Here is a 121,896-nt window from a genome sequence, read left to right on the forward strand (position 1 = left end):
CAGGTGTTTGGCCAGTAGGAGGCAATAACATGTAGATTGAAGTGCCCTTAGCTGTCTGGCAGCAAGCAATCATTTTATGCATCCTTTTCAGGTTTGGGGAAATGCCCTCAGCCATCTTCAGATGATTCAGCCCTGCTGACATGCTGGAATTGGCTTCCGACAACCATTATACTTATTTTAGGTTTTCTTTCTCCCTCTTTGCTTTCCTTTAGACTTCTCAGAAGCTATTTCTTCTTTCTGGACCACTTTCCTTCTTTTTAGAATACATTTTTTAGAAGTTCCTTTTCCAGTATCATTTGGTAGAAAACTTTCACAATTTATTTTATTTGGAATGTCTTTATTTTTGCACTGTTGTTTTTTTCTCTTACTACTAGAGGCCTGATGCATGAAATTCATGCAAGCATTAGGCCTTTGCAGCCCCAGCTGCCGCCCGCACCCACCTTGGCCTGGTGCTGTCCATGTCAGCCATCCCCCCGTCCCTATTCTCTGGTTCCACGGAGCCCCCTGATCAATCGCCCCACAGAGGGTGGCCTGTGGCCCCCTGATTGATCACCTGGCCGGCCTGTGGTCCCCCCACCTGGGCTGGGGAGGGGGGCACACCTTGAGGTCCCCTGTCAAGCCCCACAGGTGGGGGGCATGGCCTCAGGTCCCCCATCAAGCCCTGTATGGCAGGGGGCATGGCCTCAGGTCCTCCGGCCTGGCGCCAGGATGGGAGGCATGGCCTGAGGTCACCCAGCCTGGCACCGGGGCATGGCCTGAGGCCCCCTGTCAAGCCCCACTGGGCAGGGGAGCATGGCCTGAGGTCTCCTATCAAGCCCTGCTGGCAGGGGGCACAGCCTCAGGTACCACGGCCCAGCACTGGGGCATGGGGCATGGCCTCAGGTACCCCTGCCTGGCACCGGGGTGCGGAGGGTGCGGCCTGAGGTCTCCCAGCCTGGCACCGGGGTGGGGGGATGCAGCCTAAGGTCCCCTGTCAAATCCCACCAGGCCGGGGGCACAGCCTCAGGTCCCCTGCCCCGGCCCTGCGCCACGCAGCCTCAGGTTCCTGCTAATTGCTTATTAAGGCTAGTTAAGGGAACGCGCCCTCCGCTGCAGGCACAGCCATCTTGTGTTACGGAATCCCTGCCTCCACTGTGGGTGCAGCCATCTTGTTACGGCATGGTGGTCAATTTGTATATTCCCGCTTCATTAGATAGGATGATGATTAGGATCACCTTTCTTTCTTTCTTTCTTTCTTTCTTTCTTTCTTTCTTTCTTTCTTTCTTTCTTTCTTTCTTTCTTTTTTTTTTTTTACAATTGTTGCAATTTATTGGTTGCAACAAGTGGAAGAGGAGGGGATACTACAGTTCCAGGTTCTGTGGTGGCTTCACAGACTTTGTGGCCGCTCTCTGAAAGCTGTTTTTCTCTTACTGTGATGACTAGGATCATCTTTATGCTTCTCCTCTTACTGTGATGACGAGGATCCTTTGGTAGAATGTAGAATAGGAGTGGTGATAATGGGAACATCAATCAGGGTTCTGTCAGAACAATAAAAACCATTCTAGCTATTTCAACAGAGAATATTTTTCTTTCTTTTTTTTCAAGGTCCTCACCCTACCTTAGAAACTACTGGTGTTCATCAAAGTAACCACAATCTACTGCTAATTAAGTTTTATGAAAAGTACATTAAACTTTTAGTCAAAAGATCTTGGTGTGGTTCCCAACTTTGTCATTATCACTTAGGAAAAATTATACAATTTGGTCCTTACTTCACTGGACTATAGAGGGAGAATAATAACATATCAAGTCTTTCATGATTGTTATTTTTCAGTCTTAATGTAAAAATTTGTTCCCATGTTCCGATTGTACTTAAAGTAAGCCTTTACCTGTAACTTTATAATGAATCACAATGTTATTCTCTTTGTAAAACATTTCTCAATAACAATAAACTTGTTTGTTTGCTTGTTCACATGTTACATTAACATCAAATGCACTAGAATGTCAAGTGCACGAAGGTCAACAGAGAAGATGCAATAGAAGAAACTGGCTACCTAGGTGATGGAAGAATAAACAGCTGTACTTCATAATAACAAAAATAAGTACCAGTCATAATAGTACTAAAAATTTTATAAAACCAGCCCAAATTAAAGACAAACATTAGGAGGATGAGCAACAGTAGGAGCTCTATCAGCCTTAGGGCAGGAGGGAAAAAGCAGCTGGGGTTTGTAGAGCTCAGGAGCTAGGGATACCTGATGGAACATGGAACCTTGACAGTGACCGGGAATTGGGACAGAGGACTCAGGAGACAGTACAGATCAAAGACAGGGAGAGGAACATTCGGATCAGACCTTTCTGCTTCCCTTCAGTTTTTTACCATCAATTTCCATTGGCTAGGCTTTTCTAAATGCCAGAGGGTTAGGGTGCCTGGGAACTAGAGCCCCCTTTACAGTAGCTTGCCCAGGTATATAAATCTAAGTAAAACAATCATTCAGAACTTTGAAGACATTATCATATTTTTTTGTCTCTTCATTTTACAACTTTTAGACAATTATGTCTCTTGAAGCTAACTTCCTGTTTTTTAATTTATCTTTAACATTTTTCTATATCTTCTGAATATTAATTGAGACTTCCTAGGCCATATCTTCCAGATCACTACTATATTCTCGAATTATTTTATGTAATTAAAAAAATCATCTTTACTAAGGAATCTATGTGTCTATCTATCTATTTATCTAGTCACTCATTTTAAGCGTATAGTTCAAGTAGTTTTACAAATGTATACAACCAAGATGTTTTTTAGATGCACTCATGTTGCTGCTTGCATTAGTAGTTTGTTCCTTTTTCATTGGTGAGTTGTATTCCATTGTATGATTATACCACCTATTGTTGATTCGTTCACTTGTTGCTGGACTTTTTGGCTGTTATCCATTTGGGACTGTTATAAAGATGCTGTGAACATTCATGCCTTTGTGTGTACATATGTTCTCATCATCTTGGGTAAAAACCTAGAAGTAGAATACTAGTCAAATAAGTGAATGACTAACTTTATAATAAACTGCCAAAATATTTTCCAAAGTGATTGTGCCATCTTATATTCCCACTAGCAATAGTTCCCATAATAGTTCTTGTTGCTCTACATCAAACATGTCAAACTTGTGGCCCATGGGCCGCATTCTCATTTATTTGGCCTATGTCAGCCTTTGAATTTGAGTTGGTATTATCAGTGTTTTTAATTTTAGTCATCCTATTGGTGGGTAGTAGAATCTAATGGCGGTTTTAATTTGCAATTTGTTGATGAATAGTGATGATGTGCATCTTTCAAGGTACACAGAACTGATATTGCTACTCAATTACGTTGTGACAATGTACTTGACTACTCACTACATGCTAAGTGCTATGCTTCAGGAAAATCTGTTTAAGCCTTGGCTCTCTTTGAATTGCGAGGATTGTCTTTACTTCCATCTTTCAGAAAATCCTATTTTCCCAACTAAAATGACATTATTAGGTGTGGTAGTCAGTGTATTTTCTCCCCCCAAGATGTCCATGCCTGGATCCCCAGAAACTATGAGTGTGTAAGGTTATATGGCAAATGAGAAATTGAGGTTGCTCATCAGCCGATCTTAAAATGGGGAGAGTATCTTGAACTACCCAGGTGGGCTCAATTTACAGGCCTTTAAAACTGGAAGAGGGGACAGAAGGGTAAGTCAGAGGGATGCAACATGAGAAGCACTCGCCTGATGTTGCTGGCTTTGAAGACGGAGGAATGGGGTTGTGAGACCAGGAAATTGAGCAGAAGCTGGAAAACGCAGAGAAGCAGCTCCTCCCCTAGAGCCTCTAGAAAGGAATGCAGTCCTGATGACACCTTGAGTTTAACCCAGCGAGACTGACTTCAGCTGTCAGACTTCCAGAGCGTACAGTAATAAATAAAGTTGGCCCAGCCAGCATGGCTCCGTGGTTGAGCATCGACCTATGAACCATGAGATCACGGTTTGATTCCTGGTCAGGGCACATGCCCAGGCTGTGGGCTTGATCCCCATTAGGGGACATGGAGGAAGCAGCCAATCAATGATTCTCATCATTGATGTTTCCATCTCTCTCCCCTTCTCCCTCCTCTCTGAAATCAATAAAAAAATATTTTTAAAAAAGATAATAAATTTGTGTTGTTTTCAGCCACCAAGTTTGTGGTAATTGGTTACAGTAGCATTAGAAAACTCACACAGTAAGACAATCATTTGCTTACTGAACAATCAGATGACAGACCACCTGGGGTTTTGTCTCAACCCTTTATCCCCATCCCCACTTTCCTTTTGGCCACTTCATTAACATCACCATTAAGATATAGGCAGATTCTCTAAACTCAGTGAGTCTGGTGTGTTCAATTTTGTGTTGTGCTGGCACTGCTTCAAGAGGACAGCCTGATGCCAAGGCTAAGTCCCACCGGGAGTGAGGAGTGGTTTCAGTCACCCAGGCTTTCCCCGACTTTCAGTAGCGACAGTTTCCTGTTTCCTGCATGCATTCTGGGAAAGAACAGAAACAAGATAGCAGGTGCATTGAGGTTTGTGACCACAATACTGACATCTGATTCTTTTTTTAAATTTGTGCTTATGGTAAATTAGTTCAGTTTGGCTAAGTAGAGAGCCTTGGAAGGAATTTCAGTGCAAGCCTTTCTCCGTGGGAATACAGTGTATACGATGGGAGCATGCGCAGCAGGTGTACCAGCTCACGAGGACTGCCAACACAAGGTACCTCCAGGCAGCTTAAACGATAGACGTTTACTTTCTCACAGTTCTGGCAGGAAAGTCCAAGATCAAAGTGTCATCAGGGTTGGCTTCCTTTGAGACCTCTCTCCTTGGCTTGTATGACGGCCTTCCTCTTATGTCTTCATATGGTCTTCCCTCGGTCTGGGTGATCCCTATGTCCCAACCTCCTTTTCTTTTTTTTTTGAGAGGGAAAGAGAGAGAAACATTGGTTGGTTGCCTCCTGTATATACTTAGACTGGCAACCTTTTGGTGCATGGGACCGCACTTCAGTAAGCTGAGCACTAGGCCAGGGCCTACTCTCCTGTCCTTATAAGGACACCAGTCACATTGGAGTAGGGCCCATCCCTATGACCTCATTTTACCTGAATGCTCTTTTTAAAGGCCCTACCTTCAAATACAGTCATATGCTGATGTACTAAGGTTTAGAGTTTCAACATATGGATTTTGGTGGGACACATTTCAGTCCTTATCAGGGGACACAAAAGCTATTAAATAAGGCATACAGAAAATGCTTGGGAAGGCGAAAATGAAAGTATTCAACTTCACATTCAAGATTTGTGCATAAGAAGTAAAATTAAGTGGAGTTCAAATAATGATAGTTCTGCACTGAAGGCCTGTTCATATTTTTAAAATTAGTTACATAGGGAAATGAGCAAACTGGAATTTTTATTAAGCTCTAACAATGATATAATGAAGTAAGCACTGGTATAAAAATAATAAGCACCATGCTTTAAAGTGCATCAATATTTATAAATGTGTGCGGCAACCATCACAGCAATAAAAAACGGTATGCTATAAAAAATTATTTCTTGAGGTCAAGGACAATTATAGAAACACACACTAATCCATCTGGCTAAACTTGGAAAAGGTAATATGAAGCTCAAAAGCACTTCTGGGGAAAAATGTATACATTCACAACTCGTTGTTATAAAAGGATGAGAGATCTTGTAGTGACAAGCCTTTAAAGATACATATCTTCATATTTAGGTTAAGAGTAATTTGGACACATAGCATGAGGAAGAAGCAGAAACACTGTTTAGAAGTGATGTAATGAATCTAGTAGTTTCTTAGTAAACACCCAGTTGGAGTAGACTGGTGGCCATTCCTTCCCCTGCTACTGTTCCCACCACCCAAAGGCCAACCCAAACACATACAAATTAGGAATCTATAAGCATCTGTAGTATCCGCAGAAAACAGATTAGGAGAGAAGGGCAAAACAGAAGTCAATACTCAGTAAATTGTTTTATCCTTTGAAGATACTTTAATCTTACAGTTACTGATTAATTAAAAAACACAGTTGTTTTCAGCATTTCCTAGCTACAGTAGTGCGTAGGAAATTCCATTCGAAACAAAGAAGTGAAGAAATAACAATACACCTTAACATTTTACATTGATAGGTTACAGGTTACAAGGTGCTTTCACATACATTATTTCATTTGATTCTTACACTAAGCAGAAAAAAAAACAATCAGTGGGAAAGAAAAAATGATTTTTTTCTTCAAGCTTATAATGAGTATTTCAGGCCAATGGGCAATCAATACATGAACATATCAAAAACATGATAGTGATACCCACAAGCCACAATATCTTTTTTTGTGTAGGTTGACAGTTTGATATCAATTGGATATTTGGCATCAGTGAAGGAGGGAATCCGAATAGACACGAGGTTCTCAATATCAATAGACATGATATTCCAAGAGTTGTAAGAGATAAGAAGAAGAAAGACGCCTGAAAAGATCACCTTAATGTCAGATTAATGTCAAACCATGCTATCCCTTCAAAATGTCATAAGACGAATCTTATCACCTGTGAAAGTTAGAAGGGACCTTAGAAACTGCCTAATGGAACTCTTACATTTTAGAGATAAGAGAACTGAGGCCAAGGTCATGCTGATAGTGACAGACCGGGCCTGAAACTCCAACGTCATGACTTCCAGTCTAGGGCTCACATGCCATCTTCTTACTCGTTACCGAATTAAAGCATAATTTCTTCTGTTTCAAATAATGCAATTTGAGGTTAAATACTGATTCCTGCCACTTACTTCTTATTCAAATTTTTATATTGTTTTTGGCTAAATTGTGGCAGAAACTGAGAATTTTGTATAATTTTAAGATATTCTAATTTAGTGTACTTGATTGGTTGGAAATAGACTCCCGTGATATATTTAAAAGTTTGCTCATGTCCTTTAAATAGAGAGTGAAATGTAATGGCTACATAGCTCTCAAACCCATAATGTACTGCCTATGGGTCAACTACCCAGATAGATTCTACAGAGGGTTGTGTTGGACAATAGCAATTTCATTAAAAAAAAATATTTTTAGAATTCATAGAAATTTTTTGAATTATTGAAAACTAAAATGTAATAATCAAATTGTCATCCCCATGATTTATTAAAATAATTTTACAATAATATACAACAAAGCTACCATAGAATTTGTAGCATCCATATAGAATACAATGATCAGCATGTTCTTGGGCCTAAATGAAATACAAAAACACCAATTAAAATATTTTATACAAACGACGTTTTATAAGTTTATTAACATGATGATATATTTTTGTTACAGCAAACTTGCTACAGCAAAGTAGTTCATATTTTTCTTGCACATTTTATATATAGGTGGACAGAAAGCTGAAATCAGGATCAGCCTGTAAATGACATAACCATGCAGAAACACTTGACAACCAAAAGATGTACAGATTGAGCCAGAGAACACCTCAGACAGGCTTTCCCAGTGTCTACAAAGGTCTCACAAGGGGGTGGCAGAGATGAAAAGAAGCAGAGTCAGTGACCTACCTGCACCGATAATGAAGCAAATAGAATGCTTATATACATTACGATCAGTTTGACTGAAAACAACTCTTATATGCACGTAAATTGATCATAAAAAATGAGCACAGTTTATTTTCAGCTATTTGGGTGTGTTGTTTTATGATAGGTCACCGACAGAGAGAAAACCAGATGGGAAATTTTAAAAGCAAACAAAAAAGCTATTTAAAAAACTGAGTTAAGCCATGAATTCTCAACAAACACTAAACTAAATGTGCAAAAGTGCTTGAAATTTCCACATGACCACAACATTGTTAAGTCGGTTGGCAAAAGAGTATATAAAAAAAACTAAACTCCAACGCTAAAACTGTACCTGCATGATCACACATTCTCTTTACTGAAAGAAAACAGGCTGGAAATCATTACATATCTGAAAACATCACAACTCAAAATTAAAATACAATGGTGGCCATTTTATAAAGTTTGACCCTTTCCTCCTTGATGAAGCAGAGGATAAAAGCCAAAGTTGCCACAGTGCCTCTACTTCAGGCTGACAAATATAGTACACCAGAATAATACCCTGAACAACTTCCTTTCTTCTTCACTGTGGCAAAACATAGCAAAGCAAAAACAAATGAAAAACCGCATTTAAATAAAAGTGTGTCTATAGTGTTTACAAAAATTAAGCCATTTGTTTGATTTAGCAAAGTATCTGTTCCCATTAACGTTCTTTTTAGCTTCTTTTCCTTTAAAATAGTTTACAATGAGGACTTCTTTGAAAAACTTAAAATTCTGTCACTTTCATTAGTCATGTTCTATTAAAATACTGGCTAAAACCCTTACGGAAGAGCCAAGGTTTAGAAGTCCTAAAACTCTTCTCTAATACTACAGAAACGCTGATACCAAGGGAGAGAATCTGGGTGTCGATAACCCATGTCATTGGTTTTGCCTGTGAATGAGACACCTGTCACACTACACAGGCTGGACACTTAAGGGGAGGATGATAAAAAAGAGGTGAGGGGAAATAGATCTATAGGATTCCATATTTCTGGGTCTAGCTACTCTATATTAGTCTATCCAAATTTATTGCCAGAACAGTGTGTTTTAAGAAAGTTACTGTTTTAATTTGTACACATTTCCTTGGTGATAAAATATTCTGTCTTCAAAAATTGTCAAGAGTTCTGGCAAAACTGAGTCTGAGCTACTCAAAGTAAAATAATTATTGGACAGTATATGCTCGAGCCAGTGACCAACAAAAATACTGACAAGAACTACTAAAAGCAACACTTATCCTTCCCTTCCAAAATCACATAGCCATAACACTGCCCATTTGAAACACCGACAAAATAAAATGGAGCACTGTTTGGAGAAGGACTAATGAAAAGGAAAAAAAGGAAAAATGGGTGTGTGTGTGTGGGGGGGGGTGGGGTAGGGGTGGGAGGAGAAAGACAAACCAAAGAGAAGCAGGAAAGTGTCTAGTTCTGTGTTATGGCACAGACAATGCTTGCTTAGCGGTGCCTGGTTACATAGGAGGACGCGGAGTGCACACACGGATGATGGCAATAAAGACCTCACTTAGTCGCTGGAATGAAGGAACTAGGTAACTGCTTCAACAAGGACGGTCTCAGCTCCACCTTTTCTCCCAACAGAGTGCAAAGACTGAGCGTGAGCTCTGCTGTCATCTCGTTGCTCATCTTTAAAATTCACTAAATTCTTTTCCACATTTTTCTGTTATAGAGACGCGGATATCTTCTTCTTCATAGTCATCAAAGTTGCTGGTATCTCCAGAGCCTCTGAACTTTGGTATGAATGGCGCTTCAACCTACAATTGAGAGAGAGAGAGAAAAATAAGTGTGATATTGTAATTTATAATAAGAAATATAGTGGGTCTTCATCTTGATTTGTGACAGGGTTCCTAAAACCCTTGGAAATTCCAAAGTACAGAGAGTGGAAAAGGCGTCTTTTGTTACATTAATGAGGTGACTCTAGGAAAGTCCCAGGGTTACCTAAGGATGGGGGTTGGTTGCCAAGGGAACCAACCAAGTGATCAGAGTGGCGATTTTCAACCAGGGAGCCACATGAATTTTTAAAACATGCAATACCTGACTATTTAATCAGGGGCACTGCCCTCTTTTCCCTTAGATTGTCAAATAAAAAATGACAACAGCCAACACACTAGCTGTCAGGTATGAATGCCTGCCTTGAACCGTAAATACATAGGTCACATAATAGAGTTGCATCTTATTGGACACATTATATGATAAGGTTGCATCTGATTGGTTAATTATTGGTACCAGAAGTCCTTATATACAAGTATAGGCACCTGATTGTTTTTAAAAGTCACTTTGGAGCAAAAAGGGTAGGTAACTACTATTTTTTTGGTAAATCAATCAAAATTATACCTATTTTTTTTTTTGGTCAGATCAGCACACAATATGTTTTTGGGTGTGCCCCAGAATTTTAGTAATTAGTTTATGTATGCCATGAGATGAAAAAGTTTGAAAATCGCTGGATTAGGGGACTGGAACCTTCAGACCTCCAGGGGAGGGGGAGAGGGTGAAGATTGAGCTCAATCACCAAAGGCCCATGATTTAATCAATCATGCCTAGGAAATGAAGCCTCCATAAAACCCCAAAGGACGAGGTTGGAGAACCTCTGGGTTGTTGAACACGCGGGGATTTGGGGGCAGTGGCACCCTGGGAGAGAGCAGGAGCTCCGAGCCCTTCCCATGTACCTTGCCCCTCTGTACCTTTTCCATCTGGTGGTTCCTGAGTCATATCCTTTTATAAAAAACTGGTAATGTAGTAAGTAAAGTTTCTCAGTTTTGTGAGCTGCTCTAGCAAATGAATCAATCCCCAAGAGCTGGTTAGTCAGACGTACTGGTGATGAGCTGGACTTGAGATTAGTGGCTGAAATAGGAGGGCGGGGGGTTAGTTTTCTAGCACTGAGCCCTTACCAGTGGGATCTGACGCTATCTATCTCCAGGTTGATAGTGTAAGAACTGAGTTAATTGCTTGTTGGTATGGAAAAACACACACATTTCGGAATAACAGGAAAAACAAATGCTTGCCAGTTTCCAAACACTAAGGAAATAAATTCCCACTTAATACATGATGGTATCTTTAAACGCCTGTAAGTCCCTAAATGATAACAGCATTAGAAAAAAAAGCAAACAGTAGGTTTGCTATAATCTCAACATTTTCATTCAAGGAATAGTACAGGCCAACACACACTTTTAGAGACTTCTAAGATCACTAACTGTTGGCATCAAGTGCTGGCACTGAAAGTTATAGAACTCTCATTTTTCTTTTATCAGTTCCTTATTTCTAAAGACTTTCTTTTCCATCCTCTTTTCCTTAATTTCTTTCTCCTGAAGTTACAGGTTAACTCTTAGACTTACTTTTAATCTCCTTCCTTTTTAAGTCCCCAAGGTTATTTTGTTTAAAATATCTGGCTATCAAAACTTTCTGAAAGTTGGGAAAAATAAATTTCTTTTAAAATTACAGAATTGTTAAATTCTGAACATTTTCCTCCTTGGACCCTAAAACTGTCTTTCCATTATTTAAATGTGTTTTTTATAAAGATTATGTGATATACTGAAGATGTTTGAGGAAAAGATTTTAAATGCTGAGCTGAAAATATAATACAATTTACACAGCATTTATAGTGTTTACAAATAATCATACATATGGCTATATCATTTCTTCCTCAATACAACACTTAGAGAGAGCAGGGCAGGTATCCGACAGATTATGAAACAAAAATTTGGCCAAATTCACATGACTAATAAGTGGCTAAAGAAATCTCAAATTCATGATTCTCTACTACTAGCCTAGAGTCCTTTCTAATAGCTACACCTGTGTTCTCCAAAGTATTTTGATTTATCTGACTTTTAATAAAACATAGAGCATATGCCACAAATATATGTATATTTATTTAATTATAATTACTTACATGCATGACTCTACTATTATAAGACATACATACAAATAAGATATTTTAAATAAGGTGAAAATAAGTAAGATTGGAACATCTAATATCATCTTTTTGCTTGCCAGCTGGTTGCCTTGCATGTCCTGCTTTGGGGAATGGACGCTGTTTGCACCAGGCATAGGAGGAGCTAAGGAGACCGTCGCCTTACGTCTGGTCAGGAAGCAATTTGGGATCACACCTATTGATACAATCATTTCTAGAGAATGATTGTACAGTTTGAGTTTCCAAACTACTTCCTGGTTACTGGTCTTTCTGCTAGATTCTTTTAGCTATTTCATTGTTTATGAACACTCTGTCAGAGAGTAAAAAATATAATACTATTCAAGTTAACTACTATTTTTGTACTGCTGTGCATAGTTATAATTAAGAAAATATTAAAACAAAGAGCTATGTTAAAGTACTGGATCATTTTTATTTGTAAATTATCCTGGGATCCCCAAATCCATTTTTTTATAATCAAGATTTGCTGTCAATCCATTTGCCCAGTACTACAACCTGTTTGTTCTAGTGTATTACTTTTTTTGAAAAAATATATTTTTTTATTGATTTCAGAGAAGAAGGAAGAGGGAGAGAGAGATAGAAACATCAATGATGAGAGAGAATCATTGATTGGCTGCCTCCTGAATGCCTCCTACTGGGGATCGAGCCCACAACCCAGGCATGTGCCCTTGACTGGAATCGAACCTGAGACCCTTCAGTTAGAAAGCTGACGTTCTATCCACTGAGCCACACCAGCTAGGGCTAGTGTATTACTTTTTGGAAGATAAGCTATGTACTACCTGGGATAAGGCACGCCCACTGGAATACACATAAACTCTAAATGAGCAGTAGCAGTTCAGTTCTATACCATTTTAAAAATAATTTTAAAAAATACAATAATGATATGCATAGCTTAGCAAATGTTCGCTAAGCAACAGCAGAAATTTTTATATCTAACTATAAATATGAAAAGATTATGAATATGCCATAATCTTTAAAATAAGAATAAAATGACAAACCTCAAGCAAATTTAATAAATATATCTATAGGACGCATTAATAAATATAAGAATAAAGATAATATAAACAGCGATAATTACAAAGGGACATGATTAATTTTATTTAAAAATATACATTTCTAAAACTGACTCAAGAAAAGGCAAAAAATTGAAGACACTAATATCTAAAGAATTAGTTTGTTAAAACTTCCAAGGAATAAATACAAGATAATTTCTATGTTCCTTAAGTTTCCTAAAGAATAAAAAACAGAAAATTTCCAAACTCATTTTATGAATCCATGTAAGCTCAACTCCAGAAAAATAAAAGCTATAGGTCAATAAAACCTATGACTATGGAAGTGAAAATCCTAAATAAAATTTTAGCATATTGATTTCAGGCAGATATTGAAATAATCCCCCATGAATAAACGATGTTCACTTCAGGAACATGAGGATATCTCACCAATACACTTCATCACAGTTATATGTCAAAGATAAAATACAGTCTACTAGGTAGGAATGAAGGATATATCCTGAACTTGATCAAGAATACTTATGCAATACCAATAGCTAATGTTGTATTTGATGTTTGTAAAACAGGAAAGGCACTCCCATTCCAAAGAGGAACAAGACAAGTAGCTTAACAGCACTGCTGATTTAAAATATTATTCCAGACATCCTAGCATATTACTTTTGGAAATGAAAGTATAAATATTGAAAAGGAAGAGGCAAATGATACGTCTGCACCTGTCAATAAAGTCACTGCATCACTGAAAAAGTTATGGAAATCAATAACAGAATTTAGCAAGGTGGCCAATTACAATAAAAACAAGAAATCATATATTTCCCCTACAATCTATCCCATATAATAAAAGCCTCCTTGTGTGATGTCATCACAAGATGGCCGCCACAAGACGGCCACCCGCACTGTGGAGGCGGGGTCCAGCGGCCGCTCTGCACGGTGCAGAGGAGGCTGGTCCTGGCGTCTCCGCCACTTCACGCAGAGGAGGGGGGTTCCGGTGGAGGAGGTGGGTCATGGCAGGGGAGGGCAGTTGTGGGAGATCAGGTCAGCAGGGGAGGGCAGTTGTGGGTGATCAGGCCAGAAGGGGAGGGCCATTGGGGGGCAATTGGGCTGGCAAGGGATGGCCATTGGGGGTGATTGGGCCGGCAGGGGAGGGCAGTTGTGGGAGATCGGGTTGGCAGGGGAGCAGTTAGGCGTCAATCAGGCCGGCAGGGGAGCGGTTAGGGGGCAATCAGACTGTCAGGCAGAGTGGTTGGGGAAATGAGGCAAGCAGGCAGGCGAGTGGTTAGGAGAGAAATTGTGAGAGGGATGTCCCAGATTGGAGAGCGTTCAGGCCAGGTTGAGGGAAACCCCTCCCCCACTGCCCCCGGGCATGAATTTCATGCACTGGGCCTCTAGTCTACACTAATAAAAGAGAAACATGCAAATTAACCATCACCCCGCCACTCTGCCACACCCACAAGCCATGCCCACCAGCTAAGCAGGAGCCAGTATGCAAATTAACCCAACTAATATGGTGGCGGCCACGGAGCTGGAGTGAGCAGGAGGCTTGGATTACCCCTGGCGATGGAGGAAGCCAAGCTTCCCGCCTGCCCTGGCCGGCCCTGGGCTCTGCTCAAGGCTACAAAGTATCAATTATAGAAGATAAATAAAGCCCAGATACCTGCTTCCAGCCCACCCTGGCCTCCCCTCAAGGAGGCGCTGAAAAAGAAAAAGAAAAACAGGAGAGTCTGGGAGCTTGGGTCGCCCAGGGGGCATGGCCAGCATGAAAACGGCGATCAGCCCCTCACCCAGACTGACCAGACACCCCAGTGGGGACCCCCACTATGAAGTGGGTGTGGCCAGCCTGAAAATGGCCCTCAGCCATTCACCCAAGCTGGCCAGGCACCCCAGTAGGGACCTCCACCCTGAAGGGGGGTGTGGCCAGCCTGAAAACTTCCCTCAGCCCCTCACCCAGGCTGGCCACACCACCATGGGGTGAGGTTTCCCGTTGGGGTGCCCTCGCCCGCCTCCTCAGCAGTGCTAAGGATGTCCAACTGCAGCTTAGGCCTGCTCCCCGCTGGCAAGTGGACATTCCCCGAGGGCTCCTGGGCTGCCAGAGGGATGTCTGACTGCCAGCTTAGGCCCGATCCCCTGGGGAGCGGGCCTAAGCCAGCAGGTGGACATCCCCCGAGGGGTCCCAGACTGTGAGAGGGCACAGGCCGGGCTGAGGGACCCACCTGAGTGCACAAATTTTTGTGCACCAGGCTTCTAGTCTACACTAATAAAAGAAAAAGATGCTAATTGACTGTACCTTCGCTACACCCTAAGCCACACCCACCAGCCAATCAGAGCGACTATATGCAAATTAACTCAACCAAGACGGCAGCCGGCAGCCATGGAGCTGGAGCAAGCAGGAGGCTTGGTTGCCTGGGCGATGGAGGAAGCCAAGCTTCCCATCAGCCCTGAGCCGGCTGAGGCCTCTGCTCATGGCAACAAAGTTTCAATTATAGAAGACAAATAAATCCCAGATATCTGCTTCCAGCCAGCCTCAATTGGGAGCTTGGGTGGCTGGGGGTTGTGGCCAGCCTGCAAACAGCCATCAGCCCCTCACGCAAGCTGGCCACACCCTCATGGGGCGAGGGTCCCCACTGGGGGGCTTAGCCAGCCTGAAAACAGCCCTCAGCCCCTCACCCAGACTGGCCAGGCACCCCAGCAGGACCCTCCACCCAGAAGGGGCTATGGCCAGCCTGCAAACGGCCCTCAGTCCTTCACCCAGGATGGCCCAGCACCCCAGTGGGGACCCCAGGGCCAGCCTACAAACAGCCATCAGCCTACAAACAGCCATCAGCCCCTCCTCCAGGCACTCCTATATAATAAAAGGGTAATATGCAAATTGACCCTAACAGCAGAAAGACTGGGAATGACTGGTCACTATGACACACACTGACCACCAGGGGGCAGATGCTCAATGCAGGAGCTGCCCTCTGGTAGTGAGTGCGCTCTCACAGGGGGAGCTCTGCTCAGCCACAAGCCAGGCTGACGGCTGCCAGCACAGTGGTGGTGGTGGGAGCCTTTTCCACCTCAGCAGCGCTAAGGATGTCCGACTGCAGCTTAGGCCTGCTCCCCACTGGCAAGTGGACACCCCCCGAGGACTCCCGGGCTGCCAGAGGGATGTCTGACTGCCAGCTTAGGCCCAATCCCCTGGGGAGCGGTCCTAAGCCAGCAGGTGGTCATCCCCCGAGGGGTCCCAGACTGCGAGAGGGCACAGGCTGGGCTGAGGGACCCCCACAAGTGCACAAATTTTTGTGCACCTGGCCTCTACTATATAAAAGCCTAAGCAACCATCCAACCATTCCACCATCCGACCGGTAGCTATGATGCACACTGACCACCAAGAGGCAGACGCTAAATGCAGGAGCTGCTAAGCTGCAGAGACTTGGAACCAGAGAGGAGGGAGCCCAATTCCGGGGTGCGAGAACCGCCCTCTCGCAATCTGAGACCCCTTGGTGGATGTCAGAGAGCTGGTTTCAGCCCGATCCCCACAGGCCAGGCCAAAGGAACCTACCGGTGCATGAATCTGAGCAACAGGCCTCTAGTCTATTATAATGGGAAAGCGAATACATTCATAATAGCAGGGGGGATAAAGGGTAATTAATGGAGACTTGACTTAGGGTGGTGAACACACAATACAGAGTATAGAAGGTGTGTGTGGAATTGTGCACCTGAAACATATATAATTTTATTAACAGTGTCACCCCAATAAATTCAATAAAAAGGGGGGAACAGAAAATATTTCTATTACATATAACTTAAACATCAGCTTTAAAAAAGCTTTTAAATTGAGGAAGGGAAAGACTCACCTTCCTCTGGTAAATAGCAATCCAATCTGTTGTGGCAAACCACTTGTGAGTCTTGATGTCACTCACACCATTCTTCAGATTTCCAAACCGTTTCGTCAAATCCACCTGCAGCAGGTTCCGTAGAAGGTCCTTCAGGTCTGAACTGAAGTGCGATGGGAATCGAACCTGCACAAACATACCGTGGGATCAAACACACATCCCAAGACTCATGCTATTTCTCTTTGGATTTCAGAAAGTTTTTTAAAAAGATGATAGGTCATTATATGAACAAAAAATATGTGGTGATAACCTTCAAATACTTTTAACTACACATTTCAGTCCCCATAGTAGTCTTAGAGAAACGAGTTATTTGGGTGAATGAAATTATGCTTTCAAGCCCCTGTTTCAGTCATGAAGCCTCTTCAAGAACATAACCCCCCACCCCCTCCAGAAGAACATGTATGACATATAGAACTTTTCCAGCAGCGTCAGAAGGTTCCCCATCTCTTGGATCCCACGTTACAAAGTTCTGTCTTAGAGTCATACAAATTTAAACTTGTAACTTAAATAGAAAAAGCAGAATATAAAGATATCAGTATGCGCATTTTGAAAGAGATGATAAAAAAAGAAGTCTAAAAATGATTATAAAAACCCACACTTCCTTTCACAGCACAGGAAACCGTTTTCCATGTATTTATTAGTGTGTGAGTTTTTAACATAATTCTGCTATTATGCAACAGTATAAAAATGATTTGGATTGGTTTACAAGCATTTCCTACTTCCCAAATTATGAAGATTTTACAATGAGTTGACTGACCTCCAGCCTTAAAACAAAACAACAAAAAACACCTAAAATAACAGAAGATGTTATTATATATTTGGCAATCAATAAAATAAAGTATTAGTCCTAGGAAACCTAGGACTATTTTTGTTTTTGTTTTAACTAATTCTTCTCCTCTAACTCTCTACTCCAACATAACTCCCAGTTCTCACCCTTTTATTAATATGTGTACTAAAAAACGAAAAGGTGATATTAGAAGGAATAGCTACATCTACATCTTTTACTCTTTTCTTTCATTACTGACTCTTCTCCACTATCCTTTTCAACTTGTCCTCTTTCCCATCACACATGCAGGTATGTATGTGCAAATATCTATGCATGTCTGTGTGTGCTCACCTGCACTTTCATTCTAATCTCCTTTCTCTATTATGCATGCCAAGCCTTGGTCTCATATCATATTCCCACGCCCCATGAAATACATACTCTATTTTCTGGATTATCATGGCACTGACTTCCAACTGACTATAGACCTCTGTAGAAAATGCTTTAAAGAGTTAACAGATCCATTTCTGAACTCCTTACATTCTTAATTTAGTTCTCTACAAGTACCACTATCACCTTATAACTTGCAAAGTGACTCATCACATTACCTCAGTTAATTTCCACAATGCATTCAATCAACTATACTGTAGTATTTGTGGATGTCTGTCTTTCATAGAGTAGGAGTTTCTAGAGGGAAGAAACTGGGCCATTTTTGTGTTTTGATTCCCAGAACTCATTAGATCATTTCAAATAATGTAGTTCATTGATTTTACAATTACTTATTGAGTATCTGCTATGTAACAGGCACTATTCTACCTGCTGGATATACAGCAGTGAGCAAAAATAAAGTCTCCGATTTCATGAGACTTACATCCTAGTTAGATAAGACATACTCAGTGGATATGGCATTAACTCTAGAGATGGAGAAATTAAGATTCAGAGATATTACATAACTTAACAAATCATCAGACTATAAAGTGGCTGAGCTGGGATTAGGCATCCAGTCTTATAATTCCTAACCTCATACATTCTGCTATTTACACTGTCTTCAAACATACTGTATATAACTCCCATTTTCAAAAATCTCAACATACTTAATATATATTCTTATGTTCTCAAAATAGAAGTTAAGTCATGAGCATGCACAGCTCAATTCTATGGCAATGCCAGATTCATAACCAGTCTTCTGACTGCTACTCTCATGCCAAATGTTTCCCAAAGAGTGGTCATAGGACACACTTCTATTGGAATCAACTGGGAAAGAAGATAAAAATGCAGATTCCTGGGGCTTACTTCAAATGATGGGGCTTTAAGCCTGGAACTCTGAGCTTCTATCTCCAAGTGACTCATTTGTACAGACATGGAAATTTGAGGAGCACTATTTGCAACTCTATTCACTTCTTTATGCAGAAATTTTATTTTTTCTGCCAGTGACAGATAAAATTTTTAAAATGTAAATAATAAACTAACATTATCACCATACCAGAGAAAAACTAAATAATATTTGAGCCAAGTAACCAAAGACTATTCAAAGGTTGCATAGCTAGTAAATGACCATGATTTGGAGGTCAACTCATACAAATTAGCTACCAGAAGCTTCATTTTTTAAAAGTCCGAATTAACAAAGATAATAAGTTTTATGTTAAAAAAAAAGGGCATGTGAATTACCACCTTCCTTAGATTTTACTTTTCACACAATGGCTTATTACAAGTTAGTCACTGTGTTAAACAGTTTATATGCACTGGTTCATGAAATCCAAAACGTAGCACTGAAGTAAGTTCCGGTATTATTATTTTAAAGGTGATGTAGTTGAGAGCTAAAAAGATTAAGTAATTTGCCCAATACTGCAGAGCTAATAACTGGTAAAGCTGTAATTTCAAGCAAGGTACTCTGACTCTAGCATATATACTTTTAATTAGTCTATACTATTTCCATGACTCAATAACCTGGTGATAGTTATTGTCAGTAACTTTATAAAAGACTGAAATTTTCATCTTAAAAATATTTGCTATACATTTCTTTATCCTAGTTGGAAAAAAACTAGAGCATATGGGTATTCAAAAGGCATGCTATTTAAAAAATAACACAATTTATCTATATATGGTGGATATATTCTTTGTTTAGATTCCAAAGAAATAACTTATTTGAAGTAAAGCTATCTTTGTTGCTGAATAGTTTGCATGAACTGTTCAATGTAATGTGTCAGTTATTCTCTCCATTATGGTGTTCAGAATGGTGGACAGTATGCACTACATATAAATTATCTTCTGAATTCAGGTAATATGCAATGCAATGCATGAAGAATATATACACCTAAATAAAGTAGTAGTTCTTTATTTTGGAATGCAGATAAAATGATGGTCTTGAATTGGTTAATGTGTGGTGCATCTGTTTAATCTTCAGAACCGTGACTTTCAAATGGGGAGTGGCAGTGGGGGGTGGTAATGGTAGATAACAGAATCATTTAGGAACCTTTTCAAGTTGTAGACACACCCTCCTCACTTCCATATCACACCCTCCTGCTCCTCAGAGTTTCTGATCAGGAGCCCACACTCTCATAGTAAGACATGTTAATGATGAGAATCTGTCATAGCCTTAAAGCATACCGAGGGAGAAATAATGAGAATCCTTGTGAAAGAATCTTCCTCAGGATTGTTTTAAAATGTAATAAAAAATCCAGTTTCTTTTTGACGGAACATACACCCATGTTGATTCATCAAACTGAAATTAGCAAAACAAAACAAACCCAAACAAAAACTCCCAAAACAAAACAGAAAATAACTTAAAGTTATGTTTTAATTGCAAAACCTTTATAGCATAGGGTGGGGTAAAAGTAGGTTTACAGTTGTTCGCATGGAAAATAAAAAAATCATTAGTTAATAATACAAGAATAAACGGTGCTTTGCACACTCACAATTGTAAACCTACATTTTGCCACACCTGGAAACACTAAAGGTTTCTATAATGGGAAGAATGACTCATTTTTCCTTCAAAACTGTATCAGGAATGGCATTATTTCTAACACTATTATCAATTATAACTGCTGTAGAAAGTGTAATCAGAATCTGGAATATCAGAGCTAGAGCGAGCTCAGTTTAATTTAGTCTAACCTTCATTTTAAAGATAAGGAACCTCAGCTCCAGTGAAGCTACCAACTCAGTTTCACTGTTGGGAAAATAACTTAATCCTCCCGACTCTTCCATCTTCCTGCCAGGCCGTACTAGGGCAAATAACGTGGAAGCAGCTGTAAAGAGCCAGATATGGAGAAGGGACAGTATAGACCCATTAAACCATTAGATCTAAGAGATAAGATTATTGGAAACTGGCATTATTTAACATGAAAGAGGTATTTGTGCAATATAAACTTTTTAGAGTGTTTATTTGGTCTTTTCCCCCCTAATATTTCCTATTTATGATTCTCCCCCTCCCCCCAACGTTCAGAGACCAAGTTACTTCTGAATTTCCTCATGGTATATTCTGTAGAATAAATATATTTCTATAGTGAAGTATAGGCAAACAAAATACATGATGTGTATGAAAATTGTCTGTGATCATTTAAAAACACAGATGTGCAGAATACACAGAAGACCAAGTCAGTCAGTATCCCTGACAGGGGGCATCTACTCATGAAAGCTTCTTGGAGGCAGGGACCACGCTGATTTGCTGTATCCAGCACTGGTATGGCATATATGATGAGCTCAAGAAATATTTAATGAATGCATATATTCAAATTTGACAAATACCAATTAGACACCTTGAATGGGCTGGACACTGCTGTACTTTGTATATGGTGGCAAACAAAATAAGACAAAGATTCCTGTCTTCACAGAGTTTACATTCTTGTGAGGAAGACAGATAACTTAGTGATGAGGGACACTTTAAAAATGTTGTCATCATATCACCCCTCACAAAACCTTGCACTGTAAGGTCTTTATTTTTTATTCTGAAGAAAATGGAGAATCATTGCAAGGTTCTGGGCAGAATAACAGGATCTGATTCAATATTTTTAAAGACTCACTCTAGTGACTCAGAAGACAGCAGTGTCAGTGGAGGTGGTAAGAAGTGATTGAATTCTGCATATTTTCTAAAGATAGAGCCAAAATGGTTTTGCTGTGCATTGGTGAGGTCTCTAGGGTGTTTTGGCCTGAGTAACTGAAAGGATGATGTTGTCATCAACCGAGATGAGAAAGGTGGTGGGAGAAACGCATTAGCTAAGAAAACAAAAATCCGTCAGTTTTAGAGAGGTTGAATTTGAGATGTTTATTAGGCATGGAGATCTCAGGTGGGAAGTTGAATACAAGAGTCTGTAACTCATGAGTCAGGTATGGACTAAAAAAATGAATTTAGAAATTGTTAGCTGGCATTCAAAGTCATGAAGAGGTATGAAGAAAGAAGAAAAGAGGACCAAGCCAAGGAGAATGAGAAGGAAAGATCAGTAATGCAAGAATACAACTAAGATGTGAAGAGTCACTACAGCCAAGTGAAGGAATAATGAAGCACTGCTCTTGAGTCTATTTCTTGCTTTGCCACAAAGTTCCTTTTGTCTTTGGGCAATTCTGAGTCTTGATTTACCTACATACAGGATGAGGGAGTTAAACGAAATAAAACTAAACATTCTTGTCATCCCAGAAATCTACCAAACGATTTATTTAGTAGAAAGAATACCTGGCTTCCAACCACAACTCCAGTTACATATATGCTCTATGCTTTGGAGAAAACCCCTTCACCTTTCTGAGGCTCAGTTAACTCTTTCATAAAGTGATGGAAGTATATTTCATCTGACAGGTATGAAAAGAAACCAAATAACTTTTATGAAACTGCTTTGCATCATGTCTAGTATTCTGCAGGCACTAATTCAATACATTTTTCATTTTATCAACCTTTCCATTAAGATAACATTTAATGATCTGGAGCTGAATTTTTGAACCAAAGAAGGAACCTGGAGGACAACAATATTTATCATTATGTTTCCAGACAAAGAAGGACAGTCTGTGCTCTAAGAATCATCCGGAGGGAGCAGGAAGTCCCTCCTTTCTTCTTGTCTCATTCTTCACCTGTTACTTTACAGAACACTTTCTTTTTTTCTTCTGTACTTAACATTTGATAGAGTGAGAGAGAAAATGGATAAGTGTAACCGTTTTGTAAGGACAACATTGTGAATATAGCTGACATCCTAAACAACTGTCAAACTACATTATGTAATATGCTAAACCAACTATGAAACTCAGTCCAAATTGAGCAGACTCAATGGAATATTTGTTCTGTTTTCAGCACCCATTATAAAGTTTTGTACATTTTGGTTTCAGTAATGACTATTATTTCCTAAAATTTAAGAGGAAGTTACATCCAAAGAGCCAATCTGTTCATGTTGTTACTGTATCCACACTGGGTGGTTTAAACTAAATTCACTAACTCGTTTACTGACTGTTTTTTCTTCTAGAAATAAAATAAGGTCAAAATCAAATTTGTCTACATTCAGCTCAATCACAGAAATTACAAAGCTTATCTTTGAAGAAGAAGGGAAAATTTTACTGCTGTTCTTCAGGAACTGACAAAAGATCACTTAACTAGTTCATTATCCTTTATACATTCGGATAAAATTTTCTGGGCCAAAATGACCCAAAAGCGTTTGCACACAGCTCACAACAATAATCTGTTAACTTCTGTCCACAAGTATGTTGGAATAAATTTAAAGATATTATCTCTTATAAATTAAGTACAGTCCTTAGAAATCTATAATCCCAATAAAGAATTTATGTAGCAAAAATTAGCATGTCTAATCATTTTTAAAAGGCATAACAACTTTTCATATATTAGGCTTTCCATAGATGTGGTGCTAGGTTCCACACTGCCTCGTAGGGCCTGGGGAAACTTTAATCAACCTGGATCCTATCTATAAACAGAAAGATCTAGGACAATGAAAAACACTTATTAATATTGATTCCAAAACTGTGGGCTCTCTGATCTGTCCCCTTATCTATGCAGAAACAGTGGTAGACAAAACAAACCCAGATGGTTACAGAGGGCTATCACCCACCCCATCCTCACTCCCTCCCCTGCCCAACAAGTTGCAAGCATTTACCCATAAGCCCACTAGAGTAAAGGGCTGTCAAAGCAGGTATTAACAAGGATTTTCAATGATCTCAGAAAGGAGTTAAAAATGGCCCTGGGTTTTATGCAAATAGAAAAGAATGCTTTTGTATTTTATGAAAATGACTTCTGAGTAGTCTAAGTGTCTTTAACTATAGCCACAGTCAAGTAGAAAATGGCCTTTAATTTCCCCAAAAGCACATGTATACCTTCACCTTTTTCACACATCCCCCAACACCCCTCCCCACCTGGCAACCATCAAAATGTTTTCTGTTTCTATGAGTCTGTTTCTGTTCTGCTTATTCCTTTATTTTGTGTTTTAGATTCCACATATAAGTGAAAGCATATAGCGTATATCTTTTTCTGTCTAACTTATTTCATTCAGCACAAAACCCTTTAGGTACATCCATGTTGTTGCAGATGGTAGGATTTCATTCTTTTTTATGGCTGAGTCATATTCCATTATATATTGGACATTTATGTTGCCTTCATATCTTGGCTATTGTAAATAATGCTGCAATGAACCTATGAATGTGTATGTCTTTTGGGTTTCTTTGGATAAATACCCAGAGGTGGAATTTCTGGGTCCTTTTTTGTCTCTTGTTATAGCTTCTATTTTAAAGTCTATTTTTGTATAAGTATTGCTATCCCAGATTTTTGTTCGTTTCTATTTTCATGAAGTATCTTTTTCCATCCCTATACTTTTTAGTCTGTGTGTATCTTTCAACCTTAAGCGAGTCTCTTGGAGACAGCCTATGTAAGGGTCTTGTTATCCATTCAGCCACTGTAGTCTTTTGATTGGAGCATTTAATCTATTTGCATTTAAAGTAATTATTAACAGATATGTATTTATTGCTATTTTACTACTTATATTATTGACCTTTTCTTCTTCTTAAAGAAGACCCTTTAACAGGGGGAGAGGACTCTTTTAAAAATATATACTTTTATTGATTTCAGAGAGGAAGGGAGAGGGAGAGAAAGATATAAACATTAATGATGCTAGAGAATCATTGAATGGTTGCCTCCTGCACGCCTCCTACTGGGGACCAAGCCCACAACCAGGGCATGGGCCCTGACCTGGATCGAACAGGTGACCTCTAGGTGCAGGGACCGACGCTCAGCCACTGAGTCACACTGGTGGGGTGGGAGAGCCGGTGCCTGGTTTCCTCTGGACTTTCCCCGTGGGCCTTTTCCCTCTGCTGTTTTTGCTTTGTACCTTTTCTTTGGAAGGCACCTTACAATGAAGGTGTGCGTTATAACGTAAGGTATCCGTTCCTTGATTATCACTATATGCTGAATTCTTTGAGTCCACCCAGTGAATCTCCTAACCTGGGAATGGTCTTAGAGACTCTGGACACATGAGGAATAGCCATTTGGCTGACGATCAATTTTCCTTCATGTGAATGTGAATTTTCCTCCAGAAAAAAAAATTAACTAACTCTTTGATCATTCTCTATATGCATCTGTTTACAACTTTATTTTTTATACAGTGTTTCCTTATACATTTTTGGTGCTCATTAAAAATGGAATAATATCTACTTAATATATAATGAAGTTAACAACTTTTATTAAATTACATAAGTCAAGGGCTCTAAAGTTATGGTTTCTCTAATGGCTGTTCCTTGACTGACTTATTTCCAAGTATCATTTTTGAACACAATATTAACTTTCATATTTCCAAGAATAATGCAGCCAGATAGAGTTGCTATGGAAACCATAACTGATTCTTGTCATACAGTATATGCTACTGAGCACGAAATTTAAAGACTGCAGAAACTCAGCACATATATTGTTAGGATGAGGCACAAAATGCAGGAATTATAAGACTTTTCTGTTCATGTGCATTTTAAAACCTGAACCTTAATGTTGCATGAATAATTTGACATTCAAATACCTCCTCTTTTGTTTTTTTTTTAAAGGCAAATATGTGTAGGAGAGAATCTCACAAGTTGATTGATCATCTTTCTGTATATTTAAAAATACCAGTTTGAGTTACAATATTGTAATAGAGACAGTACCTAACAATCTAATGTTCAAATATATGTACGTTAGTGAATTAATCACTTCATTAAATACAGTTTATTTTAACTTGTATAGGCCACTGATATCTATAATCTTTATAACCTGGTTTCAGAATGGTAAATATAATCAACATAAAATGTTGCTACATAAAATAATAATATACATTTTTTAAAATTAGAAAAATTCTGGATGCAAGTATATTTTTAAGTGACATATTGCATCATCAAAACCATTAAAACATTGTAACTACAAATATAGCATTTACAAATAAAAGGCCATAATTGGATTTAAAAAAATATTTTTTTTATTTATTTCAGAGAGAAAGGGAAAGGGAGAGAGAGAGAGAAACATCAATGATGAGAGAGAATCATTGATCGGCTGCCTCCTGCATGCCCCCTACTGGGGATCGAGCCCACAACCCAGGCATAGGCCCTTGACTGGAACCAAACCCGGGGATAACACTTTTGCAATATGGAGAGAGGTACATCTACTTTGGATTTCAGTGTTGAAACAGATGGTTTTATTGGGGAGTGATGAAGATGATTTTATATTCACATAATGCAGATCCTAGAGATCACTTAATGGCTATATTCTGCTCTCAGGAGTTCTATTTTAATTGAGGAAAGAGACCAAGGAATAAAAATAACTTTATAATATCCAATATGGGGAGAGACAATCTGGCATCTTCAGTCAAAAGCAAAACACCCTATCATATTTCTAAATAAATGAAGAAAAAAATAAAATATTGTCATAGGACAAACTTTTATGTTGCTACTCTTCTAAGGTGATTAGGATGTGAACTGTTATGATTTTTAGAATATATGCAGATTTAAAATGTAAGCTAATATTGAATCCTAAATGTTAAAATATGGCATGAAATAAAAACATACTCATGAACAGCTGAAAACAATGTCATGCAGTAGAGAATGGCTGGCAAACCGAGGCCAAGTCAGACAGATGAAGATATATTTGTTTTCACTAAAACAATCTTTCAAAGTAAATGGAATTTACTTGTGACAGCATCCTTGTCGGATAGTCTTATTCCTTTTAGGAAGCTAAGCATAAATAAAAGCAATATAGTGAAGATTCAGGAACTTTGTAATTACCAGCAATTGAATTATTTGGAATTATTATAGTTCTGCATTCTTAGTCTTTGGATTGGCAAAATATGCTCCTTCCATTCAGTGATTTTTAAGTATCTTAGTTCTCGCATCATTCTTCATATGACCTTTGGTTTTTATTCTCTCTTGGGAGTTTACATAATTACTTTTCAAATTCTTAAAAAACAAATCACTTCCTCCTCTACGAATTTTTTTTGATGTTTTCTTTTGTTCATTTCAAAGGCTCTTTTACTGTGACTTTAACATTCTGCTTAGTGGAAACAATTACAAACATAAGAAATGTGAAGTCTAGAGTGTTACCAAAGTAACAAGGGCAGCACTGATACTTCATGACTTAAAATACTTCCCTCCGCCTTTCTGTAAAATTTTCACTGCCCATCTTTAGTTTATTTATCTGTAAAAGGTATTTATTTTTCACAAAAATTTCCCCATAAAGTACATTTAAATATAACTGAAAAATCTTTTGGCCCCAGTACACTGCATATGCACTATGAGATAAATTTGGGTCTTGGTAAAAAAATTAAATTACTAGGTTATGGACATTTAGGTTGCCTTCTTAACACTGCAACTTTTAAGTGAATTTTACGTTCACTGATGCTGACTGTCAGCTTTCATACTAAATGTAGAGTGTGAACCTGGCTGGGCTACAAAGAAATACAGACTCTTCCTCTACCTCCTTCTAGATTCTTTAGGTTTATTAGGTTAATCTCTGTCTTAAAAGGTCACAAAGTACAAAGAAGTCAACTACATCACATCTCAGGGTGATGTCATGTCAAGATTAACGCCCTATTCCTGGTCACATTCTAAATGGGGCTATGTAATCTAAAAAACAAAACAAAACAAAAATCCCCACAGATAAACAGAACAAACTCTGTGTAAAAATAGCAAAAGGGAAAAATAAAAAATCCCTTTCCATAAACTTTATCGTAAATATAGAAGGCCTTCTTCTGGGGATTTTAAGTTACTCTTTCTTTGCAATATAGTAGAAAGAATCAGGCTCATTTCTATTAAAATTGACTGTAATATCTTTTAAAAAGACCTGCAGTATGAGCCAAGGCAAGAGCGAATGACTAACTCTAAACAAATGCTTTGGAAACAAAACTAGGAATTATAAATGTAAAAAAAAGAGAAGGTTTATGGAGTAATTACAAAATGTCAAATACTATGACAATAAATCTACTGATGGTCAAGAAAAATTAGTTATTTCCATTTTTGCTAAAGATAAATGACAATTATAATCACAATGAACATGAATAATTGTTTACATAAATTCTATGAATTTCTATGTTAAGAATATCTATTTTATATTTACTCTCAATTTTGTGGTGTATGACGTAATTCAAACAAGAAGTCTTTCCTGAAAAAGCAAGAGCACATTTTTAAAAAGCCCCTGAAACATCTCTCCACGGACACAGCACATGAAATGACTAACCATTTTTATTTATTTGAAGGAATACTCAGGATTAGGGCTATGATGCTGTGTTTTGCAAGTGATAAAATTACTAAAACTAGAAAATGTTTTATTATTTTGCTAATGTATTTATCAACATGCCCTTTTTTCTTAAGAGACTTTGATAATTTAACATTTATGCTATTATCTTTAATGAATGCTAGATACAAGGGCAGCAACTCTGAACATTTCCATATTTTTTGAAGTTAGGGATAATATGATATCAAATGGCTTCAATCTATAAAGCTTAAAATTCATGTACAGAAATAATGAATAACAGAGGAATAATAAAATGTATTTCTTACCTTTCCAGAAACAATCTTTTCATAAATCTGAATTGGTTGATCTGCAAAGAATGGGGGGTAGCCAGCTGCCATTTCATAGATTAACACCCCTAATGCCCACCAATCCACTGCCTTATTGTAGCCCTAAGAGAAACGAACACCAAATGTCAATTAGTATACACTCTGCAGAGAATGAAGTCATTGATGACTTCAAAATGACCTTCAAGCATGGGACATTTTTTTTCAAAAGCAGTTACTGAGTTATTCAGGATAGAATAAAAAAATGAAAAAAACGTATCAGGTCAGGTTTAAATTAAATATAGGAAACTTTCTAAATATTGAAATTGGATATTAGAAAATATTATTAAGTCTTCTTTCTAAAATCATTAAGAATATTACGGACAATAAAATATTCCCTATTCACTTGCAATACTGTAATTGTTGCATAACAATAGGAAGGGAGTATGACCAAATTACCCCTTGAAGTCCACTTTAGGCCTATGATCTTTTGAACCAGGTTTTCTAGAGAATGCTAGGAATGTCAAAAGTTTTGAAGCAAAATAGTAGATATTGCATTTCATAATAAGTAATGGAGTTGACTTCAGAATATGCTTATCGTTGGATTTTAGGAGAGTAAGTATACTAAGGAAAGTCCCTTCCACTTCACAAGATCTTATTGTAGCTAAACACTTAATTTGGAACCCAATAAATATAAACGTTTAAGTATACTTTATTGACTGTATTCCTTCTCATCTCTAAAAGGTATACAGAAAAGATAATTCATAGGGTGTTAGAGGACTGACTGTATCTAATGAAAGGAAACAACGTATATAACAAGTGCCTTGAGTGTGCACAGCACATATCCTGAAAGGGCGCTGTGAACCAAATATACAATGCTAAGGTTATTTGTACATGGGTTGTTCATTCATTTTACATTTACTAAAATTAAGATATAGAAGTATTTATGAAGTTCAAATATTAGCATGTTTACATAACGTTTGTTATCAACAATGATCAGTGTCAATTGGCACAAAAGATTATGAAAGAATAACCTGATCACGGAGAGGAATGAGCTGAGTTCTTGCCAGATCTTTGGTTAAGTGTATCCTCTAATTATCTTCACCACGCCCCACATTTCAACCTTTTCTCAAAATTTTAGCTTTCCAAACTATTTAGTTTTCAAATTATGAGCTAAAATATAATACTATAAATAGATATTTTTTTTCTTTTCATTTTTGTTCTGCTTCTGCATGTTTTTTAAAAGGGAGAGACTAGTATAATTGGAATAGCACTTTGTCTTGCTAATAGAAATAGGCATTAACTTTGTTTAACTCTTTTAATTCAACTCACTAATGCAGTCATTCATTACAATATTTTTATTATAATGAAAGCATGTATGTTGAACAAGATTCTTTTACTAAACTTTGATTTCTATGTTGTAGATTGTGTGCTAATGTTCATAATAAATGTGCCATGTTTTTAATGCCTTAGATATAGAGAATGAAAACAAATCAATAAGAAAAACTAAATTACAATAAATAGGCAAAGGACATGAAATAATAATTCATATACACACAAAGAAATACCAAATGGCTATAAGTATTAAAACAAATCTAATAAAAACATGAGGCTTAAAATATTATTTATTGCCTATTAAATTAGTAATGATTTAAAAAATAAGAATACACAATGCTGGAGAGAGTGTGGTGAAATAGGCACTCTCATATACAGCTGGCAAGAGTATAAAATGTTGCCATCTTTTTGGAAAGCACTTTGGCAATATGTATCAAGAGGCTCAAGAATTTATCCTAAAAATAATTTAAAATGCAGAAAAGCTATATACAAAGACCATTATCTCATTTATAAGAGGAAAAAAATGAAAAAGGAAACAACTTGAAAATTCAATGATAGAAGAATGGTGAAATATTTCGTGGTTACATTTGCAAATAGCCATTAGAATGATACTTGTTATTCAAGTGAAAAAAAGCTGAATACAAAATTATACATTCACTATATCTCAATTATGATAACATGCATAAAAATTATATAAAAGTGTTTTTTTTAAGGCTGCCTCTGGGTGGAGAGATTATAGTTTTTTTTAATTGTTTCTTTACATATTTCTGTATTTTCTGAATTTTGTACAGGGAACATTTATTACTTTTACAATATATATACATTTTAAAAGTTTTGGCACTTATTCTGTCATCGTATTACAAGGTGGGGCAAAAGTAGATTTACAGTTTTGAGTACATGAAACAGAGTTTATTCCTGTATTATTATTTATTACTTATTATATTATTTTGCATATGAACACAACTGTAAACCTACTTTTGTTATACTCTGTATTTGTTAAGTATAGTTAAAAAAGAAATGTGTTAATAGCAATGATATTTTGATTATAAAAAACTAAAAGATCAAGTGCGAAAGATGCATATATGCCTAACCAATGGACACAGAAAATAGTGCTGTAGGCCTGGGGTAGGGGGCTGGGGTGCGGGGGTGGGAGGGGGGGGAGACAGGGTGTCAATGCAGGGGAAAGGGGGACATTTGTAATACTTTAAACAATAAAGATAATTTAAAAAAATAAAGTGTGAAAGATAATGAGAGAAAGCTAAAATAAATCTTTTTTATTCTAACACGTCTATAGGCTAGCCATTTTCAATTATTCAGGGGGTAGGTATTCAGTTTCTAAATATTGAGGTATGTGGCTTATCCCTTCCTCTTTCCTTGTTCCTATTTGTGCCCAGTTATTGTTAATTTCTCCTTTCTAGCTTTCTCCACCAAAGAATGGCAGTGGAAAAGAGAAGTTAAACCGTTCTTTCAGATACGAGTACACATTTCTCTCACCACATTTTCACTGTTTGAAGAAGTAGAACTGTCTTCAATAAGACTGTAATTATTCAATTGCTATGATATTTCTATGCTTAAACTGAAATTAAAACACAATGAACGTATATTTCTTGTAAGTGGTAAAGTTGAAACAAAGAACTGACGACTAGCGCATATCATCTTTAGATTTGCCTCTTGTGACTGCTCTCCTGTGACTGGGAATGATTATGGAAAAGCTATGCTTCCAGCTTCAAAACATGGATCTAGAGGTCAGATTTATTAACACTGTTTGCATTAGATTCAGAGTTAAAATGGACAGTTTATGGGATTAGTGTTAGACTCTATTTTTTTTTAATAATTATGCACAAATAGATTTAAATTTATAATTCAGATTAAATAAAAGTATAACATTAGGACTCAGGGATCCTCAAACTTTTTAAACAGGGGGCCAGTTCACTGTCCCTCAGACCGTTGGAGGGCCGGACTATAGTTTAAAAAAAACTATGAACAAATTCCTATGCACACTGCACATATCTTATTTTGAAGTAAAACAACAAAACGGGAACAAATGCAATATTTGTATTTGCGTGTGGCCCGCGGGCCGTAGTTTGAGGGCCCCTGCATTAGGTCAATAGACTGTTTTCATAGAAGTCCACTCTGACACATGCCTTCTGTCTCTACGTCTTGCGTAATGACAGTGTAAGCATACCTTGCTGAGGATTATTTCTGGAGCCAAGTATTCTGGAGTGCCACACAATGTCCAAGTTCTGCCTTTAACTCTTTTGGCAAACCCAAAGTCTGTGACCTACAGAAGGAAAAAAAAGCACAAAACTGTGAACATTATTACTTCACAATAAAGGTATTTGTTGTACTGAAGTTGAAAGTTTAAAATCAGGGTGAAAAACAGAACCAGATAAAACAAATTAATTAAATGGAACTGAGGCTAATCTATGAGGGCCACTATTTAGTGAATATAGTTGAAACAACCCAATGCTGAATAACATTTCCCACCTCTAACCCAGGAGCAAATCAACAACAACAACAACAACAACAAAAGTCTTAATAAAAATGAAGGAGTGCTAGAAGTGTTCCTTAACTCCAGCATGTCCTTTGCCATTAATTATCTCATCAGAAGTGCAGCAGCATCCCTGGGGAGACCTGGTAAATGTGTAAAAAGGGACGCTCCCAATCCATCAATAGCAGAAACGGAAAGAAAACACTGTCACCAGTCCAGATTTGGCAGCTGCACTGTAGTATAAAAAGCATGGACGCTGGGGACAGACCGGATTCAATTCTGATTCCACCTGCGTGACCTTGCTATGCCTTAGTTTCATCAGCCTTAAAATGAGGATAACAACCGTATTTGCACTTCATGGCATTATCAGAATTGAAAGAGAGGATACAGCCCTGCTGGTGTGGCTCAGTGGTTTAGCATCGACCCAGGAACCAAGAGGTCACGGTTCGTTTCCCAGTCAGGGCACATGCCCGGGTTATGGGCTCAATCCCCAGGAGGAGGCAGTGGATCGATGATGTTCTCTCTCATCAATATTTCTCTTTCTCTATCACTCTCCCTTCTTCTATCTCTAAAACTCAATAAAAAATAAATAAAACAAAACACACAAAAAACAATGATTCTCTAAAAAAAAGAGAGAGAGAGACGATACATAAAAAAACATTTGGAATAACGCATGGCACTAAATGAGTGCTCACAAATTTAGCTATTACTAATTCTTTATGCAGGAGTCTGTGCTCGGTTCACAACCACAGATTACAGGAGATGTAAACGCGGTCTATCCTTGAGGGGACTGTTTGTTCTCTGGAATAGCACCGGAACCATAAGCTCTGTTTAAGATATTGGGGAAAAGCTATAGTCTTCTCAAAGAAAAAAACATCCCAATATTGGCAGTTGTCAAATACGTACAACTTGTTACCTAGTATTATCTCAAAGACATTAGATATAGTGTGTTCAGCTCATACCTGGATATAACCTTGGTGGTCAATTAGGAGATTTTCAGGTTTTAGATCTCGGTAGATGAGGTCTAGTGAGTGGAGGTACTCAAACGTTAGCACTATCTGAGCTGCATAGAACCGGGCGTGGGGCTCGCTGCAAAGAAACAAAACATTGGATTTCTGTAAAACGGGTTAACACATAGCAATCACTAGATTATACAAAAAATTAATATGGAGTTGAGATAATTTGGGAGTAAAATGTATTTTTTTAAAACTGTGTAAATAATCTTGTTAATTTCCAAATATTTAGTAAATCTCTAAATTGTCTTCAAATAATGCTTTGATATGATTAGTGAGAATCATACATTGAAGAAAAATCTAACTTTCAAATTGTCATCATATGTTAAATTATTATTGGCTATCGTAGAAGATATTGATGTTTCTGTAATTATGTCTGACCTTAAGGATGACTGAAAAGCAAATGTGCCAATTAGATCGTCTGTCACGGTCATCGCCACTGTTGTGGGTTCCATTTACATTTCTCATACATTTCATGTGCTTAAAAGATTTTTGTTACATAGGAGAGTTCTTTACTTGAAATTATCTGTTGATTATTGCCATTTTTACCTAATCTGTTCTTATTACAAAATGATATATGCTCATTATAGAAAAAAATATAATATTAATGAAAAGCAAGACATCCATAATCCCATCCAGAAACCATAGATAAAATCCTGGAGTCTGAATTTCCAATCTTCTATGTATGTTTACACAGACACATAAACACAGGTATAAGCTGTATATTTGTGTAAATATGTACAATTCTTACAGACATAGATGAGATCAACTGATAGATCAATGTGACTTTGATGCCACATTCTGAGTATTATTCCAAAAAGATGTACTGACTTTTCAGTCTGAGTTTCTATTTCATCACCTACTGTATACACTGAATTCTGCTAATCTGCCTGACAAATTGCAATGACTTTCAGATTTGTGTCCTCAGTGAACAACGTTAACTAGGAATAGAATTTCCCTCAAGACCATTGGCATGAATTTGATCTAGTAGGACCAGAAATATAGATTAATTTCAAAAAAGGATTACGTATGCTGCTCTTTTTGCTTATCACGATATTTTCTAGGTAGTAGCCTCATACACATCAGGTGCTCAGTAAATATTTGTTGAATGAATAAATATGTAAAGAAAAATACATGTTGGGGGCAATAATTTATAACACCCTTCCAGTTTCAGCCCCATCTCATCAACACTGTCACAATTGACATATGTTGTATGATAAGGAATGAAATCCAAGTTTATCATCGTGTTTTTATGAACCTAATTACCACCATAAGTCCTGTTTGAACTCACACTTATATGTTAGTTACACCAATATATAATGTACTGAAAGAAGCTGGACCTATTCTTGGTTTCAGTTTCATTCTATTAGTGATTACTAATGAACAGTAGTAGCTTACAAACTATTGCACACAGTAAAGATAGCAACCTATAACTTATTTAAATAATTGTGTAGCCTTTATTTGTAATAACCTAATGAGGTACAGTACATATATATTATATATGTATTTTTAAACCTTAACATAGTAACAACATTAAGGAGAATTAAATTTGTGCAAAACTAACTCTCATAATTACATCACCATGTTATCATCTTTTCTATATATTGCCTTTTTTTATCCTTATCCTTACACAAACCTCTTCCTTAGAATTGTGTAATATTTGTTCAATAAATACTGATATGTTTAAATTCAATTAATGTTTGCATTTCTGGAAATTCTAATAATAGATTTCAAACAATACTTACTAATGGTAGAATATTTACATTGGTATCATAGTGCTTTTATTTGATTTTCAAAAGCAGTATGTGGCCTCTTAGTAATATTTCCATGTAATTCTCCATACAGATAAAATATTACTAAATTGAATGAAATAAATTTTTACATTGATCATCACTTAAAAATTTGTGTTTTTTTTTAAAAACACACACAGCAAGATTTAAGGAGAGTAAAGTATTAGTTACCTGAACCTGCCAATTCTTCTTAGATGTGAAAACATTTCACCCCCAGGGACATATTCCATAACCATATATAAATTAGAATTATCCTATAAACAAATAGGAAGGATAAATAAAGCAAAATATTTTAAGGTAGCACCATGTTCAATTAGAAAAAGACACATAAAAGAAACCCACCTGGTGGATTACTAACATTGGGAACTAAAGATTAAATAAAAAATGTTCTAACTTTTCTCCCTTGGGGTACTCATGTTTCCCCCCTAGTATTCTTCTACTATTTATTCTAGGATTTTTGCTGTTCTTGCTCTTGAAGGGAACACTTAACTTTTAAACAATTAAACAGCACAGTAATAACTTAATGTTATAGTGTATGCAGAGGAATAACTAGGTCAAAAAACAATTTGCAAAAGTTAGTAAGAACATTTACATTTTATGTACTACATTAGGTCAGAGAAATTAAGGATTTTTAACATCATCAGGAATTCACAGGTCTTTATTTTACTTAAAGAATAAAGGAGGAAAAAGATTAAAATGCTTCATATGAATCAATGTTGCAGAGAGGTGCCAAGTATCAGTCTAAGGAACTGAAAATCTGCCAACTTAAAGAACAAATCTTTTGAAAGTTTGAGACACTAGAGCGGAGGGTCAAAGTCTGTTCTAACTCATATGAATGAAAAGACTAGAGCACAAATTACTAAATGAAAAAAGATGGTGAGATTGTGTGGCAGAAAAGGCTCTGGAGAAAAACAAGATATGTAGGTGTGCTGATTTGCCTCATTAAAATATCACTACGGATTTTGGTAAATTGAAATTTTTATTTTATACTACAGCCTCATGAAAAATTACACATTTTCCTTAACAAATTCCACAGGGAGAACCAAATCTTTTTTAAAAAACAAAACAAAACTCCATGTTTACCACCTAGTTTAGAATCCTATTATAGCTTTATATTTTTAAAAATTATGAGATGATAATATTTTATTTGGATATTAATAAAGTTTACCTTAAAAGAATACTCCAGTCGAACAAGAAAAGGAAAATTTACTGCCTGTAATATTCTTTTCTCATTCAAAGTATGCTCTATTTGCTTCAGTTTAACAACCTGTAATTGAGAGATAAATATATTACATGCATTTAAATGAAATTTAAGTTACTATAATTTTATAAAAAGAAAATGAAATAAATGTTTTTCATAAATAATGAACTTGGATAAAACAAAATCACTAGAGTTGGACAAGGATGATAGTAATAATTACCAATGAGGTTTACTACGTTTAAATCCTTACTGAGGATTTAAAACTTGGTCTTAAAATGGCAAACTACGATTTTCAGGAAAGAAGCAAGAGCTAAGAAGAATTAGAATTATAATACCTGAATAAATACAAGAATAAGTCCTGAAAATTCAATTTGCACAGCTACAAAAGAGGATACACACTAAATATTGGCAACAACAACAAAAAAAGTCTATGTCTTTATATCAAATAGATCATTTAGAATTAATCAAGCTTTCTCTGGGTTGTCTACTCAATCATGTACATAGCAGAGGACAGCAACTTATCCTAGCATTAAGAAGACTGATTCTACCCTACCTGTGATCTATTTTTAATTTAAGAAAAGGTATCTTTAGGGAGATAGAAATAATTATTTTGCATGTGTGTAAATCATGTGTGATAGAGGCTTATGTGGGATAATAATAGAATTCAAGAAGTTGAACATGGAAAGAAAGGCAATTAAAAAAAGGAACCCTCGTGCACTGCTGGTGGAAATGCAGACTGGTGCAGCCATTGTGGAGAACAGTATAGAGTTTCCTTAAAAAACTAAAAATGGAACTCCCATTTGACCCAGTGATCCCACTTCTAGAAATATATCCCAAGAAACTAGAAACACCAATCAGAAAGGATATATGCACCCCTATGTTCATAGCAGCACAATTCACCATAGCTAAGATTTGGAAACAGCCTAAGAGCCCATCAGTAGATGAGTGGATTAAAAAACTGTGGTACATCCACACAGTGGAATACTATGCTGCTGTAAAAAAGGAGTTTTTACCATTTGCTACAGCATGGATGGAACTGGAGAGCATTATACTAAGTAAAATGAGCCAGTCAGAGAAAGATAGATATCACATGATCTCACTCATTTATGGAATATCATGAACAACATAAACTGATAAACAAAAACAGATCTAGAGACAGAGAAGCATTGATCAGACTGTCAAACCTCAGAGGGAAGGTAAGGGAGGGTGGGGGTGAGAGGGAGAGATCAACCAAAGGACTTATATGCAAGCATATAGGCCTAACCAATGGACACAGACATGAGGGGGGTGAGGGCATGAGTGAGGGGATAGGGGGTAATGTGGGGATAAGGACACATATGTAATAACTTAATCAATAAAGAAATTTAAAAAAGAAAGGCAATTAAAGCTATCACCCAGTAATTAGTATATACAATTATAGTATAAAAATAATTAACTAAGAGCCAGAAGATTTGTGTCTAATCTAGGTCTTCTATTCAACCAGTTTTGTGACTTTGGAAATGTTACTTTAATTCTTAGAATATCAGGTTTTTTTAAAATCTGTAACATGAAGTGGTTGGATCACCACTGTCAACATTCTAACTAGTTACAGAACCAATCAGTCCATTCTTATCACGATAAACTATTTAACACTACCTGGATAAGTAGTATTGCTTTGTGCTTACTATTTTTTAATATACTATTTTTCTTTTGCAATTTCAGGTTCACAGTAGAACTGAGTGGAGGGTACAGAGACGTCCCATATACCTCCTTCCTCCACACATGCATAGCCTCCCATGATCAACACTCCCTACCAGAATGGTAAACCTATTACACTCAGTGAACCTACAATGATGCATAGTAGTTTACATTAGGGTTCACCCTTGGTATTCTACATCTATGGATTTGGACAAATGTATAGTGACAGGTATCCACCATTATAATATCAAACAGAGTAGTTTCACTGCCCTAAAAACCCTCTGTACGCCATCTACTCATCCTTCCCTCCCCACTAACCCTTCGCAACCACTGATCTTTTTATTGTCTCCAGAAAGTCATATAGTTGGAATCATACAGTATGTAGCCTTTCAGATTGGCTCCTTTCACTAAGTTATATGCATTTCAGTTTCCTCCATGTCTTTTCACGGCTTGATAGTTCATTTCCTTTTAGCGCTGAATAATACTCCATTGCCTGAGTGTACCACAGTGTTTATTTTTGCATATTATGATATAGCAGGTTTTTTAGTTAGGCACAGACAATGTGTTGCCTTATGAAATAGGTAATAAAATCTGCAACAGAGAGGCTTTCTGAATTACAGTCCTAAGTCAACTATGCATATATGGGGCATAACAATTAAATAGACACAAAGACGAGAGAGTGTTTGCCTTCATGCTGCATAAAATCTGTCTGGAAGTATGATGCATGAATACGTGAATAACAATACAGAACTGCCAAGTGAGAGTTATGTATAGTGTTCAGAAGGGAAAATATACAAAGGTAAGCCAGTCTGAGTGCTAGTCCATTGGGCTAGAGCTTAGGACAGCACCTCTCAAACTTTGGGAATGAAGTCTCCCTAAAAGGCAGAGAAAATTTAACAAGTACCCCTAGGGGTTTTATCCATGTTTTATTTCAAAATTCATATATCATGTTTACTTCCTAATATTTCTGGTGGTTTAAATACATATATTTAAAAGCATTAAAAAATGATTGTCAGCGATTTTTTTTTTTTTTTAGCCAAGCACTTGAGGAGTTTTTAATAAGGAAGATAGGTCATATATCATCACATACTCCCTTACCCGACCCAGCATAGCACCATATACTTCTGTGGGTCCAGTTTCCATCAGAGAACTGGACTATAGAGGACAAGTGGGGGAATAGTGTGAAGTAAGACTGGGATGGAGTTAGGGAGAAAATTATGAAGGCTTTGAAAGTAGGCTGCAGAGTTCTGACTTCATGTAATAAACATTAGGAAGCCTTCTGAGTGAGATGATATGATACGATAAGAAATATTTGTTGACAATGAAGAAGGTCAATTAGTAGAAGGTGAAAACTGATACTGTGGAAATTAAGACGTTACTGTGAAAGTCCAGGTACTATTAGTGAGGGGCCAAGTCGGTGGTGGCAGGAAAGATTTCAGGGAAAACAAATGCCTTTGAAAGGAAAAATTAACATGGAGTGTAAGAATAGAAATCAGACAAACCCAGGTCAACTTCTTGGTTCCTCTCACTAGCTGTCTGACTTTGAAAAGATTACTTAAACAGAGAGGTTCTTGGCTTAAAGGGGAGATGAATGTTACACAATGTTGTGAAGATTCACTGATATAATAAATGTAAAGTGACTTGTAATGCTTGACAGATAATACGGAATAAAGAAATGGGATTTCCTTAACCCATTGTACGCCATAAGCTTCTACAGACGTAAGCGGTGGACCTTCCCCACACACCACGTGCGTCTATAGCCGCAAACCTCGTGTATCAACTCTGGTCGCCCAATTTTAAAATCAGACTTGTTAGTGACATCTCTGGGTTTGTAAAGAAAAGTATGGTAACTTAAATTCGTAAATATTCAGCACATATGGAAGAAATGGGGATGGTTTCCATTTAGGATGAGTGGCAGTTAACTGGTTAATTCCTGTGCTGATCTATTCCCCTCACCTCATATACCCTAAGATAGGAGAAGCCGAAAAGAATCAATTGAAAGACCTGAGACTTTATGAACAAAAAAGGTTATTATTTTGTTACTTAGTTTTAGAAAATTAAAGTAAATAAACTTGAAAAAAATCAGAATATAAAGTCTTTGTCCTAAGTCTGAATAGATCCAGAACAATGCCACAGAGCAACGGTTTTCAACCTCTCCTGGCACACATAAGCTAATTACTAAAATTCTGCGGCACACTAAAGAATATTTTTTGCTGATTTGACAAAAAATGTATAATTCTGAATCATTCACACTGGACAGCTATTGTTGTGTTGGCTGTGGTCATTATTTTATTTGACAATCTAAGGGAAAAGAGGTCAGCGCCCCTGACTAAAGAGTCAGGCACTGCACGTTTTAAAAATACTTGTGGCATGCGCCCAGGTTGAAAATCGCTGCTGCAGAGAAATGACTTAAAATGGTAGCTATTCTTCTGGGAAATACTCTCTCACCACGATTTATTCACAAGGTAGCCTTCTCAGTAACTCACTTAACAAGTCACTGTCTTAGAAAATGTTTTACAGTGTAAAAATACGTTTTGTAATCCTTTTAATATTTTATGACTAAAGCACATCTAGTTAATTCCTTAAGGAAGGTAACATAAAATATTAGGGGCTATACAGATAATAACAATTTAATGACAGATTTAATAATATAAATTCGAAGCATTTTGTTGTTGTGCTACCAACACAAGCACACAAATCGCGTGCCCTCGCTGACACCCAATTACGTCATCTAGAAAGTTAGGGGAAGCACTAGCTGCTCTTTTAAGAGCTCCGTGTTCGGATTATACAGATTAGAGCAAAGCGCCCAAGGATGAGCTGAAGGTTGGATGAGGGTGCACTGGGCGAGTGTACAGAACACGACACAGAGAAGGAATCATCCAAAGATTGGTAGACAGAAGGAAAAAAATAAACAGAAAAAGGCACATTAAAAAAAAAAGGAGGTCAAAGAGGCAGGAGCATAATTAGAAGAGAATGGGGATCCAGAAATCCACGGTCAACACAGTTTCAAGGGAGTGGTCAACACGGTTGTTGTCACATAAGACAAGCAAAAAGAGTCCGCTGGACTTGGTCATTCGGACACTGGATTGGTGACCTGTGGCGGAGACATTTTAGTGGAGTAGCACAAGGTAAGAGATAAAGAAGGGAGCAGCTAAATCATTGTGAGTTACAGAATTAATAGGAAGTGAGTTAGGAATAGAGTGATTAAACTATTTTTTTCAAGAAGCATGGTTAGAAAAGGAAGTAGACAAAGATGCACAATCCTGCGTGTGTGTGTGTGAGTGTGTGTGTGTGTGTGGGGGTGTATTTAATTTTAGAGAGAGACTCAATAAGCCTTTACTCATTTCATGTTACAGGTTAGCTTTGTTTTTTGATTTAAAGCAGAGATTGGATCAGAACCACAGACCAGTCTAGCGCTGTGCTGTCCAAAATGGTAGCCACTAGTAACATGTGGTTTTTTAACACTGGAAATGTGGTAACCTGAATGGAGATGTATTGTAAATGTAAAATATACACCAGAAATTGAAGACTGGTATGCCTCAAATATCTCAGTAATTTTTATATTAATTACATATTGCAGTGATAATGTCATGGATACATTGCACTAAACAGAATCTATTATTAACATTAATTTCAACTATTGCTTTTTATTTTTTTTAAATGAAGATACTAGAAAATTTTCTTATCTATATATTCCAGTAAGCCAAAATGTGATTACTAAGAAAATAGAAGCTTAATATTTAAAGCATGAAGAATTCAGATATCCTGATTATTTATATATACCAATACGTGATAAACACTTAAAAATTACTTTTAATTTTTAACTGAGATACAATTGACATAAGATATTAGTTTCAAGTGTAATGATTTGATTTTTAATAGTATGTAGGTTTTCAAGTTTTTACTGCTTTAATTGACATTTTTAATTAAGCAAATGCAATCATCTTAAACAAGAGGGCTTCTACTGTCAATTAAAATGTCATAAAATAAAATCACTAAATTTCTGTTACCTTAATCTAAGGATCAAATAATTTATTCCTGTATTTTTCCACAAGGCAGAATATAGTAGAGAAGCCTGTTCTTTACATGCTAAATTCAATATTTTGTTAGTAAACATACACATACCTATTATGTATAAATAGTTATTGAAATAATGTTCCCCTATATACTAAAACTATAACTACAGTATCATACAGTCATAATAACAAGAATGACAACTAAATGCAACAATAATATTCTTTGAAGGTGCAAATATTTAAGTCATTATATTGCATCTATTTAATAATGTAGCTGATAAAACTGAAGTTTACCCTTCAAGTAAATGACAACGCAAACACTAACCTTCTGCTTATCTAGGATCTTCATGGCATAATACTGCTCAGTGGCTTTGTGTTTCACCAACATGACTCTTCCAAAGGAACCTGTTCCAAGGGTTTTTTTCCTTTCAAAATCCTCCAGCCCGGCATTATTCTACATATGCATACAAAATAAAATAAGCTTTAAATTTAGAAATTCTCGTAAGAATATGATGGCAATAGATTTAGTGATAATCAAAATAGATAATTTAATTTATTAACCATCCATTTAAAAATAACATGAAAGGCTACTGAAATTCCAAGTTATTGGTTCTATTTTTTCTTTTGAATAAAAAACTAATATTTGAGAATTATATTGCAAAACAAAGCATAATAGCAATGGGAGGAAATAAGAGCTTCAGCTGAAATATTAAAGGCTATATTCCAATATATATTATTAGTATTGGACTAACAAATTAGTTTCATATTTTAATAATTACAAACTGACCAGAGGTACACTGACCAAGACAACCATGAAAGCCACAGCCTTAGTGCACTTGCAAATAACTGCAATGACTAGATAAGCCGAGGGATCAGAGTCCTCTCACTAGAGTTACCTCTAAAGAAAGCACCATTATAACTTCATTTCTATCTTTACCGGAGCTTACACAACTAGGGAATAACAGCGTGAGAGATTCTAATAGCTTTCTCTCTGATGTTATAATGACCCAGGATTACCTAAAACAGCAACAATAGGAAAGAAGAGTTCCTCATGCCCACAAAGATAACCAGGAGTCAGAGTCCCAGAACAACAATCAGCCTCTTTTTCTCCTTGAATGGATGCTTTGTTACAAGCAAACATCTTTGTTTGGCTTTGACTATAGCATAGAAGCAAAGAATTGGAAGCATCAATCTATTGAATTTGTTGCTGTCACAACAAAATGAAAATTACTAGGAACAAATTATGTGCTAAATAGCAATAAGTAGTAATTGCTGACCCATTTTTTAATAGGTTTTCATTACAAAGATCTCCATGAAAATCTTAGAAAAATTATTTCCAGCCTGTACAGTGTTGAGCTTGAGAAAGTTGAGATGAAATAGGATTCTTGTATAAGCAACTGAATCCACTGTAGCTGGATTTCATCTCCATTGAAAACCATATTTTCATTTCGAATTTACAATGATTTTAAATTGCCATGAGCTTCTATGTCAATGCAAAGAATAAGTCCTTCCTATTCTGACTGAATTACTTAAATTTATGAATTAACTAGAGGACTAATGCACGAAATTCGTGCAAGGGGCTTGGTCCTCGCAGCTGCAGCAGCTTGCCTCGGCCCTCACAGCCCCGGCTTCATCCAGAAGGTATTCCGGAAGATCGTTCGGCTATCCAGTCTAATTAGCATGTTATATTTTTATTATTATAGATATTTAATGTTTTGTTTTACCAACATAGATGGATTGAAATGTTTAATATTAGCTCCCAACTAAACAATGAAAACAGACTTCATTAATAGACCACAGAACATCTCTTTTTGTTAGTCATTGCTTTTTATATAAAAATGCCATTTTCTTCACCTCCTTAATGTTTCATGTTAGACAATGTCTAACTTTCACCAGAAGGATTATGTTTTAAATTATAGGTCATGCTCTAAATCTTGATAATGATGGCATCTTCATAAAACATAACATTTATTTAATATTAAATTTTTTTAGTGAAAAACTTGAAAATATTTTTTTGTGCTAGGATAAAGGTTTTCAAAATTTAATCTACTATTAAAGTTCATTACTTATTTCATACCTTCAAGAGAGATTTTTTTGAGACGTATAGATTACTTTTTATATAGTTTTAGATCTCAGTTAAAATCTAAAGTACTTAGATTATATAAAATTTACTCCATCGAAATGTTTATGAAAGAATCCCTGTGTTTGGTATGTTATCAATAGCCAAATGTTTGGGATTAAGAATTTGAAACTGTACAATAGGGTCCCTATTTTTGTAATTAATAAAAATAATAAATATGGTAGCATATGCATAAATCAAAATTACTATATTCAAAAATATCAAGAGTTTGTAGTAGCTTAAAATTGGTATCAAAATTTATAATCAGGTACTATGCTAAAAATTAGTTCCTTCTCCAATTTAAGTATACATAAAATTAATAAATCAAAACAATATTATGACAAAAATTCCCACATTAACCTTACATTTATTAATGCTACGTGAAAATTAAGATTTCTGGAAGCAGTCAATTATTTAGGTAAGAATCATGATTTTACTTAATAGAGAATTTTTAAATCATAGAAAAATTGAAATATTCCTTACCTGAGCAGGATTTTCCCATTTTTTTAAAAAGTCTTCTTTGGCTTTGGCTAGAAACTCTTTCACTAAAAAAATAGAAAAAAAATATTTTAAAAAATTTGTCTTGTAATAATTTCCATATTATATATAAATATCCGTGCTTTAAAAACACACACGTCAACCATGGTCACCATAAAACATGTATTTACAACATGATATACTAGAGAGCTATTCTGTTTCTCTAAATAAGAAACATTTTCTCAAATTTCTAAAGATCTCTAATATCTTGCTATATGGAGATCACTTTGATAATTTCAAATCTAATAATAAAAATCCTGTTCCTGAAGACATACCCAGAAGTAATGGAAAAAGGTTGGGACAATCTAGAACAAAATACTAGTAAATAAACCAGCAGTGATAGTTTAAAGGCCTTTATACATCAGAACTGAAAACATCTGGAGAATTGAAACTTGTTGATTTGTGGAGTTTCAAATGTAATCGATTTTGACAAAGGGCTATTTTCAGGTATTGGAATTTATGTTATTAGATTTGTTTTTTCTCTACCACAGACTAACACTTAAAAGAATACCCACAAAGACTTAAAACAAAACAGAACAAACCACCACAAACAACCAAAATAACCCAAAGAGCTTAAAAATCTCTTTCTAACTTTGAAGCAAAACTAAATGTCTGAACGACTAATTTCAAATGTACATGAAGTAAAGCAATTCAAAACCAGATGCTTATATAGCGATTAATAGCCACATTATTGTATAGAGCTGTGGTTTGAAGTTTTAGATTTGGTATGTGACACATCATTTAAAAAGATTCCTCGTTTTCATTATCTTTCCACAAAGTTACTAGCAATGATGTCTGTTTACAACCAACTTCATGTGTTTAAAAATAAATAAAAGAAAAAAATTCCAGAGAGGTAAAGTGGCATACACAATATGCATTCTTGTTCCTAGTTATGTATGCAAGCAAAACCTGACTATACAAGAAAAAATTATTTTAGTCTTTTGTTCAGAAAGCTTCCAATATTTCTCTGATACATGAATCTATAGATAAAGAAGAAAATAGCAGAAAAAGGTATTGAAATAATGTTCAAATAGTAAAAGGCTATGCAAACTGAACAAAGAGTGGCACGCTGGCATTTATTTCAGACACACTACAGTGCTGATGAGATAGTGGTGGGTGATGATGATGATAATGAAAAGGCAGAATTGAGAGGCTCACAACTTCTTGAATAAGATAATCCAATAATGTAGTAATATTAAAATAAGGCACTTTAAGGTACACACTATTATTGCCCCTTATCCCCAGTGTAATCCCTTTCCCAAAACGCTGCTACTAACCAACAAGGCTATTGGCATTCTAAACCTTTTGAGATTTCAAAATGGGATGACAGGTACCAAAAGCAGACATTATTATTTTACTAGTTTATATAAACTGTCATTTGTGTTTTGCTGTTAAAACACTTTCAAAATACCTATTTTAGAAAGTTTGAGAAAAGTAATTTTAAAAATTAGAATTTTCTCATTGTATGAAAATCTCACCCACCAAAATAATGAATCAAACAAACTGAATGTAATTATGCAAATTGATCTAATTTCCGCCCCACCAAGGGGGGGGGCGGTGGGTTTTGGGGTGGAAAATTACATTTTCTTTGAGTTTAGGATGGTTGGAGTCATCCTAATTCTAAAAGTTAACGTACTTGTTACACCTGGTTTTATAAGTAAGATTTTGCGGGGGGGCGGGGGGGGGGGCATTGCGGATGGAGCAGACATATCTGCACATGGCACTGACTTGGCAATGACAGCTATAAAATAAAGAAAGAACATAATTTATTGCTAAATGCAACTGTAGCTTGTAAGAAACAACTTGTGATTCCCCAAAATATAACTGATTATTTTCTTGAAAAATATTTTTAGTTATCTTCTATTTATAGAACTTGCACATCAAGTTTCAGTACAAGCTCTCTGGATGCCTGCCTGAGTGCAGACAATTGGAAGACAAGGAAGAGAATCAGTGTAAGGAGAAAACAATCCCTCGCATCCTGTTCCAGCTTCTCCCGTCACTTACTGCTAAGAGGATCTGGGGTTAAGGAGACCTAACTGGTCAAAGGAAAAGCAAAGCAGTATTGGCCAAAGGAGGTAAATTGAAAGAAAATTTCCTTCTCCCTGCTCGGTGAATGAGCTAGAGGAAAAACTGCTGCTGCCACTTTATTTTATTCACTAAGAGGATATTCAGGAAATTCTTTGACATATTCCTAGTTTACTGTTAAGTAGCACTCCAGAAAGTGAATAATAGTTTTCATAAAAGTCTTAAAGTCATCAGGAATGGGTATGAATCAAAGATATTAAATTTGGGGAATTATTTCAATAAATAGATTCCCTTTTAGAGTAAAGGATAAGCACTAACTATAAAGCCAGTAAAGAGTTCCATGAGGAAAACTCGGTTCCTGAAGCACTGTTGGTCAAATAAGTATATATATATATACATAAACACATGAAATCTCTAGTTTACATGTGCATTATTTACACACAAAGATGAGCATAGTTAACTCTTTGTAAAAATATCAGTAAACCAAACTACACATCTTATAAATACAGACACCAAACATAAAGTATTTCACAACATGCCGGATTATGGGATTATGAAAAACGCTAACACACTAGGCAGCCGAGAACCACATGAATTGGCTTGAATTTTATTCTGTTTAGACAGTGGTGAATTTAAATTTCTAAATGCTTTTCTCTGGTTAGTTTTAAAATTTATATCCACTGATATAAGGTAGTGACAGCTAATTAATAGATTAAATGGTGGAAGAGACAGCCCAATTCAAACCCCACAGCAGAGGTCCCTATAAAGCATAAACGTTCTAATGTTTTGGGTTTCTTGTTTCTAATATATAATCTATGCCTACATTTTACCATTGAAGCCTCTGTGATATCCTGAATCAGACAACCAGCTTTGGAGCTTGGTGCCTCTGAATGAAGATGCTGGCTCTAACACTTCTCAGCTACACGATCATGGGTACCTATCTACAAAGCATCGAACAATGATTAGGGAGAAAATATCTTGAGAAAGGATCTTTCTGCAAATATATTTTGTCCCGTACTGATGGATAATGTAGCAAACTAGGTCCGTACTACAAACATAAGAAGGACTACTCTCCACATATTAACTTAATTTCTTCTCAGAAGTGTACATTTCAATTATATTTATTTTCCAAATAAACGTATTTTCTCCCCAGTTTGTGTTATTTCAAGAGTCTATCACATTGCATTCTGAAGAAATCAGCCTACCAAAGGAATATTTCTGTCACTCAGGGTTGGTGTGTAGGAATGTTACCCACATTCGCGAGATGAAGCAACTAGAAACGAAGTGCCAGTTTTTATGCATTTCCACACGAGCATGAACACGCTCCATTCTGATCACCCTCAAAACATCTCTGAATATGTTTACACATAGGACACAGTATAAAAATTAGATTACAAAGTTCATTTTAAACAATAGGAAATTTATTAAAAATTCAAGTACTGCATATCTTTATTGCATGATATTCAGATACATGACATTCATGCATATTCTTATACAATGAATAAGAGTGCTTTATTAATTATGCTTAGTAAACTTATTAGGTGTTTTGGGCTTCTGTGCTAAATAAACTACATTAATGCTTATATAAAAAGAGCATGTTGCTAGTTATAGTATGCCATTCTTCAGTGCTTAGAAGAGATGATCATTCATGTTTTGTAAGAAGAGTTTAAAAATTACTATACAGATTACAACCACGCCAGATGTTGAGTTCTCCAGTCTCTTTGTAGTAAGATAAATGCCACCTGCACCTTTACACCTCTTTATAATAAAAGCACCGCATTATTTAAATTGTATAATGGATGTCAGAAAAATAGAAGGAACACAGACAGAAAACAGAACAAAATAGAATATAAACTTTTTAGGATAAATACCCAATTAAATGCCAGCTGTTTTTTTACTCAAAATTTATAACTTATAACTGTACATTCTTTCAAAAACCATTCATAACCTAAGTTATCTAATTTAAGTGGTGTGTATTAATCTGTATTCTGCTACACTGTCAACTCCCACTGCTACACAGTGCTGTATTTGTTTCTAAAATACCACTAAAAAACTGCAATATAAATCATTTCTATTGATAAAACAACATAAAGCTAAATAAACCATTTCCTACATTAACTGAAATGTTTTATTAACTCAATATGCTTTATAAAAATATAACTTTATGAGGAGCATAACATCTTGTAAACAAACACGTAAAAAGCTCTAAAGGTAACTTTATTATTATTATTATTATTAAAAAGTATTTAGTTGCCTACCAGATACTTCTGGAGAGGAGCAAGCTTGTATCCAAAAAAATAAATTAAACAATGATTAAATGACACACATAAAAACAACATAGTAGCATGAAATCATCTATACACATTTTCCCAGAATATTATTATACAGAAATAAAACAATAATGTAGGAACTCAATTATTTGGCTGAATACATTCAGATAGGACATTTTCAAAATAAATGGTAAAGAAGTAAAACCAATAATTACTGTTTAGTGCCCAAATCAATACCATTCTAACTCCTAGCAAAACCTTTAACTCCTCATGGTAATGATACTAATAATATTAAGTAACATATATCAAGATACATATCCTATAACTATTGCAATACCATCTCTGGACTTTTGTTATTTATTCAAAACTTTACTGAGGAAAGATACTCTGAAATTTAACACTTTAACTCCCTTCTGAAAGGCATTAGTGTCATTCACGCATTTTACTTCTTTGGTGCTGGTTTAACAATCTTTTCAGCAACATGTATTGAGCACTGGTTAGTGGTGCCAGAAACCGAGCTAGACTCTGGGAACACTAAAAATAATAAATACATCTCCATTATTTAAGGAGACGAGAAGCTGATGGGGAGATAGAACCATTACACTGGAATGTGACAAGGACAACTAAGAAAATTATAAGATTCTATATGCAAACTTGAAAGAGGAAATTCCTGGGTAGTAAAGGAAAGGCAAAATAGAGGACACAGCATTTGTGCTAAATCTTGAAGGGCAGTTTCTTTGGCATCTGAGTTGACGGAGAAGACATTCCAGGCTGGGATGCTCTTGTATAAAAGGCTTGGGGGAAGAAGCATGGTTTATCCAGTAAATGGCAACCGACGTGCAATAGGTGCAGCCCAGGGTATAAGGCTACAGCAGCGGTGGGAGGTGAAGTGTGTAGGCAAGCAGGTGTCCAATCACGGAGGTAATTGTTTGCCATGGTGATGCCTGTCAATGTGTGGGAAGGAACTGGACTAAATGGAGTTATTCATAGTCGCTAGGCTCTATTTCTTCTGGGAAACAGGAGGCAAGATCACTTGCTAAGGAATAAGGGAGCCAGAATAAGGAGGGATAACTGGGGAGTAGAGACCTGGATATTTTAAACCTTGATGACTATCTACCAGTATGTAGTGAATAAAGGAGGGGGCTATTGCTGTAAATTTTTCTATTAAGGAAAGAGCAAGTGTTAGGTATTAAAGCAATTATATTTCTTAATAGTATGCTTTTTGTAATCATAGTTTAAAGTTTTTACTGAACAAATTATAATTCATGGGCTCTCTAATCACTTTATAATTAAATTATTTCATCCTTTACTTATCAGAAAGCACAGAACAGGATGGAAACTGAGATAAATTACCTATAAAAATACCAAGTTCTATCAACAGAGAACAGTACAATCCCTTCCAAAACCTCTGCAAAGTGAAATCATTTGTTTTCTGTACCCCTACTTCAAACACCCACCTCTTTAGAGTTCTGTATTTGTTATTTCTAAGAATACCCTCCCACACGCATGCTACAATACAAATATTTTCAGTAAACTAAATATAAAACATTCTAGTTGTCACAACATTCCTCATAAAAAACAAACATATAGCAATCAAAGTAACAGAATTATTCTGTAAAAGGTGGTTTCCTACCAGAGGCTTCTGATGATTTGCGTGCTTGATCGAAAAGAATAAATTAAACAGATAAATATCACATCCAATATCAGGCCCAAAAGAAGTTATCCATCCATATATGTTCATTAGTATATTTACACATAGAAATAGAATGGAAAATACCTGAGCATACAAATTCAAAAGTGTTTTATATAAGTATTACAACACATTCCTTGTATGTATATATATTGGTATGTTTGTATATACATATATATGTATATATTTTTTAACCAACAAAACCCAATTCTAGAAATGTGTTAATGAATTATCATATGCTACCTCTTTAATCTGAAGAGTAATTCTATTCACTTTGCTGAAGGGGCACTTTATTTGTTCCACCATATTCAAACATGTTCACTTAAAGCAAATTCACTGTAGCCTTAAAAATGATATTGGGTACAAAGACCTTTAATTGCTGTAAATGAATTTGTGCAGTCAAGTGGATGGAACCATACCCACTTTTGTAGTTGAAGATATCAAGAAGTCCTGCACCAAACCACACATAAGTGCTTGGAAATGTAACAGGCAATAAAAGCTACAATTCCTATTGTGACATTTCTCTTACTTTACTTTCCTCTTCTTATGCTCTTTTTAATTGATTCTCTATCAAATCTTATTTACAAGTGAAGAATATAACTGACTAACTTCAGTAAACTGTAAAAAAATATAAAAACTTTTGGTGAAACATCTATTTAAATGATCAAATTATAAAAAGAAACCACATTAACCTGACTAGTGTCTACAAGGACAGATGGATATACTAGGAATCCACAGTGTACTGTACACAACTAATCACATGTACTTGCTTTCTCTCCCAACTCGCTCTCTATTAGAGATGCTGTGGATTTTTTAGGCCATCCAAGCCACGTTTGATTGGAGATGTTCCCTATAGGATTTTGTAATAAAAACTTAAACTAAAAAGACAGTCATAAAATTAATGACCCAGGCAATCTTTGAAATTTTCTTTGAAATGCACTTTACTTCCATAATTGTTCACTGAGGCTTTTTTCTCAGAGGATTATCACATGTGCTAAAGATTTTCCCTTTGGTTCTAAATTCACATATTTTGTCTTGTTGGCAGGCTGTATAGAACTAGGAGTGGATCCCGACATGATAGGGTATTTACATTTTCCACTGAACTAGATGGTAACTGCCACCATATCCTTGATGCTCCATATCCTCACAACATGTCAGACTCTCTAATGTTTGCTAATCTAATGGGTGTTAAATCATATCTTCTTGTTAAAGATTAGGTTAATATCTTTTTTTAAGTTTTCTTTTTAAAATAGATTTTTATTCATTTCAGAGAAGGGAGAGGGAGAGAGAGAGATTGAAACATCAATGATGAGAATCATTGATTGGCTGCCTTCTGCACGCACCCTCCTGGGATCTAGCCTGCAACCCAGGCATGTGCTCTGACCAGGAAACAAACCGTGACCTCTTGGTTCATAGGTTGAGGCTCAACCACTTAGCCACACTGGCTGGGAGTAAATACCTTTTAGAATCTTTTTTGTTTTTAAATCTGACCCAAGGATATTTTTTCCCATTGATTTTTTTTAGAGATAGTTGAGGGGAGGGAAAAGGGGGGAGAGAGAAAGAGAAACATTGATATGAGAGAGACACATTGACTGGCGTCTCCATACGACCAGGGTCAGGGATTGGGCCTGCACCCAAGGTACCTGATAGCCTTCAGTTCATGCGCCAATGGTCTAAACCAGCGGTTCTCAACCTGTGGGTCGCGACCCCTTTGGCGGTCGAACGACCCTTTCACAGGGATCGCCTAAGACCATCGGAAAACACATATATAATTACATATTGTTTTTGTGATTAATCACAATGCTTTAATTATGTTCAATTTGTAACAATGAAAATAAATCCTGCATACCAGATATTTACATTACGATTCATAACAGTAGCAAAATGACAGTTATGAAGTAGCAATGAAAATAATTTTATGGTTGGGGGTCACCACAACATGAGGAACTGTATTAAAGGGTCGCAGCATTAGGAAGGTTGAGAACCATTGCTCTAACCAATGAGACAAAACGGCCAGGCATAGAATCTTATAACTTTTCCCTTAAAAGTCTTATTACTCTTTTAGTGGATTTATGATTTATTCATAGGTTCTTGGAGCTTTGGTTGATACTGTAAAAGGGAGATTTAAAAAAATTACTGTTTCTGTTTGTTGCTGATGTATAGTACACTGTTGATTTTATATACTGATCTTATATCTGACAATGCTATCAGATTATTAATTATAAAATAACATTCATAAATTCTCTTGAATTTTCTATATAGATAATCACATATCACTTGTAAGTAATGACAATTTTGTTCCCTCCTGTCTTTTTCTTGTCTTAATGTACAGGTTATGGCTATCACTACAGAAACAGACAATAAGTATTCTTTTCCTATTTCTAAATTCAGAGAAAATGTTTCTAATTTTCTTTTTCATACTTTACTTGTAAAGCTATACTAGAGTCAAATGAATTTAAGAGTATCTTCTTGTTTTCAATTTTTTGGAAGATTTTGTACAAGATTGAAATTTTTGTTCTTTGGATATTTCCCAGAATTTGATTGTAAAACAGTCAGTCCTGATTTTAATAAGCCTAAGTAAGGCTTTTAACTGATTGCATCTTAAATGGGTGTAGTTCTAATCAGTTATTTTAAGCCTTTTCCATGAATTGATCTTTGGCTCTCATGTATCTTTATTTCCTATTATGCTGATTTTTGCTAATGCCTTTATTAAATATGTTTCTTCTTTTGATTAACCACACTGTGCTTTTCACTCCTTGTTTACTTGAATACTTACAATGCATCATGAATATCTTTCTCCTTTAAAATTTTTCACTCAAAAAAATTTTTGTCTCTACATCCATTTTAGCTGCACCCTAAAAGTTTTGATGCATAGTTGAATTTTAAATTTATATTGAGTTAATTCTTGGCCTGTGAGTTATTTGCACTTTTAAAATTCAGAGATATAATATTTGTGTTTATTTAATTAGTCTTTTATTATTCATTAAACTTAATTGCTTTATGATCAGATACCACAGCCTGTATATCTATTCTGTAAAATATTTTTAATATATTTTTTAGTTGTACTATAAAGTTTGTAAGTGTTCTATATATTTCTGTATATTCTCCAATTACTGGATGAGAATTCTCTCTACATATATCTATAAATCTTATAGTTATAATTTCTTCCTCTAAATGGGTCCATTTGTGTTATATATTTTGAATCTCTGTTAAGAGGTGCATACAATTTTTTCTCTTAATTTCTATTTCTTTTTTATGTGATTATTCATTTTAAATGGTAATTTGTGTGTAACAGTTCTACTCTCTGATATTCCTGAGAGGGTCTGACCTTGTTGAATCTGCTGAATATAATTTGTGTGTGCGTGTGTGTGCGTGTGCGTGTGAGTGTGCGTGTGTGTGTGTGTGTGTGTGTGTGTGTGTGTTGATTTGGGATTGTGAACTCAAAGTCCAGGGGGTCTTCTTCCCCACCAAATATATCTTTACTGATTTCATAGAGGAAGGGACAAGGAAAGAGAGACAGAAATATCAAGGATGAGAGAGAATCACTGATCGGTTGCCTCCTGCACGTCCACACTGGGGATGGAGCCCACAACCTGGGCAGGTGCCCTACCAGGAATTGAACCGTGATCTCCTGATTCATAGGTCAACGCTCAACCACTGAGCCATGCTGGCCGGGCTCCAGGGGGGCTTTTATCTGAGAAACCTGCAGGGCTTGACTAGAAGATGTTTTCTATTAGCTTCTGCCTGGCATCCAGTGAATGTTACTAGCCTGGGACTCTTGTAATAATAATTTTATCTCAGCAATTTTCAACTGCTGTTGTGTGTGTGCTGCAAGAATTTTTAAATCATGCAATACATGACTATTTATTAGTAGTTAGGAGCACCGACCTCTTTTCCTTTAGATTGTCAAATTAAAAAATGGCCATAGCCAATACAACAATAGCCACCTGGTGTGAATGAATCAAAATTATACCTTTTTTTCTTTTTGTCAGATCAGCAAAAAATATTTTTTTTGGTGTGCTGAAGAATTGTAATAATTAGTATAAGTGTACCACTGGATGGAAAAGGTTGAAAATCACTGCTTTATATTATTGGCAATTCTGGACCACACAATTAATACAGATTAAAACCCTAAATCTACTGGAGAAGAGGAACTGATCCCAAACTCTCAGGGCAGGCATCCCACACACATGAATGCACACCCCACCCCTGTCCTTTGGAAGCCAAGCCAAGAAATACAAGCTTCCTCATTTTCTCCCAGGGTTTAATTCTAATCTATTCTCCTACTGAGCCTGTAATCCTTTGAGGATCCTAGCTTTATATAGGGGTCTAAGAAATCCCTCGTCGCATGGAGCAAAGAAGTTGTTTTCTGTCTCTGTGAGGCCATTTAACACCAAAGCCCTTCGGTTACCAAGGTACGAAAATCTCCTTGGAGTAGTCAGGTATGCTTCCTCTTACAGTTCTGGTTTCCACCTGCCATTTCACTTTTTGCACACTGGGGGTTTTTATTATATTCTTGTAAGTTCAGGTATTCATTTAGAGCAGGGGTTCTCAACCTTGGCTGTACATTAGAATCACCTGGGAATCTTTTTAAAATCCTGATTTCTGGGCCTCATCCTCCAGAAATTCTGTTTCTTTGTTACTAATGTTGTGGCCCCACCCCATAACAAAGAAACAGAATTTCCGGAGGATGAGGCCCAGAAATCAGGATTTTGAAAAGATTCCCAGGTGATTCTAAAGTGCAGCCAAGGTTGAGAACCACTGATTTAGAGGGATGCTTGCTATATTTTATTAAGCATTTCTAGGTGCTGTTGGATCTATTAACCTTTGCTCTAGAAGGATTTTCTAATTATCAAGTCTCCAATTTTTGGATTTCTTTTTCTGTATAAGAGAAACTTTGTGTGAAGTATACGAGGCAAAGAGACTTTTGAAAGTTTGTGACATTCATTTTTTTTTATTCTTGAAGTTCAAAACTTCCATCAGGATATATTTCGCTGTTGGGTTTTTGTTGTTAATCTTTGTCAAAACTCAATGAGTTCTTTCAATCTACAAATGTAGGTTTTTCTTCAACTAAGAAGTTTCCCTAATCATATACATATGATTTATCATTGCTTCTGTTTTATTAGTCAATACCTGTTCTTTGGGAATGCTATTCACTCAATTTGTAGAGTTTCCTATTTTAATCCAACTTGACTTTCACCTCAAAAATTCTATCCTGTCTATTTCCCCTACATTCTGGTAGGTTTTGTAAAGCTAGTTCTTCACATCATTCATTTCCTTTCCTGCAGTGATTATTTCAATCTTTACTGCCTCTAATGCAGCTTTAGACTGGTTCATTTTGTTATAACCTTTCTTTGTATCATTATTGCTTCTTTTCTATTCCTGCCTCCTAACCAGCTCTCCTTTCATTCTAGTTACTTGTGTTATATTCCATGTTCACTTAAAAATTTCAAGAATTCAACACAGATGCTAGCTATAACTTCTTCTTTTTACCCCCCCCCCCAATATTTTCTAAACATAACTTCAGTCTCTTCCTACGAAGGCTGTGATTTTATCCTTTAATGACGCACAATCTCTTTTCATAGGCTCCATGTTGTTGCTTTTTTTGTTTATTCATTCATAAAAATGAGAAGCCTTTCAGAACTTTCAAATGTCCCCCAAGTAAGGTGGATCCTCTCATCTCCTATTCAGGTGTGTCAGAAGCAACTTCTCACATCTGCTAGTTGATACATATTTACATTATCAGTTAAATAATCCAGTGACTTTCCAAAGTGGGAACGAAGGCAGGACTATAGGGTTTCTTACTAGGGGTGACATCCACTACACTTCATAGAAGAGCCTTGTCACATCTGGAAGAAGAAAAGCCACTTTTTTCAAATGGAATAGGTAACGAATTTTTGGTTGTCCCACTATAACTGTTTTACATGAAAGTAATCAGCATATTGGATCTGCCACTTATCTCCCTAACAGTCTTTCTTATAAGCCTCATCCCTCCAAGTTCGTGAGGTGAAACTACTATTTATTTCTTTTCCATGAAGCAAGCTACTCAAAGTAAAACTGCTACTTAAACTTTGGTGTCTGCGCATCAATCTGATACTGTACACTCCGTTTCAGTTTCCTTCCTTAATTTCAGAACTGATGCACTGTTTTCCCCATTTTTGTGCTCTTCCATAGTCAATAAAGACCTAGACAGGGGAATTAATTAAGTGCCTGTGCTCAAGTCTATAACTTTCTGTAAGTCATAAAGGTTAATGCCTTCTTTGGAGATTTGCTTTAACTACAGGTGGGCCAATAAGAGTTTTCATTTGGAATGTTGCTATAATGATGATATGTATGTTATGATAAGTATATGAACCAAAAAAAATTTTTAAATGGCTGATATTTTTTATTGATAATGATAAGAAGTGTTCAAATATGTAAAACTTGGTAATTTTTAGTCACTCATTTATTCTACGAGAATGTATGAGTTCACCACTGTGTTTGGGGCATTGGAATAACTACTGGAAATACACCGATGAACATGGCACTCTTAAGAAGTTCAAAGGTTGGAGATTAGAAACTGACATGCTAATATATAATTTCATTACAATATAAAGAATTATTACAGTTTATAAGCTTGCTTTGGGAGTGCAGGGGGATCACCTTACTCTATAAAGTCGATGACAGAGGCTCTAAAAAAGCACATGTGGTTTTCAGAATTTTTATGATATGATATAAATATAGAAAGGTAGCAAGAAATAATATGTGATGTAGTGTAGTATGACCAGACCAGAATTTTATGAGATGCAAATAAAGCCAGTTTAATTTTTATCTGAGAGACAACAGGAGTAACTAAAAGTTTCGTGTTGGGTTAAAAAATGGCAGCACGGAAAATGGTCGGAAGGGATATAAAACGAAAGGCTGAGAGCCAGTGAAGTAGTTCCTGCAGTAGAATTGAAAGGCACAGAATCCTGATCTGAAAGCATTCCCAGTGTCAGTGAGACTAGAGAAAATGGATTTCCGAGCCCATTTCTGATGTAGATTCAGTAGAAATTAATGACCGTGTGCATGTTTGGGGGTAAGAAACAAGTTAGGAATGACTATCAGGCTTCTGTTTTAAGCTCCTGCATAGACAGTGGGATCATTAAGAAACATCAGAATCAATGAAAAGGGAGCGGATTTGGGATAAAGAGAATTCAGCTTTGAATTCAATGTTCAGGCAACGAATGAAAATGTGAGTATGGATGAAATCATTCAGAGAGACCGTAGCATTAAAAGAGGGACAAAGATAGAGTCCTAAGAAAACTAACACTTAGTAGGCAGGAAGGGGAAAAGGGATGGCTTTTTAAATAAAAAAGAGCACCACATGTACACAAGTACCACCTGTACAGCTCTACACTTAGCATTTGCTTATTTCTACAAAGAAAACTACACTCCATTTGTAATTTTTCACATTTTGAAATAGCTAAACATTTATCCACTTATAACATGAGTAAAAATTGAACAATCCTGGAAAAATCAGAATGTCTATTTGTGATTGCTCTGATTCCTGTAGTATCATTCCATGGCTATATGATCAAGTCTATCAAACATTATCTGACTAATCGATAGCTTTCTTGAAGGAGAACTAAAGTAGCAAAGAAGCAGCAACAATTTTCTTCCGCTAAAACCAACACTTTCAATTGTAAAACCCCTACAACACCACAGTGGTGATCTAAAGATTCTGTCATATTCTGAACTTTCAAAGAGAAAACACACATTGGCTGGATTCGGAGAAATCTAATGTTTTAAGTATGAAAACCAAGTATATTCAGTTTTGATATCCATAGAAAGCCTAGGGAATGTTAACATGTTGATTTTGTAATATTAGTCCAAATTTAAAACACTAGACCAGAATTATCTAGCTACTAACAGGAAAATAACAGAATAACAACAATTCTTAATATTTTGCATGTAAAATTTTCCTTTAATGTCTAATATCATTCCATAAACAAATACATAACAGTGAGGATGCGGTTTATGTTATATTGTAGCAGGATAAAAATATTTATTGGCAATAATGTGGTAATCTTCAGTTATGGAAGAAAGGTCCATCTATTTTGACTTATATCATCATACAGCAAAAATTTTACTCTCTCGGTTCTAAATTCCAATTCCAAATATTTCAAGTGTAAATTATAGACTGTTTTAAGAAAAACCATATAATACTGCCTTTAAAAAATAGGATTCAAAGGTTAACTTATAAATATCCTCCTTTTTTTTAAGTGAATACAAAAGATACTAATGAATTCTGCTCTAAGCAAATATTTCTCACACTAACAACAGGATATCTATTTTTAGCTGCAGGTTTGGCTTAAAGTGAATGGCGTTCACCCTATGATAAACGGTAGTATATACTATAGTATATTTTCTCAAAAACCATTTTTAGAATATTTAAAAATATGCCATATTATAAAAACAAAATGAAACCAATTATCACAAGAGTACTTATTCTAACAAATTATTTTCCCCAAAACATTATTTCTGAAAAATTTTAACAAAGCTTCCAAAACCAAAATGTACCTACTTGTTTCATCATTAAATCTCTGTTTCTCAATGAACTATACAAAAAAGCAACCAATAAGTCAATAAAATGTTAGCAACATTTTATTCAAGATTAGTATTTTTTATGTAATTAAAAAGGAGCTAACCAAAAATATTAGAATGACATCGCTAATAAAAAGAAAGTTTATCTTCAGATCAGATACAAAAACATTCCTCTTATGATGGTAGGTCTTGTCACTCACTAATTTATAACACAATTAATAGCAACAGTACCTAATAAATATAACAAATCGAACCTAAAGCAATCTAGGAACTGATTATTTACACTGACTATTAACAGCATTCATTTTTACAGTTCTTAGTGGATTTTATAGCAAATTAGTATAATGCCTAAATGTAAAAGCATCACAGAAATTGTAATTCACTGTAGCTCCGGCTTTACAACTGCTCCTTTAAAATACACGTTTCCTCTTATAATTAAATGTTTTTTTTAAAAATACATAGCTGCAGAGTCTCAGAGAGCATACTTACCACTCATGATGAAAACCAACCTTTCCAAAACATATTGCTCAAAACAACAATCCAGCAGCAAAGGGAGCTATGCTAATCTCTAGAGGTGGGAGCCGATGGTGTAAACACACACGCTGGAACATGCAGCACACACAGAAAAGGAAAAGAGCTGCCTATTGTTTTAGAAAGAAAAGCCCCTAGAAGCGAAGCATCACTGCACAGCACGAGATAGATGCCACTAGCAAACATCAAATTAATGCCAAAGATGCGTCCAACTAGATTTCATTTCTTCCCAGCTCGTTCTCCTAGCCTCTTTCATATACCACTAGAACAACTCAAAATGGCAGGGAGAAAATATTCGAACCAGGATGTATAAGATGTTCTCAATTATATCAGCATGAGTTGTTACCACGGCAACATTAGACCAGAATTATCGGTTCACATGTAACCAAGGAGTCGCTTTCCTAAAGCTTTAATCAACCGAGGCAAATACAATACTGTTTTATTTTAGAGCCCTATGATTTTCAAATTACCACGTTTCTTAGATTTAAGCACGTATTTACCCTTCTTACATGTTTCAAAGATATAAAAGAAAACCCTGCTGTTTTCTTCAAATACTCACACAATCCCATGTTGAACCTGGCAAGGAACAAACAGCAGAATGATTGCACCTAAACGCCTTTCAATCACACCAGCTCTTACTGCTGGCTGCAGACCTCGCTGATATTAAAATGCTGTGTGCAATTGCTAGTGACTATTGGCGATGAATCTCATTGCCCAGATCGCGGATAGCTTTCATTTTTCATGAGCCATAGAGCTACACTGCAGCACAAATGTTAACCATTTAAACATTCTGTATGACGGGTAAGACAAAATATGATTCTTTATATATCTTTATTTGTAAAGGAGATCAGGAAATAACTTGTTTGTAAACTTCTATTAAATTCAACATTACAGTGTCAGATGCCACTTAGGTGCTTTTCAAAAAGAGGGGGATGCACACTAAAGTTATGCACCACTGCTGACGTGTACGATTCCTTACATCAAACAGGATTACGATGACAGATTGTACAGCAAGGTGGACAGACTAGAGAGAATGGTGAACAGACTTTTCTGACGCCCAGAGACCCAAAGTTTGTACCGACATGGTACCAATGATCCACAGAATGGTGCCGTAAGTGGAACTTCAGCAAGTGAACCTGCCATTTTGAAAGTCGCCAGGTGAGAGAGGAGCTCCAGTGATGGGGGAATAAGTAACTCAGCAGGTCTTATCCCCAAGAAGCAACTATGAAATGGGACAAAATTGTCAAAAACAACGTCGTGGCTCTGAAAATTCAGCAATCACAGCAAACTGAGAAGCTTTTATTCATGAAAAACTGCTGGACTCTGCATAAGAACAGTGGGACTCTCGGGGGTGGGGGGGTGGGGTCTTGCTTGGTGCTGCCCCTGTTCCCCCACAGCTCAGTCAGTACACCAGTTCTGTCTGTCAGGGTGGGGGTGGCCATGACAACGAGCTGCTTTGCCACCAGAGAGGGCTGCCTTGATTTGAAGGGGAAGCCAAAACCCCCAAACAAGTGATGTTATTAAAAAAAAATAGCAAATTATAGGAAAAGAACAGAGAAGTGTCCATCTCTGGTAATGTGAAGTGTGGCCTTGGTAGGGGTAAGCAGCAGACTAGTGGTCTAGCAGGAAATTTAAAGGAAAATGGAAACTAGAGAGACAGAGGGCCTAGAGACTCTCCGCATACACCTGGCTGACTAGGAAGCTATCCCACGGGGGAGACCCACATGGGCCCAGCAGAAAGTTAAAACTGGTACAGACTTTAACATGCCCTGAACCCCGAATTGTTCCCCCACCCACAAACCACTCCATCAGCACAGACAGGCTCAAAGTGTGCGAGTACAACGTTTGATCAATCACTGACTAACAACAAAGTTATGCAGACACAGGGTAAACCCTAGCAGAGAAATCAGCAGGCAGACCCCATGGGAGATGCAGTCTATAGACTAAAACAAAACATAAATAAAAACACCCTTCAGGGAAGAAAAAAATAATCAGAATCCAGAGCTGCTACAAAAATATTATTTTTTTAAAGTCTATATTTTGACACAAACATTCTATAATCCATAATGAGGAAAAACACAGTCAATAGAAAATGTCTCTGAATGGGCTCACATATAGGATTTAGCAAACAAAATACTTCAAGACAACTATTTCAATGTGTCAAAAGAAAAGAAAATTGTGTTTAGAGAATTAAAGGAAAATATGATGTTAATGATACAACAAATAAATATTTAATATAGAAAGAAAAATTATTTAGGACAAAAATTATAGACTTGGAAAATACAATAACCAAATTTTAAAACTTACTACACAGACCCAACAGCAGATTTGAGAAGGGCAAAAGACTAAATCAGTGAACTTGAAGATACATCAATAGAAACCATCCAGTCTGAAGAATACAGAGAACAAATGACAGAAGAAAAATGAAAAGAGCTTCAGGTTACCAACAAATATATAATGGGAATCACAGAAGGAGAGGATCGAGACAAAGGTGAAAGAAAACACATTTAAAGAAATAATGGCTGAAAATGCCCGAGTTTGATGGAAAATATTAACCTGCAAGAAGTGTAAGTAACACCAAGTAGGATAAACAGAAAGAGTTCCATTCCTGCACACATCATATTCAAATAATTGAAAGACAAAGACAGAGAAAAATTTGAAAGAAGAGAAAATGAGTAATCAAGTACAGAGAAAAAGCAATACAATTAATCATGACTTTAACAGAAATAAAAGAGACCGGAAGGCAATGGAATGATATATTCAAAGTGTTAAAAGAAAACAGAAACAAACTAGTTTACAATTCTCCATCTGGAAACACTAGCCTCCAAAAACTAAGGAAAAAATACAGAATTCCAAGATAAACAACTCAACAATTTCTGTTGCAAGCAGAAATACTTAAGGGAGTCCTTCAAGCTAAAAGAAAATAACAGGACACTAGCCAAAGGGGATATAGCTAACATCATATTCATGGGTAGGCAAAAGTAGGTCTACAGTTGTAATACAAAATAATACACTAATTAATAAATAATAACAAAAGAATAAACTCTGTATTTTGCATACTTAACCGTAAACCTACTCCCAACCCCCCACCCCCATTCCCGTATAATGGTGAAAGATAGGATCTTTTCCCTAAAGACTGGGAAGACTGGGAATAAGGCAGGATATCTGCACTCACGACTTTTAAGCAACTTTGTACTGGAGGTCCCAGTCAGTGCAATGGGGTTACATAAAAAAAAGATATTGAAGGCATAAAGATCGAAAAAAAAGGAAATAAAACTGTATTTGTGGACAATATGAGCCTATATGTGGAAAATTCTATGGAATGTACAAAGGAACTACTAGAGCTAATAAGTAACTTTATCAATATCATAGGGTATAAGATCAACATACAAGAATCAATAACATCTTAATATATTAGGAACAAATAATCCAAAAATGAAATTAAGAAACAACTTCATTCACAATAGTATTAACAGGAATTTTAAATAATACTTAGGAATCAACTTAACAAGACTTGTTCCCTAAAAATAGAAAACACTAAATAGAAATTAAAGAACATTCAAATAAATAGAGAGGCATTTTATGTTTATGAAATATTGTTAATATGGCAATTCTCCACATATTATCTAATTTCAATATAATCTCTATTAAAATCCTAGTAAGCTTTCCTTCAGAAACTGACAAGTTGATGCTAAAATTTATATGGAAATGAAAAGGGCTAGTATAGCCAAAACAACTTTGGAAAAGAACAAAGTTGGAGACTACAATAATTGATTTTAAAACTTATTTTAAAGTTACAGTAATCAAGACAGTGTATTACTGGCATAAAGATAGACATATATAGATCCCTGGGATAAAACTTAGAATTCAGCAGTGAACCCTTACATTTATGGCCAATTGATTTCTGACAAAGGTGCCAAGACAATTCAATAGAAAAAAGAAAGTCTTTTCAACAAACGGTGCAGTAAAAATCAGATATCCGTAAGAGGGGAAAAAGATCTTCACTTCATACCTCACATTATATACACAAAATTTAATTCAAATGAAGGATTTCTAGATGAAATTGTAGAATAAAAATCTTTATTACCTTGGTTTAAACAAAGATTTCTTAAGATTTAGCACCAAAGGTGCAATCCATAAAAACAGAAAGATCAGTTGGACTTCATTAAAATTACAATCTTTTGCTCTTCAAGGACATCATTTAAGAAAATGAGACAAGTCACAGACTATAAAAAAAATATTTACAAATTATGTATTTGGCAGATAATTTGTGTTCAGAATATATAAAGAACTTTTAAGACTTGATAATAAGACAAAAAAAATCACTCAATTCTGAAAGTGGGCAAAATATTTGAAAATACATTTCTCCAAAGTAAATACAGGAATAGCTTATAAGAACATGAAAAATATGCTCATCATCAATCATTATAAAATACAAAATGAAAACCACAATGAAATATGAGAATAACTATACACACACCTGAATAGCTATAATAAAAAATACTGATGGTAACAAGGATCTGAAGAAACTGTAACCTTAGCAACAGGAATGTAAAATGGTAAATCCATTTAGGGAAAAAACAAAACTGAAAGTTCAAAAGATAAACATAATTTACCATATGACCCAGCAATTTTACTCCTAGACTAGAGGACCATGCACGAAATTCATACATGGGGGTGGGGGGATGTCCTGCAGCCCGGCCTGCACCCTCTCTCAATCCAGGACCCCTTGGGGGATGCCCTACTGCCGGTTTATGCCTGATCCCGCACATCCCTCTCGCAATCCGGGACTGCTGGCTCCTAACCACTTGCCTGCCTGCCTGCCTAATTGCCCCTAACCACTCTGCCTGCCTGCCTGATCGCCCCTAACCACTCGCCTGCCTGCCTGATTGCCCCCAACCACCTCTGCCTGCCTGCCTGATCGCCCACAACCACCTCTGCCTGCCTGATCTCCCCTAACCACTCTGCCTGCCTGCCTGACCACCCCTAACCACTTGCCTGCCTGCCTGATTACCCCTAACCACTCTGCCAGCCTGCCTGATCAGCCCTAACTGCTCGACTGCCTGCCTGATTGCCCCTAACAGCCTCTGCTTCAGCCCCTGCCACAGAGGCTTCATATGGAATGATGTCCGGAGGGTTGTTCGGCTGTCCGGTCTAATTAGCATATTGTGCTTTTATTATTATAGATAACTACTACTGAAGAATTATGAAAGCACATGTACACCCAGACTTGTATACAAATGTTTATAGCAACATTATCCAAATAACCCCAAACTAGAAACAATCCTAATGTTCATCAATTGCTAAGTTGATAAACCGAGTATGTTATATCCAAACAGCATAGTACAATCCAGCAATAAAAAGGAACCAACTATTGATGTGTTCTATAACATGGGTGAATCTCAAAGGGCAATTCTAAGTAAAAGGAGCCAGAAACAATAGATTGTATATTGCCTAATTCCATTTATACAAAGTATCCAGAAAAGGAAATCTGTAGGAACAGAAAACCAACCAGAGTTAGTCTGAGACTGAAGTGAAAGTGGGAATTGATTGCAAAAGACTACAAAATAAATTTGGGGGTGATGAAAAATGTTCCAAAACTGAATTATGGTACTGCACAACTCTATCAATTTATTGTAATTGTACAATAAATCAGTAATTGTACAATTTATCAGTAACTGTACACTTATAATGAGTGAGTTTTATGGTATGTAAATTGTACTTCTATTTAAAGAACATTATCAAGTGCTTCTCTATGTAAGTGGAGCAGTTGGCTTGAAGCAGATCTTTGCTGTGGGAAGAATAACTTCAGTGGACAACTTAATTATGTAAATGTAAGGTTGCTAGGCATCCATTACCTTGGGGGAATTAGGTAACAAAATCTTCTGAAGCTTGGTCAAGGCTGTTCCTTCTCAATACCCCGTGGTATTGAGATCAGATCCACAGCCTGCTTTTCCAGACAATATCTTATTATATCTTCAAGTAAATCCTAAATTTTCATATTTTCTCATATTTATGTATCATCCTATATAATAAAAGCCTAATATGCAAATTGTCCCCTCCCCTGGGATTTTGACAGGGAGTTCTACTGCTCACTATGACGTACACTGACCACCAGAGGGTGGTGCGGAACACAGCGCTGGCAGCAGACAGCAATGGAGGTGCTGCTGGCCCCAATGGGCCCCAACAAGAGTGGGACTGCAGTGGGATGGTGGAGCAGGTGAAAAGGCGGCACCAGGCCAAGGTGGGTGTGAACGGGGGCCCAATCGCCATGCCAATCACCCCGCTGACTGTGACCAGCGGCAGTGGCAGAGGTGCCTGACCCTGATCCATCAATCCATAGGCGGATGGTGGAACAGGTGAGGAGGCGGTGCCAGGCAAAGGCAGGGCTAAGGGGCTGTGAGGTTGGGGGAGTGAGCTGGAGCCCAATCTCCACAGGACACCCCGAGGGACCTCACGCATGCACAAATTCGTGCACCAGGCCTATAGTATATAATAATAAAAGTGTAAATATGCTAATTAGACCAGATGACCTTCTGGACGTCATTCCTTCTGAACAAAGTCGCAGCAGGTGGGGGCTGTGGCGGCGGCAGGCGGGGGCCGGGGCCAAGGCCCTTGCATGAATTTCGTGCATCGGACTTCTAGTTGTCTTATAATAAAATAACCTTTTCCCCCTTTGAGACTGAAAATTTAATTCATTCTGTAAAAGGAAAATTCTATTCATTCTTCAATATTCTCTAAGGCCCCATCTTCTCTTTAGTGTTAATTTCTTCTTACATTAAACGCCCACAGCAAGCTACTTATACACTTTTAAGCAACCATTTCACTATGCCTTGAATTGTTGTTTTGTGTTTGCTTTTCCTACTCTTGTTTTTGAGGGTAAAAACTGGATCATTTTCTTCCCAGACTTGTTTATAGACTGATGTAGTAAATACTCAAAATTTGAGTTTGCCAAATGAATAAAAACTGACTATTATATCCATAAGCTTACGGAATAGTTGCAGGTGGAAAAAATAGATAAAAAGGTAATGTGGAAGGCCTTCTAGCTTAGAAGTTAAAATGATACAGATTCAATGGACTAAGAAATAAGCATGGAAGTGAATTGTCTTAAAGACTGTGAGCTTTGGAGAGGTAAAACTGACTCATAAAATGTTCTGCTACAACCATTTTAGCTATCTGATTCTACCTGAAGAATCATATATAAAATTGTTCATTTGTTCAATACAGTATTTATTTATTTACTAGAGGCCCGGTGCATGGATTTGTGCACATTGAAAGGAAATTAATTAGAAGAAATATTTTAATATCACCATTTGCCCTTTCTCTACAATAGAAGTTTCAACCAAATTCACCATCAACAATGACAGATTGAAACACATGCATGTGATTGATGCCTGTGAGAGCTTTATTTGTATCACACATGCATGAGTCAATGTTTATTTATTTACTTATTTTCAAATATCTTTATTGGTTTCAGAGAGGAAGGAAGAGGGGGAGAGAGAGAAACATCAATGATGAGAGAGAATCATTGATTGGCTGCTTCCACAATGGGGGTTGAGCCGATAACCAGGGCATGTGCCCCAACCAGGAATCGAACCGTGACCTAATGACTCATAGGTCAATGCTCAACCACTGAGCCACGCCTGCCTGGCTGAACGTTTATTTTTAAATTGCCAGTGCATGTCATATGTACCAGTCAGTTGGATGGTCAGTCACTTAGCCTTTTATATAGATTTATTTATTTATTTAACTTAAATTCTTTATTGTTTAAAGTATTACATATGTCTGCTTTTCCCCACATTGATCTCTCCCCAGGTACTCCCACCCCCAGCACATGCCCTCACCCCCCGACTGTCTGTGTCCATTGGTTATGCTTATATGCATGCATACAAGTCCTTCAGTTGATCTCTTAGCCCCTCCCCTCTCCCCTGCCTTCCCTCTGAGGTTTGACAGTCTGTTTGATGTTTCTCTGTCTCTGGATCTATTTTTGTTCATCAGTTTATGTTGTTCATTATATTCTACAAATGAGTGAGCTCATATGATATTTATCTTTCTCTGACTGGCTTATTTTGCTTAGCATAATGCTCTCCAGGTCCATCCATGCTGCTGCAAATAGTAATAGTTCTTTCTTTTTTACAGCCGTGTAGTATTCCATCATGTAGATGTACCACAGTTTTCTAATCCACTAAGTGCTGATGGGCACTTAGGCTGTTTCCAACTCTTAGCTATTGTAAATTGTGCTGCTTTGAACATGGGGAAGCATATATCCTTTCTGATTGGTGTTTCTGATTTCTTGGGATATATTCAAGTGGGATTACTGGGTCAAATGGCAGTTCCATTTTCAATTTTTTGAGGAAACTCAATAATGTTTCCACAGTGGCTACACCAGTCTGCATTCCCACCAGCAGTGCAAGAGGGTTCCTTTTTCTCCACATCCTCACCAGCACTTGTCATTTGTTGATCAGATACATGCAAAAAACTGAAATTAGACCACCAACTTACACTACACACAACAATAAACTCAAAATGCATAAAGGACTTAAATGTGAGATGAGAAAACATAAAAATCTTAGAAGAATCCATAGGCAGCAAAATATCAGACATATGTTGTAGCAATATCTTTACCAATACAGCTCCTAGGACAATGGAGACCTAGGATAAAATAAACAAATGGGACTACATAAAAATAAAAAGCTTCTGCACCACAAAAAAAAACCATCAACAAAACAACAAGAGAGTCCATTGCATGGGAGAACATATTTGCCAATGTTACTTTTGATAAGGGCTTAATCTCCAAAATTTACCGGGAACTCACACAACTTAACAAAAGGAAGATAAACAATCCAATCAAAAAGTGAGCAAAGGTCCTAAATAGACATGTTTAGAAAATGGACATACAGAAGGCTGAGAGTCATATGAAAACATGCTCAGTCACTAATCATCCGAGAGATGCAAATCAAATGACAATGAGGTACCAACTCACCCCTGTCAGCATGGCTATCAATACAGTATTTAAATCTAAGATTCACTAGTATGGACTTGTCTCTGCCAGAAAAACAGGCTGCCAATTCACAGGAAAGGATAGGTAATGTATTTGACGATATTCACCTATTCAGTTCTTAAAATGTTGTAATTGCATAGTCATTAAGTGTATAAAGTCCAATATTTAAAATGTGCAAAACTTCTTCAAATTCATCACTATATAACTGAATACACCATTTACAATCTATTTTGAAGGAATTATTAAAAGTTAACTATAATAAATCTGCTAGAAAGAGAACTCAATGAATGTTAATATTCCTATTCATTTTGAGTCACAATGAAAAGCAGAATTCCTCCATGTTTTTCTTTTGAACTTCATGTACTTATATGTGCATGGAATCAGCTGTTAAATATTTATGTTATCAAATAGGAACTCCTGTTATTTAATTTAGTAGTAAAGGATGAAACATATGTAAGCCACCTGGAAACCACTATATGGCCTTTATTCTGCATTTCTTTCTATACTTAATGTCACTGAAGAAGAAAGTTGGATTAAAACTTGCTATATTTCAAACATGTCTAAATTGGTAATTAATCTTTACTCCATAGTTTATGAACCTACTTTTTAAAAAATTACTTGTAGCTTCTGTGCTTAGTTGATTTCTTAAAATAGCACCTTTGGAACAATCACATTCCAAGTATTTATTATCGAAAGATATTACATTCCTTTTTCTTGTCAAACAAGTCCTGCAAGTAAGCTGCTTTGACTAGCTTTGAAGAATGTGGTTTGTATAAAATCTTCATATAGTCAAAACTCCTTCTATAACTTATTCTATAGATGAATAAAATTTTGTGTTTTCGCCACAAAAATAAACCTTGGAATTCTGTACTGAAAGGATTCCTCTGTTTCTGTTGCAACAGTTTTCTCCTCCAGAACAGATTCTATAAGCAGCGGTTCTCAACCTGTGGGTCGCGACCCCTTTGGCGGTAGAACGACCCTTTCACAGGGGGGTCGCCTAAGACCATCCTGCATATCAAATATTTACATTACGATTCATAACAGTAGCAACATTACAGTTATGAAGTAGCAACGAAAATAATTTTATGGTTAAGGTCACAACATGAGGAACTGTATTTAAAGGGCCAGAAGGTTGAGAACCACTGCATAATAGGAAACAAGAGCTGTAAGCTCACTATGCTCATTATTACATATATAAAATTACTGTGTATATTTGATATTTTGAGGATATGAAAGACGGAAGAGTTAAAGAATACTTTATTAATGAACACTCAGTTACTATTTTAGTATTTCCTATATCATGCCTATCATTTGAAGGTTACAAGGTTCTCCTAATTTTACTTGTACATAATCCTATTTTTTATTTTGTGACATTGCAATAAAAGAAGATAACAGCATTTTATTAGTGTGTTTTCTCAAAAAAAAATCAAAAATCATGGTTCATGATATTATCTTCCACAGCTTATGTGTCTCAAAAGGCCCCATACACTTTTAAAATGGTGAAAGTATAGTTTAAACATGACCTTTAGTCATTACAAACCCATGACACTCATTCAAGATACATTTATTAAATACCCACTATTTTGAAGGACAGGTATTAGTGAAACAAAAACAAGTTTAGTATTGGATTCATTCCTCATTGAACTTTTAATTAAAAGATCTTTGAAATGCATAAAAAAGATTTCCAAAAGGCTTTAAGTCTAAGAGAAGGCAATTTAACAGAAGAGAGCAAAGAATGAGTAATAAACTTTTGTTGCATGGTAAATTTTAATAATATACTATTATTTCAATATTCATTAGTTCATTAACTTGAAGATATTTGAAATTTTTCATCTATTAACTTGCTATGTAGTAAAAATTAATTATAAGTAATGAAAACCTTTAGAGTAAAAAAACATTGTACAAATTCTTTACTTTCTTCCTCAAATATCATAATGGTAAAAAAAGTTCAGATGGAGTAAAAAAGAAATAACTCAATACGCTTCTATAGAACTATGAAGGTACTGTATAAACCAGGGAGTAAATTTTGTAAACCAGTCTTGTTTTTGTTAAAAATGAGTTTCCCCCCCCTTAACTGCTATGGAATATATAAACAAAACGAGGCAAAACCTATGCTTTTTGATGATCAAACAAACATACCAAAAAGGGCAAGAGCACTAAGGGTAATTGTATTGTTCCTTTAATCAGAGTGACAAAAATACCTTGGGGAGGACTCAAAGTGTAATGCGGAATGGAATACTGGTATTGTTTATATGTGAAATACATCTTTTAAAGTTCATGTCACCAAATATGGTTACATATCACTCCTTTCGCAAAGCAAGCAATAAATCCAAACATTTTTAACATGCCTGGGAAGAATGTGATGCATGCATAAACAACTCCCCCCTTTAACCATAATTATAAGTAACATAAAATATAATTATGAATGCTTTTGATTTTTAAGATGTTATAAATATAAGAAAGATTTCACATAGATTAATCATACATACTATGCTTTGATATTAGAAATCCTACTTGCAAAACTGAAGTAACTTCCACACATGTGTTTAAAAACAAAAGTTGGCAAATAAACGAGAAATTTAATTAAAAATTCAAGAATCTTCTGTTTCCTTTCAAATTTTAAGGCTTATACAGCCAAGAAATTTAAAAAAATGAACTATTCCTTGTTTCTAAAATTTAGACATTTCACTTTTATATAAGAACAACAACAACAACAAAAGCAAAACAACCAGAAGCATACACTAGAAATGATGTAAACATTCTGTAGAGGTTTCCCACTGATATCCAAAAGTTATAGATAAAACAAAATAATGAACTACATGGTTCGGCTCAACTTATAATCGAGTTTTTGTGGAACTCTTTCAACTTCAACTCGCAAAATGTCCTTGTGCAAATCATAAAAAGACAAACAAAACATAGTTCTTTATGTTTGATTCTAAAACTCCAGTTAGCATTTTAGCTTCTAGTTATAATGTATTATTTAAAAACAAAACTTACTTGATCTGTCCCATAAAGCAGTATGTTCAGAGAAATGAAGGCTGTCATTTTCCAGAGCTGTTTTCTGATCATGTGCAGTACCTTTAGAGTGTCTATGAAACAATCGGCTAGCAAAACCTTCCAATTTCTGAAGAGCAGTTGTACCTGAATACTGGCTACCGGAGAGTTCTCTATAAGCTGCCATTCATGTGTATTTACACTTTACTTAAAGTAGCTGAAAATTCTTCCAGAAGGAGCTCAACAAGTTCTTACACAGAAGCTAAGAGCTATGCATGTGTCAAACTTCCTGTTTGCAGGGTATTCAAACCACTACTGCTGTTCTGTTTCCTGTTAATATAAAACAGCACATTACTGAGCCTTCCTTAGCAAAACTCTTCATCTCAACCAGGGATGAGGATTTTAAAGATTTGAAATATAGATCTAAAAGGCTTTATGTTTAAGAGTGTTTTAATATTAATATACAGGTTAACTAGAGCACTAAATATAACGTTTCATATATAGCAGGCTAATTTTTTTTAAAAAGAAAAAGTAGTTAAATATGTATTACTACCCTATGCAAACAAGTAAAGGTTCATATAAAAAAACACTCTCAAAATAAAATGTTAAAATGGTAATGTGTGTTTTCTAGGAATTCAGCTAATGTACAGACTTTAAGATTCCTTGTAAACAGTTAACTTTTCATCAAAAACTGGTATGGGACAGATATCGCAAAACTTGTAAAACAAATTTATAACATATTTTAACTAAGAAAAAATCTGAACTAGCACTTAAGAAACCTCATTGACTTAAGTCTAATACATACAGAAACGTCAAAAATGTAGTATGCTAGTATTGCTTATCAAACTTATAATCTGCTGACAAGTACCTATGAGCAGTACATTTTAAAACGTTTAAAAATTTAAACACACACACACACACACACACACACACACACAATATAAGACTTAAAATTACATAAAATCAGCCATAGCAAGAAATTTCAATTGAAAGGAAAAAATTTCTTTCAGTTGACTGAGGTTAACTTTTAAACTTAACACAGAGAACTACAGCTTACCTGGCCCCTGATTTACGGGTCTCACTTAGCGTGCCTTCAATTAAAAGTAAATAAAACTTGCCACTGTCCATTTGCAGGAAAAAAGTAACCTGTGCCATATAATGATGATTTTTGAGTACTTGTCTTTTTACACTAATTAAAAAATGAAAAGTTTGTGGTTTTCTCTTTAGAAGCTCCAAATGAGGGAGGGAGGGACGGAGGAAGGGAGGAAGAAGAAAAGAAGGAAGGAGAGAGGGAGAGGGAGAGGGAAAGAAAGAGAGAGAGAGAAGAGGGAGAAAGAACCTTTTAAAATAATCCATCTGAAAAATATCTAAGCCCATACTTCCTTCCAACTACTTGAGAGATAGAATAAATAGGAATAATAAAAATAGAAAACATAGGAACAAAAATGTAATCAAAGACAACACATAACACACACACACACACACACACGAGACTAAAGAAGTTTGTCAAATAACAGCTTATGTATGTACACTTTGTTTGGTGTAATAAAATTAATATCAATCTAAACAAATAAATAACAGTCTCTGAAGACTACACTTAAATTTGTAGCTTTTTTTTACGAATGTGCATTTAATAATAGATCTTTTGTTTTAACGCCTGACAGTGCTTTAACACAAAACAGACACCGAACAAGGGTCTGCACTCTTCAGTATGTCTGCAGAGCCAGACTGACTGTATGGGCAGAAGCAGATAAAATTCCCCAATTCTTTGACTTGCTCTCTTGAGAAAAATTTATTCACTTCAAAGCTCACCACAAATGTCACCTCCTCACTGAAGTTTCCTACATACTTCCTAGAAAAATAAACTGCTTTCTTCTGTTTCCTTGATCTAAAAAATTTGCTCTTTATAAATGTATGCCTCAAATTGTGAATTATTTGAATTCATAAATGCAATGTATGCATTGCATACTCAATAAATAGATTTTAAAGTATCCATTCATTTTTAACAAATTAAAGGTCTAAGTAGAATTATCAAACACATGAATACATTTTAATTTTATTTGATAGGACCACAGTTGTAAATTATCCAACAAGCACCAAGTTGTTCATATATAAAAATAACAGCCACAGAAGTAATGTCATTTAACTCCTTATTCTCTATATTCAGTCAGTTACTAAATTTTATTCATTCTTTGAGTTTGTTTTTATTAGTGAAAATGTGGATTTCTAAAATAACTTCTTCTTTTCTCTGTGTCTAGTTATTCCTTCCAATCACTCATCTCTGACATATTAACTTCCTCAAAATATTACACTCACAGTGTTCCCCTTGTCAATGCACAAACATCCTACCATTTCAGCCTCACCATATTCACTTTTAACACAACATGTCTAGCCAGACTTATATTCATTGTTGCTTGAGTTTAGTACAGATATTTCAGATTCCTTATTAGAACACTAAGAATAATTCACTTTGAAAAATGCATAAACCTTAAAACAAAATTACTACAGGGAAAAGAGAGAGAAAGAAAGTAAGCCTCACTGGATGAGTATCTAGCAAACCTTGCATTTGAAATCTGTACCTTTTTTTAAATTTAATTAAAGTGTTTCCATTTGTTGCAAAATCCTTACAGAAAATAGAATCTTTAGTGCTCAGAGCAATGTTCCTATATATGGTAATGTGACCAGGAAGCTGTTGCTATGGAGGTACTCAGGCATTCGATTTTTATTAAAAGAACTCTACTGACATCTACTGCTAGAAAGAAACAACTGCAGTTTTAACTAAAATTGAATTCCTTCATAATTCAAATTAATCTAAAGAGGTATATTGCTTGTTATTCTTCCTGATGGTTTTTTTCAGAACTTCAATTTGTACTAAGATGTCTAGTCATGTACCCAAAATTGCTGTAATGCTATATCTTATACTTTATTAATAGTTTAAATAATGTATGATAAACTAAAGAGTAATCAACTTTAGGTTATAAAGTCCTTATTATTCATTCTGCATTAATTTTATAAATTATAACAATTTTCAGAGTGAATTGCTTTTGCTTGCAATAAGGTATCGCAAAATACTGGTTTCTTATAGTTAATAAAACTCTTTGAATTTCCTCCTACATCCCTTTGATATACAATTGAGTGTGTGTGTGTATGTGTGTATGTGTGTGTGTGTGTGTGTGTGTGTGTACATGCGCGTGTGCGGTTGAGCACTTACTTTCTAGCACTATAAAATGCCCCGTGCTCATTCTCTATGCTTCCTGCCTCAGTTGTAGAATCAGCCAAGGAACCCTCACTCTGCTTATTGGAGAAGGGTATTAGAAACCAAGACCCGGGAACCAGGTGTGCTTGCAGCTACTGGTGTGTTGTTGCAACTGGGCTCTTTCAGCTTACAAAGAAATATATGTACATACGATGTGTATATATACTGATATCTATGAAGTATTTCTATATGTGACCATCTTTGTCTACAATAAGGTAATAATAAGTTCTTGGTGTTTTCAGCTTTAATTCATTATTGCATGATTCACTTTAGCTTTGTCCTCTTGCTTATCTGAAAATGCCCACTCCAGTGAGCAACCTGGCCTCCACCATCCATTTACTTACTTGTTCAATTTCCGTATACAAACGTAGCAGTATCAGAATTGTTAACCTGGTACAGTTTTAACACCTTCATTCTCATGCGAAACACCTTTATCAACCAGACTACACTACAACCAGACTACACTACTATGTACAGTTTCTTTTGTGTCTAGTCTTACAGGCTTCCACATATTTCCAAATTTACTTAGGTCAGCACCTTTAGCCTCATGTTGGGTGATGGTGATACATTTGTAATACAGTTAAGATTGTTTTTTTCACATCGGATTTCAGTTTGGGATTCCCCCAACCTTCTAAATAATGTTTTTGAAATTCTGCATACATTAAGGTTTACCCTGGGTAATGTAAGTGTGATGGGTTTGGACAAATGCATGCCATGTATCCCCAATTATATATCATAGAGCATATATTACCACCTTAGTAATCTCCTGTGTTTCCCTGATCTTTGGCACCTACCAACATTTTTACCAATGCTAGAATTCTTCCTTTTCCAAAATGGCATATAACTGAAACCATACCTTATACACACTTTCAGACTCTTCTATCACTTAGCAATGTGCATTTAAAATTCATGCATGCCTTTTTGTGGCTTTATTGCTCATTTTTTTAAACTGCTGAATAACATTGCATTGCATGGAATACCACAGTTTGTTTATCCTTCACCTACTGAAGACATCTTGGTTGCCTCCAGTTTGAGGCACTTATGAGCAAAGCTGCTATAATTTTCATGTGCAGGTTTTGTGTGAACAGTTTTTAAATCAGTGGAGTAAATTCCTAGGCTGGATTGTATGCTCAGACTATGTTTAGTTTTGCAAAAAACAGCCACTTTAGTGTTTTCATTAACACCAGTAACGAAGAGTTTCTGTGCTCTGCATCCTTGTCATCAATCGAAGTTAGTTGTGTGTGTCCTAATTTTAGCCATTTTAAAAGATACATAGTGTTTCACATTGTCGCTTTAATTTGCAATTCCTTAATGACAAATGATGTTGAGCAACTTTTCATATGCTTATTTGTCACCAGTATCTTCAGTGAGATATCTGCTCAGGCATTTTGCCCACTTTTTAATGGAATTGTTTGTTATCTTATTAATTTTTGTTTGGTTAGAATTCACCAGTGAATCCATGTGTTCCTGATGCTTTGTTGTTGCTTCTTTTAAATTGTTTAATTATAATTTTAAATTTTATTTAATTTTAATAGATATAGATGTATTCAGATGATCTATTTCTACTTGTGGGAGTTTTGATTGTTTAAAAGTCTTTCAAGAAATTGATCCATTTAATCTAAATTATCAAATTTGTGGGCATAGTGTTTCATAGTATACCTTTATTACTTTTTAATCCCCATGGAGGTTATAGTGATAAGCTAGCTTTCATTTCTGATATTGGCAATGTGTGTCTTCTATCTTTTTGCCCCTTGATTAGTCTGGCTAAATAACAAGTTTACCTTATCGTAGAACAAAATTTTGTTTTTAAAATTTTCTTGTTTATTTTTTCCAATTTCATTGATTTCTTCTCTAATTTGTATTTTTTTCTTTTTCTTTTTTTTTCTTTTTTTCTTTTTTTTGCTTGCATTGGGCTTAAATTGTTCTTCTTCTCTAGTTTCCTAAGGTGGAACCTTACATTACAAATTTTAGATATTTCTTCTTTCCTAGTTATGTATTTATAAATTGCCCTCTATGCACTGCCTTTCTAAATCCCCCAAATTGTGATAAATTGTATTTTCATTATCACTTGGAAATATTTCAAAATTTATCTTGACACTTCTTAGACCAATGTGTTATTTAGAAGTGTGTTTTAAATTAATTTCCACACATTGGGGGATTTTCCAGCTTACTTTCTATTATCAACTTCTCGTTTAATTCCACTGTGGTTTGTAAAATACACTTTGCATAAGTATTATTTTTTAAAAACTTGTTAAGGTGTGGCTCATGGCCCAGAATGTGATTTATCTTGCTGGATGTTCCATGTAAGCTGAAGGAGAATGTATATTCTGCTGTTTTTGAATGGTATATTCTATAAATATTAATTAGATCAAGTTGATTGATAGTGTTTTCCAGGGCATCTATATACTGATTTTTCTGCCTGCCTGATCCATTAATTATTGAAAGAGGGATGTTGAAGTTTCCAACTATAACGGGTTTGTCTATTCCTCCTTTCAATGCTATCAAATTTTGCCTCATGTGTTTTGGACACTCTGTTAAGTGCATATGTTTAGGATTGTTAAATTTTCTTAAATAATTGATTCCAACTCATTATGTACTGTCCCTTTGTAGCCATCATCATTTGCATGGTCTTGAAATCAGTTTTGTCTGAAATTAACACAGCTACTCCAGATTCCTTCTGGTTAGTGACAGCATGGTTTATGTCTCATGATCCCTTTTCTTTTTACCTGGTTCTTTAAAGTGATTTAAAGAGAACACATATCTGGGTGTTCTCTTTAAATAAAGCTTTGTTGTTTTTTAATCCTCTTTGACAATCTTTGTCTCTTAGTTGGTATATTTATGCTATTTACATTTAAAGTGACCATGACATAGATTAGCATCTATTACGTTGTAATTGTTTTCTACTCATTGCATTTATCCTATTTTTTTCCCCATTTTTCCTGTCTGAATTATTCTGATTTTAATTGACATTTTATAGGACTCTATTTAATATCCTCCCTGAAAAATCAATTATACATTTTTTCTGGAAATATTTTAGTGGTTGTCATAGTGACTGCAATATGTATTTTTTAACTGATCTAAACCCACCTTTAAATGGCACTATACTGCTTCACTTATAGTGCCGGTACCTTATATCAGAGTATTCCCAAATCCTTTCTCATAACCCTTATGACATGTCGTCATTCATCTCTTATCCACATTCCATAAACTTCTAGTATACATTGTTATTATTATAACTTTAAACAATTACTTTTAGATCAATAGTGAATAAGAAAAATATTTCATTCTTCATTTTCTTATTTAATGCTTTTTCTTTCTTTATGTACATTCAAATTTTTAACCTATATTGTTTCCTTCTCCTTGAAAAACTTCTTTTATCATTTCTTACAAGACAGGTCTGCTAGCAATAAATACCTTTAGTTTTTATATGTCTGAGAAAGCATCTGTCTTTCACTATCTATAATAATAAAAGCATAATATGCAAATTGACCAAACGGCAGAACAGTGGAATGACCATCCGGACAACCACGCTATGACACCCACTGGCGTCAGGCCAGCCAAGGTGGGTGTGGTGTGACTGGTCGGGGGCCCCACCATCGCCCCATGATCACCCTGCAGAGGGAGGCCCAGGCCACTGGCTGGCAGGGCGATCAATTGGGGGGCTCCACAATTGCCCCAAAGAGGGTGGCCCAGGCTACCCTGTGGCAGTGCTGCGGCGTGTGGGCGTGGCCTCCCTCTGCAGGGGGCGATCCATCAGGGAGCCCTGGCCAGGTGGGTGGGGCCTACATCTTTGGGGTGATAAATCGTGGGGTTCCCAAACTGCAAGAGGGCGTAGTCCGGGCTGAGGGACCCACACCCCCAACCAGTGCACGAATTTCTTGCACTGGGCCTCTAGTTGAAATATAATTTCACTGGATATAGAATTATCAGTTAGCATTTTTTTCTTTCAACATTTAAATATTTTATTCCACTCTCTTCCCCCCCCCCCCCACCACCACCTTGGGGTACTTTCAAGATTTTCTTAGTTTCTGGTTTTCTTCAGTTTGAATATGATGTGCCCAGATTATTTTTACATTTATTTTGCTTGGTACTAAACTTTCCGGGCCTGTATTTGGTGTCTGTCATTAACTTTGTAATATTCTCTGCAATTATTCAAATATTTCTTCTGCTCCTTTTCCTCCTTCTGGTATTCCAATTATGCATATGTTACAGTTTTGGAAGTTGCCCCATAGTTCTTGGATTTGTGGGTTTTTCATCCAATATTTTTTCTCTTTGTATTTTATTTCAGGCAGTTCCTATAGATCTATCTTTAATCTCACTGATTCTTTTCTCAGCTGTATCCATTCTATTGATGAGCCCATCAAAAGTATTTATTTCTATTTCAGTGTTTTTTACTAATAGCATTTCCTGTTGATTCTTTCTTAGAGTTTTTCTTTGCTTACATTACTCATGTAGTCTTGACTATTGCCTACTTTTTCCATTAGAGTCTTTAACACATTAATCAGTCATTATAAATTCCCTACCTGATAAGTCAAACATCTGTAATATCTGAGTCTGGTCCTGATGCTTGGTTTAGTTCTTCAGACTTTTCTTGCATTTAAACATGCTATCTAAGTTTTTGTTGCAAGTTCACCATGTAGCACTGGGCAATGGGAAAAGATCTAAATAGACACTTACTGGGTAACTTGTTAATTTGGCCAGGAGGTAGGCTGTGTGTAACGTTCACTACAGGTGTCAGGAGCTTCAAGTTCCTCTGGTGTCCTCCTTTGGTTTCCTTTACTGACTCTTCTCAGTACTCTCGCTCAGTGAGAGCCTACGCCCTGCAGCTCTTTCAGCTGTAACTCCTTGTTGTTATACTGGAGCCCTGTTACATATCTGCAGTTTTTTCTTTTTTATGTGTTGATATGAGGATGAGGTGTGCAACAGGAAAAACATTCTATAATTTTAAGGTTAAATCTCAATTTTCAATTGGCGTATTCCTCTAAGGTGTACCTTCACAATTTTTTCTCTGGTGGTATAGCTTTTTTCCTACCTTAACTTGAGTTAGGATGGATAGAGGGGACTGCAGTAGAAAGGATGACCTCCCCAAATGGAGAGTTCTCTGGTAAAAATGTCCCTGAAAGAGCAGACCTTTGTCAGAAAATGCTCTAGGTATCTATCTATATAAAACCCTAATATGCAAATAGACTGAACAGTGGAACAACCGAACAAACAACTGGCCACTATGATGTGTGCTGACCCCCAGAGGGTGCATGAGGAGCATGGCAGGCATTGGCCGCAGCGGGATGGTGAAGCAGGTGAGTGGGGGCACCAGACCAAGGTGGGGCACCGGTCACTGTCATCGGGGCGAGCCTCTGGTGAATACTGAATATTCTTTTGCTCCCGTGCCCTGCGGTCCTGCCTGGTGCTCACACCTGCTGCTGGTGCCAGTCCCGCTTGTACCCATTGCTGGCACCAGAGCCACTGCTCGCACTTGCTGCTGGCACCCGGCACCGGACCCGATTGCTCAGTGCTGTCAGCGGGTGCAAGTAGGGCTGGCGCCATCAGCACGTGGGAGCAGCAGTGGTGGGAGTGGGGCTGCAAGCAGACAGGGGACTGGGGGCCATGCAGGAGGGGCATGGAGGATGGGCTGAGACCCGCCCATGTGCTCACCGCAGCCTCACGGCCCACGGTTCCTTTCAAGGTGCACGATTTTGTGCACGGGGCCCCTAGTATTTCATATAATTACTCTTCCCTCCTCTTGTGACAGTGGCAAGTGGACCTTTCTTGGGATCTTCATCTTATGAATGCAGTTCCTAGATTTTTAAATACTGATACAGTTGAGTATACCTCCTGCAGAATTTCATAGAACAGCATTTTTGTTTTCAGTTTTTATTCTTCCTTCCAACAAGTAAAGGCTTTAGAATACAAGTTCTATGTCTTATAGGTATTATTTTTTTAAATATATTTTATTGATTTTTCACAGAGAGGAAGGGAGAGAGATAGAGAGAGTTAGAAACATCGACGAGAGAGAAACATCGATCAGCTGCCTCTTGCACATCCCCCACCAGGGATGTGTCCGCAACCCAGGTACATGCCCTTGACTGGAATCGAACCCGGGACCTCTCATTCCGCAGGCTGACGCTCTATCCACCGAGCCAAACCGGTTTCGGCTCTTATAGGTATTTTTAAGGGACAGGAGAAAATTAGCATGCTTACTAATTATATGTTTAAACCACAGATGCACCTGTTTTTCAGATTTTGATAGATCACTATTTTCTAACTGTTAAACTTAGCAACTTATTCTATTCTTTGGTTTTCCTTCCTTACACATCTTCACCCCATGTGCAAACATACATGTTCTAAATTGTATTTCAGGTAACAGGCACAGTGAAATTTATTCAATTTGTCTAATTCACTCAAATAGGACACATTGGCCATGTCTTGAATCAAATTCTACTAGTGAATATTTTATTCCATGGAAGGATAGCATATATTTCCCAAAATGAATCAGTGTTATTATCTTTTCCGAAAAGTGTTGTTGGTATTGGTATAATGCACTCATTTAGAAGCTTGAATTAAGAAGGTGACATATTCCAATGGACCAAGCTTTTTTTTTTTTACACAATCAACAAAGAAATAAAGAATATACAACCACCGGCCTAGCCAATTTGGCGCAGTGGATAGAGCGTCGGCCTGGGGACTGAAAGGTCCCAGGTTCAATTCCGCCAAGGGCGCATGCCCGGGCTGTGGGCTTGGTCCCCAGTGGGAGCCGTGCAGAAGGCAGCCAATCAATGACTCTCATCATTGATGTTTATATCTCTTCCTCCCTCTCCCTTCCTCTCTTAAATCAATAAAGAAATATATTTTTTTAAAAAAGAATATACAACCACCCACAAATGTGTACTGAACATCTAATACTGTCTAAGCATTGCATTATAGAGAACATAAAGTAATTATGTAAATGTAACTACCCAAGGAATTTAAAAGTCAAGTAAAAGCCAGTAATATTTACCAAATGTAATAACTCAAGATTTATGATAAAATGGACATAAGACACTGGGGGGTAGGGGAGGCCAGGGGATTGTCAAGGGCGGGGGAAAGAAAAAGGAGACATATGTAATACTTTTTGTAATATTTTAAGCAATAAAAAAAAGATTTATGATAAAATTAAATACATAACTATAGAAGAGAGACAAATTTCTCTATGGAGTTAAACTTTTGTGGCTTGAGATAACAATTGCTTAACAAAATAACCCTTCTGATACACTAACTCACACGTCTGTGAATACATGGAGGAACTTTGGCCACTTGATCTACGTGGAAGGCAGCACAGAGAATATAAAATTAAAACTTTGACCATTTTAGAATTCTAACCTCCCTGACAATTGGTACTTCTTTCTTAAGGGTTTTAAAGAGCTAAAGGAATTTAAAAAACCATAAAGTGTAGAAAGGGGAGTTCAGTGTATACTAGGTATTGAGGGAAATAAAATGGAATATATTAAATTCAAGTACGATAGGTAGAATTTTGAGGATAGGTAGAAATTTGAAGGATAGGTAGAATTTAGATAGGCCAGGAAAAGTAAAAAGGGCAATTTAATAAGATAAAACGATATGAATGAAGGCTTAGAGGTACGAATAAATATGACATGTCATATCCCGCCCCCCCCCACCCCCACCCCGGCGCCCTGTCGCCCCGTTCACTCTCCTTTTCAGGAAATGTGAAGGAAATAAAAGATACTACAGAAAGTAATATTCAGGGAGAGGACTATTTTATATAGGATGATCTAAAACAGTGGTTCTCAACCTATGGGTCACAACCCCTTTGGCAGTCCAACGACCCTTTCACAGGGGTCGCCTAAGACCATCCTGCATATCAGATATTTACATTACGATTCATAACAGTAGCAACATTACAGTTATGACGTAGCAACGAAAATAATTTTATGGTTGGGTCACAACATGAGGCACTGTATTTAAAGGGCCAGAAGGTTGAGAATCACTGATCTAAAAGTATCTGAGAAATGTGACTTTCGAGTCATCAAGATCTGAAATATAAAGAAAAGGAACAAGTCAGGAATGATGGAAGAAGAAGTTACCAGGCAGAAGAAATAATGACCTTGAGAGAGGAATTAGGCAGAAACAACATGACCACTGGTCAGAGAATGAGTTGGGAAATGGTCTGTGACATTTGGAGGTAGCATCAGAAGCAAGGAAAACAGTTGAGACTACTGGCAACAGTCCAGGTCAGAGATAGTGGCCTCTTGAACTGAGAGGGAGAGAGAACTGGACAAATTTCATATATACATTGGAGAAACAAAGACTGAACCTAGAAATAAATAAAAGGACGTTATCAAAAATAATACTTATATTTTTTTTGCCTCAGCATCTGGGTAAATAATGATGCCAATTACTAAGAAGAGGAAGAGTAAAGAAAGAAAAAGTTGGAAGAAAGTTATAATAGAGAAAGATTTTGTTGGACATATTCATTAGACATCAAATTGGAGATTTCAAAAAGAAAGTTGGATATGAGTCTGGAACACATCACTGCATACTAAATTCTATATTAATCACATGCATATCTGTTATCAACTGTTTTATATTTCTGCTTGTCCAGGAGAAGAAAGAATGGCTTAAATTTACTTTAAATAGTAAGTTAATCTCCTCTCAATGCTGACCCCGAGAGTCTGATATGAATACCAAGAGCACAGTCACTCTGTAATTCTTCTCTCCAAACTTCCAATGTCTTAGTTCCCACTCTCATCGTATTTGTCATATTACTAAAACACAATCGCTTTTCTAAAACACAATCCTGTGCCATCCCAAAGAAAAACAAACTCAAGTGACTTCCCATGGCCGACAAAGCCCAAACTTTTAGCACAGTAATCAAGGACCTTGCCAACCTTAAACAGGCCTCCATTTAGCTCCATTTCATCAACTTGTATCACAAACGATAATAATAATAACTTCCATATCTTGAGTACAACATCCCCTTCTTAACTCTATGCCTTTGCACATACAATCTCCGGCTTTGGTTCAAAACCCTATTTGAGAGGTAAACAAGGGACCTGTGATAGGCAGAATGACCCCTCCCAGCCCTCATTGGTCCCATCTATTCCCCGAAACCCGTAAACGTATTACAACACACGGCCAAGGGGACTTCTCAGATGTAATTAGGTTACCAATTAACAACTTTAAAATAGAGTCTTGTGGATTACCTAGGTGAGCCCACTCTATTCACATTACATCTTAAAAACAGAAAACTTTCTCCAGCTGGAGCAGAAGAGAGCCAGGACAGGAAACTGTCCGATTCCAAGCATGAAAAGGTTTCAGCACACTGCTGGCTGGCTCGGGGGTACTCGTCCATGTGCAAGGACCAGAGAAGGGCCTAAGGGCTTAGGCAACCCCCAGATGACAGCCAGCAGGACACAGAGACCTCAGTCCTATAACAAAGTACTATTTTCTGTCATAATATGAATGAGGGTGGAAGTAGATTCTTCCCCAGAAATGAAAGATAAGACCCTCCCGCCGAACCGGTTTGGCTCAATGGATAGAGCGTCGGCCTATGGACTGAAGGGTCCCAGGTTCGATTCCGGTCAAGGGCATGTACCTTGGTTGCGGGCACATCCCCTGTAAGGGGTGTGCAGGAGGCAGCTGATCGATTTCTCTCATTGATGTTTCTAACTCTCTATCCCTCTCCCTTCTTCTCTGTAAAAAATCAATAAAATATATTTATTTTTTTTTTAAAAAAAGACCCTCCCAGAATTCTAACCTACAGAACTGTGAGCTAATAAAGGACGTGTTGTTTCAAATTACTAAGTGTATGGTTACTTGTTACAGCAGTAAAAGAAAACTAGTATATGTCTTAAACATAATAAGACGACAGGAGTGAGAAATGTGGGATTCTATTTCCAGAGTATTGAAACTTATGAAATATGAAAATATGAAACTTCTAATCATGGATGATGCAGGCACTCTCCCCCTATAGACCTTAGAACCCTTTATGTTGAAACACGACTGACACACTAGCCAAGATCATGGCCAGGCAGCCCAATACCCAACTCTCCATGGAGGGTTCTAAATACCTGACACAGAAGGCAAGAAGGTGAAACATATTCCTCCGGTCCCCATTACCAACACACAGAAGGAGCCACTCTGTGCATTCACAGGTGTCCTCCTCAGCATAGATAAGGCCAAGCGCCAGGCCTCAGGAATCTGACTGCAGTGAGGTAGACCGGGTTCCACTGAATAGGGAGGTGAACACAGGGGACTGTAGGCTCAGATCGCAGCGTTGCAAAAGCCCACCCAGAAAAATACAGTTGACCTTTTTCCAGAATTACCATGCTAGAAGACTGCTCTTCCTCACCAAACACAAATGCTTGAAAACTCATTCTTCAGGTGATGTATGACAAAGCATTCTGGATATGAAAGGCAGTACCACAGTAGTACTAATATGAAATGTGAGAATGTGCAGGTAAACCAGGGTCAAAAATGAAACACAGATGTACCATTTATGTGTGAAAAATAATATCAATGGCATCGGTGCTGCCATCTCAGAGGAAGTGCCAGGCATGTCTTATTCCTCAAACCTGGGGAATGTCTGAACTGGGCAAAATAACTATTGGGCTGGGCCAAAGCAACAGTATATGTGTTTCAAATTACTGTTTGCAAAGCTAACAGGAAAGCAGACATTTTGACTGTGGGACTGAAAAAAGACATTCTTTAGAATTAGCACCACCTTGTATAGCTATAGAAGTTTCTTCCTTAACTTATTACACTAATAGAAATTTCTTCCTTTTATTCATGGAATTATTTCCATTCCCTTTCTTATAAAATATATTAACACCCACATTATTGTACTGATCACACTGTATAATAATTACATATTTATACTCCTAACTCTTCTAGTGTGCTCCTGCCATAATTGTCTACTTCTAGAATCCCACACAATGGTGATCAAATAGTAAGCATTCAATAAATGTTTTGAGCTGATTAGTTTTTTTAAGAAACACCATAACTCTTTCATGAGGTAATTTTAGGTTTTCTTAAGCGAAGGATGAGTCAGGGACAGAAACACACGGCCTTTGTTAGGCCCCAGTATATCACACACAGTTCTACTTTAGAAGGCTATGCACTTCTACTACCTTCAATTTCTCTATTTTAATTTCACATTAGATATAAAACTATAAAAAATATAAAACTTATTGTCTAGGATATTTTGGAAACTATATACTTATATAAAATATGTAATATATTCTAAATGTTGGAAGGTTGATAACACCAACTTATTATATGTCCAGCATTATTTTAAGCATTCTACATGAGGTAAATAAGGTAATTTATTCTTCACAACAACCTACCTTGAGTATTATTATCTCATTTTCCAGAGGCACAAAGAGGTAAAGTATGTTGAAAAGGTCACAAAATTGCAATATTCTATATTCTGCTTTAATTCCTCTCCCTACCTCCCCCCAAGAAGTATATCATACTTATTTTAAACTAGAGGCCCAGTGCACAAAAATTTGTGCACTCAGGGGTAGGGGGGCCCTCAGCCCAGCCTGTGCCCTCTCGCAGCCTGGGACCCCTCGGGGGTGACCACTTGCTGGCTTAGGCCTGCTCCCCAAAGGATTGGGCCTAAGATGGCAATCAGACTTCCCTCTGGCATCCCGGCAGCCCTTGGGGGATGTCCACTTGCCAGCAGGTAGCAGACCTAAGCTGCAGTCAAACATCCTTAGCGCTGCTGAGGAGGCAGGAGAGGCTCCCACCACCACCGATGTACTGGCAGCCATCAGCCTGGCTTGTGGCTGAGCAGAGCTCCCCATGTGGGAGTGCCCTGACCACCAGAGGGCAGCTCCTGCATTGAGCATCTGCCCCCTGGTGGTCAGTGTGTATCATAATGACCAGTCATTCCCAGTCTTTCTGCTGTTAGGGTCAGTTTGCATATTACCCTTTTACTATATAGGACAGAGGCCTGGCGCACAGGTGGGGGCCGGCTGGTTTGCCCTGAAGGGTGTCCCGGATCAGGGTGGGGGTCCCGCTTGGGTGCCTGGCCAGCCTCAGTGAGGGGTTGATGGCTGTTTGCAGCTGGTCGCACCCTCTTCAGGGTGGGGGTCCCCACTGGGATGCCTGGCCAGTCTGGGTGAGGGGCTGAGGGCCGTTTGCAGGCTGGCGGGCAACTGAAGCTCCCAACCTCTCCTTTTTTTCTTTTTTTCTTTCATTCTGGGACTTATTTACCTTCTATGGCTGTCACTGGAGCTGAGAGCTGGCTTTAGCTTTGAGGCCGGCTCCAGCTTGAGGCCTCGGCTGCTGAAAGCAGGAATCTAGGGTTTGTTTGGGTTCTATAATTCCAACATTGTTTTGGTCCTGCTCACTCCAGCTCTGACGGCTGAAAGCAGGTTTCTGGGATTTTGTTTAGCTTCTATAGTTGCAACATTGTTTCTTAGAGTGCAGCTCAGAGGCGGGCAATGCAGGCGGGGAACCTTGGCTTCCTCCTTCACTGGAGCAAGCAAGCCTCCTGTTCGCTTCAGCTGCCTGGCTGCCGGCCGCCATCTTAGTTGGCAGTTAATTTGCATATCACCCTGATTAGCCAATGGGAAGTGTGTCGGAGGTACAGTTAATTACCATGTTTGTCTATTATTAGGTGGGGGGGGGGGATGAATTGCACTTTCCAGTTTTAAACCTCTACCCGAATGTTTTGGGTTTTTTTTGTTAATCTTCACCCAAGGATATTTTTTCCATTGATTTTTTTAGAGAGTGGAAGGAAAGGAGGGAGGGGGAGAGGGGAAAGAATAGGAAAAGGGAGAGACAGAGAGAGAGAGACAGTGAGATTGGCTGCTTCCCGTACTCATCCTTATGGGCGGTTGGGGGATCAAATCTGCAACACAGGTACAGTGGGGCCTTGACTTACAAGTGTCCCCACTAACGAGTTTTTCGAGATACAAGCCGTCTCTCAGCCGATTTTCTGCTTTGAGTTGCGAGCTAAAATTTGGGTTACGAGCCAGCTTCAGATACCCCACCACTAGTTGGTGAAGCGAACGTCACAGTGAACGCCACAACATCAGCCCAGCATCACGTGTCTCACTCGTTCACTTTATGATTTGACATACGAGTAATTTGAGTTACGAGCTCCATCATGGAACAAATTAAACTCGTAAGTCAAGACCCCACTGTATGTGCCCTTGACCTTGACCAGGAATCGAACCCATGACTCTTCATTGCACAGACTGATGCTCTAACCACTGAGCACACCAGCCAGAGTTCTACCAAAATGTTTTTTAATGAAAATACACCGAAGAGTCATAAATCCAAGGACATAAAGCACTAAGATTTCACTAACATGCATACGGTTTCTACTTTTAGAGTCCTAACGTTGAATACAATATTAGTTTCTCTGTAAGAACTTACCGGTAATTTAAATAACTTTCATTTACACATCACTCTCCAAATAATTTTGTTATTGTGACTGTGATAACTAAAACCCTTGATATAGTTTTAACATCATATAACGTCAGAAGAAACTTTAATATTCTGGAAAAGCCAAAAGTAGTTGTAACTGCATACTAATAGAAGAAACAGCCCCACACATCATCATGTAGTACCCTATTCTATAAACTCGAACACATTTTAGATCTGAGAAATAAATATGAGCCTAAGTCATTAGAACCACATTATAGCTTAAACTGACCACATCTGAAATCTCCCAGACCCCCAAATAAATGATCCAGTGCCAACCAGGCAGGGACAGGTAGATGACACTTAGTTCTGAGCAATATGAGCCGGAGTCAGCCAGAAGGTGGCAGGATGGGGCCATTTAGGCTTCACATACAAATTCAGGAAAATATGTTACTGTCATTACCTTGGGTTTTAGCAGTATACAAAATGCACAATTTTAGATCCTTATACAAGTAAGAATTTTATGTACTAGAGATAGGTTAGAGTAGTATTTCATGTATATAAGTGAAACTATAAAATACCCCATAGACTACCACAGTAGAAAATAATCCCCATTCTGTCTCCAAAAAACCTTCCCTACTTACAGAACCACATGAAAAAAACAAAGTCCTCCAAAGTTCCCCATATCATTCCAATATTCCATTTGAATTCACTAACAATTCAATGAAGACTTATTGTAAATATTGTATCATATAATATATTTTATTCCCTAAATTCAATCATAGTTAGTATATTCTAATGAAAAGTGAAATTTTTTAAAATATATTTGTATTGATTTCAGAGAAGAAGAGAGAGGGAGAGAGAGACAGAAACATCAGTGATGAGAGAAAATAATTGATCAGCTGCCTCCTGCACACCCCCTACTGGAGATGGGATCCGCAACCCGGGCATGTGCCCTGACTGGGAATTGAACCATGACCTCCTGGTTCACACTCGACACTCAACCACTGAACCACACCATCCAGGTCAAAGTGAAATTTTTGTAAAAACTCCTATAACTTTAAAAACAAAAGTTGTTTTCACACCGGGTTTTTAAAATGGGGTGTAGACACTGGTTTAATATGTGGCAGATTAATCATATAATTCTTCATATTATATATGACATGTTTGCAAGAATCTGTTTACTTTTGTATTCCTAGTACCTATCATAGGACCCTGAACACATAAGCCCCTCAAACACATTTGCTCAACTGAGTACAGGATTTCAAAAAGAAAACTAAGGGCTGAAAGCAATTAAGCACATACTTGAACCACCAACCTGCATTAAAAAGGGTTTTCTTTATTTTTCATCAGGTGACCAGCCCCTCCAACCTGAACACAAAACATTAGGGGCTAATTATCATCAAGGAGGGACCAGGCCATCTATAGAGACAAAGGAAGGGATCGTTAGCCGATTGACATCAGAGGTAGAGGTGGTAGCATCCGGGTGTAGAGCAAATTGAGAGGTAGGAACACCATTTAGGCGAGGAGGTGCTTGACCTTCACCTCACACCAAATGTAGAGCTTCAGGGAAACAGTCAGGGATTTGACAGGTATCCTATCCTCTAGTGTCCACAGAGCTACAAGCAGTTTGTGGGGGTTCACCAAACGTACCACATGCAGATACTAAATGGCACCTGAAGCCTCCAAGCCCAGGGTCAGTCAAAACCTGTATTGGGAGGGAGCCCCACTTGCGATGACAGGAAAATACGTCCATGTCCCATGGACCCCAGGAAAAGGAGTGTGGGCAAGGGGGTCTAAAATGTCCAGCCAGAGACACATTCTCTCATAAAGAGAACCAAAACCCAAGTCCACAGCAGATTTACTGTGAAGCTAAAATTTCAGCACCCTCAGGTGTGGGGGCAGGGGACAGTGCCTAGCACCTTAGGACAGACTCTAACATTGTGTGCACAAGGATATACGTTTTTGTAAGGTTTGCAAAAGTAAGATATTTTAACTACAATTAGTTAAAACATCTGTCTCTCTTCATTCCAACTTCCCCTCCTTCACACTTCCCATTATTTCAGGAGTTAAAGATTGGCTGCAGATATTTTAAGAGACTCTGCTAAGGGGAAATTGAGGTGGGAATATGCCATTTGGGCTACAATTGGGAAGCTGTTTCAGATTTCCCAATATAAAAGAAATTACAGACTCATGATTTGAACATTTGTGAGGAGAACTTAATTTTTCATCTCAAATTTGTGTTTTTTTAAAAAAAGGTAAAATTTAGATAAAACCATAATGGAATATAAAACAAAATGAAAAAGAGCCATGAAATCAATAAATGTTAATCTTATTTAGAAAAGCTAATAACAGCAAAAATTTTCTAGATCACACAAAAGCACTAAATTAAAAGGAAAAAATTCTAAATAAAAATAATGAAGGCACATTGTTTCATAATTAGGTTAATGAAAAGAATATGCACATGTTAGGAAAAAAATTTAAATCTCTTGCTGATTTGACACAAAATACTAACATTGACAGAAATACATCAAATTCCTAACAGCCACTACAATGAAGACACTGAAGACAAAATGATTACTGAATACTGTTAATTCAAAATTATTTAAGATTAATTATTGCCTAGAAAACCTGAAATGTCCTGGAACCTTAAAGCTCACATATGAAATTTATCAGCCACCAGTATATGGTGGTGTTTCTCCAACCACAGAAAATACAGATGTGAGAACCAAAAGATTGAACATTGTATTTAAGACCATGAATTTTAAGAACGATCATTATTTTATGTACCACTTACAAAGAAAAAAGTACAGCAATTAAACTAAAAGATAATGCTTTATTAGTTACAATTGTATTTTTAAGATAACTATTTTATACCTATTTAGTCATAACTTTCTATTTTATATCACTTGTGCACACATAAGATGAAAAAAATATGTAAACAAAAATATTGGTGCCCTAACCAGTTTGGCTCAGTGGATAGAGCGTCGGCCTGCAGACTGAAAGGTCCCAGGTTCGATTCCGGTCAAGGGCATGTACCTGGGTTGTGGGCACATCCCCAGTAGGAGGTGTGTAGGAGGCAGCTGATCGATGTTTCTCTCTCATCGATGTTTCTAACTCTCTATCCCTCTCCCTTCCTCTCTGTAAAAAATCAATAAAATATATTTTTTAAAAAATTGGTTAAGAAATTCCTAAAACTCCTTCACATTCAGAGTCTGACTCTTAGGAATTATTTTTGAGTCACAATTAGTGTATTTTTACACAATTTTTGTCCTTTATGATTATCAAGAATTTGTTGATGCCCTATCTCTTGGTTTTCTACTATCTCCTAGATTTTCTCCCAAGTGGCAGATACCCATTTTAATGGCAGATACCCATTTTAACATTTGTGCATGTGGAGACAATGACAAGTATGTCACAAGCACTGCCTGACTGACAGTAACTACAAGATGCCACCAAGTTGAGGAAGCATCCTAATTTCAGAGACATTAAAATGTGAAAAAAGTATGAATACCCATTTGAAAAATGTTTGCTTCCTTTCCCTGTGACTTTGGACTCTGATGGTTTAGAATTCTTAGTACCCTTGCAAGGGATACTTCTACCAAGGGGACATAACAATGAATGCCTTGAAATGGAAGCTAAGAGTACCACGTAGGTATTCTGGTCTCTTCATTGCACTGGAATAACAGGCCAGAAGGGGGTGTTATTTTAACTTGGGTAATTAATCTAGTTATCAGTGAGACATAGGTTCTTGTTATAAAATGAAGCAGGAAGAACAAGACTGAAACCTAGGAGATCTTGTGGGGTATCTTCTTGTAATTTCCATATTGAGTGTTTTGTTTTATTTGTTGTTTTAATCTTTATTGTTGACAGTATTACAGATGTCCCCCTTTTGCTTCCTATTGCCCCCCTCCACCTGGCTCCCAACCCACCCGAGGCCTTCACCCTCTTACTGTCTGTGTCCATGGGTAAGATCTTTGGTTAATCTTTTCCCACGCCCTGCCCAGTCCCCACTTCCCTCTGAGATTCATCAGTCTGTTCCATGCTTTCATGCCTCTGATTCTATTTTATTCACCAGTTTATTTTGTTCATTAGATTTGTCTATTTAGACTTTTAGATTCAATCGTTGATAGGTATGCATTTGTTGCCATTTTATTGTTCACATTTTTTATCATCTCCTCCTCCTCTTCCTCCTCCTCCTCTTTCTCCAAAAATACCCTTCAACATTTCATGTAATACTGGTTTGGTAGTGATGAACTCCTTTAGCTTTTCCTTGTTTGTGAGGCTCTTTATCTGACCTTCAATTTTAAATGAGAGCTTTGCTGGGTAGAGTATTCTTGGTTGTAGGTCTTTGCTATCCATCATTTTGAATATTTCTTGCTAATCCCTTTTGGCCTGCAAAGTTTCTGTTGAGAAATCAGCTGATAGTCATATAGGTGCAGTTAGCTGGTAACTAACTGCTTTTTTCTTGCTGCTTTTAAGTTTCTCTCTTTGTCTTTAGCCCTTGGCATTTTAATTATGATGTGTCTTGGTGTGGTCCTCTTTGGGTTCCTCTTATTTGGGACTCTCTGCACTTCCTGGACATGTAAGTCTATTTCTTTCACCAGTTAGGGGAAGTTTTCTGTTATTATTTCTTCAAATAGTTTTTCAGTGTTTTGCTCTCTCCATCTCCTCCTGGCACCACCATAATGCAAATGTTGGTATGTTTGACATTGTCCCAGAGGCTCCTTACACTATTTTCATATTTTTGGATTCTTTTCTCTTCTTGCTCTTCTGATTAGGTGTTTTATGCTTCCTCATATTCCACATCATTGATTTGATTCTTGGACTCCTCTACTGTTGAATCCCTGTAAGTTATTCTTTATTTCAGTTAGTGTATGCATAATTTCTGACTAGTTCTTTTTCATGTCTTTCATTTTCTCACTAAGATCCTTGAAAGTCTTATGAAGATTCTTGAGTAACCTTATAACCATGGTTTTGAATTCTATATCCAAAAGTTTGCTTGTTTCCATTTCTTTCATTTGTGGCATGTTTTTTTCTCTCCCCATTTTGGCCGCTTTCTTGTGTTTCTTGATAGGCAAAAGAGGACCTGAACTATTTTTCAGAGAGATGCTTTTTAAAAATATAGTCATAAAACTTAAACATATCTAAGTGTTACTGAAGAAAAATCTCTACTGAACCTATGGATTAATATGCCAACTGGTGCTTACAATTATTATTTTGCATTTACTTCTAATATGAGATTGGGAAGATTGCCATTAAAATACTCTGCTTGGTAGAAGAGAAGATTAATTATTCCCCTGGAGATAACTACAAGTATGTACTTTAACTTCAGGTCAGGGTTTACTTGTTTTATTAGCAGCAGTGTCTTTGTATTTAAATATTTTTATTGATTTTGTAGAGAGAGAGGAAAGGAAAAGCGGAGAGAGACAAACATCAATGAGAGAGAGAAACATTGATAGGCTGCCTCCTGCAGCCCCCTATTGGGGTTTGAGCCTACAACCTGGGCATGTGCCCTGATTGGGAATCAAACTGGTGACCTCTCAGTCCCCAGCCAACTGAGCTACACTGGCCAGGGCTAAGGGCAGTGTCTTAATGAGAAACTAATATTGCAAGGAAGTTTTGTGAACTTGGCTCAAAGACACAAGATCAGTTGGAGAATTGAGAATGTGTTGGTGTAGCAATGAATATCCACTGTCAGCATTGCTCTCAGCATTGGAGGTGAGTGTCCATTTCCCAATAGAAAATGTCCTAAATGGGATGCTTTGCAACTGTGGGTTGCCTCCTTTGGTTCCTGCGTTAACCACTCTGTAATATACTCATTTAATTCATATGTCCTCCTAGGAAAGGCAGCTAGAGGTCTTGTTTGTATGCATGTTTCATAGGGCTCCCAGGAAACCAACAAAACATACTCATAAGATGGATCATTCAGCTCTTAGGCATGGGGTTCAAGGAGTATGTTTAGAGAAAGGTTTTCACTCAGAACTCTGACAGTACTCCAAATTTCTTAAGGAAAGAGGTTGACAGAAAATATTTTCAATGTATAAAACTGACAGGATTAATATCTAGAATTAAAAAAACACATTTTATAATTCAACAAAAATATTAAAAATGAGGAAGAAGCCCTGGCCTGTGTGGCTCAGTTGGTTGGAGCACCGTCCCATGCACCAAAAGGTGGCAGGCTCAATTCCTGGTCAGGGCACATGTGCGAAGAAACTGATCATGTGATATCTCTCTCTCTCTCTCTCTCTCTCCCCTCCCTTTCTCTCTCTCCTTCCCTCTCCCCTCTCTCCCTTTCTCTCTCTAAAATCAATTTCTAAAAAATGCAAAAAATGAGGAAGAAATATAATAAAGGATATGAATAGGTAAATTACTATAGATAAAATTTAGATGGTCAATAGAAAATATATTTTAGTTCACTAATACCAATGAAATGTGACTTTAAATGAGATATTGAGTTTTTTTGTTTGTTTATCTGTTTTCATTTACCATGTTAGCAAAGATGAATAAGTCACACAGTATTGTGTATGATAAGCATGTTACATGTAAATTGGGATAGCCACTCCTGAGATGATTTGATTGTATCTATTAAACTGCTAATGGCCATAAACTGTCACCCAAAAACTCACTTGTTGGGTATATTCTGAATAGAAACACATATATGTGTAAAAAATTAAGTATTAGAAGGAAAAGGCAAACACTGTTGAGGATGTAAAGAAATTGAAATTCTCATACATTGCTGGTGGAAATGTGAAATGGTGCAACCACTTTGGAAACATTTGGCAATTTGTCAGAATGTTAATCATTAAATTACTGTACTAAGCAGTTTTACTCCTAGAAATTTATCTAAGAGAAATAAAAACATGTCCACACAAGCATTTACACATGAATATTCATAGCAGCATTACTAGTATTTATAACTAAGGGCTGGTGCACGAAATTTGTGCGCGGATAAGGTCCCTAGGCCTGGCCGGTGATAGGGCTTATCTGTGGGGTGCCCAGCAGGGTGACCAGGTTGCCCCCACTGGCATCGGCCTTGGCTGGCCTGGAACTGCCCACTCGCTGGCCCCGCCCCCTGTTGCCTCTGTGGGAGGTGACCAGCGGGGCAATCTGGGGGACCTCTGCTGGGGGCAGCTGCTGTGTTGAGTGTCTGCCCCCTGATGGTCAGTGCGCATCATAGCAACTGGTCATTCCACTGGTTGTTCTGCCGTTTTGTCAATTTGCATATTAGGCTTTTATTATATAGGATACCCATATTAGGCTTTTATTATATAGGATACCCATAAATTGGAAACAACTCAACTGGAGAAACAGAGGTGCCATATCCATACAATGGAATACTATTAAACAATAAAATGTAACAAAGTATTGGGACATGCTATGACATGGATGAACCTCAAAAACATGCTAACTGGAAGAAGTGAGACATAAAAGAATGCATATTGTATGGTTTCATTTTTGCCCATGACCAGTGGTAAGATTGGAGACCGACTCCACATGGGCATGGGGTTCCTTTTGGGGTGATGACTATATTTTTAAAAAGCATCTCTCTGAAAAATAGTTCAGGTCCTCTTTTGCCTATCAAGAAACTGTATTTATTTACCTGTCCAGTATTTCTTGAGTGCCTATTTCATGATGAGCAAAAACAGACATAACAGTTGAGTGGGAAAGGATGTACTACAAAAAAAAAATGGCATGATTCTATGAAAACATGCAAGAGGGGACCCTTAATATAGTGTGAGAAAATCAGACAGCACCTTCCTGAAAGTACAGTGATTGAAATGAAATGTAAAGGATATAATGAAGAGTTAAGCAGACAAAGAAAGAAGAGATATAGAGACTTCCAGACAGAAAACAGTGTGGCCTGATGAAAAAAAAGTATGAGGGTGAATTTCAGAAATCATAGCTTAAAGAAAAAGCTTACTTACCAAGTGAAATATAATAAAGAAATTAGTACTTATGTAAGTGTACTATTTATATCCTTGGTTAATTCCTCTGAGATGTTTCTATAATGTCAATAATGGAAGATCAGTTACATTAAATCTTCAATAATCCATATTAATGGAAACAGCAGACAAATCATTTTTAGTTTTAAATTAACCCCCTATTTTTTTCCAATAGCAGGTTGATTCATTTTACTCAAATCAATAAAAATATTTGACTGGTATTATCTTTTTTTAATGTTTATTTTTATTTATTTCAGAGAGGAAGGGAGAGGGAGAGATATTTAGAAACATCAGTGATGAGAATCATTGATCGGCTGCCTCCTGCACACACCCTAATGGGGATCGAGCCTACAGCCCAGGCATGTGCCCTCACTGGGAATGGAACTGTGACCTCCTGGTTCATAGGTTGATCCTCAATCACTGAGTCACACCAGCCAGGCAATTTGTAATGTCTTAATAAGCACTCGCTAGCAGTACAGAAAGAATCATTTTGTGATTGGGGCACACTTCTGAACACAACTTTCAGTCTTAAAAGTCAACAACAATGCCAATGCAATCATAGTAATAATGTTTTATTGTGTCTTACAAAGCACTATAAGGAGTAGAAAGGAAGGAAATCAAACAAGAGAAAGGGGCCCAATCATGACAGGCCCTTATACGTCAGGCTAAGAATAATACCCTCCTATATGCAATGGAGCACAGTAACAATAATTTTAAGCAGGGAGTAACCAGATCAGATTTGAGAGATGGCTAAGAGAATTGAAGATAGGGAGGCTGGTTAAGCAGCTATTTTCTTTTTTTAATTTATTTAAATTTTATCTTTATTATTGAAAGTATTACAGATGTCCCCTTTTGTTCCTATTGACCCCTATGCTGTAACCCTTCCCCAGGCCTATAGCACTATTGTCTGTGTCCACGGGTTATGCATACATGCATATAAATGTTTTGGTTAATATCTTCCTACCCCCACCCTCCCTCCCTCCCTTCCCTCTCAGATTCCTCAGTCTGTCATCAACAAGTGCTGGTGAAAATAAGGAGAAAAAGGAACCCTAGTACACTGCTGGTGGGAATGCAGACTGGCGCAGCCACTATGGAAAACAGTATGGAGTTTCCTCAAAAAATTAAAATGGAACTGCCATTTGACCCAGAGACCCCACTTGTAGGAATATATCCTAAGAAACCCAGAACACCAATCAGAAAGAATATATGCACCCAGCAAGTGAAGATCAAGAAATAGCCCAAGTGCCCATTAGTAGATGAGTGAATAAAAAAGCTATGGTACATTTACACCATGGAATACTATGCAGCTGTAAAAAAAAAAAAAAAAAGAAAGAAAGAAAGAAAGAAAAAAAAAAAGAAGGATCTCTTAACCTTTGGGACAGCATGAAGCGACCTGGAGAGTATTATGCTAAGTGAAATAAGCCAGTCAAAGAAAGACAAGAATCACATGCTCTCACTCATATGTAGAATCTAATGAACAAAATAAACTGATAAACAAAATAGATCCTGAAACATGGAACAGACTGATGAAGCAACTATTTAGATATTCTTAAAAGTGATAAATATCTGAACAAAGCAAAAAAAAGTAAAATTGGAAATGATGGAATAAATCACTGATAAGATCCAATCACCAATGAGAGGTAGGGATAAGGAAAATGAAAGAATCTAGAATGACTTCCAGATTTCTGACTTATATGACTGGTAAGTCTCCATTTTTAGCAAAAAAGAAATAGGGGGTATAAATTTAGGAAAAGATAACTTTCTCAATTTGATTTTCCAAGGAGCACATCCAGTAAAAATCAGATATGCCTAGAGTACAGAATCGATATATGTGTTGATCACAAAGTTGAGAAATACAGCAACAAGAAGTAGCGGTAGTTGAAATATTTGAGTGGATGACTCATTTGGGGAAACTTTATTATAGAGTAAAGAAAAAAGCTCACAAACAGTATCAATGCTAGAAATCATTAATGATGCTTGCCAGAGCAGGTAGAATAAAAACCAAACTAAGAGGATGTAGAGTGTAAACAGAAAGTAAGAAAGTAGAAAGTGTGAATTAGCCTAGTAATTAAGAAATTTGGCCCTGCATCAAAAGGTCGCTGGTACAATTACTAGTCAGGGCATATGCCCAGGTTGTGGTTCTGTCTCAGTTGGGGCATGTATGGAAGGCAACTGATCGATGTTTCTCTTTCTCTCTCTCCCTCTCCCTCTTCTTTCTCTAAAACCAAATCAATAAAAACATATTTTTTTTAAAAGTTTGGTTGTGAAAGGAATTTAAGAAAAAGAAAATGATACAGTATAGAGGGAGTAAGCTTATATTTTCGTTACATTTTTCAAATGAGAAAAAGTTGGAATATACATATAATGTGTGTATATGTACATACACATACATACATACAAACATAAATGGGGAGAACGAAATGGAAGAGTTGAAAATATGAGCAGGCCTTTTAAAGTATGATATCAAAGACAAAAACTGTACAATACAAACTTGATTACATAAAAACTTAAAATTTGATAATATTTAAGGATAAATAGGAAAAGTTTTACATATATGGCCAGAAAGGGTTAATAATGCTAACAAATTACTACATTCACAAATATTTCAACAGAAATATAAGCACAGGATGAGAACAAGTTATTTATTAAAAATACAAAATTACCAATAAACATAACGTTCAACTTTTGCTGGAAATAGAATTTAAATTTAAAATACAAGATGCTATCTTTTACCAAGTAACTAAAGTTGTAAGTTATAACTCATTCTTGTAATATTTCAGTCAAACAAACACTCATATTATTTGTACAACTAGAGGCCCGGTGCACGAAATTCGTATATGGGTAGGGTCCCTAGGTCTGGCCAGCGATCAGGGCCAATCTGTGAGGTGACCAGCGGGTGACTGGGGGGCCCCCCACTGACACCTGCCTTGGCCGGCCTGGCACTGCCCGCTCGCTGGCTGGCCCCACACCCTGCTGCAGGTCACCTGTCTTGGCTTGCCTGGGGCTGTGGGCTGGGGCAACTTCTGTGTTGAGTGTCTGCCCCCTGGTGGTCAATGCACATCATAGCGGCCGATCATTCCACCAGTCTTTCTGCTGGCCGTTCTGTCATTCAGTTGATTTGCATATTAGGCTTTTATTATATAGGATTATGTGCATGTGAAACATATCAGAAATTTTAAAAAATCAATCTACAAGAATATTAATCTCAACACTTCATATTTTTTTCAAAAAAAGAATGGAAACAAAAGTCCAACAATAAGATCTGCCTTTTAAGAAAGTACATATCTATACAATGAAAAACTATGTAGTCCTAAAAATGTTATTGTAACAGCCATCAGAGTGACTGAGGCAAAAAAGAAAGAAAAGTCAAAAGTTGGTGAGAATGTGAAACAACAAGAACTCTCACACAATACTGGTAGTAATGCAAACTGGCACAACCACTTTAGAAAACTATTTGATCGTATCTATTAAAACTGAATGTCCACAACTAAATACATACTCAATAGAAATGCATATGTATAGTCACCAAAATACATGTACCAGAATGTTTATAGCAGCACCGTTTATAATAGCTCCAAAGTGGAAACTTATCACATTCCACAACAGAACTGATAAATTGTGACATACTCAAATAACAGACTACTATACAGCAAAGAAAATGAACAATTTCCAACTACACTCAATAATAGGGATGAATTCTACAAACTGTCAAGCAAAAGAAACCAGACATAAAAGAGTACATACTGTATGACGATACTTATTAAACAAGCAAAATTTAATGCAGAGAGAATGGTTACTATTAAAGTTAAAAAATTTGTTCTACACATGTTATTTTAGTAATGTTGAAATGGAGTTAAAAATTTGTTCTATGCATATTATGTTAATAAATTTAACATACTGAATGTTAAGAAATTCCTACAGAATAATATCTAACTGAATGGAAAAAGTCATAACATAAAAGTAAAAACAAAACAAAATAAAACCCAAAGTATAAGTCACTGTTTCAATATGGATGTCAGGTTAGGTTAATGGTTAAAAGTGCAGGCTTAAATTCAAGGCTCCTTGGAGTTGAATCCCAGTCATGTGAGCTTGGGCAAATTACTTAACTGTTTCAGTTTCATCTGCAAAAGGGGTTAACAAATTATAGACCTCACTGGATAAAACAGGTTAAAGCATTTATAATAATGCCTGACACATAATAAGCACTATACTATTATAATTATAATCCCAATTTTGTTAAAACTCACTCATATATTTCTTAAATGGATACAGAGTAGTTCCCCCTTATCCATGGGTGATAAAATCCAAGAATTCCAGTGGATGCCTGCAACCATGAATAGTATTAAACCCAAAATATAATAAGGTTTTTCTATCCATAGTTTTCACTTAAGGGAATTGCTTTATAGACGTCTCCTTAGCATGTGCAAATTGCCAGCATCATTACTTTTGTGCTTTGGGTTCTTTATTAAGGAAAATGAGGGTTATTTGAATATAAGCACCGTGATACTGCAACAGTCTATGATAACTGAGATGGCTACCGAGTGACTAATTGGAGGGAGTATATACAGAGTGAGTACACTGGACAAAGGGATGATTCAGGTCCTGGGAAGGACATGAGATTTCACCACGCTACTCAGAATGGTGCACGATTTAAAACGTATGAATTGTTTATTTCTGGAATTTTCCATTTAATATTTTTGGAATGTGGTTTACTGAGGGTAACTGAAACCATGCAGATAAAGGGAGACTACTGTATTGAAGAAAAAATGCCAACAGTGGTTGTCTGCAAATGGTGGGATTCTGGTTGAGATTTTTGTAATCTTTTTCTAACATATAAGTAATGATAATTGGAAATTTTCACTTTCTTGATAGTTATTATGAAAATTGGTTTGCTGAGAAAATGGTTTGGTAAACCCACCCTAAGTTAAAAAAAAAAAAAGCCAAGTATAAGTGCTTTGATGTCAGATTGGTTTTTCTATGAGAAGTTTATCTGCATGTTAAGAAGGTGGGAAGGAACTGGAGTTCCAGAAGAAAACATCTGGAAGGGAGAGTGACCAGGGTAGAATTCCCTTCTGGGTCCAGAAGGACGTTATTACTAGTGCAATCAGAGGGACATTTAAGAAAAACCGCAATGCCTCATGAGGACTAAGTTGTTTATTTTTTGAAATATTATGTAAATTATTCTGAATTGTCTCTAAGAACTTTAAGTCAGTTGTACTTTGTTAGCTAAATGCTTTTGTGTGAGGGATTTGTTTTACAAAACGCCGAGAGGGCAAGGTCCTACTTGAGATTGTTTAAAATAGTCCCCAGCCGTTTGTCAGATTATTTCATTACTCTATAACTAAGTTATACTAATCATAACTGCCCAATGATTAAATGTAAGGTGCAAGGGAATAAACCTCCATTACAAGAAAGCCTGTAGGTACTGATGGGTTTGCTAATGATGGAAAATGGGTTCCAGAGTGTCCTCTGGGAAGAACAGGGACACAGGCAGTTAAACATGAGATTGAAGATGATGGTTCTTACTGTCTCTGGGCAGGTGATAGAATTTTCTGTATTTCAGTTCCTTCATTTGTGCTTCAGTTGTCTATTGCTATGTAACAAATACAAAAACTCGGTGTTAAGCAAATAACTACATTTTGCTCATGATTCTGTAGTTCAAGAATTTGGACAAGGTACTTACTGTAGGAACTGCTCATCTCTCTCTCTGGGGTCTGGGATCCAAACTGGGTGGCTCACATAGCTGAAGTATGGCTGGAACAGCCCCACTGAGGTCACACATCTAGTATCTCAATTCTCACTGCTGGCTGTGTCACTCACGGAAGCCTGATGAAGTTTGGGCTGACTGAAAGGTCTAAGAAAGCTTTGTTCACCTGTCTAGTGCCAGGTGCTACTATAACATGTAGCCAATTCTCATTCTCTCTCTCTGTCTCTCTGTCTCTCTCTCTCACTCACTCTCTTCCCCCCACCCCAAGTGGCTAGTTGGACTTCTAACAGCAGGCTAGCCTCAGAACAGTCAAACATCTTACTTAGCAACCAGCTTCTACGAGAGCAGAGGCTGTGAGTCCTCTGAAAGGAATAAGCCTAGAACTGATCGAGCAGCACATCCACTATATTTTATTAGATAATCATAGACCACGCCCAAATTCAAAGGGGTGAAGAAATCAACAAAGGCTCTGAATGGAAAGGGTGGTTAAAAATTTGCAGGCCTCCCTACTCAGTCTACCCTTTATACACATATTATTTACACGCCTCCATTTTCCAAAATATATTCAACCCCTCCCAAGACCCCCAAAGTCTCATCCCATCACAGCATTGGCTCAACGTCCAGGACCTAATCTAAATCAGGTGCAGATGTGGACGAGGCTCCTCAGATCCAGATGCTTGGATGCAGCTCCTCGATTATGATTCTTCTAATCTGTAGACCTGGGAACTAAAGATTCCAGTTATCTGCCCAACACATACCCAATGGACAACAGTGAGACGAGCAAAAACAGCAATGAGAGAAATTAAAAAAGGGAAGGAACAAGAGGCACATACTAGTCATGGTCAACAGCCATTCTGATACCCAGTTGGGTACACATCATCAGTTCCTTGATTAGTACCAGGAGTGGACCCCATGTCTCTCAGCTCTATTCTGTGGCGCTTAGACTGTATCCGCCAAGTCGTGCTTCATTTTCCGTAAGAAATGGCCTATACTCCGAGCTGAATATCTTCTCGGCCTCTTTACTGTCCACGGAAGGCTGAGGGCCAAGGAGCTTTTTTCATTATGGGCTTTCTGCTCTTTCCACCTAAGTGATCCAATTCCTTTTAAAACTCTGTGGGTTTCTTATTACCAAATTATAATAAACTCCAGTAGTCAAAAGCCACATTCACTTTTTTTTCTGAGAAGCCTTTCTGTATCTTGAACCTCAGGTGAGGCTGCTGCTATGGGACAATGTCCTCCTTTCCCGAAACCCCAACTGTCTAATTGAGAGGGTCTGTGAGCAACACACTTAAGAATCTTACAAGTTCTTTAGTCTACTTGAAAGTCTATGACGCATCACTTTGTCTTCTATGTCTTAGTAAAGAATCTTACAGCATTTAAAATTGTATTTACCAAAAGAGGATAAAAAGGTATATTATATATATAAAAAGGTATATATATAAATACACACACACACACACACACACACACACACACACACACACACACACTGAGTGGCCAGATTATTATGACCACCCCATCAGTACTTCGTTGGGCCACCTTTTGCCTTCGATACTGTGGAGATTCTTCTTGGCATTGACTCCACAAGATGCTTAAAGGTGATGTGAGGAATCTGACACCATGCCTGATGAATAGCACCGTCCAGTTCTGTGAGATTTGATGGTTGTGGAACCAGCTGCCTGATGGCTTTTTTAACTTCATCCCACAAATGCTCAATTGGATTGAGATCTGGTGACTGTGGGGGCCACCTAAGCAGGGTAAAGTCTCCCTCATGTTCTTGAAAGCACTCCTGCACAATGTGAGCACCGTGGCACGGCGCATTGTCTTGTTGGAAGAAGCCATCTCCATTGGGATACGCCATCAACATGATTGGATGAACTTGATCAGCAATGATATTTAGGTATGTTGTGCTATTCAGATGTTGTTTCAGACGAATTAAAGGGCCCAAATCATGCCAGAAAAACATGCCCCAAACCGTAACACTGCCCCCACCAGCTTGAAGGGTTGTACTCATACATGTGGGGTGCATGCTTTCATGCTGTTTCTGTCAAATTCTCACTGCCATTTGCATGATGCAACTGGAAACGTGATTCATTGGACCACATGACTTTTTTCCAATTCTCGACTATCCAATCCTTGTGTTCCTGTGTGAATTGGAGACGTTTTATCTTGATAACTGCAGACAGCAAAGGTGTTTGAACAGTCAAACAGGCCTTTGGCTTCCATATCCCATACGATGGATGCAGTGTACAACTAATTTGCCTACAAACGTCAAGTGGTCATAATAATCTGGCCACTCAGTGTGTGTGTGTGTGTGTGTGTGTTTGTATAAAACTTTTCCTATTTATCCTTCTTGCACCTAAGAATCTAGAGAGAGAATTCTCTTTTATGAAACACTAATTATCTCATCAATTATGTAGGCCAACGCTTCCTGTATTTAACAGATCAAATTCCTGTTAGAATTTCAGTGAATTTGGAAAGAGATTCTATACTGCTATAACTCCCTTGCTGAGACATCATAAGGACTTGGGCCAGGAAGCCAAGTTAAGACCAGGTAGTAAAAAGGAACTCGGGATAAGCTGACCTCAAATATGTCACCACCCCTCCAATCTACTCAAGCTATTTTATCTCCCTTCTAACTGCCTGCCTAAACTACTGACCCACATGCACAGCTGATCAAGGACTGACCACCTTCCTAGGTGGTTGGTAATGAGCAGTCGTCATCTGATAAAGTCACCTGACTCTGAAATGGAAAATTCCACAAGCCTGCCCTCTTCTCACAAGCCCACTATGTCCCCATCTTATAAAAACAGCCAAGCAGAGCCAGCCTCCAAGTCAGTTCAGAGGACCCCTTCACTCTGTGCTGCCTCCCTGTGCTCAAGTATAAGCTTAACAAAATCTGCCTGGAAATTTCTTTGGTGTTTCCTCTAAATTTCTATCTTCTTGGGGGGAATCTAAGAACCCCAACACTAGTAACACTGTCTTGTAAACAGTGCTAAATTTTATGCTCAAACACAGTCAAGGGCGGGGGAAAAAAAGGGACACATATGTAATACCCTTTGTAAGACTGTAAGCAATAAAATAAAATTAAAAAAAACAAAAAACAAACAAACAAAAAAAAACACAGTCTAGCCCAGCCGTGGGCAAACTACGGCCGCTGGCCGGATCGGGCCCGTTTGAAATGAATAAAACTAAAAAAAAACAAAAAACGACCGTACCCTTTTATGTAATGATGTTTACTTTGAATTTATATTAGTTCACACAAACACTCCATCCATGCTTTTGTTCCAGCCCTCCGGTCCAGTTTAAGAACCCATTGTGGCCCTCGAGTCAAAAAGTTTGCCCACCCCTGGTAGCCTCAGCATAGGTTTTCTGGTTCAGTCATTTCTATACCTTTTATTTTGAGGCTTGTGTTTATTTTTAAAGATAATAAGGCTTAGGTACATTGCGGAGGTGACTGTGGAATTGAAGAGTGATCAATAAATGAATGAGGGTTAAAAGGGAAATAGAAGGTTCTGTTCCTGGCTTGGGAAAATGAACACTCTCTCCTCCCTCCCCCACCCCCTTCCCCCGCTCCCACCCCTTCACACACATACTCTGGGGTTAAAAAAAAAAGATGTCTGTGATGGTCAGTTTTAATGTCCACTTGGCTAGGATATAGTCTCCAGTTATTCAATCAAACACTAACCTAGGTTGTGATGTGAAGGTATTTTGTAGATGTGATTAAAGTACATAATCAGTTCACTTCAAGTAAAGATTATCTATACTAATAAAAGGGTAATATGCTAATTAGACCAGGTCGACCAGACATCTTCCGGATGTCCAACTTCCTTCTGGACAAAGCCACAGTGGTGGGGGCCAAGGCAGAGGCAGTTAGGGGCGATCAGGCCGGCAAGGGAGCAGTTAGGGGGCAACCAGGATGGCAGGGGAGCAGTTAGGGGGCAACCAGGCCAGCAGGGGGCAGTTAGTGGGCAACCAGGCTGGCAGGGGGGCAGTAAGGGGGTGACTCGGCCAGTAGGGGACCAGTTAGGAGGTGACCAGGCCAGCAGAGGGGCAGTTAGGGGGTGTCCAGGCCAGGAGGCAACTGGTTAGGGGGAGATCAGGCCGGCAAGCAGAGGCAGTTAGGGGCAATCAAGCAGGCAAGCAGTTAGGAGCCAGTGATCCTAGATTGTGAGAGGCATGGGGCCTAAACCGGCAGTTGGACATCCCCCGAGGGGTCCTGGATTGGAGAGGGTACAGGCCGGGCTAAGGAACCCCTGCCCCATGCACAGATTTTGTGCTCCGGGCCTCTAGTCCTAGATAATCTGGGTGGGTCCATAAGAAACTCAGCTGTGGACTGCAGCTTCAGCCTGCACCCCAGAGCACCAGCTTGCCCTTCCTGACAGCCTGCTCTGTGTGTTCTGGACTTGCCTAGCCAGAGCCCACAATCAGTAAGTCAATTCTTTGCATGTATCTGTTATTATATCCTAGTTATACTGTTTCTCTGGTGTAAACCTGACTGATACATGCCTTATAGAATAATGAGTTGAGCATCAATGGAAAGATTATTATGAAAGAGATAAGTAAATGAAGTAAACAATTTACAAGTTTTTAGAGAAGTAGCCAATATGGCATGTGGTTAAGAACACAGACTCTAGAGTCAAAATGCCTTGGTTCAAATCCCCACTTTACCATTTACTAACCATGTAGCTTTGGACAAGTTACTTAACCTCTCTGTGCTTAAATTTTTTCTTGTATTAATAAAAACAAAGTTTCTATCTCAAAGGATTATGAAGTCAAATCAGGTATTATATATGTATCACTGACAACAGTGCCTAGCACATAGGGAAAGCTAAGTAACGTTCTAAAAAGATGATGGGTAGGTAGACAGATCTTCTAAGAGCCCTTTGGATTCTAGAACAGTTTCAAATGCACAATTTTTAAATATATATTTTTTTTATTGATTTTTACAGAGAGGAAGGAGAGGGATAGAGTGTTAGAAACATAGATGAGAGAGAAACATCAATCAGCTACCTTCTGCATGCCCCCTACTGGGGATCAAGCACGCAACCAAGGTACATGCTCTTGACCGGAATCGAAGCCAGGACCCTACAGTAGGTAGGCCGATGCTCTATCCACCAAGCCAAAATGGTAAGGGCTCAAATGCACAAATTTTAAAAGAAAATTATCATCTTCATGTTAGAGGAGCAATGTAACATAGTGATTATGAGTAGAGGGCCTAAAATCAGACAGACTAAGCTGTGTAACTTTGTTTAACTTTTCTAATTCTTAGTTTTTAGTTTACTCGAAAAAATGATGATGATAATAATAGTATCTACTACATAGGGTTCCTGTGAAAAATAATCTGTTTTATGTAATTTTTAAAAATATATTTTTATTGATTTCAGAGAGGAAGGGAAAGGAAGAGAGGGATAGGAACATCAATAATGAGAGAGAATCATTGATTAGTTGCCTCCTGCACACCCCCTACTGGGGATGGAGCTCACAATCTGGGCATGTGCCCTGATCAAGAATTGAACAGCGACCTCCTGGTTCATAGGTCAAACTCAACCACTTAGCCACACCAGCCAAGCCAATTTATGTAATTTTTTAAGTTTTGATGGAGAACTCTAAAATTTCTCCCTCAATCTTTTTATTCTGGATGATCGAGATTATGAATATAAATCATCTCCTATAATCTATAATTACTCCAGTAGATTAACTTATTATTTCTAGTTGTCCACTGACTGGCAATTCAGACTTGTTAAAAACATGTGCCCAATCTATATAAACAGTGGCTAAGGATTTCCCTTAAAACATTTATTGATCATCATCTAGGTCAGTGATTCTCAACCTTCTGGCCCTTTAAATACAGTTCCTCATGTTGTGACCCAACCATAAAATTATTTTCATTGCTACTTCATAACTGTAATGTTGCTACTGTTATGAATCGTAATGTAAATATCTGATATGCAGGATGGTCTTAGGCGACCCCTGTGAAAGGGTCGTTCGACCGCCAAAGGGGTCGCGACCCACAGGTTGAGAACCGCTGACCTAGGTGCTAAGAGAAGCACATCATATACCTAAATCTCACAGCTCAGCACTATCTCCATTTTGCAGATTAGGAAACAATTTTAAAGTAACTATATGACTGTATGAGCTTATATAAATATATTGTAACATCCATTACAATATATTATTTTCTGAATTGCAGTGTGACACAGATACCATGTTAATAATATTAAGTACCCAGGTCAGTCACTTCTGATCACCTAAGTAGCTAGGTTCTAAATTCTCAAAGGACAGTCAGTTAATTTATTTTAAAAAAGGGGAGGGGAGGGCCAATTCAATTCCCTTCTCAATTAGATAAATTAATATTTGCTGTTAATAAAAGCTACATTTCCACAGAGAGTAAGAATACATACCCATTTAAATATGCAGCCATGTATATTTTTAAGTTCAAGTAAAGATACTTATTTTAAACTCAAGTATATGCTCATCTGCAAGAGACTGGTAAATGACAACAGGACGGGGGCTGGGCATGTAGTAGTGCAGCGGAATGGTGTAGGCCCGTCTGTCCAGGCTGCTCTAACAACATGCCATAGGCTGGCTGGCTAATAAACTACAGAGATGTATTTGGGACAGTTCTGAAGAGGTGGGAGTTCAAGATCACGGGGCTGGCAGGTATGGGGGTGGTGAAAGCCCACTTCCTCACCGACAGTCACCTTCTCAGTGTAACCTCACATGGCGGAAGGGCAAGGGAGCTCTCAGGCCTCTTTTTTAAAAAAAATATATTTTATTGATTTCTTAAAGAGAGGAAGGGAGAGGGATAGAGAGTTAGAAACATCGACCAGCTGCCTCCTGCACACTTCCCACCGGGGATGTGCCCGCAACCAAGGTACGTGCCCTTGACCGGAATTGAGCCCGGGACCCTTGAGTCCGCAGGCCGACGCTCTATCTACTGAGCCAAACCGGTTAGGGCTCAGGCCTCTTTTATAAGGACACGGATTCCCCTCAGGAAGGCAGAGCCCTCATGACTTCATCACCTCTCGGAGGCCCTACCTTCTAATACTATCACCTTGAGGGTTAGGATTTCAACACATGAATTTCAGGGAAACACAAACGTTCAAACCACAGCAGGCCTCAAATGAGAAGAATTTTTCCAAGAGGTTGCCAAGTCACAGTCTCCCTAATCCAATGTCTTCCTACCTGAAGCCTGAGACCAATCTCTCCCTAATGATGAAAAGAGATATAACTTTGACATATAAATGTCAAATAAACTATGTGCTAAGAAGAGAGGAAGATCAAGCAAATGGACTAACATACCCAAATAGTCACTCTATTACAGAGACAGTACCTGCCGACCGAGGAGGGAGGGCTAAACAATTCTAAAATAGGCTTGAATTTTTTTATCCATTTAACTATCCATGATTTTAGCTTCCACTATGAGCTATGAATTGTGCCAAATTCTAGGGATGAAAACACTAAACGATGTAGACACTGTCTCTGCCCTTACAGATGACAACGTGTAGTGGGAGAAACAGCTGAGAAATTAATGTTGGTGTAAGCACTACAATTACAGATGTAAACATCTCCAAAATGGACTCAAAGCTAGTTTCTATTTCAGTAAGTTACAGTCAGAAATTCTATACTTATTTCTGTAGAAACTACTGTTTTATTTTTAGCCAAGTAACCATCTCAGGCACCTGTATATCATTGTAAATTTTATCATAAATATCTGTATGTATCTGTTCCCCAGCTTAAGAAACTGAGTCTTACTTTTATTTAAATTTATGGACAAGGGACTGTGCGTGGTACAAAGCAGACCCTCAGTAAGTACTGATTGAGAATAATTAGATGATTGAATGACTAACACAGAAAAGACTTCTATTTCTCTGTCATTCTATCAGTTGAACTACGGTTTATCTAGTAACCTCAAGCCTACAGCCTAAAGAGGAATTCATATTCTTCCCCAGTTCAAATATTTTTATGGCTCCTACTCATCTAGAGAGCTGAGCAAAGATTGAATGGGAGGGGCTAAATTATCAGTAGAATTGGCTCCTACAAAGAAGCTAAGTAATCCTATATAGTAAAAGGCTAATATGCAAATTGTCCCCCTAGGAGTTCGACCAACCAGGAGTTCGACCAACCAGGAATTCAACTGCCCACTATGATGTGTGCTGACCACCAGGGGGCGGCATGGCATGAAGGAAGGCCCCCATCAGCCCTGATTGCCAGCCAGGCCTGGGGACCCTATCCGTGCACACATTTTGTGGCCTGGGCCTCTAGTATCTGTATAAACATGTTCTCTCAAGTTTGTGGCCTACATACCACAATGGTCTGCTGATGCTATATAATCAACTACTTAAAAATACTTTCCCACCCTAGCCAGTTTGGCTCAGTGGATAAAGCATCGGCCTGCGGACTGAAGGATCCTGGGTTCGATTCCAATAAAGGGCACATGCCTCAGTTATGAGCTCAATCCCCAGTGAGGGGTGTGCAGGAGGCAGCCAATCAATGATTCTCTCTCTTCATTGATGTTTCTATCTCTCTTTCCCTCTCACTTCCTCTCTTTGAAATATATATATATACTTTCCCTACCCAGTATGGCTCATTGGATAGAGTGTCAGCCCACAGACTAAAGGGACTGAAGGGTTGCTGGTTTGACTCTGGTCAAGGGCATGACCTTGATTGCAGGCTTGGGGCACATGCATGTGGGAGGCAACTAATTGATATGTCTCTCTTACATGGATGTTTCTCTCTCTGTCTCTCCCTCTCCCTTCCATCTTCTCTAAAAAAAAAAAAAAAAAAAAAAAAAAAAAAAAAAAAAAAAAAAAGGATAAAAAATAATCCTTGGGTGAGGATTAAAACAAATTTTATAAAAATATTAATGTGGTATAGAAATTAAATATTTATTTTGTTACTTAAGACCCTAAAATAATGAGAGCTCAAGACAGTATCTTTAAGTTTTTGGAGGACAAAGTCGAGATGGAGAATACAGATTTGCCAAAGACTTAAAGGTTTAGATTCAACAATTGCTTTATAGGAAAAGAAAAGTTTCAAAAATCATTAAAAAGTGAACATATGAATAGTAGGCAATAGGGAATAAAACATTAAACCATGAGCATAAAGCCTGTGACTTAACACCTTATTATAGTCAGTCAGATAAAGATAACATCTACATTAGAAGGCAGTCCTGTTGTCAGGTATGCTAGTGTATTATTCATCATTGTGAATGATCAATTAGTGAATATTTCTTTTTATGAGTCCCAAGTTTGATTCAGAAAATCATTTGCATAGATACAGAGTATTACTGAATATAATATACGTTACAACCAAAAAGTGAACAACCAAATTATTACTGCAGGAAACATTCTATACAATGCTTCCCACAAAATTCTCATTTACTAATCTAGATCTTCCAATAGACTGTGATCTACATGGAAACAACTCTTTAGCTCCCATCCTCTGTAAATTAAAAAAAAATAATAATTAAATAGATGAAATATAACAGATTAAAATATAAACTTTATGCTACACCCCCCACATCAAGGGAAAGAATTTATTGTTTACATAATAGTAATAAACCTCATTAGAAAAAGGGAAGGTATATTTATTAATAGTGGTGATTCTTTTGGTAGGTGTAAAAGCTGAAGGGGTAACAAAACCTATAAAAAGAGAAAAAAACTGAATTTTTCTAGCAATCGCTAAAAATACTATCTGCATTTATGAGCATAAATGTTTTACTTTTAACATAAATGATTGCAAATCAGTTAAATATATTTATTCTCTAAGCCTAGTTCATTAATGTTTTACTGTACTTCCTTTTATTTGCTCTACAATTAGCTTTTATACATTTTGAGGACTAGCCCATGGTTCTAGTGTTTCAAATTTAGGTTAACAATCCCAGATTTTCTGTTTACACTACTTGACTTATATACTTCAGTGAACTTTCTAGATTGAAGAGTTGTGTTGTTTTTTTAGTTTATCCTCATACAATAGGCCTAACCTTTCTCTTACTCCTATTAGTTACCCCTGATCTTAACTTTTTCTGGATCTGTTATAAACAAAACATCACAACTACACATTGTATGCAAAAGGTTTCACAGTAAGTAGAATGAATAAGCCAGTCAGAGAAAGACAAATATCACATAATCTCACTTATATGCGGAATCTAATGAATAAAATAAAATGACGAATAAAATAGAACCAGAGGCATGGAAACATGGAACAGACTGATAAACTTTAGAGGGAAGAGGAGAGGAGGGGCAGGAAGAGATTAACCAAAGAACTTATATGCATTGCCCATGGACACAGACAATAGGGTGGTGAAGACCTGGGGCAGGGCAGGAACGGGTGAAGGGGGGCAATGGGGGGAAAGGGAACATTTGTAATACTCCTAACAATAAAAATTAAAAAAAGAGTACAATGTTCTATGTTTTATTTCCAATATATTCTCCTGATGACCAACATTCAGTCAGTCCCTTTATCTGTGGAATATGAGAGTACCTTCAAAGATCAACAGTTATTCATAAATTTCTTAAATCAAAATTTAGAGACTATCATTCGTTAAGTATTAAAAAAATTCCCTAATTACCTTATATTTGCTCACACTGAGGCTCATTTACCACTTCCCTACCCGCATTATTTTGTGAGAACCTTCTATAATTTATTCCCAAATCTTATTCCTTTTAAAATGTACATTCTTTCTTTTAATAAATACATTGGAATGATCCTATATAATAAAAGGCCAGCCACCATAAGTGTAACGATCGGAACGACCAGAGACAAGAACCATCACGGCTCCTCACCAGGCTGGCCCTGCCCCCAAGCAAGCAGTTACGAGCTATCAGGCAGGCAGAGTGGTTAGGGGTGATCAGGTCGGCAGACCAGCAGTTAGGGGTGATCATGTAGGCAGGCAAGTGGTTAGGGGAGATCAGGTAGGCAGATGGCCCCTTGCTGGGCTGGCTCCACCCCCAAGTAAGTGGTTAGGGGTGATCAGGCAGGCAGGCAGAGTGGTTAGGGGTGATCAGGTAGGCAGACCAGTAGTTAAGGGTGATCAGGTAGGCAGGACAGTGGTTAGGGGAAATGAGGTAGGCAGATGGCCTCTTTCTGGGCTGGCCCTGCCCCTAAGGAAGCGGTTAGGGTTGATCAGGTAGGCAGACAGCCCCTTGTAGGGTTGGCCCTGCCCCCCAGCAAGCAGTTAGGGGCAATCAAGTAGGCAGACCAGCGGTTAGGGGTGATCATGTAGGCAGGCAAGTAGTTAGGGGTGATCAGGTAGGCAGGTAAGTGGTTAGGGGTGATCAGGTAGGCAGGCAAGTGGTTAGGGGTGATCAGGTAGGCAGACGGCTCCTCGCAGGGCTGGCCCAGCCCCCCAGCAAAGAAAGAGGGAGGCCTAGGCCACCAGCGGCGACTCTGTGGCAGGTGTGTAGCCGGCCAGCAATCGCCCCCCAGAGAGAGGCCCAGGCCAGCCAAGCCATCACACTCCACACATGTCGGTGGCAGGGGAGGGGGGATAGCACTGCACAGATGGCAGCAGTGGCAGTGGCGGGGGTGGGGCCAGCTGCCTGCAGCCGGGGGAAGGAAAGCCCCGATAGGCCTTGATCGCAGGCCAGGACTAGGGACCCTACCCGAGGGGTCCCGGATTGTGAGAGGGTGCAGGCCAGGCTGAGGAACCCCCCGAGTGCATGAATTTTCGTGCACCAGGCCTCTAGTTGGATTATAAAGCTGGAAGAGTTCACGGTCTCATTATCAAACCCATCTTTCTTAATTTTATATTATAGCTTGGAGACATTAAAACACTTGTCCAGAGTGAAGTAACAGAATGTATTAGGAAACAGAATTTGATTTTCTTATTTGAAGTTCATGTTCTTATTATTAAATTATATCTTAACTTTTAAAAAATATATCGTTATTGATTTCAGAGAGGAAGGGAGAGGGGGAGAGAGATAGAAACATCAATGATGAGAGAGAATCATTGATTGCTGCCTTCTGCACTCCCCTACTGGGGATCAAGCCCGAAACCCAGGCATATGCTCTGACTGGGAATTGAACCATGATTTTCTGGCTCATAGGCTGATGCTCAACCACTGAGCCACTCCAGCTGGGCTATATCTTAACTTTTTAGTATCTATTTTAAAAGAATCTTGGGGAAGAAAACTAATATTTACCTAACATAATATGTGTTTGTACTATATTTTACATGTTCTGTCCAATATTCCACATGACTCTACAATGTTCAAAAACTTACAGGATGCATACTTTAATTATAAAAGTAATATTGTATCTGACTTTACATTAATTTGTGTCTTTAAAAGTTACTGTTCTCATCAATGATTTGGCTTTTACTCCTTTCAAAACATAAAAGTTAAACTTTTAGTAGCTACAGTTTTGTTTTGTTTTTTAAATATATCTTTATTGATCTCAGGGAGGAAGGGAGCGGGAGAGAGAGACAGAAACATCAATGATGAGAGAGAATCACTGATTGGCTGCCTTCTGCATGCCCCCCCAATGGGGATCAAGCACACAACTAGGGCATGTACCCTTGACTGCAATCGAACCTGGGACCCTTCAGTCCGCAGGCCAATGCTCTATCCACTGAGCCAAACCAGGGAGGGCAGTAGCTTATAGAAGTTATATCAGATATTATAGTTCTACTAGAGGCCTGGTGCACAAAATTCCTAGACAGGTGCAGTCCCTAGGCCTGGCCGGCAATGGAAGCGCGAGCATCTGGCATGGAAGGGCAGGTCCCAGCTGAGCTCTGGGCCCTCAGGCCACCACGTGCGCCCCCTGCCTGAGTCATGACACCCAAGTCCCCAAACGGAGATGCAGTGAGCGCAGCTGGACACCGTGGGCCGGGCCACAGCATGGGCCTCTGGGCCGCCCAGTGACACTGCATGGAAACTGGGTGGGCAGCACACTCTTTTCTGGCTGGCCTCATAGACAGCTTCTGTGTGAACCCACAGGGAGCCTGACCAGCCCCTGCAGTCCTGACGGCTGCAGTCCAGCTCACCCAGAAGATAACGTGCAGGTGCAGGGCAGACTCCTTGCGGGCACCTGGCACCTGAGTGCAGGGGCTTCCTAGGTGCACAAGCCCTGGTGTCCCCGGGGAGGCTAGCAAGGGGAGTGAGAGCGAGCTCGGCGTACACCCTGCATTCTCAGCACGCCTCTGTCCCCATCACCCCTGGCCCCAGGTAGCCGGCAAGAGGTTGCAGCACGTTGCCAAAGCCTGCCATGTTTCACGTCGCCCCCTGGTGGTCAGCACACGTCATAGCGAGGGGTTGAACACCCGGTCTCCCAGTTGAATGACTGCCTGGGGGGACAATTTGCATATTAGGCTTTTATTATATAGGGCAGTTTCTAAACAGAAGGTCTTAAAAGGGGGAGCAAAATGAGGATGAAATGTAGAAAAGATCCCTTGACCATCCAAGATCATCCCCACTCCCATAGCTGGGAAAATAAAATAATATCCATATATAAAACAACCAATCAGATATAATTTCTCAAAGATGCCATAGGCACCACCCAGAGTTCAATATGCCCCTCAAACCTGCTCTTTCCCTTATATTCATTTCTGACTCCATTATAGGCATCACAACCCATCCACCAAGACACAGAAGCTAAAAACTTGGGAGTTGTTTCTAATTCCTCCTTTTCCTCACTTCCCAGATGCTATCAGTTAAGTACATTCCTTCTTTGCAAATTCCCCACATTTCAAGTCCTTTCCTGCACCCCTATCGCTAGCACCTTGATTCAGACCCTAAAAGCCCCTCATTTCAGTGAGGAAGTCTTCTAATTGATCTTCCTGCCTCCACCCCACTTGTTCCAGGGTGACTCATCGTCACATCACCATCAAAGTAATCTCTCTAAAACCCAAATTGTATGTCTCTCCCTTATTTCAAAGTCTGTAATAGCTCCATAATGTCTATGGCATAAAATTCAAACTCTTTCCATTATATAGCCTCTGTCCATATCTACAGTCTCATCTTTTATTATACAGTTTCCCCTCTTCCCTACCACTCACCCTACCCTCCATCACTCAGTCTAATGGACAGCTTGCTTCCTTTTCCTGAATATGCCACGCTGCTTCACTCCTCTGCATCTTTGCTCACTCTGTACCCCCTCTAAAATCCTGGCTGCTGAATGCTCACCTCAGGGTTCACCTACTCTTTGAAGTCCTTTTTGAACCTCACCCTCCCTACCCTCATGTAAATGGCCATACTTTCAGTTAGTTCCCCCGCTGAACTTCTATGAAAGCACTGTAACAGCCGTGTGTGTGTGTGTGTGTGTGTGTGTGTGTGTGTGTAAGTTAATTTGCTGACATGTCTGTCTCCCCTTCTGGAATACAGGCACTCTGGAGAGGTATGGTGTCTTGTTCAATCTTTATTTCCATAGTCCCCCTTATAATCTGTCATATATTGAAAGCTCGATTATCTGGAATGAATGAATGAACAAAGAAAAGAACTATATAGGATACTCTTGAAGGAATATTTTTAAAAATTAAAATACTAAAAATTATATGACACTGTCCTGGGTATATTTACCTCCCATAAATTCCACATTTTTCTATTTAACATAATTTTTTTTCATTAAAAACTTAAGATTTATTTCCTGAGGAAATCTGGTCACATGTGTGAACTGACATTTATTATCACCAAGATATATAGATAATTTTGTAAATTATACTAGTTGTTTTATCAATTTAATGGGATACCAAAATGATCTGTGGTCAATCCTGACTGTGATAGGATCTTAATAGCTCTCCTGGCTTACCTCGGATCTTTTCATGTACTGCTTCTGCCACTCAGCCATGGCCTCCTTGTTTTCTGAGCTGGCTTTCCCACCTCTAATTAGCCTGCTGCTGGCAAGGAAGAACAACAATCTGTCCGCATCTAAGTGGAGGACACTGACCAGGAGAATGGGAAAAATGGTTCCTGAACATGAGGTAATTTGATAAAGTCGATAAGCTGCACAAAATGAATCGCAGAATCACAAAACTGGATGAGCTCATATGTATTTATCATCCAAATCCTGTTACGGTTTGTTTTGACTTTTTAATTCTTTTTCTTATTTTTTATCCCAAGGAAGACTATTCCTAAGTACTTCTGCTAATCCAGTGAATTGCAAGAAATATCTTCTACTGATTTTGAAAACATATGTATTACTTGATGACTGAGGGATGCAGAATGAAGTCAGGGCACCAGACCCTCTTCCTTACGCTGCTAACACTGATAGTGTGGCTCAGTCCCAGCTCCAGAAGTCAGGCTCTCAGGCTTTGAAATGGAATGACTGCATAGGCTGATCTCTAAAATCACTTATATTTCTAAAACTTTATGCTTTTATGTATCCACTGAAGTTTAAATAAGTACAATTCAAACTTTGAAAGGTATATATTTTCAAGAGTATTTTGTAAAGAAAAACACAGAAGAGTTAGATATATGTGGTAAAGTTGTTCTGTTATCAAGTTTTAAGATATATCAATAACATTTCTTTGTCCACTACAGTAGGACAGCAGCAACATGTGCCTGATAACATTGCTCCAAATAAAAATTACAAACTGACCAACCCATTCGTTACATTTCAAACAATTGTCCCAATGAGAATAATTTGATAGCTTCTTTTATCCCTTCACAAGATTTATTCCAACTGACATAATGACCTTCAGTTTCCATTAATAAACTTACATAAAAAGCAGTAACAGTTAAAGCTTAGGAAAGAATTATTCTTTGGAACAATTTAAACATATTTAGATAAATATTTAAAGTTTCCATTCTGTTTTCTGTAAATATTCCAAGATTATTCCAAACTATGAGCTTCAAATTATTATTGTCCAGAGGGAGAACAGCTTGATAACTTAATAAAAGAAATACAGTAGTTCCCCCTATCCATGGGGGATACATTCTCAAGACCCCCCAATGGATGAGCGAAACTGTGGATTGTGCTGAACACTATGTATACAATTTTTTCCGTATACGAATGTACTTATGATAAAGTTTAATTGATAAAGTGGATATAGTAAGTGCTTAACAATAGCAATAATGAAAAAATACAACAATATACTATAATAACAGTTATGTGAATGTGGTCTCTCTCCCTCAAAATATCTTACTGTACTATATTTACCCTTCTTGTGATGATGGGAGATGATACAAAGCCTATGTGATGAGATGAAGTGAGGTGAATGACAGGCATTGTGGCGCAGTTTAGGCCACAGTAGCGATTACTTTAACACAAGCACTGTGATATAACAGTCAATCCAATACCCAGAGGACTACTAAGGGACTAACAGCAGGTAGTGAGTACACTGAACAAAGGGGATGGCTCGTGTTCTGGGCGGAATGGAGTGGGATGGTGCAGAATTCCATCATGCTACCCAGAAAGGCACAAATTTAAAACATACAAATTTTTTCTGGACTTTTCCATTTAATATTTTTGGCATATGACTAACCACAGGTAACTGAAACCTCAAAGAGCAAAACTGTGGATAAAGTAAGACCACTGCATTAGATCATAGAAGGGGTTACTATCATTATGAAAAACATAAGCACTATACAGGCCAGTACTTGCTAATACAAATCACTGATATGATTCAATTACCAAGCACACTTTTTGTTATGCAATTAGCACATGATTTAGCTTAAATTAATACAGCTTTAAGAGGGGAAAATGACAATACGTCAGGCACAAATAATTCTTTACACTTTCCATATTCTTTATACTTTTTATTACAGTACAGTTAGTTATTACATTTGTGCAATAAAAAAGATAATAAAAGCTCTACCTCTACATTTGCTTTTTAAAATCTTCATGTCACCTTGGTTATAGAGGACATTTTATGAATTGGACCCCAAAGGCAAGATAAGTAAAGGCAAAAATAAATGAATGGGGCTATAGCAAACTAAAAAGTTTCTGCACAGCAAAAGAAACTGACAACAAAACAAAAAGGCTAACAACTGAATGGGAGATGATATTTGCAAACAACAGCTCTGACAAGGGGTTAATATACAAAATATATAAAGAACTCATACAACTCAACACTAAACAAACAAACAATTCAATTTACAAAGTTGGCAGAGGACCCGAACAGACACCTCTCCCAAGAAGACATGCAAATTGCTAATAAATATATGGAAAGATACTCAACTGCATTAGCTATTATGGAAATGCAAACCATAACTAAAATGAGATACTACCTCACACCTGTCAAAATGGCTATTAACAACAATACAGGTAATAACAGTGTTGGAGAGGTTGTGGACAAAAAGGAACCATCATTCACTGCTGGTGGGAATGTAAACTGGTACAGCCACTACGGAAAACATTATGGAAGTTCCTAAAACAATGAAGAACAGAGTTGCCATATGACCCAGCAATCTCTCTTCTGAGTATCTGCCCGAAAAAATTCTAAAACATTTATTTGAAAGATATATGCACCCCTATGTTCATTGCAGCATTATTCACAGTGGCCAAGACATGGAGACAACCAGTGTCCTTTGATGGGTGATTGGATAAAGAAGATGTGGCACATATATAGTAGGGAATACTACTCAGCCATCAGAAAAAAATGAAGTACTGCCCTTTGCCACAATATGGATGGACCTTGAGAATATCATGCTAAGTGAAATAAGTCAGTTAAAGCTCAGAACCGTAAGACTTCACTCATATGTGGGATACAGAACTGAAACTCATAGACACAGACAACAGTATGGTGGTTACCAGAGGGGAAGGGGCTGAAGCGGGAGTAAAGGGTAAAGGGGACCAAATATATGGTGAAGGAAGATGAAAGTGTGTTCATTGATAATTTGGATGATAGTACATCCAACTTTCTAGAGCTCCTGAAAATTAACACAAAACCTCATTGGTGAAACATACACCATATAATCCGATACCAATATTCATATTAAACAAAATGAACAACTAAATCTTTCCAAATCAATTTTGCTTTACTGATACAGGAAAAAAACACACACACAACTTTGTACTTCATGCTCAATTACAAAATTAGCTATTTGAAGGACAAAATATGTTACAAACATAGAAACATTAAAAAAATACACAACATTAAAAAATATTCCAGTTTACACAACTGGAATAAATCATCAGGCATCCCCTCAAATGCTGAGATGTAATTTACTCAAGGTGATTTGACAAATACCTTTTGTTATTCGGTCATTCAGAATTATAAAATCTGAGATGAATCTGACAAAGGCAAATAAATATGTTTTTACACAACCATCCTGCTATAGTAGTATATATTGAGGGGGACCAAAGTCTTGCCACCCCAAAATGTGCCTTTTGGGATATAAATTTTTAGCTGGTTTTTAAGAAACAAAGGACTCAGAAAGAACATTTGACCCTCTCCCTTTACCTGCCTACAGGAATTCAGATAGAAACATGTGCTTAGTGGAAAAAGAGCATCACCTTAGCATCATAATATAAACTAAAAGTGTCAGGGAGAAATGTAGCAAAGCCTGTTGGACTCCTCTCTATGACCCACTGTTCCTGAGTGGCCCAACAAGAATTTGTTTAGCACGTGTTTGTTTGCTCTTTTCATCTACCTGTAAATTGCCTACTTTTTCTTTGGAATCCCAGACTCCTGATCTCTTCTCCTTGGTCCAAAGGTCTGTATCGACCTCAACTGCCCAATGTGTCTTCAGGTTTCCTATCTCGTGCTACCTCCAAATGCATATCAGCATGAATTCTGGAGATTTTCTCCTGTTGCTCTGCCTCATGTTAACTTATGAGCCCAGTTAGAAAAACTTAGAAGGTGGGAGCAAAATCATTCTTTTTTTCGCCTTCACTATATATCCTTATAGCCACACAGACATTCCATGTTCATAATTTTTGCCTGCTTGGTGTGAAGTGTGGCCTGCCTGCACTGTGAGTGCTCAGAAGAATCCACCATATTCTGGAAGCTCTTCAGCTCCGAGTGACCTTTAAGTTTCACATGGCAGTAGCAGATTCCTGAATGTCCTAAGAAAAGGCAAGCCTGCATTGCTTTTTTCGTCTAGTGGATAAAGTTGCTGTTCAGTATTATCATATTTTCCATTCCTAATCTGAAGAGGGAGGATCTCTACAACGTAGTTTCCCACTCAGGATTAACGTCACCTGCGGGGAGCAAGCCTAGCAGCCCCTCACCTTGTGAAAAGGCTTGGTTGCAACGGTGATGGAAGGAGAAGAGCCAATTCCGCCCACAGCACTACCTGTGGCTCCAAAGAAGGGGGTCGGGGGAGACAAGCGAAGGTTGGGATGATACAAGGGCCTTCTCTGTCCGAACCATATTTGGGGAAGTGTTTCAGAATGTGTGAATCCCCTCGCTCTAGTGAGAAGGGGGAATCGCGGGGACTTCTCCCCTCCCTCTCCACCCCCCCCCCCGCTCCTCCCTCCTCCCTCCTCCCTCCTCCCTCCATCCGGCCCAACGCGCGCAGCCCTCACGCCGGACCAGGGGGGAGGGAGGGAGGGGAGGAAGGCAGCTGGTCCCCAGGGTCCCCTCCAGCAGCTCCCGATAGCTGCTGCAAGGCCTGGACCATGCCCGCGGCCTCGGGGCACCGACCCGGAGGAGCGCCCGCTGCCCTCCCAGCCGCCCGGAGGGTCCCCGGCCCCGGCCCCGGACTCACCGCTCTCCACCTCGCTGCCTTTCTTGGCGGTCGCCGCGTTCCCCATGCCTGGGGCGAGGGGAAGAAGGGGTCAGGGAGGGGAATGGGGGCTGGGGCTGGGGCCGCCCCGCCGCTCCACGGGCAGAGGCGACTCCCACTTCTGCACGGGTCAGAGCGGCGAGCGCTCCCGGCGCGGATGCCCTGAGCACCGGCGGGAAGTCGGGGCCGGTTCCGAGCGCGGGGACCCAGCGAACTCCTCTACCGGGGCGACGGCAGCGGGAGCGGCGGCGGCGGCCCGGCTGCCACGAGCAGACACTCCCCCTTCCCCGCCCCGCCCTCCCTGCGCGCCTCCGGGCAGCCGCGCGCCCCGGCGGTCCCGGCCCCTCTCCTTTCCGCGGACGGGCGCGCGCCCCGGATGTGACGCACCCGCCCGGGACGCGGCGGCCCGGCCGAGGGGGGTCGGTCCGGCGGAGGTGCCCCCGGGTGGCCGGGACTGGCTGGCTGGCGGCCAGTCGAGGCCGGATGTCGTCGTCCGGGCTGGTGGCCCGACGAGCCGGGCGTCTCCCGTGCCCTGCAGCGGGGCCTGGAAGCCGCGCAGGGGCTGGGGTTGCTTTGTGTCCCGCATCGCCGCGGCCTCTCACTCCAAGGCCGCCTTCT

General features: G+C 37.8%; 1 protein-coding gene across 9 annotated transcripts; it reads right to left on the bottom strand.

Annotated features, from left to right (window-relative positions):
* Positions 1–5,977: 5,977 nt before the first annotated feature.
* PRKACB (protein kinase cAMP-activated catalytic subunit beta) lies at positions 5,978–121,591 on the bottom strand. Of its 9 annotated transcripts, none has more exons than XM_059689047.1 (12): positions 59,950–59,974; positions 50,238–50,261; positions 48,593–48,616; positions 44,256–44,317; positions 41,979–42,107; positions 35,928–36,026; positions 34,931–35,013; positions 32,919–33,045; positions 31,651–31,746; positions 28,134–28,256; positions 16,343–16,507; positions 5,978–9,331 (listed from the first exon to the last, which is right to left on the bottom strand). In XM_059689047.1, exons 1-12 carry the CDS (start codon positions 59,957–59,959, stop codon positions 9,206–9,208), a joined length of 1,068 nt encoding a protein of 355 aa, XP_059545030.1. In that variant the 5' UTR covers positions 59,960–59,974; the 3' UTR covers positions 5,978–9,205. The 9 variants fall into 9 exon arrangements, with proteins under 9 accessions (XP_059545030.1, XP_059545031.1, XP_059545029.1 ...); XM_059689048.1 differs by lacking the exon at positions 59,950–59,974 and adding an exon at positions 59,349–59,444; XM_059689046.1 differs by lacking the exons at positions 50,238–50,261; positions 59,950–59,974 and adding an exon at positions 121,261–121,591.
* Positions 121,592–121,896: the final 305 nt, after the last annotated feature.

This window comes from Myotis daubentonii, chromosome 3 (genome assembly GCF_963259705.1).
Source record: "Myotis daubentonii chromosome 3, mMyoDau2.1, whole genome shotgun sequence".
In the NCBI taxonomy this organism is placed as follows: Eukaryota; Metazoa; Chordata; class Mammalia; order Chiroptera; family Vespertilionidae; genus Myotis; species Myotis daubentonii.

Excerpts from the sequence above, each read along its gene's own strand:
- PRKACB (XM_059689045.1), bottom strand. The coding sequence starts at position 71,572 with ATGGCAGCTTATAGAGAACTCTCCGGTAGCCAGTATTCAGGTACAACT. Across the intron at positions 36,027-41,978 it reads AGATCCTAGATAAGCAGAAG|GTTGTTAAACTGAAGCAAAT; the intron begins GTTAGTGTTTGC and ends TCTCAATTACAG. Across the intron at positions 9,332-16,342 it reads TTGCTATTTACCAGAGGAAG|GTTGAAGCGCCATTCATACC; the intron begins GTGAGTCTTTCC and ends TCTCAATTGTAG.